General features: G+C 45.0%; 1 protein-coding gene across 1 annotated transcript; it reads right to left on the reverse strand.

Moving 5' to 3' along the window:
- Nucleotides 1–12,915: 12,915 nt before the first annotated feature.
- kcnq1.1 (potassium voltage-gated channel, KQT-like subfamily, member 1.1) lies at nt 12,916–99,765 on the reverse strand. Its single transcript, XM_036534913.1, has 18 exons — nt 99,412–99,765; nt 88,710–88,800; nt 75,228–75,354; nt 74,882–74,960; nt 74,255–74,351; nt 73,669–73,809; nt 72,597–72,707; nt 72,203–72,298; nt 71,760–71,876; nt 71,503–71,635; nt 71,109–71,135; nt 68,672–68,728; nt 68,254–68,383; nt 42,759–42,834; nt 40,789–40,883; nt 40,264–40,310; nt 39,183–39,244; nt 12,916–13,373 (listed from the first exon to the last, which is right to left on the reverse strand). Exons 1-18 carry the CDS (start codon nt 99,717–99,719, stop codon nt 13,152–13,154), a joined length of 2,016 nt encoding a protein of 671 aa, XP_036390806.1. The 5' UTR covers nt 99,720–99,765; the 3' UTR covers nt 12,916–13,151.
- Nucleotides 99,766–107,944: the final 8,179 nt, after the last annotated feature.

Genomic DNA, 107,944 nt, shown 5'->3' on the forward strand with positions numbered 1-107,944 from the left:
ACCTTTGGGACTTTAAATACAAATTAAATGCACAGCTGGGTCACATATTTAAATAGTTCCGTGTACTTCTGTTCGAACTGGAAAAAACGACCGTAAACACGCACGCGAGACAGCACACCAGACTGCTAGAAATCGAGGTCTACATTGTGTCCGGTCAAGATTTATTTGTTTTGCGTTTTTACTGTTGGATATCGAGGTGATACAATGTTATCTGCTACTACCTTGAAGCGGTCGGCCGTACGGAGAACCTTTTCTCTAGATGTCCGCAGCAGTGTCTGCCGGAACCTGTTCGGATCGATCGATCACGACGAATTGGATAGGGAGTTGAAATCAGAGCTGCGGGAAATCTGCGATCGGGACCAACGCCGGTGGAACTTTAACTTTGAGTCAGATACTCCGTTGTCCGGAGAGTACGACTGGGAGGAGGCGCCTGTGGCTACGACGCCTGTCTTCTACCACGAGTCGGTGCACATTGGGAAAAGGAGTATTACTTTGCCGGTGAAGGTGAAGCCATGTATGGATGTGACTCCGAAGGACTGTACGACCCAGGATGTCAGCGGCTCGCGCGTAGTCGATGGCCTCTTGTCCAGCTCCGAAAGCACAGCGCCGGGCACCAGCGAGGTGAATCAGGAAAACCTGGACAACCTGAACTCAGGAAAACGCCGCCGCCGCCACCGAAAGAGGACGTCTACTACTGATCTCTCAGCGACAACTGCAACACGAATTACAGGTAAACGCACGTTTTTCCCAGTAAACCTTTATTTTTACGATGTCTGAAAATGGCAAAACGAGACGGAGAACAATGACATTTTGCTAGTTGCGGATAAGTACTGGCCGTGTAGTAATATTTATATAGTAGACAATTTGCATTAGAGAGCAATTTTCATTGTTTTAATGTTGCAGCCTTTTCTCCCACAGATTTCTACGCAAAAAGACGAAGGTCTGACCAAGGCAAAAAGGCCTCCCCGAATGCAATTCCAGAGCAAGAGACTCCACGGAAAACAATTCGTTAAAGGTATGTATTTAACCGTACTGGGTTGAAATGTATTAGTCAATCAACACGAATTGGCATTGCGTCCATTTCTGCTGGACCTGTGGTTTAGCATGTTGTGAGGTGAAGGGAAGGTGGTACTCCTATAGTTACTTAAATTACTTAGAACACATGAATCTCGACTCTGCAAGTTGACCTGAGAGCATAAAAAGTAGGGGGGAGGGGAATATACGTCACGTTGGCGGGAAAGGATCTTCTAGATGGTGACGTTTGCAGGAAGGGGGCTAGAATTCTGATTTTCTTCAAATAGCTGACTAGTGCATTTTCTTTACCCGGAGGAGTGCCGGGAGATGAAGCGGAGAGTAGAACGCATCACTAATGTGCTTGTTTTCAACAGGCATTTGCACTGCAGGATCGTGAACGGCGCTCCGTCTCTCCTACTGCCACAGGGGGAGAGACTGAGGAGGGACCCAAGAATGGTCGTCCATTGGAGTTTGGAGCGGTGACCGTCTCTCAGGACTTTAAACCGAGAGGGAGAACTCGCCGAAGGACTTAATTCAGACAAATGTAGCAAACTTGTGGCATAACATACAGTGTTAAAATACGTTAGCAACTGTGCAATCCCAAATTATATTAAATGTCAACACTGGCCAAAAGTGTACAGCTTTAAACAAAGGACAATATGAAGTTATATATTTTGTAATAGAGTATCATGTGTAAATGTATATATTGTAAAGAATAACTTATAATTTTGTTTATTTATGTTTCTTGTTTGCAAATGCTTGTCGTTGCCAAACGGTAACATTTCTTTTTGAGAAGTTTATTTTGTGGTGTTTTGCAATCAGTAATGTAGCTGTCCTTAGTATATCGCCACTTGAAAGTAGGGTCCATTAAGTTTCTGAGCCGTTTTGTATTACAGCCCCCTCCTTTTGTCCCGAAATAAAGTATTTTCCTCGTATCTTCGTTTTGACCTTTTCTATGCGATTCTGTCCTCGCCTCTTTCCATTTTCTGCATCTGAAAAGGAGTTACACTTTTAGGTTTATTCCTGACTATTGCTTTGACAGTGGCCGACATGAACCCTTCAGTGCATCTCCTCTTTCAACATGAATGCATAAGCGTCATTTACGCTGGGGACATGTCCCCACCACATGTGTGAACATGTAGAACCCGTCGTTGTCCCCAGCACTTTTCAAAACAAACTGACGCCCATGCATGAATGTGTATGCATTAAAACACCTGTCTCAATGGCTCCAACTCAAGGACTGACAAATGCAGCATTCGTTTTTCCCGACCCCCCCCAAATTCCGCCGAGTCCACCGTTAGCCTATAGGCCGGCTAGCATCTGCTGCGCCGGTGTTGTCGCCCGTCGTAGACGCAGCAGCCATATGATTCGCTTTCCTGGGTCTCCCAAATCGCCTTTTTTCCACTGCGAGGAAGGTTTGGAATCAGACCGGATTTTAGGGGCACATACTTTTAGGATCATGAACTACTGCACTGTAAATGTAAAAAAAAAATCTCCTAGGCTCCTTTTACCAAATAAAACAATCACATGACGCCCAAATGTATCCAGGCTAGTGAAACGCTCAAAGCCGCTAATCCCTGTTTTTGTAAAGGCTTTATAAAGCAAATCAATCGGAATCATTTACTACTTCTCTACATAGATACTGTTTTTTTATTCATGTATTTTCGTTAGTGTTCGTTTTATAGTTGTAGCCTTCGTGCTCCTATAAATGAAAAAATACATTAAGAAAATAACTATCATATCACTGAAAAAAGAGAAAAACATACGTATAGTTTTTCTGTGTCTGTTCTTTTGTTAGATTGTAAAAAGTTTTACAGTGAAATCTGCAAGTCGCGGTTACGACGGAGAAGGCAGATGTGTGATATAGGGTGGGATTTAAAGGCCTTTTTTCCCCCATAAAGAACTGAAGCAGGTGCCTTTGGGACCCCCACATTGTCCGGAGAGACACCCCCACATTCAGTGCGCACTCAATAACTCTTCTAAAGAACCTCTTACCAACGCTGTTTACCCCTGTGGAAGCAACGCGCCCCGCTACCTCTACATGGAAGCCACCTGCCTACGGGAAAAAAAAGTTGCTTTGTAATACTCTACTTCTGTTTAAATGTGCTTGTTCAGTTGGTTATAGTTGCAAGTTTACATTGAATTACATGGAGGCAGCTGACCAGAAATACGATCCAATACCCTCCTCGTCACCGCTAACAACATTGGGGCATGCTATCGAAATACACTCTCTGCGAACATATATATTTTTGTATCAAATCGTTTCAGTTGTCAAAAGCAGCTCGCAACTGCCTTAATGTCTTAATATCCAAGTAAAAAATGTTTGATACAGTGTAGCGTGATTGCCGCCGCCTCGCCCTGCCAGTGCAAACAAACACGCGCACTCCGTCCGTACCTTTGACTCTCTTGTTCTCATTTCCAACACAAAGCGCTCCGTCTCCATTCTTCCCTTCTTTGTAGCCATATGGCAAATCCATGTAGACATAGCCAAGATCCATTAATTCAGCCACATAATGTCCTGCATCGGAGAACAATGGAAACTTTGTTTGCCTCTCCATTGATACGAATGGGCGAAAAAATATAATTAAACTATGGGGGATATCCAGCTAATTAGTGGCCATATGCCCCCCGAGAGACGGCCGTTCAATAAACTTAGCTTTAAATTCACAATACTTAATAATTTGACGATAGCAGCTGTCTAGATACAACCCTTTTTAATGAAGTTCCATGTGGAAGGAACATATAGCTAGTTTAGGCCTAGTTATTTTCCAAGTGTTGAAAGCACTGCTTCATGTTTTAATAACATGATTCATATACGTAGACTATGATTTCCTGTACATCACATGCAATCATTATCAGTATCTAGAATATCTTATACCTTCATACCTTTACATGCAATGATGAACAAATGTATAAGATTGGATATAAAAATTGATATGTAGGCCAACAGTTCTGAAGCATAATTATGTATTTCATCTTCCATTGAACAAGCTGTTTAGCTGAGGAGCTTGTATTGCGTGTATATATATATATATATATATATATATATATATATATATATATATATATATATATATATATATATAATATATAATATGTAATGACGTGTTTTACTTGATTTCTTACCGGAGTCGTTTCATCAAACAAAATACTATACTACACTGTACTACTTTGTTCCATGCGTGTTAATTCATAGACATTTGAATGTATGAAATACTGGTGTATATGTACATCAGCTTTTACACTATGCCTAAAATAAATAAATTAAAATGCATGGGCCTATGCGCTAGTGGAGAGATTAATTTGTTTCTTCAAAGGATCAGTTACCTACTGAACCGTGAGACTGCTAGATAAACTGCGCAGCTTTCTTTCTAATGACTCACCAAAACATTCATCCAGTTTACGAACTGTAAATTGCGAGCATGGTCACAAAGAGTTTGGAGAACAAACAAGAAGATTGTCCATCGGAGAGCTTTGCGTCGTGCGCGCAAGCTGTACACGGCACACTTCTTAATGTGTATTTTCTTGTTCATAGATAATGGGAAGCTACCTTCAACTTAAATTCACTAAAGCAATTTGCTATATAATTTAGCAGAACGCAGTGGACAACAGCATTAGCAATAATCGTGTTTAGGCAACTGATAAATTGCAGCAAATCGCGAAGTGCTTAATCTCATAGTCAAGTTTTCTGGTTGATTGACTTGTTAAAATACAGTATCAATATAATATTAAAAATGTGGTGGAGAGCAATGTGTTTTAAAATAATGATAGGCACACACTACCTAGCAGTGGTTTATGGGCGATGTGTAATTGCCATACGAATACGTTTTATTTAAACCTTTAAACCTTTATAAGGTTTGATTTAAAAACAAAATGCACTCAAAATGCAAGCTACGTAGAAATACCATGGAAGGAGCTTTCATTTTATTTCGGGCTTAAATAAAACGATAATGTTGCGTAAATAACTTCAAAAACCCTTAACGCCGCCGAATCATGCGATAAGGCCTCTTTGACTGAATCGCCCCCGACTGATCCGCAGGCGTTGACACTGTGCTTTATTTGAAAAGTTGGCTGTCAGATGCCAAACGCTGCTCGACTCACATACGAAGTAAGAAACGTGCCTGGAAAAAGGAATATAAAAACTAAATCCCATTTGAATAAGGCGCACACTCCGCAGACCCCATCCGCAAAGACTGCAATTACATACAAAAAGGAGAAAATTTCAGCCAAAGAGAATTAGCATTTTCCATGGCCATCTGGCATCGGAGCAGGCGACGGGGGAACAAAGGGTGGTTGGAGCGAGAGGAGAGGCGAGTGTGCCATCGCATTGACCTGCAAATGAGGTTTTGTCACCAAATTAAAGCTCCCCAGCCCTCTGGGCCTCCCAAAATTCGCATCACTTTAATTTTTTCAGCCCAGCCCCAGTTCTCCCCCTAGCGTGACGAATGGACGGGTTTGTCCATGTCTGTACGTTTATCGGCCATTGTCTGTTTTTTTTTTTTTTTTTTAACGTACTCGTTCAGCATCCCAATGACAACATGAAAAGACGCATTGGCTGATCCAAGAGGAGTAGGCCAATGGGTCGCTTTGCCCGTTTTGGTCGTCTTCTATCCAAGCGCTATCAGGAATTCTGACAGTTAATATTAACAAAAGAATCCCTTGAAATAGGCGTAGGCTATGTAACAAAAAACAATTCTTTCGTGCAGACTGCCATTTTGTTGTAGTTGCGTCAACTCAACACCTGCACAAATTGCACTGAAGAAATTGTTATAATTATTTTCCTATGTCGAACTATGGAAAGACATAGCATAGTCATACAACAAATTGGGTGCATAAAGACTGTTTGAAGGTTCTGTTATTATACTTTGTGTGTGTGTGTGTGCGCGCGCGCGTGTGTATGTGCGTGTGTTCGCTTCCAGGTGCCGACTCCCACTTTTTGGCGTTCCTTCACTCAGTATTCATGCCTATGTGCAACAATGCGCACAGCTTAATTGACGCAGCCACGCAGAAGGCTGACTGACAGGGAACTCGTGGCAGCTTTTCAGGAATCTTCTTTCTTTCTTTGCCTTGTGTTTTTTTCTGGGTCTGCTCTCTGCTGGGGGGCCCTGTTCACGTCTTAAACGCCCCCTCCCCCACGTACACACACACACACACAAACTCCAAGTCGGTTGGCTCATCCGTTGCATCAAGGGGGATTGGACTGCAGAAGAGCGGATCACGCATCGAGTAATGCTGCAGATTCAACGCGTAAGTCACGTCTTTTTCTTTGTTATATTTAGCCATACTAAAAAAGACAAAAACGGACGCTGTCAAAATGTGATGCCGCACGGTTTTCCTATTTCTGTGAGCGCGCTGTGAGCACAAAGCAGCTCGCGCCACAAACTCCATTTACTTCCATCCTCCGTGTCTGTGTTCTGAAAAAAAAAAAAAAAACAATATGCATGTAAAAAGAATATGCACGTGTGCGCCGTAAAGCCGTGCTCACAGCTGTGTTTGGCCGAACCGTGGTGACCTGTGTAGTATGTGCACGTGGGGCCTCTGTGTTTATACCGCGGGACATTTATCTTGGATTCTCTTCAAGGGCTTGGCTGCGAAAGGCGGCCAGGTCAGCTGCGCGCCTGCTCTCCAGACACGGCATTTCTGCTGCCCGACAGTAATCACGCAACAGCCAGCTCCTTTTGCCCAAGCCAACTGGACTGTGACGGTAACACAACTCAAGCCCAAGTTAAGCTGCACCTCAAGTACCCGTCTTGCTGAATGGGAACTTCTCTCTCTGACGTACTTTATTCACACTCTGCGTTAGGTTAGTAGATGTCCTCATCCAGAGCGTAACGGCTGTCCTTGCACAAATTTCACATACTATCGGTTCAATCACATTGACATTTACTGTAGCAATTCGAGCATCAAAACTGAAGCAGCACAAACAACACAGTTGCCAACACAGTTGCCTGACAAGCCAGCTACTGTGAGACACTGACCCCCCCCCCCCCCCCCCCCCCCCAATGTTAAAACACATGCCCCTCTTGATGCTGCTGTCCAGGCACTGCTAAAAGGAGCAGGGTGAACACAAGATGTGACAAGTCATGTATGTGGGAATTCTATGAAATGAATGCACTACAGATGCCTGGCGTCACCCCTTTGACAGATGATGATCTGGATCTGCTGTCAGTTTTCATCAAAAATGTACTGGCAGTTGCATGAGGTTGCTTTAATGTTGTTATCATGTCATTTATATTGATATGAACTAGATGGGGTCAGTTGTAAAAAATGAGATCAAATCTGTATTTAGTTCCTTTGACCTGTCATTATTCAGGATGTACATTTTAGTGTACTTTTTTGTGAGAGGAGAGACGTAAAACCAAACGGGGCAGCTGTATATTTGACTTTTACTGTTGTGACAATAGGAGCCCTAAATCCTCTTTTCAGATGAACCCCCTTTGTCTTGGTCCCTTTCTCCACTCTGCAAGGAGAAACCTGTTCCCCATCACACCCTGACTTGCTGTGACACGAGCACTCTGCTCAGCTGCTGCTGTCTCTTTATCTATCCATCCATCCATCTCCCGGGTGTCCCTCTCATTCATTTTGAGCCCCCCCCCCCCCCCCCCCCCCCAATCGTTTGGCCTGTAAAACTCCTTTGTGGGCCGGCCGGCAAGCCCTCAGCCTTTAGGGCTGGGTACACCTCTATGGATTCACTGGCTCGGATTAATGGAATTCGGAGCTTGAGATTTGCTCGGCTTGCTCCTGATGAAAGGGATGGCGAGGGCGTATCTTTTTAAACATGCAACACAAAGGGGCCACCGTTCAATGCATAGCCATGCTCCACCGTTCTTGGGCCATCCCAGTGATGGATGTCAGCACACCGGCTGCCGACACCCCCACCAACACCCGCTTTTCCATCACTTTCCATTGCACCAGGAGGGATTCCACAAGGTAATGGAGGGGGTAACATCCTTAAATGCGAACTGATTCTCTCTCTCCCAAGACAGCTGCTGAGCAGGACTTAGATGTACTGCTTGTATGTTTCTGTACTGCTATGATAAGGTTTACATCATGTAGGATGCAAGTTACTACCCTAGAAGCCAAACGGATGCACCGTCTGGCAGTCATTATCATGTTCAAGCATTGCGTCCTCAATAAAGCAAGACCACCACTGAAAATATTAATGCAACTTTTACCCTTATAGAAACATTGATGTAGTTGTTCTTGCTAGTATACTGATTTTTAAATGTGAATATAACATTTGATAACTGCTTAATTGTTAGATTAATTGTAAATGATCACTTTCTTTATTCTAGAACACAAAAAAGGCAAGTCATGTAAGACTGGCTAGCATATCTCCTGTGTGTGTTTAACTAATAGTTGACCACACTTGACTATATCATGAAAACTGAACATATAGGTGGAGATTGAACAGGCCAGAACTTCTGTTTTTTGTGTTATGTGTTTGACAGTACTGTTAACATGGAAAATATATTTTAATTAAATAAATAGTGGTGATTGAAAAGGAACTTAATTTGTTGTGTAACAAAAAAGGTGAATAAAGACAGCTGGACAGTTAAACCTAGGGAAGTTTTTTGTTTGGCCCTACCAAACAAACACAAAGTACATCACTGCCTCTCCATCACTAAGTTACCAATGCACAGCACGTTTGACCAGACAATTTTTGTTCTGTTTTGAGGGACAAGCGCTGTTGGCTCAATCGTGCACGTTGGGTGTTTTTTATGGCCTAGCGTGGGCCATATGTGCCCAGGGGGGTCACCACTGCAGCTGGCTGAATGACAGCAGATTTATCGAGAGTGGGCCGGGGGCAGCAGAAAGGCTATTAATCTTCACCTTTGCCAGATTGGCCCTTAATCGGAGGCTTCTGGGCTCTGAAGTGCCACAATGGTCCTTCTTTGCAGGGTCCTGTCATCCCCTCCTAATTTGTGGCAGTTGTCCAGTGGTTGAATGCAGCCACAGCGGATGGTTGACCTGGCCTATTCTTCTGTCGGATTAGCAACATCTTTCTGCACGCACCCACCCCCCTCCACCAGCACCCACCCCCAAACACAAGCCACTGCGTGCCTTGGGTCTGTGGGCACTCCAATTACACAAGTACAACAAACAAGCACATGCAAATGGAGTGATGGATGATGGAACAGGGAGTGGAGACATAAATGGAGTAGGCAAATAGTCTGCAAGGAGTGAGCTAGCGATGTCCGGCCATCCATGTGCACCAAAGTACAAATTTTGGAGGGAGCTCCTGTAGGCTGTGGAAATGACGAAAATGTGGGTTTGGAAGAGGTACATGGTACAGAGATTGCAAGTTGTCAGAGAATGTATGTGTAAACATTAATATGCACACAAGAATGTTTGTGTATTGACGCTCCAGAAGTGTTCCTGAGTAAATTCTTCAGAGTCATAGGTTGGGTGGGTCTGAGGTTGGGAATTGGTGGGGGGGGGGTTAGGGTATAGATTTGGGGAGGGGGGGACAGTAGGCCTCACGCCGTTCCTCTCCCCTCCTTGAAACAGATGCTGCATCCCACGAAGGCGCGCTGTCAGCTGTGGAAGAATGGGCTGAAATTTGTTGACGGTGAATGTCGGGGGCCCAAGGACAAAAGAAGAAAAGAGAAAAAAAGAAACGTTTACAAAGTCAGGCTCCGGGCTGGTTGGCTGGTTGGTTGTGGAGGACTGCTGTGACAACAATGGCCAAGGATGGGGGGGAGGGTGGGGCTGTTTGTGTGTGTCGGAGGGGTAGGGGCAGCAGACTTCTCCTCAAGAATAAAGCCTGGTGCCGCACATGTTGCCATCTCCATGGCGACGGGTCTCCGCCCTCTCGTAGTGGGGGAGCCATTGTCAGCAGCTCATGGGGCGGTGTCAGAGCCCAGATGGTCGTGTGCTGCATAAATCACTTATCTGTCATGACACTCTAAAGGAATGCCGAAGGGGCTGCCAATCTCTGCAGAGGGAGTCAGAGAGAGACGCCATCTGCTCCTGAGTGCAGTGTAGCCACCCGTCCTGTTTGTCCCCAAATTTCCCTCCCCACTCCCAAGTACTGCCCAGCCCCCTCAACCAGCACTTCCTCGGAGTCCTCAGTCAGGACACATGCCCTCACTCTGCCTTCCTCACTTCAGCCCATCAGCACTGGCAGCACAGCAACAAGATTGTCCATGCTGGTGGAGTGCTTACCCAGTGCATTTAATGTGCCATATTAGTTTTTTTTCCTTGTTGGTATGTGGCTTGATTTATTTTTACAATATGTGCTCTTTTATAGAATTTGGCTGCTACATCACAACCTTACTGGGCAGAACGTGTGGCCTTGTTTGTGCGCGCGCGTGCGTGTGTGTGTGTGTGCAGCATATGTGTGAATGTGTGTGTGGTCTTCACAGGTTCTCTAAGTGAAATCAGATGCTTTTCTGTATATATATTCTGTATACAGCCTCAGAGAGTGAGAGACAGAGAGAGGGAGAGAGAGACAGACAGAGACAAAGGGTGTGGTAGTGGCGTTGGTCTGAGGCTTACTGCACTGCAAACCGCTTCCGTGTCCGCCTGCCCTGTGCTGTGCAGCCACAACTTCACCAGCACAGCTGTAATTACCCTTACTTAAAACTCGTCCTCAGGTGTTATGCGACACTGTGTGGTGCGTCTCTTGCATGTCAGCAGAAGATAAAATAAAAAACTGGCAGTTTATTGGGAGAACATGTGCCAAGAACTGGTCTTTTTCAGATGTGTATAAACACACACACACACACACATAAAAAAGCCAGAATAAACTAAGAAGTAGTGGTGCAAAGTTTGGAATCTAGTTCTATAACCAAAGGTTTAAGGTTTTGGTTAACAAGGCACTTGCCTTGAGCTGCTCCATTATATTCCTAGTTGCATTTATGGACAAGTAAAATGACAGTTATAACTATGACAGTTATGCTGCTGAAGAAGATAAAAGACAGAGGTTGAAATAAGAGAAAATTATGTTCTATAAGCCACTGGTCCACATGGAGCCTGTTAAAACTAGATGGTACCCTTGGGTTCATCAACAAGAAGGATTCAGATTATGCATTATCTCAAAGCTGAGAAAACAAGGAGACTGCAAATTCACACTGGAAACCCACAGTGGGCACCATTTTGGCTCAAGATTTTCTACTGCTTCATGGCGTATTTGTATATCTTGTCGGTTGATGTGAGTGGGCTCACATGTACAGTACTGTGATGATGTCCTTTCAGGGTAGGAGGTGCATAACCTGACAGAATACACGGATGAGAAGTGTCAAAAATTACAGAGACACACACTGTGCACTGTGCAATGTACTGTGAGAATATCCATTTATTGAGTCACAGATGGTACAAATTTTGGAGTATATTTCATGTCATAAAAAAGTTACTCTAAAATCAGTTATATGTGCAGACTCAGTCAACTGTCTACTGTCTCTGTGTCTAGTATGGTGAGTTGGTTCAATCCAAGGTGGGGGACCTTGGACTGAACCAGGTCAGTTGGAGTGAGAGAGGTGCTGTCTCATTGGCTGAAACATCACTCTGATTCTGGCTGTTAAAAACCAAGGTCACAGTTTTGTTACGCCTTTGGCGTGAGCACAGCGCTGTGTAACTAGTTACATGAATGACTGAAAGAACTGACTGAAAGAACAGAGGGATGACTACCTACTCAATGCTCCCACCTGTCCAAATGCACAAAAACATCTACAATCATGCATGTACAGAAGTGCACACACATACACACACACACCTGTAGTCCTGCATGCAGGTGCACACATACTCATAGTCACGCGTGCATGATTGACACTGCCCTGACTCATTGTGTGTTTGTTCCTGGAAACAGTATGGAGCAGATCTGGCCTGAGGGAGCTTCGAGTCTTCAGACAAGTTGCTGGCCTTGACTCACACATTATGGGCATGTCTGGGCATGCCCTGGTGCATGAGGAACCCAACGACCCCGCTGTCAAGCCAGCAAGAGCGAATGTGTGGACTGCAGCAAGGAAACAGTGTTGTGTAGGCTGTGTGAGTATGAGTGTGTGAGTGAGCTTGCACACGTGACTTTGTGTGTGTGTGAGAGAGAGAGAGAGAGAAAGAGAAAGAGAGAGAGAGAGAGAGCCTGAGTCAGTCTTTGTGCCAATAGGAAACAAAGCGTTTATACTCACCTGTGAGTGAGTGAGCACACATGTGTGAGTTTGTGTATGTGTGTGGGTGAGTGAGTGAGATGGAGATGGAGATAGAGACAGAGAGAAATCTCCCTCTCTCCTGTCATAGACACTCCCCCTGTGTCCGGCCGGGGTGTGGATTGTGAGGCTGCTCCCTGCACTTGCGCATCCCCATGCTGGTATGAGCAGTCAGGGTAGATGCAGACCACTGCAGAGTTCTTGCAGTATGCATGTGAATGTGCTGAGAGGATTGTATTCTGCACTTACTTTCTAATGGATGATGATTATATAAAATTGATGAACATCTGATGGAAGCCCTTCAATGTAAAAGAAATAATAAAAAACTAGACAAAAACTTGCATAAGACTGGAAATTGGCAAAAGCTGGCCTTGTTAACTTAGACATGGGTTTCCCATTCTACAGCAGATCTTCATTGATAGTGGTATTTAAAATAATTATAATCTAAAAGTGGAATTTGAAATAATTATACAAGTCATAGCATTTACAAATATAACTTTTGTAAAAAAAATTAAATGCACATATAAATACCTCAATCATTTAAGTTGTAATATACATTGTACATGCTATAATGTTTGATGATGAAGTTAGGTACCATTTATCCTGGGCTTGCCTGTGTGTGTGCATGTGTGTGTTTCTGTGTACATATCTTTGAGACTGTGCCCCCTGTGTCTCAGTGTCTTTGTGAATCTCTGCATGTCTATGTGTATGTGCCCACATTTGTAAATGTGAGTGCAAGTGTGTATAAGTGTGTGCATGTTTGGGAATGTGTGTTTCAGTGTGTGCATGCATGTGCTTGTGGTTGCATGGTGACAGAAGGAGTGGACAGCTTGCAACAGTAGGTACTCCTTGTGTGTTTGTGTTAGGAATGCAGGCACACATTGTGTAGAGTGATTATGGCTCAGTGTTTGGAGTTGCAGGTATGTACAGTCCAGTACAGTACAGGGGAACTGTGTTTAGAATAATGGGGAGCGCGGTGCTTTTGCTGGCTCAAGAGCTCTCATCCTGGGAGAAGGCAGGAGTGGGGATGGCCAGCTGCTCGTAGGTGGGCAGGCTGCTGTGGCTGGCAAAGAATCCTGCTGCGTGTGAGGCCCCACCCTGTCCTGTGGGTCCACCCCCCACCTGCCCTGCCTGTCCAGGCTGCCCCGCCCGAGCCAGCAAGAGGTTGACGGCATCTGCAATACGGTTGAGGGTGTGGTCCATCTGTGTGATCTGCGGAGGAAATGGGTGCACATCAGCGTTATTCGCTTTCACTGTATCCCCGGAGCAGATTCACACTGACCGCTAATGCCGTGGCTCTATCATTTCCACTTATGCTCTTACAGTGAGCTACAATGTTCAAGATGTCCAGATGCCTTTTGAGTCAGTTCAGGTTCATCTGTGAACCAAAAACTTTCTTTATGATAAAATAAATTTTTGTATGAATGTGCTACCTCAGTTCAAAAAGGGATTTTAATCTCAGTGGGGTTATGATAAAATAAAGCACAAGTAACTAACTAGCTAAATGGTATCGGTGGACGAGCCTCCAATTTGCAGTCTATTGATGTGTGCCATTCCAGCAAAACCTGAATCTAGCAGCCTGACAAGTAGTGCCAGGGAGCAGTGCCGGGTAGATGTGCTATCATCCAAAGGTGGCAATGACGTAAAGAATGTTCTGCCCTCTATGGTTGAGGTTTTTGGGGCGAGTATTTGTGGGCATGCTGTTGACATTGAGCTTGGAGTGTGGTGTGTTTGTGATGGGTGGTGGGAGGGGGGGTCTTGTTGTTTTTAGTAGCTGCAGGCTGAACCCCCTCCCATCACACCCTCTCTGCTCTCCCTCCTATGAGCCATTGCTCAAGGAAAACTGTCGGAGCTCCTCCACACACGTAGCCCTCCTAAATCAGAAACTCTGCAGCAGGAGGAGCAGAGAGAGAGAGCGAGAGAGAGAATGAAAGCAAGAGATAGAAAAGTGAGTAGAGTGAGAAGGAGAATCAGCAGATAGAGATAGAAAAGTGAGTAGAGTGAGAAAGAGACAATCAGCAGATTGAATCCAAAAGTAACACCTTTTCCATTCCCTCAATTGTGAATGATATTACTGTTTTAATTCACTTCTGTTAGAGCATAGACACACACTCAAAATGTAGACAGTTTACAAATGTAAAATCTTACATAGCCTAAGAGAAGTGGAATCCTTTACAATAAAAACAAAACAACTCGTCCGATATACACACATCTCAGTTGCTTTACAGAAATGCTTCATGTAATGTAAAAACAATCTAGACTCACTGATTATTCATCAAACAGGAATGATTCCTTATCCAAAACAAGAACTTCAAACAAAATGCAAACAAATGCAAAAGTAAGAAAAACAAACAAAAAAGACCAAAAAACCCCACAACCCAAGGAAACTGGAAACCCATCCGTGCTGTTATCTCCGGAGGCTATTTTCAGGACATCGTTAAGGAGGGAATGATTGCTTTTCATGAGGGACAGCACGGCGATATCTGACCATTGTGATGAAATTTAAGTTGATCACCTGGGCTCCATGGGGGAGGGGGGGGGGGGGGTCAACTAATCTAATCTGTGCCCCACTCAAACTGCCAAACTGCTGCAGTAGGCCATTTCTCACTCTCCCTTCAGATGCAGGACAAACAATTAGCACAACACTTTCATCCACCCACGTCACATCTGTGATTTCATCTCCCATCAATGCCAGGGCTTGTTTCATGTGGGCCCCTATTAGCCTTGTTCTTCTCCCTCCATTTTCTTTTGAACGGAATGGCAACAGGCTGAACATGAAAAGGCCAAAGCCGCCACAAATGTTTGCTGTGTAAAAGCAGGGCTAATTGCACCCAAATGATCTTTATTGAGTCTGCTTTTTAAATCACATCAAGACGACATTTATGAACAATAAACACTGCTTTTGTTGGTTGTCCTCATTCACATTACAGGGAAATGTGATGTCTGCAGTGTGTGTGTGTGTTTGCACATATGGATATGCACAGTCCTATGTGTCTCTGTTGATGTTGGTGTCTATATTTTTGTGTTCACTTACATGCATGTCTGTGCGGTCATGTGAGTGTCTAAATACACACACACCTACATGTCTGTAGGTGTGTGTGTATTTTGGGTGCTGACGTACTACACAGAGACATATAAAACCCGCACAGATGTTGTTGTCAGTCTTTCTGCTGCCTCCACTGGATATGTTTAAAGAGTGTGGCATAAAATAAGATGCACTACCAAAGACACGTGAACCAGATCACAAAGATAGGGCAGGGTTTGTCTCGTATGATCCACATGTGGAAGGCCATTTAGGTCCACACAGTCTGACATGATCCTCTGACATGAAGGTCCTCAGCCCAGGCCGATTCCAGGTCAAAAGTATTACCCTCATTATGACTTTTATTCATTACTTTTGTTGATTTGGCTTTTCTCCTAAGACAAACCTCATTTCCACATATCACTGATACTGCTGGCTTTTGAGTGAATAAATTTAAGGTAACAGTGCTACAAGAACACCCTTCCAAGGATTTGAAATAAGCCTTACCGAACGCCCAAGAGCCTCCCTTAATTAAATTGGCAAATGCAGGTTTTTAACAAACTACTCAGTGTTGTGCTTTAACATGTACCAGTGATAAAATGATTGCTGAATTCTTATGTATGTGTTAATTAAACAATATTTTGTGTAATTTATCATTGCCATGAAATCCCTGCATGACACTGCTGGTAGTATTGTGCTACACTGCACAACAATCTTCTGAAAGCACCACTGTCAGTTCTGTGCTGTACTGCAATACAGCCTTTTGAAAGCACTGCTGATGTTGGCTGAAGCTGAATAAGAGGTCTCTCTCTGCACATGTCTCTCTGAGTATGTACATGCATTTGCATGTGACTGTGAGAGTGTCTGTGGTGTGTCTCTTCATGATTATGTGTGATCTGTGTATGTGGAGTATGAGCATGTCTCTGAATATGAATGTATCTGTGGCATGTGTATCTGTCTCTCTATTTGACTGTGTCTCTGTGCCTGTGTGTTTCTTTTCGCTGTGTGTGTGCATATGTGTGTGTGTGTGTGTGTGTGCGTGTGTGTGTGTATGTGTGTGCCTGTTGGCCCGCAGCCCTGTCTCTCTTAGTCACCATTTATCATCACCAGAGGGGAAAAAAGCCTTCTTGGACCAGTGCCACTGCAAACAGTGATATCCACCCTGCTCTCATTGCCTTCTGCAGCACTGTTACAATCTACTGCACTTTTGGCATTAGTCCTGAGTCACACACACTAGCACACACATGCGGACACATTCAGAAATAAACATACACACACGTACACCACAGACACACACAATCTAATGCGCACACACACACACAGACACACACACACACACACACATACTCTCTGACTCAGAGGTCACACATAAGGGCTTGGAGGAGCTTAGTGATTATAGTGATATAAATTCAGGGCCTGGGCCTGGCCCAAGCCTGAAGCTGAGCTCTGGGAGAAACTCACTGCCGCAGAACCAGCTCGCTGCGCAAATGCTCCCGGGGAAACAAATGGAGGATTGTCTTGCTCTGAGCTTGTGCACTGAGATCAAAATAACACTGGTTGCCCAGCTGTAAGCCTGAGGGTGTTTAACCCGCACTACTTCCCCTCACAGCTGAACTGGAGTGGCTTCAGGCCTGCTCCTCTTTTGTGTTTGGGTACCAGAGATTCCACAGGGCTCGTGCCAGCCTAGGACAAAGGTGGAGTCAGTGGAGGCAGGACACATATCTTTAGGGCCTAGCAGCAGCCCTGCCCACAATGCACTGCTTCGATGGTAGTTTACAGGCTGTTAATGGCATGTAGTAAACACAGTGTAAACACATCTGTTCACACTGAGTTATGAGAAGATAAAGGGTTAAATTAGGGTTGTAAAAAAACAGGCAACCAATTGCTGTAAAAGTCAGGTATTATCACATTGATAACACTGACATCCAGAGCAACAAACAAGCCACTTAAAGGACAAGCTGCTTCCAAATGTATGTGTGTGACATGCGTTTTGAAAGCTCATTTCTATGGAATATGTCAGCAGGCATAATTGAATGACACACACACAAGTCCAGCATTCATGGGTTGCCATATTCCCAATATATTGTACACAACAAGATCCCCGTGTCCACATACAAACACAAACCAAAAGAGAACTATTCTGATGAATTAAGAGGAACTGTTGCCTTATGTGTTAAGTCAGTGTTATCCTTTCTATCATTATTTTCCAGGAGTCACTCAAATGCCTTTTCCCAGTGTTAGGGAATAATTTTCCATTTTTTCACCAACTGGCCTGGGTTTTTTGGTTTCTGTAAAATGCACTATGCTATATGTACAGGACTTTGTGACAAACCTTGATTGTAAAAATACGCTATAACAAAGAACATCTGATTGATAGATTAAAAAACAAGGCTCACATCGTACTGTGTGAAAGCATTGCTACTCTGAGAGGGACTGGCTAGTTCACTCTGACCCAGCTGAACACTCGCTGTTTGGTTGACTGCATGGATCACTGCCAGTTATACCTGTGACAAGAGTCTCTGTCTTTTCCTTCTAAGAGTCTTTGGCAGGTGACAATGTGCATGGCTCCCCGCAATCAATCCACTGTTACGCCCCTCATTAGATGAGTGTTTCCCCACCCTGGGAGACAGGTGTTGTGGGGGCGGGGCAAGGTGGGGAGGGGGAAGGAGGGGTGTTCAGGGCTTAGTGGATTGGGCCTGCCCAAAACTGAATGGCGGACCTCATGTCTGCTTATCTGAGCCCAGTCACATGGCCTCTGTCCTGAGAATCTGTTGCCTCAAGGGGAGTGCTGATGAGCAGTAACTAGGGGCTCAATTCCCAGTCTGGGGCTCTCAGCTGGGCCCTGGAGTATCACGCGGCACTTGACCACCTCATTAACTGCTGCGGAGAAAGTGCCAGCCAGCTGCTTATGGATTTCTGGTAAGAAACACTGCACCAGGTGATTGAGGGAATGATCTACAGCAAGGATTAACCTCAAATTGATTACCAGCACAAGGGTTTAGTTACAGAAACAGAAGGCTGGGGCCACGTTTTAACCCTTCCCCTGATCCACCCTCCCCTTCACACATACGAACACATGTATACTTGTGCACGCACACACTCATGCACACATGCTCATGCACTCAGGTACAAACACGCACACAAACACTCATGCATACCAATGTGTGCATGTGTGCGCTCATGTGCCCACACACTGTCTCTCACACATACACACACACACACACACATACATACACACAAACACATGCGCACTCACATACTTCATACTCAATATTATTACCTGCAGGAAGGAGGACAATTCAGGAATTTGCACCTGTTCCCTGATCTTACTATTTTGGTTTTAGCTTTTTCTTCGTCTCAGGACGTGGCTATGACTGAGTGATCATGCACACTTTTGTTGTGGCTTGTGTGTAGAGCCATGTAGCCAGAGAGGGGTGGAGGGCACCTCATACTTTACTCTGTGTAGGTCGCATGTTCTGTGTGTAGAATAATATTTCAACTGTTTTTTTTTGGACACCTGTGAATTGTCATAAAACTCTTGGACTGGCCTATTGCCTGTTGAGTTGATTCAAATTGCTGTGTGAGTGCTCGCTTGACTACTGTATTCATTTCAGTACAGCACTTTTAATCCAGCACCGTTAAGCCATGTTTAAGGAATCCCGCTTATATACAGAGAATCAAACTCTAGGTCAGACACAGCTGCTGTACTTGCCCTAAGATGCACTGATACACATTCAGCTGTGTAAATGAATAACATCTAAGATGCTATGTTTCCAAGAAGCCCTGGACAAGGACTCCGATGAATAAATGCATGGTGTGAAATTCTTTCAGAGGGCATCGTCTGTTCTGTGGGATGCAGCTAAGTGAGCCTCCACATCTAAACCCGCATCCACTGCTCTCTCGCGCACTTTCTCTCTTAACTCTGACTCTGTGAGGGAGAGCTAGTCAGAGCCTGATTAGGCTGGTTTCCATTCAGAAGCCCAGGGGCTGTTTTTGCCAAATGCCAAAAGCCAAAAAAGAGAGGAGTAATGTGTGTGTGTCTGTCGGAGGGGTTTGGGGTAGAACAATAGATATTTGTTCTGCAATATATTACTTTACAGTTTGTGGTCCTTAAAGAGGCAGCAGTCTGGTTTCCTGATGAAAATGTGCAGAGTGAATGACAGGGAACCAGGCGGGGGGGGGGGGGAGGCTCTGAAGGTATGCATGCTGCTCTTCACTGCAGAACTGCATGATCACTGCTCACTGCGACCGCAACAAGACTGTTGGTGGTAGCATTCTGCATATGTCATCACATTAGAAAAGTTGGGAGGATCCAAGCTGCAGCCCCCCCCCCACACACACACACACACACACACACCAACTCACTCTGCAGGAAGTGGCTTCCATTCTAATGGATGGAATCGCGCACCCCAGGTCCAAACACTCCCCACCCCACCCATTGTGCCATGCTCTGGTCCCACCACAGGACTGCTGTTGTCCCAGGGCACAGGAAACTCGGACCTGCTGGTCTGGTGGTTCCCACTTAATTTCATTATTATATTACTGTTTAAAATGAGATTTCACAGGTCACTGGCTAACAATGGGCTGCAGCTGGGGAAGTAATCACTGATATACCTCCTGATTCACACACACACACACACACACACACACAGAGTCTCTCATGGCTATCAATGTCCTCTCCTACATGGCAGAATTCAGAGTGGGGAAAGTAGGGTACAATGTGCTGTGGTATGGTGCAATTTGGGGATGCCAGCTCATCTGGATTAATGGCAGCCACATTCCTCAGTGTTTTGCCTGCGCTGCTTTATTTTCACAGGGATTCCTGGCATCGCTGTTTCCCAGCTCCACACAAACAACCCACAGTACACATACACACACACATGCATAAACACACACACACACACATACACACACATAAAAAGCAATCTACAGTGATGATAATTTAGCTTTAGTTGTTAGTTGTGGGGCTGTGGGGCTTATCTCTGGTCCCTTACTAAACTGCAGTATAAACTCTGCTCCACTTACTGGAATTGCCACAATTACCCCAATCTTGCAAAGCTTCATCATGTTAACTGGCTAATTTAAGAACACCAGCAACCAGTCGATGGGCCCCTGGAGTCTGCACCCCTCTCTGTGTAATATGTAAGGACCAGTGGCAGCTGGTATGCTGGAAACAGGGGAGGCTGAAACATTACCTTTAAATCTATCATTACTTTCAACCTGTTCCCCTTTATCCTTCTTGATTAACAATAAAACACATAATTCACAGAATAATTGACACCAATGCGTAAATAGAGTAAATGATTATGCTCGTGAAACAGCGCAGATTGTCTGTAGTTTGTGCGCTATTGCGAAAGCTACAGCATGAGGTTGTTTTATTAAGAAGGATGGCAATTTCAACAATTAAGTGGCAAATAATCCCAAAGCTTTGTCTTAAATGTGTCTCATTATAGCTTTCTTGTGTTACAAAATTCAAATTACAAATTGGAGCTAAATTTAGTTAAATCAATTTAAATTACTGAGAATAAACTTTTAGGTTAGGTTGAGTGCAATGAACAATAACATTTAGAACACAGACCTCATATAAGCTGTGATGTGTCATGGGCATTTAATGTAATTTAAATCGATAAATGCCATCCTTGTTAAATAAATCTCATGTTGTAGCTTTCACAAGCACACAAACTACAGACAATCAGCGCTGTTTCGCGAGCATAAGCATTTACTCCATTTACGCGTTTGGTGTCAATTATTCTGTGAATTATGTGTTTTATTGTAAATCAAGGAGGATAAAGGGGAACAGGTTGAAAGTAATGATAGATTTAAAGGTAATGTTTCAGCCTCCCCTGTTTCCAGCGTACCAGCTGCCACTGGTAAGGACTAGGATTCACACTCCTGTCTCTTTGTAGGTGCAACATGTACTTCTACTACTGCCCCAACAACTACTATTACTGACTAATACAAACACCCTTATAACTACTGCTGCTACAACTGCTACTACTACAAGTAAAAATGTGGAAGAAAAGTAACTACTACTACTCCTTCTATTACATCTACCATGTAATACCACTACTTCTTCCACAACACCAACAACCAACTATATCACAACTATAGCTGCTCTCACTGCTACTGCCAAAAGGTCTACTACAGTAACAGCAACTATGGAGACTACTACTAGTAAGACTACTACTGTTACTACTAATAATATTTAAGCTTCTAGTATAGTATTATTTATACTACAAATGCAACTACTGCTGCTACTGTTGTTGCTATTATTACCATGATTATTGTAACTAGGGCAACTATAGTTACTGTGTGTGTGTGTGTGTGGTTCACACAACAATGAGAATGTTGTTGCAGAACCCCATGCCATCCTCCTGCCCTGCCCTACCCCACCCATGAAAGCCCCACACTCGTTGCCTCAAGTGAACCACCCTTTCCACTGTTTTTTCCACAAGCCCTGGCTATTTAAGTCCACCATCAAAAAGGCTCCTGTCGTCTCCCTGAGAATCCCCACCAAACACCCCCCCCCTTTATTTTAAGGAGTGGGATGATTAAATAACAGGCTGGGCAGGCTGTCCTGGCAGACAGGGGCCACAGAGTGCCTGTTGTCACGTGGGGGAAGGGGGCGGGTCGGTGGGTGGGTTGAGGGGGACGGCAGCCGTGGCACACCACAGCATCGCCCCACTGGCTGTCCTCCATTCGCTCCCACTTTTCTTTCCATTACGAAATGACACGAAAATAAACTCCCCCCCCTCTTCTCCTTTTTCCATCGGCCGAGGCCAGATGTAGGTCTGGCATCCAAACTATTTCACCTCATTCCTGCGCCCCTGCTGTTACCCCAGAGCACCCCAGAGAGCAAGGATCACGAAACAACCTTCCTTTCTCTTGTTTTTTTTCTCATATATCCTCTTGGGGCTTTGTCACTGTCAGTGTTCCCCTGGGACACATAAAGAAAAACACCTCCCTACTCATAAATGGTGAACTGCCTAATCTCCCTGTTGCACCGTGGCATGTATCAAAGCTTCTCAGTGCTGAGATGAGGTGGACAAAAACAATGAGTTGTCAAAAAGGAACAGCTTGTCACATCGAGTTGTGTGCACATGTGCTATTTTGTATCTATATCGCTGACTGGTGTTGGGGCCCCAGTCACCCTTGTTTACTGTTGCAGAGCGGTCCAACTGTTGGTTGTGCATTCTGTCACTTCTCTTCCTTTTTTGTTGTTTCCATCTTGTCCTTATTATTTTCATTATTTTCATTTCATGTGTTTATTCCTTCATGCAAGTTCATGGCTTCCTCTCCCCATCCCAAACATCCCATAGGGATTTGTTCTGGCCATTTCTCCTGTGAGCATAGGCAGAGCGACCTTTTCACCCCTGCAGATCTATATGTTTGAGGGTCCAGGGAAACGCCTAACCTCATCTCTCCCTAAATGCCTTTATCTCTGTCTTCTTCTCTGTCTTTATTTTTCTCTTTCTCCATCTCTCCCAATCCTTTATCTCTCTCTCTCTTTCTCCACCCATCTTCAATTTCTACATCTCTCACTCTTTCTCCATCCTTCTTTCTTTCTTCCTCCCCATCTCCTTCCTTATCTTGCCCTCCTTCCCCATCTCCCCAGGCTTTGCTCTGGCTCTGTGGAATCTGCTGGCTGCAACTCGCTGCTGTCTGCAAACGCTTTGGCCAAAACAATGGAAAAAACGGTCCTGAAGCAGTTGCAGGTTTGCATCCAAAAAGGCTTCACTTAACATCTCGCACTGACCACAAATATTCCGCTGTTTGCTGGTGCTGCAGGAACGGCTCCGTACTGCGTGCACATGCAAGCTCTGGGCATATTGTTTCTGTTAACTATTTATCACCTGCTCCTCAGACAGGTATCCACAAAGGCATCTTTGTCTGTGGTAAAATTTAATAAGCTTGGATATCTAGCTGGCGCAGTGTTAATGCAAACTCATGCAGTATATACACAGAAACAATGTTCACACTTACTTAAAACATTGCAGTCCATCGTATGTTGGTGGTTTAGCATGCAGATGCAGAGACACACACATACATGTGCACACGCAGTCATACACATGTCCCCTCACACACAAACACACACATACACAAACACACCCATGCATGTGTGGGCTCACACACAGATACACATACAGACTAAAGTTTGGAGCAGACCACCCAAGAAGGATCAACCCCACTGAAATGAATGAAAGTTCCTCCTCCTGCCAGCTGTTTAAAGTCCAGCCAAGGCAGTCAGTCTTTTGCTATTGGACTGATGGGAAGGAACGTCAGTACCTGACTGCAATGGGACAGGGCTGCAGAAACAAGCAAAAAAGTCTGTCCCACAATGTATTGCTTCACAACAAAGCTCACTGGGTATGTGCATCAGGTACCCTCTATCAGGTGATGTCCTACCTCTCTGTAACCCCACCCCTCAACCCCCAACCCCCTTTGCCCTGCCTCACCCTGCCCCATATTTGATGGGATTCCTCTTCTGTTTGACCAACCCACTCCATATCCCTAAAGACAAAAGCAATATTCATACCCTCAAATTTATTCCCAATTATGATTATGCCACACATGGCCAATATGACATGGTGGGAACTAATGTGGAGGGAAGTACGTAGAATAAGTTGCAAAAGTTCATTCTATCTACCCTGCTTTTCTACAGTGAGGACAAAGTTTCTCTTGTAAAGTTCACATCTAGTTAACTTTTTTACTGGACCATGAGTACATTTAGCTCTGGATCTTTGGGTAAAAAAACAAATGTACACTCTCACTTGCTTACGCGCACACAATCACTTTCACACACTTGGACAAAGGGAAGCAAAAAACGTAGAAAAACACAACAAAAGTAAACCGTTTCCCTGCTTGTACAAAACAATGAGTGGCCACACAATGGACATTCCAGCTTGTGTGATTTCAGCCATGAATATTTCCTGCTCTCGAAGTCCTTGTCTTCCTCCACCACCTACCCTCCCCACCCCACGGCCCACCAGGGTACAGCATACGAGTCACCCTCTCCTGCCTCATTTTCACATTCCTCACCCCCCAGCTAACAATCTGAATGTACCAAAGCCAAAAAAATCCTATTCTGTGTAAGTAAAAGGTCAACAGAAAGCATTGTTTGCCGAGTGTTCCTACAGCAGTCGGTGGAATTAGTCAGACATAAATGCTATGCCCCCTGGTCCTTCAGTCTAGCTCATGTGGTAGGACATTGGCAGACATTACTGGACATTACCAGATATTGCCAGACATTACTGCGAAATGCCAAACATTACTGGACATTGCCAAATGTTATTGAATATTGGCACGGTTTACCAGATGTTACTGTGTTATAAGGATGGGGTGCTGGTGGGAGTGTCCAGGGTAAACCTGGTGGTAATCTCTGCTTCTTCTCCAGATTATTCACTTCTTGGGGTGTTTGGTGGAGACACAGGGTCCCAGAGGGGCTGCCATTGCTGGGTGAGGTTACATCAGTCCACATTACTGCAGCAGCACCACTTTCATCCCCTTGCCATACTTGATGGATCATTACCATCAACTTCCTGACCCAGAACATTGTGTATCATTCAGGCAGCAGGCAAAAGTGCTCCCTGTCTCCTCACATGCACACAGGCACACATACACAGAAATGCATGTACAAACACATATGTACTCACACACATGCAGGAATACATATACGCATGTATGCAAACACAATGTATGCCCCTGCTTGCACACACACGCATATACACAGAAACACATGAACACAAACATAAGCACACACACACACACATTACACAGACACACACATAAATACATGCACACATACACTTGCACACACATGCTTGTGCGTGGGGGCAGAAATACATACATGTGCACATGAACATGCATGCATACAGAAATGGAGGAATGTATGCATACAGACACACACACACACACACACCTGAATCACACCACAAACATATATAAGCATATATCATCCCCATCTGACAAAGAAGTGTTGGTAAATGAATGAAAGGTGAAGGACAGTAAGTAAATGTAGTGGAGGTTAGCAGCAGTGCTGTGCCCCCTGAGAGGTGCCCTGCTGGACCGGAGGAGGGGGGGGGGGAGGTGGAGGCTTGAGATTCAGAAGACACCTTGCCAGGCCCTGACTCCACGGGGTACAGGCCTGAGCTCTCCACAATTGGCCAGGACAGGAACACTCACCCTGCTATAAACAGCCCAGTGGACGCCACAGCATGCTATGTATAGCAGTGAAGGCTAACCACAGTGAGTGCCTGGGGTTTGGCTGAGAGAAGCCACTCACGCACCCTCTCCATTTTTCTTTCTTTTTTCCTGCCCCTCACACAAGCACACAGAAACGCATGGGCACACTCCATCACACTTTTTTCACTTGGCTATTCTTGACACTGCTCTAAAAATGGCCACTTTCACTGCGGGGGCTGGAACAAGTAAGCTTCCCTTGTTGGAAAAAACATGCAGAGTTAAAGTTTCTGTCTGTGGAGGAAGCCCCTCATCTTTCATTTATTTCCAGATGCTGCAAAAGAGTAGTGAGGTCTGAACCCGTTTCCATGCCATCATCCAAGCTGATACTGTGTATTATAATTAGAGCAAATGACTAATCCCAGAGTTATGACGTGTCCCTGTGAGTCCCATAATGGCAGAGGTCCCAAACCACCCCCACTGAATACAGTCATGTTGTCCCAATGAGGGTCTTACTCACCTCCAAATCTGCCTTGCAACCTCACCCCACCACACACAATTACACACAATCCAGTATGGTGAGTCCCCCAAAAACACCTAAGAACTTTGCCCTACATGATAAATGCTGTGTATGCTTTTTAATGCAGTTGGATGACTCGGACGTGTCTGTTAACTCTCCCAAAATCTTTGTTTTAAGTGGAAGCAACAGCAAACAAAGGCCTGACAAGACTGTAAAGTCAAACAAGGAGCACTGAGGTTGTTTTCTTGAGTTCTGATAAGCCTTTCCTGTAAAGCTTTCATGCAAACACTATATTAGTAGCTGGCACAGTGCTGTATGTGGGTTCATTCAACAGGGCCTCCGCGTTCAGATTTTTTGCCCGGTTAAAAGAGAAGCTGAACTCTGTTACACTTGCCCCAACCCTCGTCACCCAACTCTAGCTTTACAATAGCTGCACAATTTCAGAGTTTAGCTTGACATTCATCACACCGGGTAGTTTCAGTTCTACCAGAGTAGAATTACAGCAGTGCTCGTGGATTAACAAATGGACCCTTGTCCAGATATTGCTTGCTTTATGTGGTTCTGGTACAAATGCACACTGCAAATACATCTAGATAACATGGTGTTCACCAGTAGCCTTACTACTAGGTAGGTGAGGATTCAAATGTTCATTAACCCTCTTCATTATTTAGTGAGAACTTGAATATTTGAAAGGAAGGGGACAATGGAAATTAACCATCCTTAATTACTGTGGTGGAGTGGGGGGTGTGGGAGGGGTTGCACAGATTCCCGATTACAGCAGTGTGAACTTATGGGGAGGGTGTTTAGGTCCAGCTCTTTAGCTGTTTGTTCCTGTTTACATCTGACACTGCCAGCCTCCTGTTAACCTCTAACACTGACAACTTCCTGTTTAACTCATCCTCCTGTCTTCACCCCCAGTGAACCCACCCATTCAGATGACATCAAATTGGCACAGAAACACAGCAGATGCACCCACCCCCACCGCTGCATGTAAACTGGCCATGTAAACATTTCCCACTCTATAGGGTCAGAGGTCATGCTCCCATTCATTGCCATGTTAACTGGCTGGTGCACCTGCACTAGGCTGCCATAGGGGTCATGTCACAGGTGTGTGGCATAGCGGATAAAGAAAGCCCTGAACTGACCCTGGATCAGTCCATTTGCTGATTGGACTGTCTGGACAATTCCACAAATTTTGAAAAGCAAGAAGTTCTGAGCTGCTTTTTGTGCAGGCAGTTTGCCTGACTGTTAACATGCAAACTGGGTGTACTCAGTGCCAGTGCTCCAGCCACGAATTTTCACTCAGCCTGACACATGTACGTCCAGACCTTAGTGCAGAGACACACATGTGGCTGGATCGTCTAATATTTATGTATTAGCATCTGTTATTTGCTGTACATATTCTTTGGAAAAAGGACAAGAAGATTTTGGTCTTCTCTTAAGAACCATTTTAAAATTCTAATTCCGTTTACTTTATTGTACAGATTTCTTGGTCCCTTCCCATTTATATTGTTCTGTTTTAAAGAGTAGGGAGGACATGGCTGATGTTCATTGGCAGCACTGGAAAACTCTGGTTATGCTAATGAAGTCAACTGGAATCCTTGAATCCATGATAGTTAAAGAGAAAGACTGAGAGACAAAGAGAAGAATGAAATACAGAGAGTTAGTGAGATGGAAAAACAGAGCAGGAGTGAGAGATGGGCAAAGGGAAAGAGAGAGGGAGGGACAGATAAATAATGATAAGGAGATGGAGAGAGGCAGAATGAGTGAGAGAGAGCACAGAAATCTGAGATAGGGAAGCCCCTGGGAATTGCTGTTATGTGTCTGGTTACACTAGGTTCTGCCCAGTTGCAGTGCAGAGAAAACAGCGAGTTTCCTAACAGTGGGCTGAGACATCCCTCGCAGTGAAGGTCATCTCCCTGGGGTGGGCATTGCTCTGGCCCAGCTGGTTGGCCAGCCCACAGCAGGTGCACCTCTTTAATGGCCATCCAGCCATGGCAGGGACCAAAGGGGGGGGGTGTGTCAACAGATCATGACCTGTATGTAGCCCAAATTCCCTCCAGACCCCCATCTCCATCTCTGGACAGAGTATGGGCAAAGAGAAATTAGGCTGCAGGTCCAAACAGAGAGATAGGTGTGTTGGGCACTGTATAGGGGTGGGGGTGTGAAAGGGCAGAAAGCTACGCTCCCAGTTGGGTGGCCATGACGATGTGGTCACATGGATCAGGCCCATTTTAGCATCAGAAGGTAAGTCTGACATGAGGAGAGGCATGTGTTTGAGTCTGGGTTGAGTGCAGCTCTACATTCCTACACTCCACAAAGCTGGCCACACCCCCATGCACCTGTACCTGTGCCTGTTTGTCTCTCTCATGATGAGTGTGTGTGTGTGTGTCTGTTTTTCTCTCTCCCTCTGAGTGTGTGTGTCCACTCATTTGCTTCTGTTTGTGAGCGTCTGTGCGACAATAAATACACGCCTACGCATGAGGGAGCATCTTAAGCAGACAAATGACATCATTTCTTCACTTCTCACCATTCAGAGATTGATCTGAGTCATTGTGAAGTACCCGTGAGTACAGATGTACACAGACTGCTTTGTTTGCACAGGGATTTAAGACACAAGTGGTGCATTAACAGGAGTGTTTAAAAAATTCCTTAGCTGTCTCCTTCTGTCTCTGTCACAGGGTAGACAAGTGTCTCTCAGCATCGACTGAGCCCTGTTTCTCTGTCAGCATGCACTGTAATTAGTGGATGTCAGTCAGTGGATGTTGTCTTTATTGTTCTCAGAGTGGAGCATGAGAGATGGTCAGGGTGTTTACCTCCCCATTGCAGGTGAGTGAGACGCAGTGGGCTCTCAGACCAGCTCCCGCTCCTCTCTTTGTTGTGTTCCCATACCACCCCTCCATAAAAAATTAAATTGTCTTTAATAGGGAGACAGCTAAATAGCACCTTCAGAACCCACTTGCAAGTATTAGCTAGGGCATGAGGCATTTGAATGTCAAGGCCTTGCAAATGGGCAGCTAATTTGTGCATGCTTAGAATATCTGGCCTTCACCTTTCCAGGGTTTCATTTTCTAATTCTCAATAATTTCTGGTTCAATTCCAGTGAGATTACTCCATGGCCCCTCAAGTTTCCAAATGATACACTTTAAATGCACAATGAACGTGTGACCATTTTTCACCGGGATGCCCAAGAGGGGCTTTCAATTCCCACCTGTGGTTGTGGGATAGGTTCCATCCTCCAATCAGTTTAGGAGACCCCCCCCCCCCCCCCCCCCAGTATTCATGGGCTAAACAATCCTGTAGAGGGGTTGAAGTAAGAAGGAGGTACAGCACAGACAAAACAAGCAGACGGATTTGCAGGCAGTTTCTGGTCCTGCTCAGGCTACTGCGGACAGCAGTGGGTATGGTTATGGAAGAGGGGGCACGGTGTTTATACAAACAGTACTTTTCATTCTTTCATTCTCAGACTGCATCAGAACAAATCTGCCAACACCAAACATTTCTGAACTTAATGTCCAGACTAACTGGCTTAAAGCCCATGACATTGTTTCTGAGCCACGATGAGAATGGTTGCCTTCGGGTCGTAGTTATGGCTAAAAGCACTTTAAGAAAGTGTATTTTTGTTAGTTTTATCCCAGTGGCCATGCTCATATTGAAAGAAGAAAGTGGAGCATTGTTTTTTTTTTTTGTTATGTGAATGTAGTGGTTTGCAAATGTTGTCCTATCGAATATACAGTGGCGTGAAAAGGTATTTTCCCCCTAACTAAATGTAATGTATTTTGTTTCTTAGGTGAAAATAGTTAACATACACCCATATCACCCCTGGAGAAACATAAATGCCCCCTTAAACCTAATACCAGGTTGGACCACCCTTAGTGGCAATACCTGCAACTAAATGTTTCCTACAATTTGATGAGCCTTGCACATCTCTGCGGAGGAATCTTGGCCCACTCTTCTTTGCAGAACTGCTTTAACTCTGACAGACTGGTGTGTCTTCCAGCATGAAATGCTCTTTTCAGGTCCTGCCACATAATTGCTATTGGATTGAAGTCAGGACTTTGACTCGGCCACTCCAAAACTTTAGTTTTCCTTCTTTTTTGCCATTCAGATGTGAGCTTCTGTGTTTTGTCCTGCTGCATCACCCAATTATGCTCACGTACAGATGGTCAGACATTCTCCTTAAGAATTGTCTGGTACATAGCAGAATTCATGCTTCCTTCGATGGCAAGTCGTCCAGGACCTGAGGCAGCAAAACATCCCCATACTGTCACACTGCCACCACCATGTTTCACTGTAGGTATGACGTTCTTATAGTGGAATGCTGTATTCATTTTATGCCAGACATAGGAAGATTTGTACCCTCCAAAAAGTTCCACTTGTGACTCAGCTGTCCATTCTTGTGGATCATCCAGGTGCTTTTTAGCAAATGTGAGATGAGCTTTGATGTTTTCTTGGTGAACAGTGGTTTCAACATTGCTATTCTTCCATGAAGCCCATTTTTGCACAGTCTCTTTCTTATTGTTGAGTCATGAACACTGACCTTAGCCTAGAGAGGTCTGCAGTTTTTTGAAAGTTTTTTCTAGGATCTTTTGAGACTTCCTGGATGAGGTGCTGCTGTGCCCTTGGAAACATTTTGGCAGGTTGGCCACTCCTGGGAATATTCACCACCACTCCAAGTCTTCTCCATTTGGAGATAATGACTTGCACTGTGGTTCGGCGGAGTTCAAGAACCTTAGAAAAGGGTTTGTAACCCTCACCAATTTTTTTTCCTCAGCTGTTCTGGAATTTCCTTTGAATGTGGCATTGTGTGCCTGTAGAAGCTTTGTGGTGACTACTTCTCTCTGATGGTAAGGTTCAAATTATATGCTGTTTAAACTCAACAAGGCTGGTTACCATCAAGCCTGGCTGTGTTCAGTCACCTGAATCTAATTGTCAACTAAAAATTTATTGATTTCTTTGTTTAAAAACTAAGGGGGAAATTACTTTTTCACAGGGGTGATATGGGTAATTGGTTACTTTTTTCTATTGAATGAATGAAATAATGATTTAAAAACTATGTTTTGTATTTTCTCAGGTTTTCATTGTCTAATATTAAATTTAATTTGATGATATGAAATCAGTAAGTGATAGAAATATGCAATAAAAGAGAAAATCAGGAAAGGGGCAAATACTTTTTTATGCCACTGTACAGTGAGTTTGAACATGACGACGAACAGACGAACATGTCTCCCATGTTACTCCATACACTTGAGCACAGACAATATTAGTGCCAGTCTTTGCTAAATCAATGAAAGTGTTCACTTTTACAATAAAAGCACAATTTATTGAAGTAATTTTGACTGCTGGAATCGCTAAACCATGTTTGTGAAGACTAATGTTTCCTTTATTGTGAATCAAATTTAAATGTTGATTGTGTCCTGGCCCTTAGTCTTACTTTAACTGCCTTAATATAAAAGCTGTGGACAGAATATCCTTGCTTGTGGACATCAAAGCCATTTGCAAAAAGATTCCCTCCAGGCAGGTTTCCAGCATGTCAGGTGACTACTGTGATGGCTCCGTACCGTGCCCGGGCACGGTACACTGAACCATGCCCAGGCCCGCTTGAAGAGGTGGGCTCGGGCACGGTACGCACCAGTGTGATTGCTAACCATGCCCGAGCACGGAACTCGAACATGACGTCAATGATGCGACTGTCACATTTAACAAATATGCCCGTTATAGCAACAGTTAGCTGGATATCTGTTAGTTACACGCCCAGTCATAGTAAATCATTTAAACCATCATTTGATTAGCTAGCTGACTTCCTTAAATATAACAAGATGGCTACCTCCAAAATTCGATTGGTAAGTTCTGTACATCTATACCTGAAAACAACTCTGTGGATCCCCACATTAGCTTGATTACTAGCAAACGAAATAAAACTAACCATACTTTACGTGGCGATGTAAGCATTGCTGTTGTCAGGGGCTTAGTCAGAGTATCACAAAGGAAGCAGCCAACCTGTTTAAGTAGCTAGTCTTCAACAATCGTTCACATAGGTAGCCTGTTAGCTAGCTAGCTATGTTTGTCAAATCTATCGCTAGATAGCTAACGTTAGCTCCCCAGCCAGTTAACATCAATTATGCAACGCTGCGATTTTAAGCTAATCATGCTGCACGTATAAGAAGATTTTTACGGAGCCAGCTGACGTTGAGGTAGGAATTTGGAGCTGCTCACTCGCAGACTACAATTCACGTTCATTAATAAGGTGAGAACCAGACCCGTTATTAACCCAAATATTCTCGCATGAATTGAAAAGTGTACTATCCAAGCAGTAATAGAAGATGCTTGTTGTTGTAATGATGACAGTAGGGCACACACAAGTAGTAGCCCTAACTGGTTAACATTAGCTAACATTATTGTGATTAGGCTACTGTAATCTGACACAAAATATTGCGTGGTCTGTCCCTCAGCATAATGACTGAAACGTCAACTGCCTCCGTAAAAATCTTCTTATACGTGCAACACGATTAACTGAAAATCGCTGCATTGCATAATCGATAAATCTATAAGGCATGTGATAGGGCCGTGTGTCGCCATGTCCAAAACAACTCCAAATAAGCCACAAAATAAGTACAATCATGAACTCCATTGCGCTGTGCGAGAGCGCTTTTCTTCAACACAAAAAGTATGCATCGTGATGATGTAAGCGTGCTCGGGCCCGGAATGTTAAGTGCAATGTGAGCGCAGGCCAGCGGGGGAGTGGGGAGGGGGGACATTCATGTTCGGGCACGGTACAAGGCAACTGGGCCTAGTGTGAGTATGCCCTAACTCTTAACAGGCCCACTGTCTGACAGATTCCCACTGTTACTAAAGTGTGATTTTCTCCAACACAAGGTGACAATGCTCTGAGTCTGGGTGGGGGCTTGAAATAACTTTTTTTGCAGCAACCAAAAAGCCAATAGAAACCATGCTGTAACATTAACATGCATTTCAACATACAATACACATAAACACAAGCACACACACACACACACACACAACTCTGGTAAATCTTAAATGGACTACTGTTCCTCCTTCATTCTCTCCCTCTCACCCACCTCTCTCTCTCTCACTCTGTCTCTCTCCCTCCAGTCTCCCTGTCTCACAGATAAGTCAGATTATGCTCCTGTAATATTGTAAGTTGTAATACTGTAAGTTGTGGGCAGGAGTCCACATCCCTAACCAAACAAAAAGGAGTGAGACCCCCCCACCTTGGAGCACAGTGTTCAAGCTCATGGCTAGCAGCTCAGAGCAGGACAGTGAGCCAGAATTACTCCCTGCTCCTGCTGATTGGGAGCACAGGGGTGTGCAGATAGCATCTTCAGCTATGCTGAAGCACTGGAGGATAAACCCCTCCACCCCCACCTCCCCCGCCCAGCTCCGGCCCATTGACGCAGGTAGAGATGCAGCCCAGCTTCACCACCTCACTGAGATATTGGCATCTGCACTCACACTGTTATTAAATGAATGAATGAATGAATGATTGAATAAATGAATAAGGAATGAAGAGGAGGGAGTGAGTGCTGTCCTGATCATATGTGCCCTCCCCCCACCTTTTTCTGTGCACTTCTGGGCTGACATATCCTGCCCCAGGCTCCCAGTTCCTGACCATTCCATGAGACACATTGCAATGCTGCTGTAACAGATCACCATGGGTGGAGTGGAGTATGTTCCTGTGATGCAAGGTAATGTTGCTCTGGATACCATGGTATGAAGTAATCCTGTAGGGTGTTTCTAGGCTCAGTGTGGGGGTCAGTATAATGTAAATACTTTGCTCTTATGGTTAATTGTCAGGTATTAGGTGTACATCAAAACAATGACTGCATGCTGACACTTGAACCGTGTTTTTCAGTGTGATGCTCAATCATTGTGTTATGTGCCATTCTTCATGTGGAGTCATGTTCCTCTTGCTCTTGTGATACACTTTTAATGCAACTTGTTAATTATAACATAGTGAGTCAGTCTGGACAAGTGTGACTGCCAAAGAGATGTGAAATAATAAGCAATGCCCATTGGATTCAGGCAAAAGGGCGGATCACAGTGACCTGATCAACCGGATCAACCGTGTCCTACCTCAATGACTACTGGCCTGTACCACTCACACCCATTGTGACAAAGTGCTTTGAGAGGCTGGTACTGAGGCACATGAAGGCCCATCTCCCAGACCATCTGGACCCACTGCAGTTATCCTACCGCACCAACCGGACAACTGATGATCACTACTGCCCTCCACCTCACCCTCTCCCACCTGGACAGAAAGGACAATTATGCCAGAATGCTGTTCATAGACTTTAGTTCAGCATTCAACACAATCATTCCGCAGAGGCTGGTAGGGAAGCTGAGCCTACTGGGCATGAACACCTCTCTCTGTAATTGGATCCTGGACTTCCTGACTGACAGGCCTCAGTCTGTCAGTATAGGAAAGAACACCTCCAGGGTCATCAAGCTGAGCACCGGCGCCCCCCAGGGCTGTGTGCTGAACCCACTGTTGTTCACGCTGCTGACGCATGACTGTGCTGCCCAGCACAGCTCTAATCACATCATCAAGTTCGCAGATGACACAACAGTGGTGGGGCTCATCAGTAACAATGATGAGTCCACATACAGAGCAGAGGTCAGTGGGCTGGTGGACTGGGGTCGAGACAACAATCTGTCTCTTAACGTTGAGAAAACTAAAGAGATGATTGTTGACTTCAGGAAGAGCACTGCTGTTTACACCCCCTTGGACATCGACGGCTCTGCCGTGGAGCCAGTCAACCGTGTCCTGTTCCTGGGAGTGCACATAGCGAGGGACCTCACCTGGACACTCAACACCACCACCATAACCAAAAAGGCCCAGCAACATCTCCACTTCCTGCAGAGGCTTAAGAAGGCCAGCCTCCCCCCTCCCATCCTCACCACCTTCTACCGGGGGACCGTAGAGAGAATCCTCTGCAGCTGCATCACCGTCTGGTTTGGGAATAGCAACGTTGCTGACCACGACTCCCTACAGCGGATGGTGAGGACAGCTGAGAGGATCATCAGAGTCCCTCTTCCAACCATGGAAGAGCTTTTCCAGAACCACTGCACCTGGCGGGCGACCTGCATCACCACTGACCCCTCCCACCCCTCCCATGGACTGTTCACTCTCCTGCCGTCTGGCAGAAGGTACCGGAGCATCCATACTGTCACTGCCAGACACTGCAACAGCTTTTTCCTCAGGTAGTTAGGCTCCTCAACTCCTCGCTGCCCCCTCCTCCCCTCCTGCGCCTGCACAGGAACAGACCCACACCCCCGGAGCACAGCATGCCCCTGCCCACTCCCCTGGACTGAGCACACAGCCACTTAAAAAAGTGTATTCTGTTTACATATTTACTTGCACTCTCTGCCTACCACTTTAAAAATCTGATGTGTTACTTTTGTATATTTATTTATTGTCTTTTTATCTTGTCTATTTATTGTCTTGTTATTGTCTATTTATTGTCTTGTGTATTTATTCAGTTGTATTGGATGTAGCACCATGGGTCCCAGGGAAACATTATTTCAACCCTACTGTATACTGCATATGGATGGGCTGACAATAAAATCTCTCTGACTATCTCTGACTCCCTCTTTGACCTTGGTCAATGTTTGCCTAGTTAAAGTGACACATTTCAACTGTGAGAGGTTTTTCCACACTGATGTGCAACAGGTTGATAGTTGATGTAGGAGGTGGCCCTGGCCCCTCTTTGCACAGTACTGAGTGGGACTTATCCCTTTGGTGTGGAAGCCCTATATTACATGACCACCCATCTTGGCTTAATTTCTGTATCATCGTGTGGAAATCTCTACCCCACTGAAGCTGAAATGCACCAGAACTTGTGGACAAAATTCCCAAACTTGCTTGACCTGCATGAATCTGGCAATTGTCAATGAACTGCAACAAACCAGCTTTTGTCTGGTGTAGAGACAGCTCCAAGATGACAGCGCCAGCCTCTAGGATGACTGAACAAAGACAGCTCCAGGTCAGGGTGGTCTGGCTAAATACAGGAGGGGAGTGGTGTATTTGGCCTCTAGCACTGTCTGTTCCCTGTTCGGTGGCTAGGCCCCTAATCCCTAGGCCATTTGTCCGACCGGCTTTTCATTAGAGGCACAGAGAGACATTAAATGCTGTCATTATAGCAGGGACATCTGTCTGCCTCATCAAACATCACAGGGCCTCACATAATTAAAGCACACGAGTCACTGTGCTATCTGAACGACAGCTACACACTGATACATGTGAACACACGTATACACACACACACACAGGCATGCACACACATACACACATATAGCCAAATGCAACCACACATGCATGTTCAACAACACATTCTTAAATAGACATACCCACCTCCGCAAACACATGCTCATTTAACCGGAGACACATATGCAGCTACGCACACACACACACACACACACACACACACACACACACACACTCACACACACACACACACAGGCACAATCCTAAATCTGTACACCCAAGTCTACACACACTCACAAATAGAGGGAAGCAAAAGGGTGCTACTCACAGCATGACCAGCTCTACAGACAGTCTCTACAACCCCCATTCCCCTCATTCCAGAAGAGAATGCACAGGCCTGCTTCATTTACCGCCCCCCCCACCCCCCCCCCCCCCACTCACACACAACTGCGGTCACATTTTACTTCTGCTGATATGGAGTGTATATATATATATATATTGGGAGAGACGCCCTAGTGCCAACATTTGTTTTGAATAAACCCCCTCATTAAAACGGTAGTCCCAGAATGCCAATGCCCCAGCCCTCACGCTGAACTCATTAAAATCATTTGTAAAATTCAGGTCATAAAACCCAATTGATGCAATTGCTGGCATGAGGCTTCAATTAACGTTATTGGGTGGGTGGTTTGGTGGGTGGGTGGGGGGTTTTACCTCCACGTGTCGCAAGGTAGACCTGAGTCTATGTGAGTGAGAGGCTGCTGGGCCAGATCCCAGTCTCTAGCTCCATGGAGACCCCAGACAGCTTCAGGGCTTTTCCTAACCCTGTGGGCTGCTCTGCTAAAAATGCCCCCTGGACAGCATCAAGAGGGGGGCAGATCTCCTGGGCCCTCTCTCTGGCACTGAACAAATACTAGTCAAAATGCAAGGCATAGGGTATAATACAGTATATAGAGAACCTTATCTTTGTAGACGGGCTGAGGGCTGCAAGATGAAATGATATGGTAAAGCAAACAGCTCATTTGCTCTCCTGACTCCACCATTTTATCACATGATCCTGTGGTGCCCTGTCACTCACCCAGGGCTGAGATAAAGGACATTTACAGGAAGGAATTCCCTTGTCCCAGTCTAGACTGGTGCACTGCTGATCCAAATTTTTGGTGTGTGTGAGTGTGCACGTGAATGCATGTATGTGTATGTATGTATTTGTGTGTGTGTGTGTGTGTGTGTGTGTCTGTGTGCGCATGTGTATGTATGCATATGTATGTGTGTTTGAGTATATGCGTGTGCGTGTGGATGCATGCATGTATCTGTATGACAGGCCATTTTGGGTGGGTGACAGCACCAAGCATTCACCACTATCTGCCTCTCTGTCCTCTCTAGCCACACACAACCATTTACCTTATCTCTTTCTTGCTCCCAGCCCTTGGCTTTGCAGCTCAGAGTAAATCTGCCAAATTGCTGTAAACAGGATACTGCAAGCCCCTATGCTCTGCATATCTGTCTGCTGATGGCGTGTTGGGAAGACTTTCCCACATGCCCACATGCATTTTGCAGGGCCAATGCAGGGCTGTTCTAGAGGTAGGACTATCCCAACAAAACACCCTTGTTAAAGGCTTCTCTTTATGCTATGCCCTGGATTCAATCTAAGCACAATACGTCACTCCTGTCAAGTTTGAGCAACAATTTTAAAATCATTGGGCTTTTCTATTTTACAGCACACAATTTGGGTTATTTTCCAAAACTACTTAGTAAATAATGTTGTATAAAAGAAAGATGCAGTGCTTTTAAACTCAGAGTTAAGGACCAGGGGCATTGTGGTTAGCTTGAACAGAGCCACATAATCTCAGTTCTGCTTAGGTGGTGTTGATGTGCGCCATTGATGTGTGCGCTACGCAACAGCATTCCATTGCAGCTTGGGAGAATGAGCCAAATAGCGTCACCCCAGCTGTCATCTACAGTTACTGGTACCATTACATGCACTGACACAATGAAATATATACCACTTCCTCTGCCCGATCTCCTCAGCAGTGGCCTTAGAAGTGAGTGGGTGGCACAGTTGCACTACAGGATGTTGTGAAAGAGGAGCACCTGCTGGAGAGGTCTTCTATTCCAGGCCAGTGGTGAAACACATCCACATACACACACACACACACACACACACACACACAACTGAGTATTGTGGGTACATCTTCAGGCAATGGCACTATTCCCTGACAGGTGAGAATGCCCAAGCAGCCTGTGGTGTGAAAACTATCCAACACAAGCAAAAATGCCTGACTGAGAAAAACCAGCCCAGGACAACTGATCCAGCCCAAACTCAAAATAACAAACCAAAAAGAAGTGATCCCTTAGAACTAACCAAGAAGAGCTGAGTAAGGAGAAACAACCAAGTACAAATGGTCAGCCCCAAATCCAGGGGAACTGATTAAGCAGAACCAACCAGAGAGAACCAACCAAGGACAACTGACCCAGGGGAACAAAATCAGGTGAACCCACCTAGGAAAAACTGTGCAGCACAGAACAGGTATCGACATGGGTTCTCTTTCTGAACTGAACTGAACAGAAGCTGCCCATACAAAGAGCAGAGAAATCACCCCCCCCCCAAAAAAAACATTCTCCCCAAACTACATTCTGGCAGCACAGTGAGACTGAAATGAATAAAACATTAGGAATAAAACAAAAAATCTGGATAAGGAGGAAAAAAATGTGAAGATAAATAAAATCAATCATCATCTCTCAGTAGTTGCCGGCTAGCATGACTAAGAGTGAATTTGAATTGGCAGAGGGAGAGTGAACAGGACCAGAAGAGGGAAGAGAGCCTCTGGGTAATCTCACTGCTCACCGTCCCACTTCCTCCTCTCACTCATTCTGACACAGTGTATTGTGGGAAAGGGCTCCACCAACACACTCCAGGGACAAAGTGAACACACCTGTTCCTGTCACCTCACGGCTACTTCACCTGCTGTGACCTGGGGGATGGGGGCAAGGTGGGGTGACGGGGTGTTGGGCCTCAGCTCTTAGTGTTCTTCTAGCAATGGAGAGACACAGCACTGCCATGGAAAATCTGAACCCTACCTTCTCCTCCATCCTGTTGAGCCTGGAGCCAATGGTGTTGGTGCCTTTGTCCTTTGTCCGCTCTGCACAGCAAGGGCAGGAAAAAATATGTGAGTGTGTGGAAAAAAAACAGCAGGACATATGGCTGTTTACTCAGACCATCACAACCTGTAGTACAACTACAGGGAACCATGGGATATCTAAGGGTGGGTCAGAAAAGCCAACTTAGCCTACAGGGACAGTCCAGGACTCTCTGAGGTCAGTTACCATGGCTACTACCCCCACCCCCCCAGGTACAGAACAAAAAGCTACTTCCTCCTGTTGGATGTCCTCTAGCAGTGCCCCAATTCCCGCCATTCCACTCCTCCCAGTAAATGCTCTGCTTAGCCTGTAAATATTAGCTCACACATTGGACTCAGGTGTATCTAACAATAACTCTCCTCTGCAAGTTAGAGAAGCTGGTGTAAACATCTTAAGTGACGTGGGCAGGGACTTGAATCGGCTGATTAAAACATTAGGCGCTCAAGAATGGGGAAGCCTGCCAGAGAAAAAGAGAGGGTGAGAGAAAAAGACTGAAAGAGAAGCAATGAGAGAGGATATTAAAAAAACAGATCTTAGAGATCGACTCTTGAAAAAAAAAAACTTGCTTCAAGATTTGACCGTAAAAGAGGCCTTAAATGTTTGACTGTAAAAGCGGCCTTAAAATCTTAAAGTTGCCTTGATATTTATGTGGGACTGCTTTGCCAAGCACATCTCTCCCCAGGAAATGGATTTGGTGTGATTTTTGGAAGAGCTGAAAAGTTAAGAGGAGCTGGCAGAGAAAGTCTGAAGGCAGAGTTCAACAACAGGACAGACAGAGAGAGAGAGAGAGAAAGTGAGAGATGGAGGGAGGGAGGGAAAGAGGAAGGCAGAAGGAGGGAAGGAGAAAGAGAAGGGAGAAAACAAGAGGGTGAGAGAGGGAGAGAAAGTGAGAGAGTCTGAAGAGATATATGTTTGAGGGGACAACTCCTCCAAGCAAAGGCACTGCACGTCTCTCTTCTATCTGCTTGTATACCCCTGACCCACATGATCACTCCCATATGACACTAAAGACTCACCCTACCTGAGCTTGTCTGGAACAGACTCATCTTTCCCAAGGACTGGTCAAGTCTGTGAAAATAAACAGAGAGCATTTACACTCCCAATCACATCAGCACAGGGCACTGATACACTCTGCTCTCTGTCAAATTCACAGGCACAGGCACAGACACACACACACACACACACACACACAGCAAAGGAGATTAAAGCCCTACAGTGCTAGCACACAAACTCTGTCTTCAGTTAAAGATACTTGTCATATACACATCATACAGATTGGGAAAACACAGTATAAAAAGATTATAATGAGCCAGCCTAGTTCCAGCTCTACAGTGGGAAAGGGGTATAATGAACCAGCCTGGATACAGCTCTACAGCAGAAACAGGTATAATGAGCCAGCCTGGGTCCAGCTCTACAGTGGAAAAGGGGTAAAATGAGCCAGCCTGGGTGCAGCTCTACAGTGGAAAATGGGTATAATGAGTCAGCCTGTTTCCAGCTCTACAGTGGAAAAGGGGTATAATGAGCCAGCTTGGTTCCACTTGCCCACCTCCTCTGCAGCTCCTTGATTCGCACCATGAGGTTGAGGTGTCCTTGTGAGTACTGCTCTATCACATCCCGTACATCGTAAGGCTTGCGTGCTTGCTGCAGTGAAAAAGAATCCAATCAGCACCATTTATCTGCACAATGCATCCAAACTTGCCATAAAGTGTCTTTCTGGCAACATACAGTGGTATGTGCAAATTACAAACAATGCTGTAGGGTACTATAAATACAGATATGGTGAAAAACTCAGCAAAGCTGGGCAGACTCTGATGCACAGAGGTGCACAGAGTTATAACAACTCTTCAGCCAGAAGGGGAGCTAATTAGTGAAATCAGCTGGTTCAGTGCATGAGTGGAACAAATACATGCAAGTACTTCTGCTGTTGAGGACTGGAGGTTCTGCTGATGCATTGATGAAGAGAGGGAATGCAGTCTGATGCCTCTGAAAACATAGAGGGTGAAGGGGTCCTGAGGGTTCAAAGGACACCCTCTGATAACACCAAGGATGAGCACTTGGGTTCTGCCCCCTGGGTATCCTCTAAGTGAGGCAGGAAATGCAAACCTCTTTGTTTTTCTCTGTAAGCCTGACTTTATTTGAAAAGGTTGTGTAACATTGGAGAGGAGTGCGAGGTAGCCGTGTTTGTAGCAAAATCCCCTGTGTTGCTTGATTGAGGCGGCCTGTCAGACGGCCAAACAATCGCACTGCTCTGAGGAAAAACAAACCGTTTAGGAGTGGGTAAATATTGCAGTGAAATCAGTCCCAAAGCTTTGGGCTCTGAGTGTTTGCTACATGTCACACCACACTGTGAGAGGTGGCAAGCTGAGATGAGAGAGAAAGAAGGACAGGAACAGAGGGAAAAATTAGCAAAGAGAAGACAGCAGAGATGGAGAGGAAAAAAGCAGTGAGAGGGAAAGGAAGAGAAGGAAGGGGGACAGAAGAATGCAGTGTGAAAAGGTGGCAGAGATAGAACAATAGAGAAGAGATGGGAAAAAGATGGAGAAAGCAGCAGAGAGGAGAGGGAAGAAGAGAGAGTAAAATGGAGGGATGAGGATAGTACACAGTAGATAGAGATGAAAAGAGATAGCAAGGGAGAGTGAAAAGCAGTCTCTTCCTGCTCCTGGCATCTCCTGGGCCTTCTAGCAGACTGTAACACAGCCCACTCTCTCTGTGAGGAGAGCTCTCACCCATGTAACCAGAGCCAGGCCCAACTGAGGATCCCACTCCTTCGGCCAGGATGTATTTTGATTCCCGTAATGATTAGCGTATTACCCACTCAGCAAGCACAGAGTGGCACAGAGGTGGCAGCCAGAGTGGGGTAGGAGTGGGACATAGACAAAGAGCAGAAGAGGACCTTTCACTGTGTCTAAGCCTAGCTGTCAGTCAAGCAGGAGGGTGTGACTCCCTGCATACACTTGTTCGGAAGAAATGCCACTTTCTGGCCTTAAGGTACAACAGTTAAAGAAGCCTTTCACCACTTACTGCCACTGAAATGAAGGTGATGTGCTTCAGTTCACAACATGGACCAGGCAACACACATAATGATGAGCTGGTGGTGTCTTGGGTGCACTTCTGATGTGCCGACATTTAAGAGAGGTTTATTTTTGCCTAATGTTACCCTTGACCTGCTAGGGCGGCGGAGGGAGTAACGAGGGAATCTGATTCACCTGTCATCACGTGTTGTTTCCTGATCTAACTGCAGGAAAGTGATCGGAACACAACACAAAGAGAGGGTGACAAGGTCAAGCCATTAGTGGGTAAATGCAGCAAGGTGCGTGCGTATTGGGAAGAAGTGCAGGGAGGGCGGGTTGGGGGGGACACCACTGCCACCCTACACCTTTTGCTTGAGCCCACAGTCTAATTCCAGCTCACAGATCCCCCTGGGACTCAGCCAGTGCTGTGCTTTTAGCTCCCTCGCCTTTGGTTGGGAAATAGAGTACACTGAACAGCACATAGCTGCCACTCACACACCCTCACCTGAAACCTCTTTTTAGCCACAAAGTACTGCATGCGCTGGATCACGCGTATTGCTGCTCTGTGGGACTCCCTAAACCTGAACAGGACAGAGAGAAAGAGGATCATTACTACCATACCAATAACAACACCAGTTATAATAATAATGGAAAAATAATAATAATAATAATAATACATTGTTTTTTATTATAATCGCTCACATTCAATTGATGTTATAATGTGGCACTGTTACATTTTACGATTTAACTTTTTGATCTCTTGATCTGCAAATTCATTGTTAATGCTTTGGTTTTGTGTGGAAATAAAGCATTTTGAATTAAGAGAGACGTGACTTTTGGTTCCCTTGTTTTTGACATTCATGAGAGATGAAAAATTAAAATAAAACACAACTTCACATGCTCCACGTCCCTATTTTTAAAGAATATAATACATCTATATATGGATAAAGTCATGCTAATAAAGATTTGAATTTAAATATGAGAGGAATGAAGATAGAGGGTAAGATAAAGTGAGAAAGTGACATTGAAACAGAAAAAAAATAGAGAGAGAACAACAACGAGGGCAAGCCAAAGAAAGAAAAAGAGGAAGACGAGAGAAAAACAGAGAGAAAGAGAGCAGCAAGAGAAGGAGGGAGAAAGACAGGTGAGGCCATTGAAAACAAAGCCCCTGGGTCATGCACAAAACCCTTTAGAAAATGCTTTTTTAATCAAACTGTGTTGGCTTCTCTTACTCTCCCTCCCAATGGTCACAATACACCAAAAAAAAACAAAGAACAAAAAAAAAAACAAAAAATAGAAATATAAAAGATGAGAAAAGAGGAAAAAAGGCAAAAAAGATGCCATGGCATATCTGTCCCTTTGTACTTTGGACACAGAGCACTCTGGAACAGAAGATGACAGAGGAAGTGCCACACAGCCCCAGCGCAGGACTTCGAGACACAGGCACTCACGGGGGTAACTCGAGAATCCGGGAGCGCCGCTGCCTTCAATGGCTTATTATCCCACTACCACAAAAGACTTATTACATGTTGTTGTTGTGATCATTATAGGTGAGAGTATATAGGCACACATATATCAAAAACACACCAGAGAGAACAAAGGAAATAGGACCCTTTCCTGATCCGGATCTTTATTTCCGTTATGTAATGCTGAGCTGGCGACAGAGTGGCGCTGTTCTCCGAACCTGCAGTGACAAAGGTGTCACTTAATCCTCAGTCCACAGAGGTGACATCACCGGAACAAGTTTGGTGTCCACCCATGTTTTAACTATCATTCAAATCGATACTGATACAGGCAAAATTCTCACTTGGGCAACTGTGTACTGAACCAGTGTGTGCCAGACTGTAACAGAACAGCACCTGATCCAGGTGATACTCAGGTGATTGGGGGTGAGAGACAGCTGCAAGCATTTGGTTGTTGTCACTAAGTCATGACTTTCAACCCCATTGGTTTATAACACCACTTTTTAGTTTTTGTACCTGGACTGAGTGATGGGCAGAATGAGCAGAACATAGAGAAACAGCAAGGTCGAAGCAAGCAAGTAAGACAGGCCAAGAGAAAGTGTGTGTGTGTTTGTGTAGGCATGAATGAGTAAGTATGACTAAGAAAGGCTGTGGTAAGCAAGACAAGGGGAAATAGAGAGACTTGGTGTAAATGGTGTGTGTGCGTGCATGCACTTGTGCCCGTTTAATCTCCCTTTCCGTGCAAGATAACCTCTCTCCACAGCTGCTCCTCAAACTGCAGCATCTCCAAACCGCATGAGTGCTGAGATGTCTCGTTGCTGCAGGAGAGGAGTAAATGAATACAGAGACATTCCCGCTCACACATGCGAGCTGCAGAGAGAAAAAATGGGCGTGGGGGGGGGGGGGGCTTATTAGCCGTGCCAGAGAGGCATTTTCTCTGTGGGGTGTATCGGAATTAATGCTGACTTAATGAGCTCCAGCTCATTTCCATCAGCATAAACCGTTTGGAGGCCGATGGGGGACATAAGCGGATGCTGTTGCTGCCGTCCCCAGCCTCCCCCTGTTCCTCCGCCTGACAGGCCTGACTAGAGCATTCCTGCAGGCCTCGGTGTGCGGCTCTCAGTAAAAGCATGTGCTGAAAGGTCTCCTCTTGTCCTCGTGGGACAGAGACTATGGCACAGATAAGAGGTCAGATCACCCATTGTGCCCAAGAGATCTGCAACAGCTTGAATGTGTTTGAGAGAACAAAAAGTTAACATCTGACAGCAGATTTTTTTGTTTTGTGTTTTAGCAATGCTGTGCCTCTGGAAGCTGTTTTTTGGTCATGGGGGATGGGGGCTGATGTTTTGGCTGCTCAAGATGGCCTGGGTGGAGGTAGCACCCTTCTGTTCCTTGTTAAAATCTCAAGCACCCATTGGCATTGCCTGCACCCCCCCCCCCAGATGTCAGAAGGGTGGGCCGAGGAGGGAGCCAGGAGGGATTATGGGCAGACTAGGGGGTGACTGTCCAACTGAAACGACAGTAGCCACAGCCAGTGGAATGTTGGCTGGCCGGAGAGAGCAGGACATGAATTCATAGAACATGTTGTTCATACCAATATTTGTCTGTTCACCTAAATGCTTTGGCAACACAAATTGTTTACTGTCATACCAATAAACCTCCATTTTCACTAAAACACAGAGCTGTGCACATGTAAGGAGAGATAGGCTTGACCCTGTTTTCGGCCCTGTAACCTCCCAAGCCTGGCACACCTGATGAAACACATCCTAACACTCTTATAAGATTATTTCAGGTGCAAACAAATGGTCTTCTGGTCAACAAGTGTGACCTTGTTCAATTTTACTGAGAGAAATTAATGTAATGCAATGTACTGTAATGTAATTCCATTCAACAAGAATCTTTCTGTGTCTGGGTAGCAGGGGCTTCAAGTGGTAAAATAAAAAACATAGAAGAAAGCATAAGGTTAAGGGAAAAGAATAAAGAATGGAAAGTTGACAGGGTATAAATGAAATAAGGTAAATCACTCCATGGTAAAATAGAGCACAGTCACAGAACCCAGTGGGTATCTGTGCAATCACAGCATGCCCAAATACAGAAAACACCAGCAACAGTTTAAACATCAGGAGATAGTCTGCTGAGGCCCCAAAGCCCTTCTGGCCAACCAATTCAAATACTTTTTGGCATTTTAAACCTTGAGGTGGACCTTCAGACATTCAGACAGTCAGACAGCCTTTGGGACTAATTATAACAGCAGGGAACAGACTGATAATGTCAACTCAGGTCATCACCAGCCCAAATTATGACCCCTGACTCTCCATCGGGTCACACCTCTGACCTGACAGACAGAAGGGCAGTTCAACATGCTTATTCACATATATTCAATAACTTCCAGGCATGAAGGGCGCCAACAGACAGTGTGAGGTCTGGAGTACTAACAGGCACTTGGCACCATGGTTAAACACTGTTTAGACCCTGTACTGAACCTGCTGTCTGGGGTGGAGTTTGAACCACAGGAGGACACCGGCTGACGCTGGGCAGACCTCCAGGAGCATGCATCAGGTGAGCAGAACACGCTACTGATTGAATCGCTGCTCCAGCAGCTTTGACTGCCTCTCAGATTGGGTGGCAGTGGAAACCACCTTGGGAGGACAGCCCATTACATCTGGGTCTGAGCTAACTGAGGTGGAGAGGGCAGGTTAGTGCAGGTCTGAGCTCAGCCGCCAGTGCCACACCCAGAGCCAGCTGCGGAGAACCAGGACATCCTGCTTTGGAGTAACCAAGCCGAGGCATTTCGTAAGGAGGGAGCTCTCCAAGTGGAGAACAAACCAGACTGTAACACAAGACAGGATAGCAGTGCAGGGCTGGCACATCTCTAAGTGATGGCTCCTGGGATGGAGAGTGTAAATGGGGGGGGGGGAAGGGGGGTACATTTTTGTTTTCTTGCTGCAAAGACTTATAATCAGCTGTGGGCCTAAATGTAGCAATGAGAAATGGGGCACTATATACACCTCTGAGCAGATCCTCTCTAGGATAAGATAACTCTGCTCACAAATAACATACATGTGGTAATCAATTCTTGTGTGTCTGTGTGTGCATGTGTATGAGTGCATGCATTTGCATGTATTTGTACATGTCTGTGTGGTTGTGTGTGTGTGTGAGTTTTTGTGTACATAATATGCATTAGCAGGTTTGTATGCATGTATCAGTCTGCATGCATATTTGACTGTATAGCATGTGTGTGATTATGAATGTGTCTGCACTATGTGAAGTGTGTTGTGTGAATATGGTATGTGTGTATAGTGTGCAGTGCATGTAATGTGTCCCAGGCAGTATCTGGTTGTGCAGTGTGGTGAAGCCACAGTGTGCAGGTAATATCCTCTCTTAGAGGTGTGCGTTCCAGCTTGGGCTGCATGCTCTGCTCCTGACTGGCTCTTGCAGTGTTTGGGGAGAGTTGGGGGGAGCTTGCCACAGGCCGCCAGAGCTCATTAAGCTAATGGATCTGGGAGCTGGCAGGCGTCCAGCGCTGGGAGAGGGGGAGAGGTAGGAATAATGGCCAGAGCGCAGGGGAGAGGGCTACTTTACGAGATCGGGTTTCGCCCTGGCAGTCGATGGGGGACCCAGAGCCATGAATAATGGGAGGCCTGAATTGCTCTGCGTCAGCGTGTCCTGGATTTATTCACTGAAACCTAATGTAAACATGTAGCGTCTTTATCCAGCAGGACCTGGAATGGCATTCGATGGCACCTCTCTTTCTCTCTCTCTTCCTCCCACTCAAACTTCCTCCCTTCCTCTCACAGAAGTGCAAATTCTGTAAATATGTTTCAGCCTGTCATCCCCTTAAATAGCATGCAAAGTGTGTAGGCTCTTTTTAAATATGTAATTGCCTTTCTGCTAAATTGCACTTTATGGCAGCTGGTTCATGGAGGCAAGACTTTTGTTACCACATAAGGAGTGCTGGGAGATGTTCCCCTTTCAATGTTCAAGCCCATTTCACACCAGTCACCTCAGTAGTGAGTAAATCATTTAACCCCCAATCGAAGTTCTCTGTAGAGCTGAGCTGTAGCCTTTCCACAGAGAACACATAAACACACAGGCAGGGATCACAGTTTGTGTGTCTGTCTGTGTGCGTGTGTGTGTGTGTGTGTGTGCATGTGTGTATGTGTGTGTGTGTGTGTTCGTGTGTGTGCGTGTGTGTGTCTGTGTGCGTGTGTGTGTGTGTCTGTGTGCACGTGTGTGTGTGCACGTGTGTGTGTGTGTGTGTGTGTGTATCTGTGTGTGTCTGTGTGCATGCGTGTCTGTGTGTGTCTGTGTGTATGTGTGTTGTTGGAATGTTTGTCACTACAGGGGCTCAGCTGCAGGGGGGCGTTGGTGGGGAGAGAGCTGGTGGGGGGGGGGGGGGGGGGGGTGGTGTATAGAGGTCAGAGTGTGGAGGCAGGGGGTGGAAGTCATGGGCCCCCTGCAAAGGTTATTTGAGTTATTAAAAACAAAATGTCATCGTGTGTCTGCCATGCTCCAGGAGAACAGCAGCCCAGTGGCAGTCACTCCCAATCCTAACAGCTACACATCAGCAACTCCCTGTTCCTACTGTGACTCTATGTTGGCCCTGTGTTGGCCATTTCCTGCTCCCTCTGCAGCCCAACATCGGTCCACCATCAGCCACTCCACTGCCTCCCCATCCCCCCATCTCTGGACAGAGAGAGGCGCTGCTACAGTAACACTGGGACACTGTACATGACAGCATACACACACACACATGTTTGAAATGCCATTAGAGCTGGAAGTGCTGTCCCAACCCCCAGCTCCTCCCTCTCTCTGGTTGGGCGGAGATGGAACATGGGAACAGGCCCATCTGTCCCCCTGGCAGTAGCATTTCCTTTCCCAGCCTGGCCTGCGAGTGCTGGAGGAGAGTGTCCCATGACCCTGCTGGGTCACCATCTGCTCCCTTCACTGGCGCAAATTCTGGGCCGCAGTGTGGCTGCCTGCACTCCTACCCCTCCACAAAAAAATCTTGTCCCATTGGGACTGCATCTTCAGGGTACACTGTAATAGGTGCATGGTTATGGAGAAGCAGGGGTTGTCCCCGTTCTGAAACTCCACCCTCCAACTCCTACACTCAACTGCTGTGAAGAGGCTGCTGTAGCCCATTAGCCATCCTTCAGAGCTATAGGCCTGCCTTAACCCCCCCACCCACACACACACACACACACACACACACACAGTGGTGTACTGCTGGAGGATTGTACTATCTCCCTGCCTCCATTACAAATGGGGATATGCTACACAGGAGAGAGTGTCCAGGCATTGGAGGAATGCAAGGGTGCTTAGACAAGGAGTGAATGTGTGTGTGTGTTTGTATGTGTGGGTAGGAGGCTGGGGGGTTGGTTTGGGGAACCCAAGTCCCCCCTTCTGCTGTTTTTCCTCCTGATTCATGGCTGCTCCTTGTGGAGTGCAATTGTATTAATTGCGTGATAGTGAGCAGATAGGGTCCTTATCACTGTGCTAATACAGCAAGGTACCGAGCACTTTGGTCACTTACTGACTGTGTACGTGTGTGTGTGTGTGTTTGCATGCGACTGTCTATGAGTCTGTGTGTGAGTGTGTGTGTGTGTGGGTGAGTATAAAATAGGTGAGAATACTCTAATTAATGAGAGGAATCCCAGAGGCCAGACCCAATCTGGAGTACAATGTGGAGTACAATCTGGAGTGTGTAGATAACTCACAATGCTGGGGACAACACAGTGCTGGGGACATTAAACTCCCCCCATCCACAGAAAAAAAACACACGTACACACACTGACATATTTACACAAGAAAACAAAGAGGCACGCACTGGTATACACACATTCAGACATACACAGAAACACACACACACATGTACACACCCAGATGATGGTGGCTGTGAGGCTGCGTGGCTGGGTGGTCTGTGGCTGGGCTGTGGGGGTTAATGAGGACTGTGTGGGGTGGCCCTCCTCTCTGCCAAGGCTTGTTCAAATGTGACCCCTGGCTCAGTGGAGACTCATTATACCTGGCTGGGTCCGCTTGCTCTCCCAGGCCGCCAGCATGCTGGCTGGACGCCTTGCACCTCATCGTTACACAGGGTCTGGGTGGACACTGTAAGCAGTTCCCCCTCTCCAATGCTCCTCTTAGAGGCAGGGGAGGGAAACACAAAAGTCAGGCCACTGAGAGACGTGGTAGTACTAGCATCTACACAAACGTTAGCCAGCTGTAATTTTTTTTTTTTTTACAATGGCAGCTGTCTGTCATGTTTTACAGCCGTATTGCAACCAGGTAACACAGGGTGGTTCCATGGGTCGCTGCTGAAATTTTACTTGAGTGAGGTAGAGATCACCCAGTGACACATCAGAAATCACACCAACCTGAGTGGAGGCAGAGAGGCAGACATATGTGGATACCACAGAGGAGGTGTTGAAACAACCAGAGTTGGATTTAGGGAGACTGTCTTTCAGAAATCCAGTGAAACTCTCCTGTCAGTGTGGTCATTGTTGCCTAATGTGTCCAACACACTTGTAGGGAGGGAGAGAAGCATGGATGGTGAGATAGAAGTAAGAGAAGGAAGAGAGGATGAGAGAGGGACATGAGTGAAGTGGGGGCAAAATGGGAAGAGTGGGAGAGGGGAGAAGAGTCTGGGAGAAAGGGCAAAATGAAAAGAGAGAGGGCGGTGACTGAGAGAGTGAGAGAGTGAGGGAGAGCAGAGAGAAAGAGGGAGAGAGAGCTGGACAGTGCCACAGGACAGGACAGAGCTGACATTGAGCTGCCTACTCCTGTACTTTGCTCCCTCCCTCTCCCCCCTGCCCACAAACACTCCCAACACCTGGGAAAATTCACAGCCGAACTTCCCGTTTGTTCAGGGCACTGTCTACACGCACACACACACACACACACACACACACACACACACATACACACATACATAGAGGCCCCTCCCAGCCCCAACACCCATCCTCTCTCAGACAGTGAGCAGCCTGTTCCCTGCCGGCTTGACTTTGACTACAGAGTGTGCTGCCCCAGGTCTCAGTGCCTGGCCCTTTACTGGCATGCCATCACTTTCCCACACTACCTGCCTGGAGGCACCTGCACCTACCCTCGCCTGGTTCTGTGAATTGGTAAATGCTGTTGTCAAATACGGCCACACTGGGATAACCTGGGTGTCCGAACTGCCACCAAATCACTGCCTCTCAACGCTAACAATCCCAGTGTCAAAGGAGAAATGACTGCAACAGGGAGGAGGGGGGCAGTTTGCGTGCATCTCTGGGTGCTTACGGGTGTCACCCGCTGCTGTGTTTGTGACAGCTGTCATAGCAGTCACAACAAAATCAAGCACTGTGGGGATGCAAGACACTGGGAACAGGAAGCAGCAGCATCATTAGTGCCATCAGCACCCAACTCAAAACTTTGAAAATATATTCAGCTGCCCCAACCCCCGCCCATGTCACCTGTCCAAAGGACCAGACCTCCCAACAACCCCCCGCCCACTCCGAGTGTGCTCAAGAAAACAATAGTGGTGTTTGGTGGTTTTGTGGCCCTGATTACAGTCCCCTAGATACCGCTGTGGCTCTGGGTTGAAGTACACACCCTAGATGTTTCAGAAAGATGTGATTGGCCAGGAAGCAGGGACAGTAAACAGGGGGACAGACAGACAGTACATGGTCTGGTCACAATAAGGAAAGGCACTGCTGCCCTTGTGAAGAGAAAGTACAAAATCCCTGCACATCACGTCACCTTGACCTACAACTACATCACACTATCTACTTGCACAGATGACTCCCTTATCCACGGCAATTAACATTGTCTGTGTTTTGCATTGTCAGTCTGTACAGTGGGGTGTTTACCCAAATAATACAAGCACAGCACCCTTACACACATACAGTCTCATACAGCCAACAGGACCACAGACTCATACTCACACACACACACACACACACACACACACACACACACACACACACACACACACACACTCATACACTCATACACACTCACACATGCACAGAGACACAGACACTCACACGCACACACTCATCTACAGTCACTCACATATACAAACACATACACTCATATACACACACGTTGCTCACACGGTGTGATGTGATGCTCACATGGTGTGATGTGACAGAGTAGAGGTGGGGCTTGTACACACAGCTGGCCTGTAGTGGAGCCCAGATCTCTGTCCAGCTGACACTCACTGCCTGGGTCATGGTCCTGAGCAAACACACCAACAACACCAGTGACCTGGGGCAGAGGCTATGGGACACGGGGTGACAGAGGGGTCAGAGAGGGCACAGGTCCCTTCTGCTCACACATGCCACCACCCCCTCTCTCTCCTTCCCCCCTCTCTCTCTCCTCCCCTCCCATTCCATCTCCCTCTCACTTTCCCTCGGTTGACTAGACAGATGTTCTCTGGTTAAAGGGTGTGTAAAGTGGCATGCAGTTGAAAATGGCTGTAGGGCCAGATGTCAACATTACACCATAGCCCAGTGACAAGAGGCCGCAGTGACATAAGCATGCTCGCACTCACTCTCTCTCTCTCTCTCTCTCTCTCTCTCTCTCACACACACACACACACACACACACACACACACACACCTTCACAGTTTAATTCAGGATAGGGTTAAGGCTGACAAAAATATACTGATGCAACAACAATAAGTAAAATGATGGAAAATACAGACCATGCCACATTGCTATCTAGGCAGGGAGGACAAAGCAGAGAGGAGAAACCCAGCTGCTACTCTCTCATCCTCAAGAGCCAACCTCAACTTTGTGATAGCATCGAGCCTCACCACCAAGCCCATGTTGCACTTAATTTGCATACAGGCTCACTGCCATTCAATTTCATCGACATCTGAGATACATTTTAACAAGAAATGCCATCATTTTTCACCAAATAACACAGACGTAAGATATATGTAATAATATAATATAATGTATAATATACATGAATATATGTGTATGTATCTTTGTATATAGACAGATATATACATACACATATATACAAGCAGTATGGTATGGTATGGTACACTTTATTGATCCCCGTGGGGAAATTTGTCTTGTGTATTTGACCCATCCGAAGCAGTGGGCAGCCGCAGTGCAGCACCCGGGGACCAACTCCAGTTCTTTTGCCAGTGCCTTAGTCAAGGGCACTGACAGGAGTATTAACCCTAACATACATGTCTTTTTGATGGTGGGAGGAAACCGGAGCGCCCAGCAGAAACCCACACAAACGTGGGGAGAACATGCAAACTCCACACAGAAAGGACCTGGGACAGCCAGGATTCGAACCCAGGACAACAGTGAGTGAGGCTACAGTGCTAATCACTGAGCCACCGTGCTGCTCTCCCAAGCAGTACAGACATACAGACTATGCAGTAATTGCAGTGGCAAACCGTCAAGGCCTTCAAGGTATTCAGAGAAGGCCCTGGAATCCTCAGACAAAGAATAAAAAACGTATCTGATAAGTAATTTCTATAAATAAAATAAAATGTAAATAAAATAATTAAAAATCGTCTCTGTGTTGCTTATCTGTAATTTTACAGTGTTATGCCGAATTGTTTCTGTTGTTTTCTGTCCATGCACTGCACATTTGAGTTGTTTTGTGTTGGAAAAAAAATGCAACCAATCAGATCTTTTTCTACGGAGTCTCTGGGGGGAATATCCTCCATCCAGGGTATTCTATATCCTTGATAGAATGCCCTGACCATTAAACAGAATGAGAGTGTATGTTTGGATTGACAATTTGATCAGCCAATCATATTTGGATTTGTAGCCAATGGGCGTATTCTTTCAGATTTTCCCATGGCTCCAGGGTATTCTAGAAGACCCGCTCACTCATTCAGAGTCTCAGACATGAGGCCTAGCTTAGTGCTAAATAGCGATTGACAGCCAGCGTCAAAAATGGCAACAGGTGGAGATGATATCGATGCAGAAGGTGGAGATGATATTGTCGCAGGTGGAAATGATATTGTCGCGGACTGAAAGGCTACGAGAATCTTAGCTGTTTAACTCAAGCTGCACAAAAACACCAGAACACAGCAGGTCATCTTAGCCCTTTTGCACGTAACTTATTTTATGCTGTGTAGCGTGCGTGTTATGTTACATGGTTCAATATGTTTTCTTTAGCATTATTAAGCTTCTCATAGTTTTCACTGCCACATTTGCTATATTTTTTAATGTTAAATCGCTGTTTCCTCAAAGCTAAAATTAGCTAGAATTTTTCCAATCTTGTTTCTAATCACACCGGTTTTAGAATACGCGTTGAACGGCAAATCACACCGGTGTGATCATACGCATGAAAGGGTTAAAGCAACGATCAGCTTTATGATTATTGAAAATCATATTAGGTTATTGAAAAATTCATCCAAAAGGATAGGAGGATGGATTTCGTCTTCAAGTGAACGTCATTGGTGAGTGAAACTGAATTTTTATTGCTGGTTTTGCTACAGTGTTGCATCTCGTTGAACTGGTTGCATTTTGTTTCCACACACTTGTTGAATGATTGCTAACTAGTGGTGAACTTGGAAATACGACGATCTTGGCAATGTTGCCTAAATCAGATCACACATAAAGTGACTGCCTCTGTGACATCCAATAGTGAGTGTGTGTGTGTGTGTGTGTGTGTGTGTGTGTGTGTGTGTGTGTGCGTGCATAAGTACAATGCAATTTTCGAAGACGGAGCAGTAAAATTATATTTCGCCTAAAGCGGAAAAATGGCCAGGGATGCCCCGTATTTTTTGTTAGTGATTTTCTTTTGGGGAGGAACAGAAGGCCCAGCTCTGATAGGCAGGGTTCACCACTGAGTAATTGAGTATACTAGCACTGTTACTAGATGATTCAGCTAGCTAGCTGCTTTCAGGTCAGTACTAGCCAGTGTAGGTTCAAAGGTTCTGTTTGAAATCAGCAGTAGTACGCATGTGATGCAAGACTCTGTGACTCAGAAATGTGGTGAAAACATGTTGCATGCATGTTTAGGGAACTGGGTATTAATATTAAACATACAGTCATTTCCCTGCATCAAAAATCCAAACTTAACTTGCCATTTTTGAAATGGCTGATGTAAATGGTGGCCTTGTAAAGTCAGCCAAAGGACAGTTTCCCTGACACATCTCATACAGACACCCCCCCCCACCCCCAACACATAACCTCCACCTGCACAAGAACAGTGTGTTCACCTCCTGAGAACAGTCACTTATCAGAATGCCATAAAAAGAACACAGACAGCCATATAGATTTCCCCCTCATGCAGACAGGTCAATGTGCACAAGCCAAACTCGCTCTGACTGCACGAGGTCACATCTCTGCTTGTGAGGGGGAACCTTCTCTCCTTCGAAGTACACAAGTCAGACTGCCTATGGCCATGTAGTGTAAACAACATATATATACACATACACATACACACACACACACACACATAGGCAGTCATATAGAGTGCCCTCCCATATAGACAGGTCAATATGTACAACGCAATCTCCATATACACTATATGGACAAAAGTATTTGGACGCCTGACCATTACACCAACAGGGACTGTAATGACATTGTATTCAAATACATATACTTTAATATGGAGTTGGTCCTCCTTTTGTAGCTATACCAGCTTCCACTCTTCTTGGAAGGCTTTCCACAAGATTTTGGAATGTTTCTGTGGGAATTTGTGCCCATTCATTCTGTAGAGCATTTATGAGGTCAGGCACTGATGTTGGACGAGAAGGCCTGGCTCGCAATCTCTGTTCCAGTTCGTCCCAAAGGTGCTCGATGGGGTTGAGGTCAGGGCTCTGTGTGGGCCAGTCAAGTTCTTCCACACAGAACTCATCAAACCATGTCTTTATAGTCCTTGCTTTGTGCACTGGGGCAAAGTCATGTTGGAATAGAAAAGGGCCTTCCCCAAACTGTTGCCACAAAGTTGGAAGCATAGCATTGTCTAAAATGTCTTGGTATGCTGAAGCATTAAGATTGCCCTTCACTGGAGATAAGGGGCCTAGCCCAAACCCTGAAAAACAGGTGTGGCCAAATACTTTTGTTCATATAGTGTATGTGTCCATATAGACTGAGTCATATAGGCCCCCTGCTCTATAGTCTTTTAAACTGAGTACTCTTCATCCACAGAAGTTGCTATGGAGCTGGCTGTGCACTCAAGACCTCACTGAGACCAGAAGGCAGGAGAGTGCTGATCTCCCACTGACCTTTGACCCCAGAGAAACATGTGGTTTTACCTGCAATAAAACTGCCGTTTGTAGGGAGGGAAGGGGGTGGGTGGGAGTTTTGGGGGTGCCCACTTTATCAGAAGGCAAACACTAACTGTTGAGGAATGCTGGAGCTGGCTGGTTTTTATTGTATTGATTTAGTGCTGGAGGTGCTGGACTGCTGGAATCTGGTGGGGTCAGTTGAGATCCCCCTTTGCCCAACTCACTGTCACATGAACTTCCCTCCACCACCCCACCCCCCAGCTCCATCGCACCCTCCCTGCCAAAAACAAGAGCGAAACTTCATGACACAACAAACATTCACTCCTCTGACTTCAGGGGTCAGTGGTCAAACAGTCATGTGCCACATAACCCCTATATTAGGGCTGAAGTGGAGGGAAAGGATGGGAGGGGATTACAGTACCACTGTTGCTCACATTGCAGGGGCACTGATGGACACAGGAAGTGATGGGACAGGATGTAAGTGTAGTGGCTGAGAGAGAAGCTTGGTCCTAGCACTGAACTCTCTGACTCAGGGGGACTATCGGCCAGAAGTCCTCTGCTTTCCACATGTTGTGCATCTCGCGTAAAAGTCATGTGTTACGTCTCGGAGTGTGTTGAGTCAGTGAGAGGGGAACCGGCCTTCTGTGCTGTTCTGAAAAGGAGCTCATAAATCAACAGCTTTCCAAAACACAGGGAAGGTCATGCACACCAGAAACTCCTTACCCAAGGAGTGCTCACGAAGCCTGATGATTCAAACAGAATACCACCCTCCCCTCCCCCCACCACACACACTCAGAAAAAGCACACAAAGACATACGCATGTAAACACGTAACAAACACAAATGCACAAACACACAGAGATTTAAGCTCACACACAACCACTAAGGCAGATCCACACACACAAATGCATGTGTACACACACACACACACACACACCCGTCCTCCCCCTCCCCTCACAGGGCAGACAGTGTACACAGTCAGTCAGAGAGCTGCCCTTCGGAATCTGTGATTGGCTGGGCAGCTCTGTGGGGAAAGAGAGAGTGCTGACTCAGCCGACACGTCTATTGTTCCTGGAGAAACCTGACACCCCTCTCTCTCCCTCTATCTCTCTCTCTCCCCACTCATTTTCTTTTTCCTTCACCTTCTTCCCTTCTCATTGGGGAAAATACAGACAAGAGTGGTGCAGCTGAAGCAGAAAAAAGACAGAGAGAGATGTGGAGAGAGGGGCACTGAGGAGACCAAGGTGGAGAGAATCTCCTTTGTTAACAGGTTTCTTTGTTAGGAAGTTCTGCAGTTAGGGCATCTTTTCCTGTCTGAGGCAATTCCACGCCCACATTAATGAATTCACTTCACTCCCTGCCAGCAACCCCCACCCCCAACTCTGAGCCCACTCCAATGAAGATGTAAAAGAACAAACTTGTAAACTGAACAAAGGAACTTCACAATTAATTTGTGATGTGGAGTGGAGGGTGGGGGCTCAGTTACCAGCCCAGCTCTGGCCATGTGTCACCCCCAGTACTTGCTCGCCTGCACAGGGGAGTCTTTTTATGCTGGCTGCCTCCAACGCCCACACTCTGCCCCTCTGACATCATCACATACTCTTTTGCGCACACACTCACACAACTTCATTTATGCTCAAAACACACACCAGCTCATACACACTCAAAATGCATACACTAATTCATATTCACTCAAAGGCACACACTAGCTCACAATCACCTCGCAAAAACTCACATACCCTCAACAGACACAAACTTGTACACATTCAAAACACACATGCACAGTCATGCACACTCAAAAACACACATAAACCTATGTACACTTAAAAATGCATATGCACCCTCTTGTGCACCCTCATAGTACAGTCTCTCACAGTTGGCTACTTTTTCACAAGGCATGACTAATGATTATTAACTAGCTGAGCAAATAGGAAATATATGAAATATGGACACCTCCCTCTCTCTCTCCCTCTTTACCCCCTGCCCCATCCCTCCCTGCCTGTCTGTCTGTCTGTCTCCCTCTCTCTCGCCCCCGTCTCTCCGCCAGGGGTCCCGTTGTCTCTGCCAGCAGCCTGGCCTTTTCATCCTAACCATCAAAGCCAGACCCCGGCCCTTTGAGAGGGTATTAAATATCTTTATTAAGTATTACTCTGAAGGCTCTGATGCCACCCCCTGCTTTGTCCTGGAGACTCCTTTTCAAAGCCACAGTTAAACTGCTTATGTCAGATACCTGCCGCAGCGTGCACTTTCACAAAACACTGTGTCCCTCTTGCTGCAATCAGCCTTGCGCCACGATTGGCTTCACCACATGAATGTCCATCACATGACATACGAATGTCTGTTTCACATCCTTGGAAGACAAACTCTGTGATAAGCTTCATATGAAGATCAGCCCCACACTATGATCATGTTCCCACTAAAGGCAGTGTTACACTGTGATCAGCCTAATGCAACAATCAGCCTGACACTGAGATCAGCCTCAGTGTCAGGCTGAGGCTGGCCCAGACTGCAGGTTCACTCCAGGATGAGGATACTACTGCACTGCTGATCTCCTGGCTGCTGCAAAACTCTCATGAAAAGGGGCATTTCTGCATCTATTCCAACTCCTGAATGGAGAGGCAGATTTTCTCAGACTTTCTATGCAGACCAGAAGCTCTCTCCCTCTCTCTCTCTCCTCCCTCTCTGCCTGTTCATCTCTGCTCCATGCTTCAGGTCCCTCATTAGCTGTGCCTGAATTTAATTACCATTAAAGAGGCCAGAATAGGAAGGAGCACTGAGCCTGATCAGAGGGGCGCGTGCCGCCAATCCCAGCTAAAGGCCAAAGATGGCCCTCTGGTCCCTGGTGTTAACATGAGAGCCCCATAACTGGCCCGTCCTGTGCTGTGTACAACACTCCAAGTCACCAAGTCAGTCACCAAGCCTGAGACTCTCCCCATCTGCTGCTTAGGACACTTCTCCCAAATGGAGGCTGAATCTAACCTCAAGGATAGCACTGAATTTCAAAATAACAGGCAGAATAATCAGACAGTTATTTGAGAGACTTATCACATGGTAAAAATAAACCCCAATGAAATACTGCTCTCAAAATATATAAAACTATGCAACTTCCCAGCAAGTTCTTTGAAACAGTCCCAGCTTTATAAACACTGTGACTCCACCAGCCAACACTGAACGGCTGCACATTGGGACAAAGGGGAGCGGGCAGGGAATAAACAATGTTCTGAGCTCCAAGCGTCCAACAGGCAAGGGCCTTGAAGAAACAGCAGGCCCGGCCAGCAGCCCGAGTGATTCTTTCTTACAATAAGAGTGGCTGTAACAAAGCTGCCACTGCAGCCCTCTCCCAGAAGCACCCCGCCCCCCCAAACCTTGGAGCCGGGGCCGGCTGTCAATCAGGCCATTGTTGACGTGTGCAGGGCTGCAGACAATGGGCCTTTGTCTCAGCACAACAATGCTGCAGCTCTCCAGCTATCCCTGCCCCTGCTCTGGAAGCCTCCCCTGTGTGTTTCTGTGTATAAATTAATCTTTTCAGCCAACAGTTCCCTCTGAGAGGAGCTTTTGTGCGCCCACTGCTGCATTGCTACAGTAGTACACACGTGAGGAATGCCAGAGTGGGCCATGGCCCTCCGTGTTTCCCACCTCCCCACCCCGGTCTCATAACTCGACCAGCGGGTCATGGTGGATGAAAGATCGGTTTTGTTCTAGGACTGGGACCAGGCCAGGGGGATGGAGCTGTGGATGGACTGTCTGTGACACACATTACACATTATCTGCAACATGTATGTATGTCTGTCATACTTGGAGGGGTATGGGGGTTTGGGGATTGTAATGACCTCGTGGAGTTTCAAACAAGAAGGGTCTACGAGCCAAGAAAAGACACAGTGGGTCTTGTCGAAGAGGCATTTGCAGCTGTACATTTCGGCACCATAAACGAATGTGACCCCATGGCTTAACTAAGATGAAAATATTGGGAGGAAGAAAAAGGTCTTTGGCCATGGGGCACTCTGTGTTATCTTATCATCTGTGTCTGAGCGGGGGGAACCCTGATCAGCAGTGATTCTTGCTCTGTGTCAGCATTATCAGAACAGCACGGGGACTGCATTGTGAAACTCCTCTGTGCTGTCCCTGTCTGTCCCTGGAGGGGACCCCATTGAAGAACCTATCCAGGGTCTCACAGGATGGGACTGATTTGGTGTCAGGTAGATGTGGTAACAAGGCGTGCTTTAGATTAATGGGTTATGCAGGAAAGCCCCTTTCCCAGTGTAGAGCTGAGACCAAGCCAGCTCGCTTATATGCCTTTTCCATGGTGAACCTGAAACCATGCTAGCTGAATGATATACCTTTCCACTGTATATCTGGAAATAGGCTGGCTCATTATACCAATTTTCCACTGTAGAGGTGGAACCAGGCTGACTCATTATAGAACTTTCAACTGTACATTTACATTTACATTTATTCATTTAGCAGACGCTTTTATCCAAAGCGACGTAAAAAAGTGCATATAGTAGGCAAAAAGGCACAAGGGAAAGATGTGTACTGGTCATATAATGCAGATAGTGCTAGAGCTGAGCGCAAGGTCGGTGTAGGGAACCAGAACTAATCTGATCTAGACTGTAGATCTGGAACCAGGCTGGCTCATGTTACTCCTTTTCCACTGTGCAACTGGAAACAAGCTAGCTGACTTATATGCCTTTTCCACTATAGAGCTGAGGCCAGGCTGGCTAACTGTACTCCCTTTCCACTATAGAGATGGAACCTGGCCACTTTGCTGCCTTCAGGGTTAGGGTGGTTGGTTGTCAATTGACACTGGTTATTTATACTATGAGCTGTGGGTGGAGTCTGCAAGTTGTGTAATGTTGTTGCATCTTTGGCTTCCATACTAAAAACTGAGCAGATAAACAGAAAAGGTTGGAAGGAAATCGCCATCATTGCCAATCACAGCAAACAACCAATAGTAGTTAGGAGGAATATGGTGTCTGTTCATGTCTTTTTTGGGGGGGGGGGGGGGGGGCTGTCCAACCGATCGACTTTTTGCAGTTGTCTTAATCTGAGTTGACAGATGCATTCAGAGTGATGTTGTGTACTACTGCTCTGGTTTTGGTTAGTACACCAGAAAAGCAATCATGCTAGATAGTACTAAACTGGTTTCAATTCTACAGTGCAAAAAAGGTGTAATGCTGGTCCTAGACCATGGGAAAATATCAGTCTTGCTATACCTTCTCATCTACAACACATATAAACATACCATTCCACTTACAGAGAATCATTTGGATTATGAGTCACTCACCTTTGTGAGAATTAGTCAGATACGCAAGTGTACACACATACACGTGTGCAAACACACACACACACACACACACACACACACACAGCATGGGGATAACAGATGATAATTGTAGTTAACATTCCTTTATCCAGGATAATCCCACATCTCCCATTACAAGTGACACTCCAAGGTTGCAAACATAATACCTTGGGTCTCTGGAGTTAGTTTGTGTATTCTGATACTGCCTTATTTCTCGCAGACATAGTGAAGGATTGTTGTGCAGAAATGCAGATCTGGCAGTGCGGGAGACGAGCATGCCTCAGTCACATCGCCTGAGGTCTGTAACTGCACAGATTTCATTGGCTGATCCTTTCCTTCAGCATGTCCATACTTGATAATCCCTCTGCAGGCTGGTTTACACCAAAAAATATGTTTAAGTATCTGTGTGTGTGTGTGTGTGCGTGTGTGTGTGCATATATGAGATGTGTGTATTTGTGAGTAAAAATATCTGTGTAAGTGTGTGTGCAAATAAGACATATGTCTGTGTGTGTACATACACAATGTGTGCATGTGTATGTTGTGTGAGATGAATGTGTGTATGTGCATGAGTGTGTTTGTGTGTGCGCATGTGTGAGAATGTGCATGTCTGTGTGCATCTGAGTGTGTGTATGTGTCTGTGCAGAAAATGTATGTTTGTGTGTGTGTGTGTGTGTGTGTGTGTGTGTGTCTGTGTGTGAGGTAAATGTGTGTATGATCAGCACACAGAGCATTGCTGGAGAGGCACAGTTTGTGCCCCTCCCCCCAGCCCCCAGGTTGTAAAGCTATTTCAGCTGCAGGCACGAGGAACGCTTTGTGCTTCTTTAGCCTCTTGAGTCAACAGGCCAGGGTCAAAGGTCAGAACAGATATAAAAAGCCAAGGGAGAGAGAGACAGTCATTGAGGGGGACAAGAGGAGTGGGGGTGGGGAACCAATAGACTTTTGGCGGGAAGGCTTCTTTAGAAACACACACACCTATCAAAGACGGTGAGTAATTGTCTGTAGCTGTTGCCCCTAACTCTCACATTACGTGTGTGCGCACGTGCACACACACATATATACACAGACGCAGACACAAACACACACACACTTTTTCTCTCTCGCACACTACAGAGCCTCTTGCTTACACCCTGGTGTGAAATGAACGTAGCTTTGACATGAATCACCAAACGCAATCTGGCAATGAGCACAGAGCAGCCTTGAAAACACATGCAGGACGAGAGGAACCTCACCTCCAATCAAAACACAATGCAAAACACACAAGCACAGAGGCACACTACCTCTGTATCTTTCTCAAACACACACACCACCTCTCACTCATGGACACACACCACTTCCCCCACATATCATATTGTTACTACCTCCCTACACACTACACTGCCTTTTGGTCTACTTCGTTTTTGGAGTGAAAAATGCCATTGGAATCATTTTGGGAAGTGAAATCATTGCAAAACAAATAACCTGTGCGAGAGGGAGATGTGAGGTGTGATTGTGAGCAGAGAAACAAGGAGGAAACGGCGCATCCGTTACTGCCCTGGCACTGCCCTGAACATATGGTCTCTGCATTCCAGGCTCTCTCCAACCGAAACCTGCCCTGCCCGCACCACTACTTCATCCTACAGCAGTGCTACACCTGGGCCCTCTGACTATACCCACATCTCGGTCTACCGCCTCTCTGGAGGCAGGCCACAGGCACAATCAGATGCAGGAAAACGGTCTTCCACTGCCAGCAGGCCACTGTCTTCCATACAAGGGTTTGGGGCAGGGCGAGCTGGAAGCCGGGCACTCCAAGACTGGAGTGGAAAGAGGGGAGGTCTACCCTTACTGGGAGCTCCATTCCCCTGACACATAGCCTGCAGTAAGGAAGGAAATCAGTGGTCTTTTCCTTCACAGATTCAACTCAATGCTTCAACACTGAAAAATGGAAAGAGAGGTGGTGACTTTGAAAGGCAGAATTTTCTCTTCTTTTTCTCCCCACATCTCTTCACATAACTTTGTGGATTTTTCTCTCTCTAAACTGATTGTTGACTTTTCCGGTCATTGTGATGTTGTAGTGTAATGACACACAGACAGAGAGAGAGGTATAGTAAGAGAGAATGGCTTAGTCTTGTGGGTTCTTCGATTGGGGCAAATTTGAATTTGTGAGCAATGGCAAACAGGAGTAGAGCGGATACAAAGGGAGATGTTACAGTGGTGACAAACGGGCATGGCAGAGGCTTGGACTAAGCAGAAGAGAGACCAAGAAGAGATGCCACTTCTGGGATGACACAGATGGCAAGCAACTGAGTTCTGAGTTCGGAGTCCTCTGAAAGCAGGACAGATATAGGGTCCCCTCTCTGTGTCCTTCGCACTCCGGTACCTGTAACAGTCATCACAAACCTCACCATGTTGGGCCAGCCTTCCTTATAACCAGTGGCAACCATTCACATGATAAGTATAAGTACGCACAAACCACAGAGGGTGTATAGCTTTTTTTCCCAACTTGTCCTCAATGTAATGAGCAGGTGAAAAACCCACTGCCTCTGATTACTCAACCTTCTTACATATCTTATCTCAGTTGAGAGTGTGGATGCCACCAGGCATGCTGTCAGACTTAACACAATGCCACCATAAACTCCAGACGTGCCAGGGTAAGAGAGAGGTGCTTTTCTTACCTAAAGAGGCTGCCCCTTCACAACGGTCCCAGAGTTGGTCAGTCTGTGAAGACTGTGAAGAAGGGGGGGGGGGGGGGGGTGAACACAGGTGTCTCCGGAAAGTTCTTACAAACTGATTGAAGAGAGAGAGAGGCAGAGAGCGGTTGCAGCTGCGGTCACTGGTCTTGCTGTCAGGCAGGTGCGGGGGGGGGGGGGGGTTGTTGGGGTGCAGATGGTTTCAGTTACTGGAACTCAATAGATCGGAACGCAGGCGATACAGCGCGAGACCTTCGGCTGATTTATGAGTGCAGAGCGAAGCAGCAACAGCCCCCGTTCAGACCGATAAAGCAGGTCCAAATGTGATCCGCACACACTGCCAAACTCTGCCCGCTCTATGAGATTGCAAACAGCTGATCCACTCTAGTGCATTCACTTTTTCCAGCACTACGTCCAAAAAAAACTTGCTTGCCCACATTCCTTATGCACGCTATGACAATGTGCCTGCACCCACTACTGATTGTAAATGTGTTTGTTTGTTTGCGTGTGTGTCTGTGTGTGTGCGCAGATGAATGCATGAGTGTGTGAATGTGTGTGTTTTCCTGGTGTGTGTAGGAATTAGTATGTGTGTGCAAGTGTTGCACAAGTACCACGTGTTTATCTTTCTTTGTGTGAGTGTGTATGCATTTGTCTACATATGTATGTACACTGAGTAAGTGCTGCTACATCTCTGCTCACATCTTCAGTCACACATCTCTCCCATGAATTTCCCCAAAAGTGGCTGGCTGATGGGGGGACAGCCACGCAAAACAGAGTCCATTACTCTCCAGTTCACCTGTCCCTCACAAACTGATTCAGGGTCTGTGATCAACACATGCTAGCTGTGGAGACTCACATAGTCCCTCCTGCTGGAAGCTCGTTTCAGAAATATCTGGGTAGGGGTGGGGTGGGGTATTTTTTTTCCCCTTCCCAAACTGTGACGGATGAAAGGCTTCCTCTAGCTGCTGGCAGGTGCCCCTTGGTACTCCTGGCAATCTCAGAGCACTTTTCTCCAGCGCCACCTGCCCCCCTTACACCCCTTTTACACCCACTTCCCTAACAGGGCAGGGAAAGGAAAACACCCAGTGCTGCTGACCCAGTAAAAGACAGTGGGACCGACCGGCTCGGCTCTGAGCCACTTTAATCCGGGTCCAAGCCAGAGGGGGGTGGGGGGAGAGTGTGGTGGCACTCCCTTGCAATGCCCAGGGAGAGGGCGGGGTTCCTCAGGTCTGCATACCAGAAGGGCACAAAAAGACAAAGTTGTAATCCGCTGTCAGCACTGCTCCAGACACAGTGAGAGGACTCAGTGAAGGCACCCAGCGCTAACAGTTGGGGGGGGGGGGGGGGTCTGAGAAAGCGAGAGAATGCTGGGGAGTCCACTCCAGTTTACTGCAGCAGTGACACTATTACTGCTGGTCACATAAGCACTACAGTATTTCTTTCACAATACTCCCCCCCCCCCATACTCTGTGACCACTGACATACCACTCAGAGATAAAGTAGCGACAGCAAGGTGCTGGGGTGCAGGAGACAGAAACAATACCCCCTACCCTTGCCTTGCCTCGCCTCATGGTCTCTCCTCTCTATTCCTACAGAAGACTGGTTGATTGATTATGAAGGCAAAAAACTCAAATTAAATGCTCATCTCTGACTAGCCCTCCCACTAACCCCGCCCCTTGTCACTGCTGAGCATCTGGCTCCTGAGCCAACCACGAATTCCACAGGAACACTTTTAAACAAACACATTAAAGCTCTACTGGCAAGTGCACCGCGTGCAAGCTTGGCAGGCTTGCTTTCCCCCTTGCGTTCTGGCACATTAGCATTGCAGTTTGTATTTGCCACCATGGAAACACAAATGGAGCCCCACCTGTGTTTTCCAGAGCATCACCATGGGCCACAAATGCCACCTGAAAAGTCTGACCATCAAGAGCAATGGCTGCTTAATGCCTGCTATCGACGTAACTCACATGAGGTGCATTTTCCAGATGGGAGCACAAATCTGAGGTCTGTGCATAGCAGTGGGTCTGGTGCACCAGTTTCCAGTTATATTTACCATATTTACCAGTCTTTTGTTATTTTTGCTGAAAATTACCATTCTCAAAGCTATAACTCTGCTACTAGTGTAGAACCACTAACCCTAACCCTAACCTTAACACCAACTGCCATAAATCATTTAATTCATAAGCATTTTTCAAAACTTTCCATTTTTGTGAATCACATGCTGGTATAGCAATTGATATGTCACAGTAAACCACATTGTCCTGTGTGTTTTTTGCATGACTTTCCTCTCGTCAGGACAACAAAACTGAACTGGAATCTGGGATTGTAATAGATTAAAATTGGTGTAATCAGTCCTAATTGTATGCCCGTTTCATACCCAATATATACATACTCCACTGGAAGGCTGCAACATGTCATTTCCACTGTGGTCTATGGCTGCCATCACAGAGAAGGCATTTGTGTTGAACTGACACTTTTACTGCTCATGGTTTGCGGGTGACAGAGATGATGGGTATAAACTCAATTGTTAGGAGAGCCACCCACACAACATTCCTGTAAGGCTGACAGCTTCATTTAAAAAAAGGGGAAAAACTTTACGGAATTTTAGCGGTGCACCTTGGGCCATGAGCTCCAGTGGAAACAGAGAAAGAAGCATAGTCATGCACCAACTTAGCGCATCTTTATCATGGGCTTGCAGACCACATGGAGGAAAGTGCCCCCGGGATCCAGACGAGGCCTGACATATGAAGTAAAGCTGGAATCTAGGTCGCAAAGAGAGGAAGCCCTGCAGGGGGTCCGCAGTAGACAGTCGACAGACAGGCTCCATCCCAACTGCCCTGTTCATCTGACAGAACTTTCGGGCCCCAGGTCTGCCCTTGTCCTGGCAGCAGCCATAGATTCTCCTCATGAACACAGCTTTCTGTGTACCATCTGACTGCCATGCAGACATGAGAGGCATCTCCACACACAACTCCCCCCACAGATATAAACTTAAAGGCTGGACCTCTGATTTTAGTGCTCCCACAAGCTGGGCACCCATCTGGGCTATTAGAAATTAGAAAGCTATTAGAAATAGCCTGACTAACTGACACAGACGCAAGTGTAGACAGAACACTGCTTTCAGAGGACCCTATATCTATATCTTATACCTCTTCCTTTCAGCTGCATTCTGTGTTACTGGCAGTGGGGTGTTTGTGATGTGATGGTGCCAAATAGAGAAAGCAAGATTTTTTTTCCATTGAATTTGATGATAAGAGGGGCATCCTACAGGAGAGAGGGTATGAGAGCCAGGTCTAGGGCAGGAGAAATCATTGCCTCAGTCCTCAGTTCCGCTGAAGTGACCCTCCAACGCAGATTCATGCCCTCCTTGTTTACTGTTACAGAGAAGAAAAAGAACAATCCCTGGCCATGCATACATATAATACCAGAACAAAAAGAACATTTGTAACTTTATGACCTCAGAGGCTTGTTAAATCTGGGGTTAATGGGAGCAATCACAAGTTTGTACACTCAATGTTTGTTAAGAACAGGGGAGAGACTGTTTCATAGGGGTGCAGAAACAAAAGAGGAGGGGTCTGGTTGGTGCAGGACAGAATATCCCGATGCTAACAGCGCAATAAAAAAGGAGAAAGTGAACTGGCCTCAGCTTTGTGTGTCCCTTCACAGCAAAAGAACAGACACAACACTATTGCCCCCTAGTGGTGTGCATTATTCCAAATCTGCTCCTAGACACAGATATGGGCATGGGCAGGGTCAGAGGTTTTAAGAGTGATGTGAGAAGCATAGATGAGTTCCTTATCTGCTTGTTTTAATAACCCATTTGCCACTGGAAGCAAAGACCAGGTTCTACATGCTGAACTTGTAATAGTGTGCAGTGGGCTTGGTAATGGGGCCACAGCATCTGATTTGTACTCTTTGCCATAAGCCTTGGCTCTGGGCCCCTTACACCAGCAACTCTCATGAGCACTCTGTGATGATGTACAGTCCCATTCACACAGAGCTGGCATTCACGTGCGGCATGAATTAACACACATAAAGAGGAGATTTCTCTAGTGTGCACAGGTGTGGGCTTTGACAAAGGGAGAGAGAGGTACTGCTCTTGATCTTGTGTAATTTCAGTGTGATGGGGTTGAGGCTAGTGGAAGCACTTTTGAGGGTGCCGCTCTGTGGACACAACAGTTCATTAAAAACAGCAATAGGTCCCCTTGAGGAACTCGATGTGTGTGTGTGAGGAAGAGTGAGTGTTTGTGGGTGGGGGAGGTGGGCCATTGGTAATGGGTGTGACATGCATCAAGGTTCATCCCTGATATCTCTCTGCATTCTGAGTGACAGCAGTGCATCATGGGAGCATTAAGGGAAGGCAGACTCACTGTGACACATGTGTGACAGGTGTGAGGGGGCTGTCCTTCTCTGTCTCCAGGTCCAGGTCATCTGCAAAGCTGCTGTTCCGCTGCAGCAGGTGAGGAGACTGCACATCCAGGAACCCTGTGCTCTTTTTCACTGCACAGACACACACACATGCCCAGTTTAGATAAACACATGCACACACACACATACACACACACACACCCACCCCATACACAATCACACCATTTGGATACACAAACACAAATGCACACATCCATATTGACACATATAATAATACACATGCACAGATCAGTGATGTGAGTAACAAGCATACTGATAATCGTTACAGTGGAAAGCATGGGATTGTGGGATAGTTTCCCCCATTCTCTGACAGTTACAATGAGCTGGAAAGTAGAATAAGACCCCTCCCTGATTGCAAACCTGGGACTGGAGAGCTGGTGTGAAGGGAAGACACGGAGGGCCAAGACTGCTGTCGACCTGGAGAGAGAAATATGTAAGGAGAGAGAGCCAAATAACCATGACAAATAGTCAAACCATAGTATGGTTAACAAAAGCAGTTAAGATCTGCTGGTTCTCTGTTGAGGCCTCAGTTTGTATATAATGAATAGCGGGATCAGAGGGGACTCTTTAAGGGAGATATACGTGCTATGCAGCTCTTGGTTATAGAGTAGTATCACAGACATAGACCCTTCCTTTATAAATGCATCCACTGTCAGACCCCAAACCCCCTTGTCAGATCACAGTGAAGTGTTCAGACAGACAACACAGCAGTCCAATAGCACAACCCAGTATGCTGTACAACCTTAATCAACCCAGATTTATGCATGAAATGCTCAAACAGTTCAAGCACACAGTAAAAAGAACATATTAACACACAATTAAACAAAAGTGAAGAATCATTTCTGGGAAACTTGGGAAGTTTCAATTCAACAAAAACTGTTGAAGTAGCCATCCAAAATGGAAGCATTTGGAAAATATATTCTATGTCCTTTATTAAAAAACACCTAAACAAAACAAACAAAAACCTCAAAACAAAACAAAAGATATTAAATTTGCGATTAAATAAAAACGCTTAAATCCTGTATTATGGAGAATCAGAATTAAATGACAGACAGTATTAATTGAACCAGACAGTCCAATTAATGCAGAGGAGCTGCATGACAAATTCAAAGCCCTCACATCAGTGCAAGTGAACCTGATACCATCAGAGAAGAGATGTTAAAGCACAGCAGGCTTGAGTTGATGACCAACTTAAACTCTTCAATCTAGAGCCAAAAGCCAGATATTACCCTGAGATCTGGAACTGAGGGCTAATAAAACCAAATTCATCCCAAATTCATGGCACTGAAATTCCTGCTTTGTGCAGATGACCTGGTCCTGCCATCAGCCACACCACAGCAGCTTCAGCAGAGCCTGGTTAGAGCAGAACCTTGCAGTATTGCCAAGACCTGGGCCCTGACAGTAAACATAAATCAAGCCAGAGTAATGAAAAAAGCCAGATGTCAGATAAATGAATATAATTTGACCCTGGGTAAAGCTATACTATATGGACAAAAGTATTCAGACGCCTGACCATTACATTGTAATGACATTGTATTCAAATACATATACTTTAATATGGAGTTGGTCCCCCTTTTGCAGCTATAACAGCTTCCACTCTTCTTGGAAGGCTTTTCACAAGATTTTGGAGTGTTTCTGTGGGAATTTGTGCCCATTCATTCTGTAGAGCATTTATGAGGTCAGGCACTGATGTTGGATGGCCATGTTGGATGGCCTGGCTCGCAATCTCCGTTCCAGTTCATCTCAAAGGTGCTCGATGGGGTTGGAGTCAGGGCCAGTCAAGTTCTTCCACACCGAACTCATCAAACCATGTCTTTATAGTCCTTGCTTTGTGCACTGAGGCACATTCATGCTGGAATAGAAAAGGGCCTTCCCCAAACTGTTGCCACAAAGTTGGAAGCATAGCTTTGCCCTTCAGTGGAGATAAGGGGCCTAGCCCAAACCCTGAAAAACAGGTGTGGCTAAATACTTTTGTCCATATTGTGTACTTCTAGGTAAATGTACCTGGGTCTGATTTCTGCAAAAATACAAAGAAAAAATGGCAAACAATGCATGCAGTCCCAAATTCGGTATTTATTGGCTATTTGATTATTAAAAAAAGAGCTTCTGGACATACTGGAAACACAGCAATCCCAACCCACTCCATTATAAAGCCCTACTTTTTACAAGAGCTGAATCCAGAAAAGAGTCCACTCAGCCAGCTGGTCCTAAAGCTCACTGAGCAGGCCAACACCATCAGTCAGCTTCAGGACAGCACTGCAATAACAATTCACATTACCGTAAACCAATTAAAAAAATGCCTCAAACACACTTATCTGGAAAATTGGGAAATACCCAAAAATACGAAACAAATTGGAATACTATTGGACCCTAAAAAAGAGAAACACATGCACGGCACAACATCTCAACTGACAACTCACAAGAGACAATACAAAGACAGAGGCTTCACACCCCATGCAAATGAGTCAGACACTTAGACAGTCTGAGTCAGAGTGAGTGCTGGATTCAACACTAAAATGAACGAGTCATCAGTGGAGGATTTGATGCTAATGGAGAATGAGTGTCAGCATTCAACACTAACAGCAGTGACCCAGAGTGAATGGCAGAGTTGAAACTAACAGGCATGAGTCAGAATGAATGAGAGGGAGTGGTGCGGTGTATACTAATGGGAGTGAGACAGAGTGAGTCAGATTAAATGGTGGAGTGTATACAAAAGGGAATGAGTAAGAGTGAGACAGAACAAGTGGCAGAGAACAAGTCACAGCGAGTGGTGGAGTGCACACTAATGGGAGCTCACCAAACGGTCTCAGAGTGTGGGTGTCCACTGAACCATAGTCGCAATGGAACGGAGTGAGACAGAGAGGAGCACAGAGTCAGGAGAGAGGAAACACACCAGCTGGGCCCAGACCAGCAGAGAGACGTTTAAGTGATGACAATACACTCTGCTGCCAATGTGCCCTGCAGGTTGTACTGCGATCTCAGCTGAAACCTAGCGCTCCAGCAAACATTTTTGTAATGTTGCAGCAATTTCATTACACCATTACACTGTTGGAAATGGCATGGGCAGTGCTGACAGCACCCTGGAAACAGTATGTAGATAGATGCATATGGAGAGAAATGCTCCCTCAGTTTCCAGTGCTGTGGACTGCAAACACACCAGCTTCAACCCTATAGGCCTATGCCAGTCCTACCACAGGTGGCACTGTAGGTGTCTGCACTGAACTCCTTGCCATCCTCAAACACAGAGTCGTAGGTGATGCTGGGGATGGTAGGGGATTTGGGCACCGTGTCTTTCTCACTCTTCAGCTTCCTCCTCATTCTCACCTGCAGACAGTGGCACACAGCAGGCACATGATCATCACAGTTTGGTAAGACTGCGCTGTGGACCAGCAAGTTATTATCCCTGAAGGCTGTAGTGCATGCCCATGGAGCAGTGTCCACTATTTACCGTCTTCTTGGGGTGGGGGCTGGATACAGAGGAGCTGGGAACCACAGGCCTCTTTCTCACAAACAGCTTGTAGGTGGCTGAGTCGGGGTTCTCCACTGCAATGCACCGCCAGGATGTCTGAGTGTGGAGGGCAAAGAAAGGGAGAGTGAGATAGAGGGGGAGTCAGAGAGAGAGCGAGAGAGAGAGAGCAATAGGGACAATAATTATAATTATTAATCCTAGTTTATATTATTACTTTTTGTTTTTTGTACTGTAAATATATTAAGTTCTGGCAACAATGTCTTCAGTCAACATTCATGTCAACAAAGAATATTTGGACTTGAACCTTAGAGGAAGAGAAAGGGAACAGAAATATAAAGGAGGGGGGTGAGGATAGAGAGAGGGATAAAAGTGTGAGCTGGGCTTCCTGCTCGTGTGCCTGCATGCAGAAGATAGAGTCTGACCTGTATTAGACAGGCAGCTGCAGGAATCTGCCTATTGAAATGCTTCTGTCTCTGTTTCTGCTGGACCTTCAGAGCAAAGCCAGAGCCAAGAATTCCCTGTGGAGACACACGCATGCACATGTACACAAAGGTGCACATACAGGCGTGCGCACACACACACACACACACACACACACACACACACACACACACACACACACACACATGTTCATACACAGCAACACAAACCCTGCAGAACACCTTCAAACTCTGTAGAGGAGGACACCAAGATTAGATTGATAGATTGTCCAAGATGAACTGTAATTGGGACATATTCAGGCAGAGGGAGACGCATAGTGTCCTTCTGCCACAGGTGGCTAGACCAATCAGACGTCAGAATAACTCTGGGACTTACAGAGGGCAGGGCGAAGAAGGAGATGGCGAAAACAGAAAAGCAGGAAGCAATCGTCTTGCCAATCCAGGTCTGTGGCACCTTGTCCCCGTAGCCTATGGTAGTGACTGTCACCTGGGTACACAGGCAAATGCACAAACTCACATTCTGTTATATACTTTATAATGTCATGCAATGGTTGGATAACCTGACTCATAAGCAGAGGGTTGCAGGTTCCAGGCCTTAGTGGGGCAAAGGCATTTGAACCCTAGATTGTTTTAAGGAATTACTTCAGCACAGTCGCTCCAGCTGTATACATGAATAATGTGTAAATGTGCTACATGGAGAGAGTAGTAGAGAAATGAATCAGACTGCCTTTAGGAGATGCCATGGATAGAATAGGGCTCATTTTGAACTGGATCATCATGTTTTTTACTCTGTGGCTGTGATCCATAAAAATAGGCTCCCATGATGATGGTCATTACATTGCCTGTGCCTTTGGGCCTTCACTTGCAATAATGAGCAATGTTAGCATAAACTGGCTACCCTGGCCACTGGTGCTTCTGTGGGTTGGCAAGTGAAAAAACAAGGAAGCTGGGAACTAACACCAAACATGTCGCAGAGGACCCCCCTCAAACCCGACCACACACACAGCTATCTGCTGATGCAGCAGGGGATTGTAGGAAACTCGTGAGCTCCACTGCCAAGCTTGGTGAAGGCCTGCTTTTTTTGGGGGGGGGGGGGGGGGTAGATGAGTTCTTGTTTATTTGTGTTTACACTTTGAGGCCCTCAAATAAGTATGAGGGAAGAGGAAAGACCACACCCCCAACTCATTATGTGGCCATGTGATAGGGGGAAATGGGATCCCAGCCCCTGCGATGGCCTTGCATAGATAGAGCTGCCCTGTTGTGATGGGAACAAACAATGCCTGGATTTGAGCCAAACCAGGAGAAGATACAAATAGATTGGGATGTAATCTTTGGCCAGTGACAGAGGCCAAATTGTGATATGAGTGCATCTCTGGAGAGGAGGGGATTGTAGAGACTCCCCCTACTACCTGGTCTCCAGGGACCAGATTTCACTAAGCAGCCCTTACCACACCCCACCAGAGGGCATCAGCATAACTGCCAAACTCGGTTTCGCCACTGGAGTCCACAGCGTCCTTCTCAGCCAGGTATACAAAGTAGGAGGAGAAGATGAGGCAGAGGAAACCAATGTAGAGGGTGGTGATCAGCTCCTGGGAAACACACAGACAGGAAGAGAAACATCCCCTCAGGAGCCTTTTCCCACTCTTTCCCCTGTCTAGTGGTTCTACCTGCTTAACACTGTGTTGGAATTATTAGGAACTATGTTTATCTCTGCAGTAAAAGTTGGAGGAAGAGGGGGAGTTATTAACATCTGCATATATCCATGGGTAGAGGTTGGAGGTATGTCCATGTGTTTGTGTGCTGTGTGAATATGTGTGTGTGTTTGTGATAGAATGTGAGTGTATAAGTGAATGAATCTGAGTGTATAAGTGAATGTGTCTGTGTATTTACGTCTGTGTGTGTGTGTGTGTGTGTGTGTGTGCATGAGTACTTTCTGTTTGCAGTTTTTCGCTTGTATTGTACCTCACTTGTAAGTCGCTTTGGTAAAAGTGTCTGCCAAATGAATAAATGTAAATGTAAATGTATCTTCCTCACTTGTCGATGGATGAAGACCACAGAGCCCAGAAGGCGCCATGTCCCTCCCTGTCGATCTACATGCAGCATCCGCAGGATCTGGAGGAAGCGAATCCCTCTGGAAGAGACAAGCCACTCTGAGATTTATCCTATTACAAAAAACCTTTCCCCTGTTCCTCACTGCAGAGCATAAGAATCCAACCCTTTGGCCTGATCAAACAGCATTAGACTCCATCTCATTTACCTTATTAACAAACTTTTTATTGCATCCAAATGACATTTACTTCTCTAGTAAACACATTCTGAGAATCTACTGGTTTCTGATTGCATTGCTGATACCTTTAACAGACCACACAGTTTCTAACCTGCTGAACTGACTGTAAAAACACATTCATCTGGAAAAGGTCATTTTGTCAACATTTGGCTTTCCATGTTCTTACACTGTACTTCTGTTAATACTTACATTATATTTGACTTAATGCGTCTGACTATCTGGTTATAGTGATTGGACCATGGATCAGAAAGTTCAGGCCAAACCGTATATTGCTAATGAGGTTGGCCAAACTGAAACATTGCAGCCCTCTCCAGACTGAAAAACAGGTACCCAATACTAACCATCTGTTGGACTTCCCCCCGTCCAGTACTCACCTGACTGCAGAGGTGGCAAACACCTGGCCTTGGGAGCCCACGGACAGAACGATGATGGAGGCCACAACAACGATCAGGTCTGTATGGAGTAACGGGAGATGGGGACTGTCAGTGCATCATGTACCTCACTGTTCTGAAAACCAACAGTCTGTTCCACAGGTCTGTGCCATACATGCTTTAAACCATGGGCCTGCTCAGACACCATGGTGCCAGATTACTTTGGCTCTGACTGTGGTTCAAGTTTGAGGTGTACTTGCATGGTGTACCGCAAAACATCCAATGGAAACAGAGCCCATGAGTGAGCATGCGAGTGTTTTTTTGTTGCAGTCTGTCCTTTTGAGCTTACCAATGATGGAGATGGGCTTCCTGGCAAAGCGCAGCCTCCCCCACAGGCCCACATACTTGCTCCGGCAGCCGGCTGACCAGAGCCGCACCACGTACTCCACCCCGAAGAAGACCACTAGAACAATCTCCTGCAGGGGGAGAGAGACTATGTAATCACCGAGGCAGAAGGCCTACCTTACACATTGCATTTTTTATGAAGCAAACGCTCCTATCCAGAACAACTCACACAGCTTACATTTTCACATGTTGTCCAATTATACAGCTGGATATTTATTGAAAGAGCTCAGGTTTAGTAAGGTGAAGGACCTTGCCTAAGGGTACAACAACAGTGCTATCATCTGGGAATCAAACTGGCAACACTTTGGGCTATGAGCCCTGTTCCTTACCACAATGTCACACTGCTGCCTATTTGCACAGATTTAGTAAGCTATGGATGATTTCGCTAAACTTCAATTAGCTCTTCCTTAGTCATCAAAGTATTGGCTAATTAAAAAATGACCCCCCTTCATATGGAAGGGACACAGAGCACCATTATAGCCTGAGGGACACAGACTAGGCAATAAGAATATCAAATCACCAGAGAAAGATACATATTATTGTTGCCTTCATTATTAAGGCCTTTACAGTTATTATTTTTCATAACCTGCTACAAATCTCCCTCTTGTTGCAGTTCGTATGTTTGCTATTGCATCATATGGCTTATATGGTTTGGCAATATATGCACTGATAGTTATGCCAATAAAGCTGATTTATATCCCCACAAATGCCATAAATTACCCTTTTATAAGACTGCTTTGGCAATACTAAGCATTGTAAATAACAATAAAACACAATTTGAATGTTGTACAGTTGCCAGGATACCACAATACTGTGTGAAATATCATTTTCACACAAATACTGGACAATATAACAACTATGCTTTGATGACAGCATTGAGTATCTGTCACTCAAAGATATCTTGATCATGTGACTATAAAACAAACACACACATAATTATGTTAATAAAACAAACACACATAATTATAAGCACCACATTTCAGCTCACTCACAAAAACTGCAATACAAAACATTTATATTTTTGCTGTGAGGTTAACAGGCACCTGTATGCATGTGTGCACAGTGCAACAAACATAGCTGTCATTACTCTGTATGTGTGTTTGTGTGTGTGTGTGTGTGTGTGTGTGTGTGTGTGTGTGTGTGTGTGTGTGTGTGTGTGTGTGCAAGAGAGAGGTACCTCTAGAGTTCATGGTCAGTCTACAAACGCACAGGGTCAAGGGGCAGAGGTCATGAAATAACTGCAGTCAGTTCATGGTCTAGGCCGGCAAATGTATCAGCTGCACTTAACAGGAGTGAACAATGGAAAGGGGGGCTTCATTTCCGCTGCACGCTGTCCTTCTGACACTGAGACAGAGGCAGAGACAGGTATGAGTAATGAGCTCCTGTCGCTGGGCTCTGGGAACCACAGACTTGGACGCACACTGGGGGTGGAGTGGGGGGAGACAGACAGCCACTACCCTGAGAAACGCAAAATGGGGGGACCCCAGCAGCAGCCTGGGAAAAGGGGGAAGATTCTTCTGGAGTAGGGCAGACAAGCACCAGAGGCCAGCTTGTCCAAATATCTCTGCATAATAGGGAAAACCAACAGAACTGGCCCTGGCGTGCTGTGCAGACACAAGAGGGGGAGAGGGAGGGGCAAACAGAGGCCTCTTGGGGTCTGGGATAAGCAGGACAGTGACAGGGCAGAGGGACGGGGACCTCTGAGACTGCAGGGGGACAGAGGGCATAAAAGGGCAAGAGCTGGCCTTGGCTGCTTCGACACTACTGCTCCCTATCTCCCTGGAAACAGCTCACGCCCCCCACCCTTCAAACCCTTGTACGTTTCTGTCCACTTTTGTTCCTTTACAGAGAAAAAACGGCAAAGGCTTCTGTCTACCCCCCTCTTTTTACCCAGACTTCCTGACAGAGAGAAACAGTGAAAGAGTAGAAGAGAGAGACAGAGGCACAGAGAGACAGAGAGAGGAAGACAGAGGTACAGAGATAGAGACACACAGAGACAGAGGGAGAGACAGAAAGCCAGAGAGAGAGGTATCAGTGCAGGTCAAATGCCAAGGCCTCTGTGTTACAACATCTTTGTCTTTGCAGATGCAGCCCCTATTGAGCTGCTTCCCTCAGTATGGCCACATGCATAATTAAATACATATACATATTGCACACTTTTGAGACCAAAAGCATCTGCAAAGTAAACATGGGGGAAAAAAAAAGCTTGAAAACAGCTGAACGTCAGAACAGGAGAGAAAAATTAGAGAAACGAAATAAGGTTGTCTGGTTTTCAAATTTTATGCCAGGCTGCCAATCCCCAGTGAAGAAAAGGTAGCTTTGTTTCTTTGTTTTCTTCATTATCATTATCGCCGTGATATGTTCTACATGTTCAACATGTTCGTGTTATGATCTACTGTCATGACGAAACTGTGAACCCCCCCCCCAAGAAGAATCTTAAGGAACCTACTCAGGCAGAGTATGGACTTGTACACAAACACGTTTAAGAGTCCTAGAGTCCAAACAACTTCAGGAACCACCACAGAAAGCTATAGCACACTGAGTGACCAGTATGTAATCCAATTTCAAGAAGCATCACCCATTGTTCCTTTATCCTTAAATGAACTTTAAAACAGCTTTTAAACATTCTGAGCATCATGGCTCTATTGTGTGAATCAATCAATAAGCTGAAACCAACCCAATGCTATTAGGCTGACAAATTTGTTAATTAACCTCAGTTACCATTAAACAATTTGGCGGGTCAATATAGGATCAATGGAGGCCTGTGACCTTTATGTTGGAACAGATGGACTATTGCCAATTTGCAGAAAGAGTAGATGACTAAGAGTACATGCTCATTGATCAACAGGACTTACCCAGCAGATGGATAGTAACTCATTACCTCCCCCCTTCTCTCCTCCCATCCCACCCAAACCATGGTGTCCGGCTAATGAAAGCTGAGAGGAACCAGAGGGCACCAGGTAGGCCAGGCTACACATGTCTGTGAACTGCTACCACTTTAGCGGAGCGTCTAGAACTCTTGACTTTGGAGGCATCACGAGGACTGTAAATTTGTCTCCAGTAGCATCCTGCTTAACCTTCTCTGATCTGAGTAAATCCTTAGTGTAAATATACCAAAATGCCAAAAGTAATTACTGTGTGCTGCACTTCACAAAGGAGTCTGTGAGGACAGAGTATAGTACTATTTCTGCTTTTGTTTAGATCCTGCCACTCGACATAATTTTCCCTGCTCCCCCTTCATTACAATAAAATGCACTCAGGATTATTTGGCAGAGTTTGTGTCAATTAGGCGAGACTGAATCCTGACCCCTGCAAAGACATAATTCCACACAAGACAAAGAGGTTAGGAGTTCAAACCGCCGCCCTGCACCCCCACCAACTCAGGCTCATTTAAACCCTCATTTAATCCCATTGTTGCTGGGGTGCTGTGGCTGTTTACCACTGAGATCTTGTTGGCCTTGGCTGGGACAGTGCTGCCAACTGGAAACCCCCCCCCCCCCAACCCGCCTCCCTGGCTCCACTCAACTCCACACCCTGCAGCTGGAGTCTGGACTTGAGCCTCTGAGTTGTAGGCCAAACATACCCAATGGCAATTAGCAAAACGCCTTTTTTGTAACAGTTTACAAGACGCTTTTGGCAGACCCTACTCCCACTGATTTTCAGCTAATCAAGCCAAAGGTGCCGTTTCCAAGGCAGATAAATAGAGTAAGCACAGTTCCAAATGGGCCACTGGGTCACCTTTCCTGTCCTGAATGCTGGAGCAAACAGAATGCTTCTTAACACAGATGACAACTGATCCAAATAATATATACACACATGGATTTAAACGTATACAGATGCAGAGACAGTACAGCAAGGAAAGAAATTCCTCCCATTTGGATGTCACAGCACAACATGGCATGGGTGCCCCCTTCATTAGTGTCCCAGTGTCATGAGGCTGTCTGTCTTTCCCTCATGACAAAGGGCTGTTTCTTGCTCTTCATAGCGCCATCCAGAGGACTGCGGTGTGTGTTAATGTATATGGGGATGTGGGGATGTCAGGGAAAGATAGATCACTGCCGCCTCTGTCACCCTGCCCTGGAGCTGATGGCTGGTATTGGGGGGGGGGCATTAGATGGGCTGTGATTGGGGTATGGCCACACTGACCAGCTGTCACTGACCAGCTCTCAGCTGACAAGGGGGGGGATGTGTAGCTTGCGGCAGATGCAATGCCTTCCTGAGTTTCCATGGCGATGGGCTTTCCCATCCACCCTGCAGCCGGACTCCGATGGGCACCAGCTGTCTGGCTCCCAGCATGCGTTGGGGAGGGGGGGGGGGGGGGTCAGTGCAGTCATGCTGTAGGAACCAGCTGACACCTAAAACACTGTTCACCCCTTCCCAGCCCCTCATCCCCAAAACAGCTCTGTTGCAGGGAGACACAGACTATATACACACCCAGTACATCAAATTTGGTCCCAAGTCAAATACATCACTAGAGATCCAGGCAGTGCTTTCTAAATATCCTCTGGATGTCCTGGGGAGATTAATGCTGCTAACATCTCACTGTTAAAAACTTCTGCCCAATTTTGTTGCTATTCCCCAGCAGGCCCTCATATCTGCACTTTCCCTCCACATGAAGGACAAACCAGGCTCTACTCAACTCCCTTTTGCAAGGCTCCAGGTAGGCCTGTACACACTTCCAGATGAGTGTGGTGAGTGGGGTTTTTAGCTTTCCCATCAGATTAGGAAGAGAGGGAGGGAATGTGGGTATGTGTGTGCATGCATGTATGGGAGAGAAAAAGTCATATACTTTTTTCTTTGCTTGTTTATGAAATGTTTCTTTGGACATTGCACCTCAGCTAGAAAGAACAAGTGTGTTGTATTTACAAGTTTATTTGCATAAGTGGGACAGATCTCACTAGACATTTCAAGTCATAGATACTGTAAGTTATTTTTTCTAAAATTGTCCATTTCCAAAGAGTCACTTCACTCCTCCCTCTTTATTTTGCCATTTTTTTTCTTTCCCCCATTTCGTAAAAGAAACAGATTTCCCAACTCTCCATTTATTCAAGCCATTCTCTGTTTTCTTTTTACTCAAAGTTACTGTCTTTGTCATCCGCATTTTTTGCACATTATTTTCTTTGCATTGTTAATTTTTGGAGGATTTTAATTTCTACGGACTTAAAGTCAAATGATGATGGTGGTAGAAGTGATGATAATGGTGAATTGTGAAGACATGATTCAGTGACTTCAGTCATTTTCCACCTGCAAAGTCATATGTTCCATTGCACAATGATGTATTTTCCTCTGTGTCTTACTCAGGGTGAGTTCCGTCTATTTATTGAAACCCTGCTCCTACATGTGTGGGCCTTTGTTTACACCTGGTTCAACCTGCAGGCACACAAACTCAAATACTCCAGAAAACTAGAGAAGAGGATGATGAAGAACAAGGAGCTTACAGTGAGGGGCGAGCTGCTAGGGGAGAAAGCAGAGGTTAAGCAGAAGTGGGCGTTGTGGCTCTTGGCCAAGCTACGCCAGGACAATTGACCTGGGTGCTGTGAGGACTTTGTGCTCTCCATCACTGTGTCATGCTGGGTAATTATAAGAATGCATCAGGATGAAACATTATTTTCAGTGATCTAACAAAGTATTTATTGTTTCCATTGTTCACATTTATTACGTTGACAGCTGAAAAATCTTGTTCCTATTGTGTTAGAAATCAGAATTGAAGTCAGAAGTATGTTTTTTATGAATAGTTCCATAAATAAAAATATGTTTGCAAGACCATCTAAATTAAAAAAAAAAAAAAACTTAGCTTTCCCATCTATGTTCTACTGAGTGGATTGCCAGGAACATCAGACCAATGTATGCCCTGGTGCAGCAATTTCAACCAGTAACATGGGGTACTCCTGTATCTTAATATGGAGGTGGAGAGTAAGAAACTGAAGTGTAGGTCACTGAAGAGATAGAATGCACCCAGACAGCCAAACAAAGGCTTTTCACTGAGCTGAGGTCACTGCCACTTGTCAGTATCATGACTAATGACCTGGGCATTCAGCTGTGTGTTGGCCACCTTCTTCTTAGACAAACCAGAGCCAGTGAGGGCCATTACGGCTCTCGTTACCCACACAGATGGCATTCAGCTGTATGCTAGCTACCTTTGCCCTGGGACAGACTAAAGCCATCAGCGGGCATTATGGCTCTCACTGCCTCAGTCTGTGTCAGTCCACACCCAGGGTAATGACAGCCATTGTTGTGATCTTCACTCAACTCAGAGTGTATGCCACTCAAAAGCTGAAAAAAAATCAAACCAAGGAATTTCAAAAGCTCCTTGTTGTTAATCGTGTCATCATACATGGAAGCCACCATCTTGTTCCCTGGGTTACAGTCAAGCTGCGATACTAAGATGAATGATCAACACATGGTGCTTTTTTATTGTTATTAATGACCTAACAGGTGGACAGTGGGGTCGCCTCTCCTATGTCCTCCCAGGCAGTGAGGAAATGAGAGATGTAACATCACCTCTGTTGCCTTGGTTTGGTCACCCAACACTGACCAGCAGTCCCCCAACCCCCCACCTCCCAAAAACAATGCAGGGGCACAACTGAAGAAACAGAGAGGGAAATACAACCTGTGTCCATTCTGTCCATCCCCCCCCCACCACCACCATCATGTGACACAGTGGCGACACACCACCCAAATGAGCCATATCACTTAGTCACGTGACAAACAATCCCACTGTCAATGCAATTGGAAAAGTTACAATTGGTAGAAGTACCCCCTGCTGACATGGTTTCTGGCCTAATGTTGTGTGTGTGTGTGTGTGAGTCCATGTACATCAGTGCATGACCTGTTCCTGATCTGTTTGTTATGAGGTCAGAGCCCTGGCGTCACTGAGGCAGGTCAGCTGTTAGGAGAGGGGTGGGGGTGCGGTTGTTGGGGGGGACTGCAGGCCTGGGAGTGGACTGACTTTCATTCCCAGGGCAATGGGGGGAGGGGCCTCACAGATGGAGAATGGGTGGGAAGGAACTGTTAGGGGGGCTACTGTAAATGGGGAAAGGGGGGGGGGGAGTCAGTCTACAGGCCCCTAGGTTTTCCCAAACACTGATTTCTTCATAGAGGCTGGATTTCCTTATGCGGAATCCAATTCTCCCAGTTCATCGATTGGCTCATCCAGCACCAAAACAACCTTTACCAGAACAACTCCACTATCCCTGGCCTAAACAGACAAGACAAACATACTCCAATTCACTACACAGACAGAAACTCACAAAGTCACTCCAAAAAGTCTGCTCCACTCATGATTGCCCATCTTTAATCCCCAATTGGTTGTTTGTCATCAAACTCTGTGGTATATGTGAAAAACAACCATGGTTTACTTTGAAGAGGCACAAAGGGCTAATTTGATTTTAACAAACAAACTCCCCTTATCATCTCTACAAAAAACTAATAGTCCACACTATCATGATAAACAGAGTAAAGCACTGCATCTTCTGCGTGCGTGAAAGGAAGGAATTATAATCTAATCTCCAATTGGTTGTCATCAAACTCTATGGTATATGTGAAAAACAACTGTGGTTTTAAAGGCACAAAGTGCCAATTTGATATTAACACACTAACCCCCAAACATGTTCCATTTTGCTATGTTTCTTGCCACTATCGCGAGCATACCCAAATAATCAAAATCAACACACAGTGCATCTTATTGGGCTGAATGATGCTTTTGGACAAGCCTTATAAAATACAGTATTTTATAAGGCTATGTACAACAGTCATTCCCTAAGGTAAAAACATCACATCTACACACTCTCACTTGTGTGAACACACCACTTTGGCAGCAATGTCCTGTTAAACTTTAGTTTGCAGACACAGTCTATATATTTTGTGAGAATGTATGCTGTATACACACTGTGTAGAACAAGGAGATCTGGGACAGTCTGGGTGGCAACTGAAAGTTTCATTTTATTAAAGGACGCTGTTAGATGGCAAGGACAGACAGCTGTTAACCCAGCGTTTGGAAAGCAGTTGTTGTTAATGGGGGGGGGGGGGGTGTCAAAAGACAGGCTAATTTCCAGTTCTGCTTGCTTGGACAGGTAGGTCTCTACAGCCTCGCTTGTCAGCTGGACCCATCCATCTGAGGGATTAGCAGGGACAGCGGGAGGGCTACATCTCTTCCTCTCTTGCACTCCTGAATAAACAGCACTGGGTGGGAAAGGTGATGCCCCACCTCACTGTCACCTGCCCGCGTCACATACACCCCCTGCTGGCATGCCACTAGTGGCATGATGGCTCAATAGCTAGGGGGACAGGAAATATCTCTGCCATGCCCCCTCATGGCCACTGTTGTTTCGGCATTTTTGTCACCGTGGAGCCAAGGGCAAACGCAGTGGCCAGGAAAACTGTTGCTGTGTTAGTGGGAAGACAAGTTTACAGAGCCCCACCTGAATAGTCCGTCATCAGTGATACTAGGCAATGACAGTGAGAGACAGTGAAGAACATAGGACAAGTCAATTGTCAAAAATGTTAAAAATAACCCACCCCAAATGTCAACTATTTTTCTAACCTGCTAAATAAAATGCCTGCTGGAAATGTTTCATGTTTCCCTTTTCTTTTTGCAGGGGTGTCTTAAGCAGGAGCACCCCATGCTGGCCTGTTGGTAATCACACGCCACTAGCAGATAGTGTGAAGCCATCCTTGTGGGGGTCCTCTCAGGCAGTGATTGTCAGCTGGTTTATGTCCGGTACATTATCTGTTACAGGGCTCAGGGGGGAGCCATTAGTGGCTCTCCAGAGGGGACGCTTCATGATGGGGACACACTGGGGGTTTGTTGTGCCGGCTGGGGGCCAAGGCCTCCATGGCATGTAAACTCATAGCCCCCCCTACATCCTGGCGCTTCTGTATCATCTCCTCCCAGAACAGCTGCACTTTTGGAAATGGTTCCTATACCCACATCATGTCCTCACACCTTTTCAGCTGCTGCTAGGTGACACCTTCTGGAGGAGATTATCCAAATTAAACGCTGGCACCATCTAGAGGGTGTGAAGTGGTTCCGGGTAAGTGTTTGCGAAGCTGATCCGGCAAAATCTCCTCAAAATATGGGCGCACGCAATGAAATGCCCCCGCCAGAAATGAGGTGGGGGCCTGGAAATGGCCCATTGAAGAGAGCATGGGGACCTAATGTGTGGAAAAGTGTGGGGAGTAGGTGTTGCAGGAAGAACTGGAACTGTCAAGCTTGTCGCCAAAATACCAGTTGCAACAATGTTAACACTTTAATAAAGGATGGCTGGATCTCAGAGGGAAAGCTAACACCAGAGTGTAATAGAGCAGAGCTCTCTCAGCCAGGTATTGAATCCACTTTTACTCTTTCTATTTTAGTAAGTGTTAATCTGCATAAGTATTACAATTTACACCACACACAAAGTAGCATACTAACTAGAGTGGCAGATTTCAAACTAATATCCCTCTGTGAGCTCATTACATATTCAATACCCAGTTGAATCAGAAGTGGAACTCAGTGGGGCACGCCTCTGACAACATCAGCGTTTGGAGAGGCAGCCCTAATATCTAATAATCTCTAATCTCTTCCTTTTATCATGGACAATCACTTCATTAAATGACCCTGCTGATATGCAGAGAATCAGACAAACAAACAGGCACTAGTGAGCCTCCACTCAACCCTTGTTGTAGAAGGGTCACAGCCACAGCCTGAACAATAGGAACTGGAGCCGAAAATCAAATGAAACCTGAAACCAGCATTCAAAGGCCTGTACGCTGCTTCATGCCAGTGTGGAAGTGCTCACTCCGAGGCAGGCCATTTCTGCCTTTGTTGGAGCAACAGCTGGGAGGCACAATAGAGGAAATGGCTTCAGTTCATTAGGGACACAGCAGGGGGTCATTGGGGGAGGGGGGAGTGGAGGCCCCAGCTCCGCCTCTCTTCTCCTGCTCCTCCCTCTTTTTTTCTCTTCTTTTTTCCCTGCAGCTCTGCAGTCTAAGGTTGCCCTGAGGGGAGCTTTGCTCCAGCTTCCTCAGTGTGACGTGGGTTTGAAGCCAAAAGCTGATTTTTTGCTGAGTTAAAAATAACAATATTGTCACATTCCATTATAGTCAACAGTGTCTGCTACCACATCCCTGCTGTTGTCATGGGATTTTTTCCCCAAGTGCAGGTTTGCCAGATTGATGTGATTCTCCTGGTGACTTCCGCCCTACTGAGGTAGCAGTCCATCACCTCAGGACCAGCCCACAAACCTGTATTCTGTTACAGCAAACACACTGAAACAGTTGTGGCCATCATGAATGAATCCTTGCAGTTTTAGGCCAAGCATGAGAGGGTACAGTGGAATCCCAGAATGCACTTTGATTCTGAGGCATTGATTAAACTACTCCCCATGTGACAATGCCAAACACCCCTCCCCCAACACACACACACACACACACCGCAGTGTTGATCCTGTACATTACGAGGATGAGAATCAGTCTCCAAGTGTCTAATCTCAGCCTAAATCCCTCTAGCTCTGCTAATAATCTGTGCTTTAAGAAGCCTGTTACATGGTGATTATGAGTGGTCTTTTGTGTGGCACTTTCCCAGTGTGGGAGCTCTTGGGGGAGTCATTAACACCTCTTCATTGGGTTGCTGTCAACATGCCACTTCATGATGGGACCTGATGGAGCCTTGTCAACCCTGGCTGTAGGCAAGGTGAGGATGCTCACGGTGTATAAAGTCACGCTTGTAGATGGTTGGCGGTTCCCTCCGAGATTTCCTGCTTCCTGTGGGAATACACCCCACCTGTGCACTGGGCCATTGTCACAGGCATCCTGACATTGGGGACCTGTTGGTATGAGCCGGGCCACACACACAGCCAGAGTAAGGTTGCACAAGAAGAGGCCAACACTGAGGTTTGAAGACTGAAACTGCTCTTGTCTGCATCTAATTTGCCAGCAGAACACATGCCTTCCATTCACTAACAAACAGAGGCTGCCTTAATCTTCCTGTACCCCATCTTTCTACTGTAATAAAATGTGGGAAGCGATAATTTAGACAATCATTGTTTCATTGTTTTTGTGGAACTTTCTGTGTATTCTGGTTTAGTTAGCTGTTAGTTCAGCAGGTCTTACTGAGTGCTGTTGAACTGAGAACTGTTAATAGCGATCTAGATTTGACGTTGCTTCACCAGCATCTTTCGAAAGGATATGGGTGCTAGACATGAGATTATTCATTCAACAGAGGAATACAAGCAAATATATTGTAAATTGTGTCAGTTCATTTGTCCCCAGAACTAATTAGAGACACAGACAATTGATAGAACAGATTAATTAATTGTTCAATGGGGCCTAGATAAAAAAAAACAGTTGGAGAATTAATTAAGTATAACTGTGACAGCTGCTCCAAATTTACTCAGTGGGCAAATATTGAGCAAAAAATGTGCTGTGGAAACAACTTTGTGCACCTTCATATTGGCACCACTCTGCTGTGCCTGTGAAATGAAAAACTTGGCTCTTTTTCTCACCATCGAGCTAATCATTGTAAATATCAGGGTGTGTAATCTGGGCCAGTTTTTTAAATGCAAATTATTTATTGCAGATACATGAAATTACTGTATTCAATTGAACAAATTGAACCAGCTGTAATCAAAACGTGTACACACAGCCCTAGATCTCTCAGCTTCAGAGACATCAATTCAGAGCACCCCCTAGACTGGGGTCAGTGGACTACTTCCATTTCTAAACTAAGGGCTGTGGGGGGCTGCAGGAGGTGTCATCCCCAGAAGGGTTCCTGATGCCCCATGGGCCCCTGAACAGCCTGTCCCTGAAAAATGCATGGCCCATTATTTGTGTGTGCTATACTCAATGATAGAGTTGCCCCTACGGACACAAAAGGGGACACCTGTCACGGGGACAGGATAATCCCAGAGCCCCCTGAAAGGCGCAGGCTGCCCCCGGAGTGGGCAGGATAATCCCCACAACCGGCCGCTGTCTGGCAGATTAACTTGTGATTCTGGGAGCCCTCATGGAACGAGAGAGCAGTGCTGTCTTTAATTCCCCCTCCCAATTGTGCGCACCCCTAATCTCTCTCTCTCTTTTCCCTTTCCTGACAGCCTCACAGGGACTAATTTTCCAATCCCTGCCTTTGTCTCTGCTTCCTGGACTGACAAAGACAGTTTTTTCACACAATCCCACAAATTATTGAAAATATTGGGGGCCTCTAATATGGGCATATGGCCCTCACTGAGTCTCAAATCCACCACCTCCCAGCACGCTTTGGAGCAGCCTAGTGATTCTACTGAGGATGGCACTCCACACAGCTCCTTACTAACATTACTAATAATATTACTAATAATATTAACATTAATAATGATAACATAATCTGATCTGTTTGCTTTTCATGAGACTGGTTCAAATGTTTTTTTATGATATGGACTGACAGCAAAACATTGACAAAAGAGCTGCCATGCAAGGTAGAGTTTGACACCCAAAACATAATGAACAGACATGATACAGCAACAGATAAAAAAGCAAATATGACAACAATAATGACAGAGAGAGTGTGAGAGGCCAAGGGGAGATGTGTTTGCCTGTCTGTTGAGATCTGACAGCCTCCATTCAGTCCTAATTACAGGGCATGATCAGCCTCTCATCTCTGCTTTGACCGGTGGCCAGAAAATGGTTGTGTGTGTTTGATCTCACTACAAAGTGTCCGGACAATTTGGGTTTTCTAGCCTCGAGGTAGACTCATTTCCTTCATTGTTGTTCTTTTTATGTTGCTACCAATTGTGGTATCCAACAAGTCTTTTATCTTTGGCTAGCAAACTGAGGACAGCAATATTATCATCTTTAGTGAGATGATTCAAATGACACTTGAAATCCTGTTCAGGTCCGATATTGGATAGTGATATTCTATTACAAGTAATATAAAGTCACGTAAAAACCTGACTGGCCTTGATAAATAATCTCCCGAAGTCATTGTCTGGTTCTCACATGGCCAGTCAAGGCAGAGAGTAGAATTGTGGATCATTGCTGCCCCCTGTTGCTTGCAAATGGTACCTCACCAACCTCTTAATGAGATTTCCTCAAAGCAGATACACACAATCACAGACTAGAATTAGAACTTGAACTTGACTTGGTAATTTAAGTTAATTAATACTCCTGATTATTATCACAACTACACATTCTGAAACATTGTTCATTGACACAAATGAAAGAGACAATGGAAAAAAAACAGTATTTCAAAACAGCAGTAAATTTTATAAATAGAAATCCAATCCAAACTTAAAAAAAATCTTTTGATATTCTTGTGCGCCACTGTTTCCAAGCAATAAAACAGAATCTAATCTGAATGACCAGAACAACACTGTACATGAATGAAAACAGATTGTTTTATACGCCATTACATCGAACAACGTGACCTGCAATATGCGAATGAAAAAGAGACTGCAGTGATTTTAAAACTCACCACCCAGAACAACGTGCCGTTGGCCAGAGCTTGGTATTGGTCAATGGTGGTTAAGACACTGAGTATCAGACAAGCCAGGACGATGAGGAACCTGTGGAAGAGAGAAATGCTAAATTCACCTCCTTAACATACTGTTTGAGTAAAGGTATTGCCATAGGCGTCATTTACACTGGGGATGCTGGGGACATGTCCCCATCACTTTTTGTCGTGACCCATTTCATCCCCACCACTTTTTGAAAGCCTTTAGTTAGTTGAACTTAATCTGTCCCCAGCACTTTTCAAAACAAATTGACACCCAGGGGTATTGCACAGACAGAAAATACAAGCAAGTTTGATGTGTAATGGCACAATACATATTCAGACTGTTAAAAGTTTAAAGGTGTACCAGTGAAGTGGGTGCTGGTGGTGCTAGTCATTAGCGCTTGTTGTTCATAATGTTGTGTTGAAAGTAAAAATGTTAAACGTTGAATATAACACTGCAGAAGTAGTGGTGTATTCAAATGGAAGTATCATATAGTTATATGATGTTGATATAAAGTCAGTGGTTAGTAAAATAAATTCAACTCCAAATATGTTTGAATGGTCTGAAACAGCTGACTTGCAAAGAACAAGACAAAAACATGCCTTTTCACAAATTCAGTATTGGCTGTGAGTGTTATAAAACATAACATAAAACTATAACAGGTGCCTGAATTAAGATCAGTAATACATGTTTATTGACAAAAACAGACCAATGCTGCTGTATCCATACAATCAAAGATATCCGATCTTATTTCCATATTGTCTACAATGATGACAGAGACCTTGTTTATTGGTAATAAAGATCAGAATTCCAAAGATAAGTCATACATATCTGGCTTATTGCATGATTGAGTAATAATCATGACTAAAACTCACTTAACAATATTCAGTAACTCACAAGTAAACAATAATAGGCTATTCGACAGGTCTGACGCAAATGATGCACAAGATGTGTGCTAAATTTGAAAATCAACAGCAAGATCCAACTTATGGCATGGAAACGATTTTGGCTGCATAAAAAGTTAGTAAATGGTCATCCAGTGTAACAGAAAAACTCCTGCAAGAGGTACAGAGTAACTATAACCCATTAATCATTCAAAAAACAAGATGCAAATGATGGGAAAACAAGATACACTATTTTTAAGTAATTTCAATTTAGCTGTTACTGAGCAAGTGAGACTTTTATAGTACAACCAGCATGATTTGCTTTGTCCTCTAAAAGCTTAATTAAGTCGAACCAACTTAATTTTAATGAAAAAGTTTTCATGATATTAAGCCGTGCCCCCTCACGCGCGATGAGCACTTCCATCTCCTGGAGTAATATCACCTTCCTCCTGCTTCTTTTTTTAGCAAACAATGTTTCAATTAATCAATAAAGAGATATAACATAAAATCAAAACACAGCAAACTCATTTCAAACAATCACTCTGCTGTTACTGAAGTTCACCACCCAGCTTTCATTAACCATCAACAAAACCAGCATAAAACACACAAACACCTTAGTTCAGTAGGAGGGAATGCTGCTGGGAGGCTCCGCCCACTACCCCAACACACTACACAACTCTATAATCGCTGAATTAGTATGCAGATATACAGGTTGCACTAACTTAATACTTTTCTGTTGTTAAGTGAATGCAAAAATGTTTATTCAAAATCAATATATATATCTAAGTTAAAACAGTTTTCTTTATTTTCATTTTGACCAACTTCTTAAAATGAGTTATCAACTGACTAAAACATGTACATGTAACAAATTAAATTTTTTATGCTGAAAAAGCTCTTGGTTTTAAGCTTTACTCACTAACCCCATGAATCATTTTTTAGAGTGTACTAAATGAAATGCATTTGACTTAAATGGTCTGTTGGCAGTGAGGTATATGTGTATGACAAATATGTTGTACATAATGTGTCAAAAGCATCATTTTCATGACATTTATCTCTTTGTGCTGAGCACTTTCCAGGAGTTATAATGCTGTGTTTTTTTTTTTTTTTTTTAAAAAAGATCTATCCTCCTTCCATCTGTTCTCCATCTCTTTACGGAATAATAACATCAATTTAAGTTTTAGTTTCATGGGTCAGCACACACTTTAATAAATTTCTGATTTTGTGTGCACAGTTTGTGTGACCAGCAATGTTGATTTAAACTCAAAAAAGGACAGTGAGTCCTGTAGAACACTTTTGATTACTTCTAGAAAATGGGATTTATGACCATCAAACACAAATTGTTGTGTTCCAGTAAAAAATAGCTTAGTATCCCACCACCTGCCTAGTGATGAAGCCTAGCCTTTGTATCAATCATTTACAATCCTTGTATCATGTGACTGAAAGTCAACAAAAACAGAGGCACAGTGTGGCTGATATCTGATATCTTGTCTGAATTCTGCCTGAACTTCCCTGACATTGATATTTAAAAATGACTTGAAGCGAATCACAGCCAGGGTCTTTTCAAGTTCAGACACCTGTCTGTGACCTTGGAGCTGATCACTCCAAAGGGACATCCAGCCAAGTATAAAGAGCTACCTCCATTATCTGACTGCAGGATCAAACACCTGGTGGTGGTATTTAGCATATTATACCACTTGTCTGAGGGAACTGGATGTGCCTGTGAGTCCATTTGAGCCACCAAGAATGAACAACAAGGACACCTGTGTTTTCAAGGACTCATGTGTTACTCTTATCATTCATGATAGGGAAGATGTCCTGTTTCTCACTTCTCCTGTTGCTCTGTCCTCTCCCATCTGTGGTGTAGTCAACCAGGGCTACACTTTTACCATCTCTGACTTTGCCGATTAGTGCCCTGCTTCCCCACCTCCGTCCTGATTAAAGAATCTTATGAATGCCTTTTTCCTAACACTGAAAAGATGTTATGTTACCCTCTAACACTACCAAAGACGGTATTTATACTGATTTACCACACCATACAGTAGGAAAGTATCATCCTTAGCACTGTGCCACACTGGCTGTTGTGGTAGTGTAGTATAGAGGTATGGAGCAGGACTGAAGGGTTGCAGGACTGAAAGGTTGTTGGCTCAATTCAGCTCTGGGGCACCAGCGCTGTACCCCTGGGTAAGGTACCCAACTCAGAATTGCGTGAGTAAATATCTAGATGTGTAAATGGATACCCAAATTGTTACCTCTGTAAGTCACCCTGGATAAGAGCATCTGCTTAAAAATGGCAGTATGCTTTTGATACTCCGTGATAGAAGTAAAGCACTGTTAATCAGGGGGCACTGTTACTACTGTTCACCTTCTTGGAACTTTGGGGAGAGATTATTTGCCCTCCTCACAGTGTTTTGGATTATCTACAGAAGTAGAGCCATGTTACACAAGTAACCTTATATATATTTTGTATGTATGTGGGTATCAATGTAGCCCTCATGAAACTCACAGAAGATAAAAATGTTTAACCAATAAGCTGTAATAACCTTTTCATGGCTATTTTTGTACCACAACTGGTTTGGATAGATTTTCCCGGTGTATCACTGCTTTCTGCTGGGGAATATGGAAGTCCTTTACTTAAAGACAAGTTATTTTTGGCACACAGGCATGCACATTGTGTACTGTGTTTTGTAAGTTGGGTATGCTGTACAGACTGAATGAGCACACAAAGTGAGCTCTGAGCTGGAAGGTAAGCACATGATTAAGTCTGTATGGTAAAGTCAGACATGTGTTTGGCATCATGCAGGTATCATGCAGCATTGGCAAATCTGATATATACACTATATGGACAAAAGTATTTGGCCACACCTGTTTTTCAGGGTTTGGGCTAGGCCCCTTATCTCCAGTGAAGGGCAGTCTTAATGCTTCAGCATACCAAGACATTTTAGACAATGCTATGCTTCCAACTTTGTGGCAACAGTTTGGGGAAGGCCCTTTTCTATTCCAACATGACTGTGCCCCAGTGCACAAAGCACATATATACCTATATATACATATATATGTATGTATATGTATATATACATATATGTATATAACAAAGTTGCCATGCACACTACCTGGTGGACAGATATATTAACACTAGTTGACCAAATATGGGCCCTATAGTGTTACAAATGATAAAATAATAACAAATTTATGCCATACAGAAGTGAATGATATTTAAGAAACAACACTGAAGAAACACCACCAACATGTAACTATTCCCAAACAATATTTCTGACTTCAGTGAGGGTAAGGGTGGTCAATCTGAAAAGGAGAATCTTGAAAACAGCAAACAAACAAAACAGCAAAGTATGAAATCAAACTTTATCTGGGGCCTCAGAGTAAAGCGTGTGACATGCTACTGTTGTGATGTTTACCCATTGAACATGTCAGGAACATGTTACCCTACCATGCCTTTAGCAGCTGAGACAATAAGTAACTGGACAAATTGAATGTACTGTAAAGGTCTGTAGACAGGAGATTACATAAGCAGTTTTCCCATTCCTAAATGTTGGGAACTGCATTTGTGACATTGAATTGTAGACATAGATCAACAGCAACACAACAGTCAGTTGAACATTGAACACTGAGAAATGCACTAATGCAACTGAGTGGCTGTTGACAAGAGCCCCACAACATCCTGGTCATGTGACACAGGCAGCACAGAACCCAAAGTGGTGTTGTGGAATGACAGAGTGCCAAAGTCACCCGTGCACACAGACCCTGGCACCAGCCGCAGTTATGAGAATGACGCATGAACCCACACGTGGAATCACTTCGCCACTTTCAAACCCTCTGCTCACCCCTGAGCCTCAAGGTGTGACCTCTGCATTTTCCCCATTCCTTCAGCCCCCATGTGTGCCTGGGGGTGGGTGTGGGAGGCACTGTCAGGCTGGCAAGAGAGCCAGCCCTCAATGGTGGGGGTTGGCTGGTGACCCACAGGCGCCAGGTACAGATTGTGCTGGGGGCTCTCACGCGGACATAGGGGTGAGTACATGCCCCTCGACAGAGTGGGCTTAAAGGAGACAGGATGGGGTGACACTCTCAGAGCCGAACGGACGCACTCCTCTTTCTCCACCAATGCTCACGCTGGGCCTACAGTTGGGTGGCAGTGTAGCATAGTGGTTAAGGAGCAGGACTCATAACTGAAACGTTGGCAGTTCAATTCCCCGCTTGGGTGCTGCTGTACCCTTGGGTAAGGTACTTAACCCACAATTGCCTCAGTAAATATCTAGATGTATTTATGGATAAGAGTAAAAAAAACTGTAACCAATGGATAAGAGCATCTGCTAAATGCCAGTAATGTAATGTGACCAGAATCTTCACCTCATCAGACCCATTCCTCTTACTCGTATCTGCGCTCTTCTGGTGCTGTGGCACGTGACCATGGTGAAAAATGTGTCGCCACCCATGTTTTGGCCCTCCCATCTCAGCAATGGACACATCCTGGTGTGAAAGGCATACTGCAATAAACAGTGCCTCTCAAGCTCAGCATAGGCACTGAGCAGTTACCCACACCAGTGACCAGTGCTCCTTTCTTCTCAAGACCAGAGTCCAGCTGGAATCCAGGTCAGGCCAGTGCAATCATTTCCCTTTCCTCAAGGTCACCCACACCTGAGACTCAGGCAACAATGGGCCTCCTGTGGCCCCTCCATTAGGAGGAGATAAAGCTGTTTTCTCTCCCAGAGATAGGAACAGAAACGTGCGCGCACACACACACACACACACACACACACACACACACAGATGCACATACTCAAGCAAAGACATTGCACTCATACATATACCACATATACTCACACATGCACACATGTAGATAAACTCTCATGTGCTCTTCATCTCTCCCTCCTTCTGTCTGTCTCCCTCTCAAAACATACAGACAGCCCCCCCCCCACACACACACACATACACACCCTTCGAATGACCCAAATGACACAAAGTGCCACTTTCTTTTGCTGTGCAGGCTTTGTCTGACGTCTGTTTTTTCTGTCACTGTTGAACATCGTCAGAGAGCTAGCTCTGTGTTATCTCGGCCGAAATACTGTGTGTAAATTTAGCCCTGATAAGAGCATAATAACCTCAGAAAAATATTCAGATGTGACCCGATGACAGCTAAGGTTGCAACTCTCGAGTATGCGCCGGATGGTGACATGTTTTGTTCATGGCTCTTCTAGTGGCTGTTAAGGACATAATCTAAGGCGTACAAGTTCTCAACAAAAACCTTTCAGGTTTCAGAACACTGTTTGGGTCCCCTTCCATATCAGAGTCTGTATCAAAAAGAAAACACTAGAATGAATTATATTAGTGTAATCAGTGCCAGAGATTTCCCCGTAGAAGGAGTACATGTGTAGTAACCTTGGGCTCTAATAGAAGTCTGCTTTCCATTACCACACACACAGGGCAATTCAGAGGATGCAGACTGATCTACAAAGGTTTATAATGACAATGGAGATACTGCACCCACAGTGTTTGTAGCTGAATGAATGACTGGGCTGTGCAAACAGGACTGCCATCAAGACAACTCCCTGATACTGCCATCTGTTGGTAGAGGAGTGTACTGCTGCATAAGAATGCATGTATACAGTTCACATGAATGTAGATGAGTGTTTCTCAACTCTGGTCCTGGCGCCCCATGTGTATGGTGGCTTTCATTCCAGCTGAGCTTTCAGTACATTGGGAATGACTGAGCTGTTAAATTAGTACTGATCTCAATTTGACTTCACTTAAATAGCCACTTTAAAATCTCTGTATGGGAACTATGTTTGCTCCAACAAATGTATGTGAGATATTTCTGTAAGTTATTGCTATTCATTTTAATTCCTTTAAAAACAGTAACACAAAGAAGCATTCACCTTAATTGAATACAATTAGCTCTTCACTGGAGCTGAAAATAAGAAATTGAACTACTAATTATAGATAAATGGGACCATTGTATCAAATTTTCCAAGAGGTAGATACTCACAAATATGTTGAACAAATAAGCTTCCTTTTTCTGAACAGATTGTAAAACAGTGAAGTAGAGATTGGGTGCATTGTGTGACTACCAAATTTTGCATACTTTTGTCAGCCTCTGGGTGGAACCAAATACTGTGTGAAATAATACTTATTTCATTATTTTAATGAAATAAGTTTAGGTCCCCTAGTGTTTGTGGCTTTCACAAAAGCCAAACAAAAAGAACAACAAAAAACAAAACTGAAACAAAAAGCGATTGTTCAAAGGACGGAGTCACAAAGGCAGCACACCTGTTGTGTCTATGCAAGCTGTCACCAGGAGCCCCAGGGCAGAGAAAAGGGGGACAAACAAAGAGCGTTGCTGATGGACAGCTGTTGCTTCAGGTGAGGAGACAGCAGCAGGCAGACACAGCGCCAGTAACCCCCCCCCCCCCCCCCCACACACACACACACACACACACACACTGCAGACCCCTGTGCTGATCAGAGAGTTCACGTTAAAAGCAGCTGTAACACCCAACAGTGAAGCACACAGAGTAGGACAAAAGCACACCTTAGCAATAATGCAAAAAAGAGAGAAAACGAATTTGATTTATGGATCAGCTACCACACTTGTTAATAAACCTGTTTCAAGATGAATGAAATATGTTTCCAGTTAGGAATTGTGAGCAGAGCCTGCTTTATAAGAAGGAACAAAGAGAACAATTTGTTATGTGAATTTCAGGCTTTCCTGGCATATGAAATAGGCTTGCTCCTGGTTAACATATAATATATTATAGTTAGGACTGGTTCATGATGCAAATGCAACTAATGTCTGCTGGGTGCTGCATGCCTCAGATTTGCCACCTTGATTTTTCCCCCTTTAAGGAACCCTGTTTGGAATCACCAATCATACATTATTTCAAGACTACTGTTGTCCACTAACATCATCTGAACAATTCGCAGATGTCTGAGAAGTTACATGATGCCTGAGAGTGGACAGACGAGGAAGCCTTGGCCAACCTTCCCCTTGCAAATTGGCTTTGCTCCTCTGCCGTGGGCTCCCAGTCATTGCTGGCAGATAACATGACCTATTTCAAATACACACTGCAGGGCTCAATCTGCACTGAAGATGAGTGCCTGTCCAACTGAGCCACTAGGGAGCCCCATTCCGCCATCATTTTTGTTGTCTTAAGACAGATAGTACACATTGTAATTTGTCTACTTGTCCTTTTTGTCTACTTTGTCAGCAATAGGGGGCTGGGCTCCTCTGTCAATCAACAGGCCACATCCTCCTCATGCTCTGCATTCTACATGAGACAGACAGACATTTCCATATACAGTGTCACAGGATGTAAGAGGAGGAGACTAGAAGAGACAGCAATGCCCAGGTCACTTACTGCAGTCAGCCTACATGTGGAACGTGATGAATGGACTATGAGGTAGCTTTCAGCTCCACCATGCTCAAATTCATAACAATAATAAGAACAGGAAGCTGTGTGTGTTTAGTGCCCCTGGCAGAACTGGGACACAGAGCAAAGCTAGTAGATGAGCAGGGAAAGGGCTGATTCAAGGAGAGACACAAGTCCTATATTTTCCCATGAATACGAATCCCATTTTCTTTTATTTTGGTGTACATGTAGAGACGGCTGTGCTGTGCTGTTGCTGCCCACCAGCTTGGCAGTACAGTATGAGCAAAGCTACAGTGTCCACAGTTGGACTGATATCAGCTGTCTCTCTACTGATGATCCTTTACCATATGCAACCATTTCCAGATACTCTAGGCCAGATAACCTTACACACACAAGCAGACGCACTAATGACATACACATACAAGCAGGAAAACTACAGACATATATACATGCACACACACACACACACACACACACACACACACACACACACACACACAAGTGGGGGCTGCTGTGCTGGAGGCTGTAGTGATAAGGCTGCTGTATCCCTCTGAAGCCATGGTTCTGGAGCTCTGGAGCCCTGATAAGGCAGCACACATTCTTGGCAGGCCCTGCGCCATCTCTCCCTCTCACAGAGCCTTATGGGAGGCCAGAGTTTCCACTACCCCTCACAAGCTGAGAGCTCATGTAATGGAGCCTCAGGGCCAGGCTGTTTGAAGGAACCCTGTCCCCATCTGAGCATGTTCCTCCTGGAAAACCCTCTCTCACTCTTAGGACTTAGAGCCATGGGATCTGACCCTGTTTTTTCCTCTTCTGCCCCCTAGTGGTCGATGCTGCTTTCCAGATCTTCAGAAGCCCTGACCACTTCCTAGCGTCTGGCAAAGACAGCACTCCACACAGTGGTCAGACATTCATTCCCATCAGCCTGGTTTCACTTACAAGGATATACAAACTCAAATTCAAATGTGGGCATTCAATCTAACTGCTCTGGTGCTTTTCCTTTATTTTTAGTGACCAGATAAAACCAGGTAAACTATTATCATAAACAGTATTTTTGTTGTTGAATTCAGAGACTGCCATAATAGTGATGCAGTGACATATTATTTAAGAACTGAGAAACATACTATGAGAAAAACCATTCCAAGTTAAGGGTGAGCCCTCCATTACATTACATTATTGGCATTTAGCAGATGCTCTTATCCAGAGTGACATATCAATTTACAATGTCATCCATTTATGGATATTTGGGATATTTGAGGCAATTGTGGGTTAAGTACCTTTCCCAAGGGTACAGCAGCAGTGCCCCTGTACGAAATTGCACCAGCAACCTTTTGGTCATGAGTCCTGCTCCTTAACCACTACGCTACACTGCTGCCCCCCAACTTCTGGCAATGGTCAACCGTGGCATCATGCCCCGTCTGGGTCACCAGGACTGCCCATCTAATGCCTACAGGTCAAGGGCGGGTAATATCTGCTCCAAATGCTGTCTGCCTACAGCTAAGCATAGCAGTCTTCTATCCAACCCTCTTTCCAGGTGAAGAGTTTACACAGCTCTACCTCTCCACATTGTGAAGTAGCTCCTATTTACAACACCCTGGACACCAGCAATGCCCAACATCACCCCCCACCACACACAGACATGTATTGTACACCTTGTACAATAGCAGCAACCCCAAAGGACAGTTTGCAACAAAGTTTCAACAAAGGGCAGCAGTGTAGCATAGTAGAAAGGAGCAGGACTCATAACTGAAGGGTTGCTGGTTTGACTCCCCACTGGGGCACAGCTGCTGTACCCTTGGGCACGGTTCCTAACCCACAATTGCCTCAGTAAGTATCCAGCTGTATAAAAGGGTAACATGTAAAAATAATAATGTGCTATGTAAGTCACTCTGGCTAAGAGCGTCTGCTAAAAGAGAATAATGTGAAGCAATGTAAGTTTCACTTAAGCCACAAAAAGCTAACCCTTTTAAACGCAGCCCATGAGGCAAAGCGGAAGCGTGCTCTTTCTCGGGCACTAGGCAAACACACAAACTTACAATCAAAGTACAACTGGCCTTGACCATTTTACCGAGGACCTGAAAATAAAAACACTGTTTCTGAGTTGAGTTGTGCATGAGTGTTCCCCCTATCATTGCAGCAACTACCACTAAGTTTCTATTTTCTTTGATGACCCACGAACAGCATCAATTAATGAAGAAAAAAACACTTCCAAAGACCGTATATCAAATGCCCTTGCTGTATAACTTATGCTGATTCTGTACTGTGTATTGTCTTGTGAGGCAATAGACTAATGCAGCTGGTTCAATGGGGTCGGTAATACGCAGGGTGTTTGCTGTGCTGACGAAGTCAGGTGACGGCTTGACCAGCTCTGTTTATTGTTCAAAAATAATAACAAAAAACATAAAGAGCGCACTCACACAGCGAAGTGATACACGAAGCATTTCCAGCCCGTCGGTCTTTCCAGAAAGTTGTACACCCGTCCTTGAATGTAGGCTCGGGTGATCACGGGGCGCGTGGCGCTGTACACAGACATCCGGGGGCTGAAGTTTACCCCGGGCATGTGGGGAACCGGGTGCGTAACAGCTGTGTCCATGGTGATCTCCTCAAAGCGGGTGTTATTATCCACAGGAGTCCGGTCTCGAAGTGGCAGCGACTTGCTGTTGTTGCTGTCGGTTTTTCCCGAGCTGACCGATTGGCATTGCGCGTCGTGTACTGTCACTGACATCTCCAGACCGCACTGTTCATTGCCATGTGCCACATTAATCGGGGTCCTCCCGATACTCCACTCGCTAGTCTTGTTCGGAGTTGGACAGGACATCCCGTGAGCATACAGGAGTGCGGTTTAACCCTGAAAGGAGGACAACTAAGAATCTGCTTTCCACTGCGCGCTCAGGATACACTGCACAATCTTAACTAAAACAGAAGGGAGCTCTTTGTTTAGAATGACTACCTCCTCCTATCCCTCAGCTTCATGCAGTGACCGGTAGTAACAAAAAAAAAAAATTCCGACAAATTCAGGTGTTTTCAATGTATTGTAAAATCTAAAGCCACTGACAACATTGTGTGGATTAATTTTGCGTACTTAATGTTGACACATAGCTCATGAGTAAGAGGTTTAAAGTGAAGTCCCTTACCTACAGCTGCAGCATTGCAGCGCTTCTCAGAAACGAACTCCGCTTGAGTGACGTTTTATTTGAGGGCACAAGCAGTAGGTAGTGCCACCTGCGTAAGTGTAATTAGCTGTTCGCGAAATGAATAAATGGACTCAGCTGGGATCAGCGACGTTCCCGAAAAACTACGGTATATTTGCTTCCTGGAAGTGCACAAAATAAATTTATTCTTTCAATCTAAAATAAGGTTAGTGTTTATAGACTTCAGAAACATAGGCTCAAAGACCCCGCCTGGCAAGTTGTACAGAGTAACTGGCACGTCAGAAATGTATTTTTTTTTTCATATTTGAGAGGTATGTATATTTATTTATCGAAATTGTGTGTGCTAGATATTTAGTTGCACAATGTCAGAACTTAAAAAGTCAACCTTATAAACACACTTACACAGACTTGGCCATGCAACAACAGATAAAGTAGTCGAGACAAATTAAGAGTAGCCTACAGATGGTGCGGCTTTAAACTATAAATTTCGCTTATGACTGTGCGGCTTTCCGTACCAGTTCTATAGAGAGTTGATAAAAAATGTATATCAATCCTCTGTATTGTGTTCCCAGAACAGGTCTGTTTCAGTTACATTAATGCATAGCTCTTCACTAAATGACCTTGAATACCTGGGGGAACATTCTTGAATAGGCAGAGAGAGCCAGACTCACTAAGACATGACTATTAATTTAAGCCATGTGGCACTGGAGTGGTGACAGGTGCTGTTGTCAGGTTGATATTGCGATACTACTCGAGATGTCAGTGCAGATCCCCTGAGCTGTACCTGAAGCAGCAGACTGTGTGCTTCTTCAACTCTGCAATTTCCTGTCAGCCAAGAGACAGTTCCTGTCTGTTTACAGCTGCTATTATAATGACAGTTTTTGCACCAGTTAATGGAAATTGCTGAGGTGACATTGGAGCAGTTAACAAGTAACTATTTTGCCAGTGGCTTGTTTTTTTAGCTTTGGGTGGTCCACGGTTTAAGCAAAGCTATGTTTTGTAGGTTGCCCACAATGGGTGACTTGCTTTGGTCACATGAACCCCCTGTTGATTTGCAGCAAAGTTTTTGCTCAAATTATACCCAATCTGGTCCCTACACCAGTCTAATGGCCACACCACCAGCCATACTGGTGGCACATGAGTGTATCCCAGTTCCTTAGGAGGGGAGTGAGTATTTCTCACATTCTCAGCTGAACCCTCTGAGCCTCTGAGTGAGTGTGTGAAAGTGACGGCTTAGTAATGAGGAGGTAAAGGTGATAACCTGTAACCCTTTTGTGCCATAAGTAGTGACTACAAAACTACTGATTTTGGGTCAGTAGTTTAAACATGCAGAGAAACCCATGCATGAAAACATGGTGGACCCTTGTTCATGTAAATGCAAACAGAAATATATGGGTTGTTAATGTTAAAAATTTATAACATATTATATACACAAATTTATCAAACTAGTGTGATGTTTTACATATACACTAGGGTCCAAAATTATTGGGACACCTGGGCATTTTGTGGTTAAGTGTGGATGTGTCCATGTAGCTATTAGTTTTATCACTCGAACCTAATTTATGGTGTGGCAAAAAAGTTACATGTTTTGGCAACTATTAACATTTTCAAAACATCTCTTTATGTGGTTGACACATGATTGCCTGATGACTACCCTTATTTCCAACATTTTAATAATATGTATGACATTAATTCTGCCAAACAAACTGACAATTCCATGACATTAACTTAATTTTAAAAGGTACCTACATACTTATTGAGTGCAGACAAGTGAACAAAAATGACCATCACTTCAATTAGGCCTGATTGAACGTTGCCCTGCCCCCTAATTGAACACTCATACTGAAGCCTATATAAACCTAACAAGGTTGGAACATGGTCACAGAAGATGAAGCTGAAATTGACATTGACATAAATATGACTTTCCCAATGTCTGCTGGAATATGCAGCAAAAATATTGTGGGTTTTCAGAAAAAAAGTGAGTGTCCCAATAATTTTGTACCCTAGTGTATATCTCTTATTATGGAAATAAAGTAGCTACGTGGCTGGAGTATGGACATGCAGGTCAGATAGGGTTTCCTCATCTCACCACTCTTGGCACCCAGCTATTTGTCAGATGTTTTAAAGTTTTACAAGTTGCTTGGGCGCTGTTCGAATAGTCCCTATCATCCAGTTGATGCCTAGGCCTACTTTTCTGTGGTGCACTGTGTCACTTTTAGCACTTTTAGAGATACACTTGCAAGTTGCCAACAGGTTTATCAGAGGATTGCATCTTTCTTCAGCACTCCTGCATGAGTGCAGAAGCTGTGAGGGTTTTCTATAGAACCTATAATACACAGCTAGCTCATTGGCTATTTATCTACCTGACCAGCTAACCAGCTAGCTAATTTACAGTAATGAACTGGCTATAATCGCTAGTTATGGATTGCACAGAGGTAGAAAATTTAGCAACAGATGATAACCAGGTTTTGTATTGCAGGGTAATGATTCCTGATTATTCATTGCTAAGCTGAATATTTTTCCGTATTAAAATGCCTGTAGAAAACTTATCAAGTAGTGCTTTTCCTCTTGTACAGTCTGCCATAGAATTACGTCACACAATCAATACCATGTAAGGATGGAGCATGTCCCAAAGAGAGAACATTTTAACTCTCTGCCTTCTGCGTCCCTTTACTATTCACAGAATTACTTTATGGATGATGGTTCTTGGACGCAGCGTTAATCCTAAGTGTAATGGTCAGGCACTGATGTTGGACGAGAAGGCCTGGCTAACAATCTCCATTCCAGTTCATCCCAAAGGTGCTCGATGGGGTTGAGGTCAGGGCTCTGTGCAGGCCAGTCAAGTTCTTCCACACAGAACTCATCAAACCATGTCTTTATAGTCCTTGCTTTATTTCCTTGCTATATATGTCAGTGCTCCCGCCCCCTAGCCATTGTGTTTTTGTTTTTTCCTGATCCATGTGCTTTTGTTTTCCTTGTGTTTTAGCCCTGCCCTGCTCCCCGCCTGGTTCTCCGCACATCTGATTGCTCATTACCTTCACCTGCCTGCCCACCTGCATCCCATCTCCTCGTCACCCCAGCCCTTTATATTCCCCGTTTGTTTCTTGTCTCATTGCTAGTTCGTTACAGCGTCTCTTTCCTGTTTCGTCCCCGCTGGTTTTCCCTGCCTGTTCGTTGTTCCGGTTCCCGATTCTGTCTGCACCTGACCTTGGTTCTCTGCCTGCTGTTTTTGCCCTGATTGCCTGCTTGCCTGCTTGCCTGGTTCCTGACTCTGCCTGACTCCACGATCGCCTTCCCCGGAATTGCCCTCGGACTGCCTGCCTGGTTTTTGACCCTGCCTGTTATCGTTTTCACTACGCTGTCATCTTCCTCAAATAAAGTCGCACGGAACCTGAAACTTACGTGGTCCGCTCCTGAGTCCTCGCCTGAGCCGTGACAATATAGTGCATTCAGAAAGTATTCAGACCCCTTCACTTTTTTCACATTTTGGTATGCTGCAGCCGTATGCTAAAATCATTTAAATTCATTTTTTTCCTCATCAGTCTCCACTAAATACCCCATAATGACAAAGTGAAAGCAGAATTTTAGAAATTTATTAAAAATAAGAAACTGAAATAGCACATTGACATAAGTATTCAGACCCTTTGCTATGACACTTGAAATTTAGTTCAGGTGCATCCCATTTCTCTTGATCATCTTCGAGATGTTACTACACCTTGATTGGAGTCCACCTGTGGTAAATTCCATTGATTGGGCATGATTTGGAAAGGCACACACCTGTCTTTCTAAGGTGTCTCAGCTGACAATGCATATCAGAGCATGAGGTCAAAGGAACTGCCTGCAGAGCTCAGAGACAGGATTGTGTCGAGACACAGATTTGAGGAAGGCTACAAAAAATTTCTGCTGCATTGACGGTTCCCAAGAGCACAGCGGCCTCCATAATTCTTAAATGGAAGAAGTTTGGAACAACTAGGACTCTTTCTAAAGCTGGCTGCCTGGCAAAACTGAGCAATGGTGGGAGGAGAAGGGCCTTGGTAAGAGAGGTGACCAAGTACCTGATGGTCACTCTGGCTGAGCTCCAGAGATCTTGTGTGGAGATGGGAGAAACTTCCAGAAGGACAACCATCACTGCAACACTCCACCATTCTGGGTCTTATGGCAGAGTGGCCAGACGGAAGCCTCTCCTCAGTAAAGGCACATGAAAGCCCACTTGGAGTTTGCAAAAAAGCACCTAAAGGACACCTAAAAGACTGTGAGAAATAAAATTCTCTGGTCTCTTGGTATGGTGGTGGCAGCATCATGTTATGGGGGGTGTTTTTCAGTGGCAGGGACTGGGAAACTGGTCAGGGTTGAGGGAAAGCTGAACGGAGCAAATTATAGAGATATCCTTCATAAAAACCTGCTCCAGAGCACTCAGGACCTCAGACTGGGCTGAAGGTAGACCTTCCAACAGGGCAATGACCCTAAGTGCACAGCCAAGACAATGCAGGAGTGGCTTAGGGACAACTCTGTGAATGTCCTTGAGTGACCCTGCCAGAGCCCGGACTTGAAGCCAATTGAACATCTCTGGAGAGACCTGAAAATGGCTGTCAATATCACATTGACATAAGTAAACAATAAAGGATTTTAGAAATTTATTAAGAATTTGCAAAAATTTCTAAAATCCCTTATTATTGGGTATTCAGTGTAGATTGTTGAGGAAAAAATGAATTTAAACAATTTCAGTATAAGGCTGCAACATAAGATGTGAAAAATGTGAAGGGGTCTGAATACTTTCTGAATGCGCTGTATATCCTGTGAGGTATTCCACAGTTTATGTGCACAAAAACAAAAGGAGGCCTCTCCACTTCTACCTTAGAAATGTCAACAAATCCAGCATCTGCAGATGTGACAGAACATTGGGGCTGGTATCTTCCAAAAGGTCAATTATGTATTCTGTATTGTCTTCTGTATGTATTATGTACACTGAACAGTTAATTGCATTAAAAACATGTAATAGAATGTTAAAAGAATCACTTCTAAAACTCACCGACTTTATCACTGATGCAATGCTTTTGCTCTTTTTAAAGTTGCAGCTGTTTAGGCAGAAAAGAAAAAGCATTAGAGTAGTCACATTTACTCATAATGAAAGCATGCTTTAGCCTCTCTCCATCTGCCGGTTTAAGAAATGGGCATGCTTTGGCAATGTTTTGTAGATGAAGAAATAGTTGCTTTGGTGACATTCTTAATGACTCTGAAAGCAGAAATCTAGAATAACCCTGAGGTTCTTAACGTAAGGTTTGGTCTTTAAAAGTTTTTAGGTATTTTTTTTATATATACACATTTTTCACTCTGGGTTTTTGCTCAAGTATTTAAGACCTTAGTCTTAGCTTGTTTAAATTGGAGAACATTTGAGAACATTCAGTGACATCTACGGCATTAAGGTTACATCCTCAGGTGATACCAAAATAAATATGAGAGCATCATCAGCATAACTGTGAAAATCAATACCGTGCTTTCTGATTACTCTGCCAAGGTCAAGCATATCTGAAGAGAAGAGCAAAGGACCAAGAATCAAGCCTTGTGGCATCCCATATAATGTCTACCTGTTCTGAGGCATTGTCTCCTAAAGGGAAAAAAAATTGTCTACCTGGTAGATAAGCCTGAAGCCATTTTAGCACTGTTCCAGAAAGGCAAACCCAGTTTTCATACTGGTGTAACAGAATTTTATGACCCACAGTATCAAGTGCTGCACTTAGGTCTAATAAGGCAGAGACATTATCAGTCAGCACTGACTCTCAGGTCAGCTATCACCTTCTCTCAGTTTCTGACCTGTGGTTCCTACGAAAATCTGACAAATTTTTCAAAAATGTCATTCATGCTAAGAAAGTCATTTAATTACCTGAAAAGACAGGTTTGAAATAGGCTTAAAATTTAAATTTTGGGAATAATGGAATCCAGGTTACTTTTCTCTAAAAGAGGTCTCACTTGGGCAATTTTTAGTATAGTTGGGATATTACCAGTCTGTAAAGAGCAATTTGTAATGGCTAGCATGTCATCTGTGCATCTATCAGATCAAAGGATTTTATCATGTCCTTGTAGAGAAGCTGGCCGATACTTCTCCAATAAATGAGCCCAAAAGAACAAAAGGTTAAAAGAAATAATTTACTTTAAAACCAGACAACAAAACAAAGGAAACCAGCCTATGCGCAAACAGCAGCAGGGACAAAGTGAGCCTTTCCTGTCACACCTGTATTTAGTCAGGCCTCAATCAGTAAGGTGTAGCTCGTTATCCAATAGGCTGGTCTCCCCACAAATTGCCAACATGTGCACCCAACTAACAAATGATTGTTACATAATTGACAATTAGTGACACAATTAACAATTAATATTTGAATTTTAAGGGAGAGGTGGTGAAGGCTCCCCTTCACAGTCCTCACATGATGAACTATGACAATCTAACATGGACTTGGCTCCTGTATGTGTCAAATTCAGTCTAATAGTCATTGTCTTTTTCTGAAACTATTTCCTCCAATTTTGATGAGAAAAACACTTACTACAAGAATCAACAGCTGCAACAGGATTCATTAGATCCATTGCAGAAAAAAGAATTCTGAGATTACCCTGATTATCAATGAACAATTAAGAAAAAGGAGACTAGCACTATTGCAACAAGCAAGATGTTTTTTTAAGAATGTGGCAATGGACCTGGAGCTATACCTTTTTCCAAGTCTGTTCAGCTTTATGTCAGTTTCTTTTCAGCTATGACAACTATGACAAAAATATCAAGGGTTGTCTTAAGTTTGGTATTAAGACTTTACTAAATTGTTACAGGAGGAAGGTGACACTGGCATAACAAAATTCTCAGCTGTTTCAGAGTTTCATTCTAAATATTTATGTACTATAGTCAGCCTGATCTCAAAAAAAATGGAAATGGTCAGACAACATCAAGAATATAACTCTAGTAAGAACCAAATCCAGAGTGCGGCTTGGCTATACTTTGATAAAAGCAAAGGATTGCATCATGTTGACAAAATCCATAACCTTGGAATCTATATCATTGTTCACCTGTAAGTTGAAACCTCCAGTCATAAGCACTTAGTTATAATTGGTTGATACAACAGATAAAAATTCTAGAAATTCATTAAGAAACACTGATTTGTATTTAGGTGGACAGTCAACAATAACAAGAAGTGCAGGAGCATCACATTTCAATTCAATATGAAGATATTAAAAGGCAGAAAAGTTCCCAGGTGAAATTTGTTTGCAGTTTTTATTGTCTGGATAAATAATTGTTAGTCCACCCCCTCTTCTGTCTTTCCTCATTGAATGAGAAAAGGTAAGAGGAGAGGAGACCTCAGTTAGTAAGGCTTTGCAGTCTGTAGCTTACAGTTTCACTTTAAAAAAGATAAAACCAGTTTGTTTTTCAATCAGATCGCTAAGAAAGCTTGCTATGCCACTTGCAATTCTTAACAAAATGGCAGCATATTAATCCATTACCATGAAATGCAATTCAAAAAATGTAACTCATCTCTCATTATTTTTTTTAATAAAACATTATACAGCCCCCCCTTGCTTTGACACTAGGCAGCTAGCTTGCTGAGTAACTGAATAATTGATTTATAATAAGTTATCCAGCCTGCTAGATACACTTCTGTTAGAATGTATGGATCACATTATGAAGACTGAGAAACTTCAGCTCCAGAATAGGTCAGTGGTTAAGGTGCACAGCAATAAGCCCAGTTTACAGGAAGGCCAGGCCCCCCTCCCCCTACTCCATGTGGTAGGTGCCAAGGAGTATGACTATACTCATTTCTTT

This window comes from Megalops cyprinoides, chromosome 8 (genome assembly GCF_013368585.1).
Source record: "Megalops cyprinoides isolate fMegCyp1 chromosome 8, fMegCyp1.pri, whole genome shotgun sequence".
NCBI lineage: Eukaryota > Metazoa > Chordata > Actinopteri > Elopiformes > Megalopidae > Megalops > Megalops cyprinoides.

Coding starts and splice junctions, on each gene's coding strand:
- kcnq1.1 (XM_036534913.1), bottom strand. CDS start 99,719: ATGTCAGTGACAGTACACGACGCGCAATGCCAATCGGTCAGCTCGGGA. Junction 40,884..42,758: donor TGGCTAAAAAGAGGTTTCAG/GTGAGGGTGTGT, acceptor TTTTCACTGCAG/CAAGCACGCAAGCCTTACGA. Junction 39,245..40,263: donor TCTGTTCCAGACAAGCTCAG/GTAGGGTGAGTC, acceptor CTTGCTGTGCAG/AGCGGACAAAGGACAAAGGC.